Below are 144,179 nucleotides of genomic sequence, written 5' to 3' on the forward strand. Positions count from 1 at the left end.
GCTGGCAAGGAGGTACAGCTCAAAGTTTGGGATCTTAAGTCCGCCCCTCTCGTATGGTCTTTGGAGAGTCTCCAACGCCACCCTATGCCTACCTCCCTGCCAGAGGAAGCCCCTACAGAGTTTGTTGAGATCTTTGAAGAATAAGGGGGGATGTTGAAGGCGACGTTAGTGAAGTTATGTAGTAGGCGGGGAAGGGCGACCATTTTAAGGAGACCAGCCCTCCCGGCCATCGAAAGCGGGAGCCGACCCCAGAATTCCATGGATTTCGTGAGAGAGTCTTTGACCCTTACGGTATTAAGGATGTGTTCTGTGCCAGGGTTTCGGTGTATGGTTATCGCCAAATATTTGAACGATGTTGCCTGCCATTCGAGATCTAGAGGGGGGAGAGATCTGTATTCATCAGTGTAAAGTGCTGCAAGGGGGTAAAGGGAAGATTTGCTCCTATTAATCTGGATCCTGGTGAGCTTGTGGAAGCAGTCCAGGGTTTCTAAGATGTAGGGTAGGAGGTGCTCAGGGTCTTGAAGGTACAAAAGGGTGTCGTCAGTGTACATAGAGATGAGGTGGGTCACCCCGTCTATCTTAATGCCTCCATCCCCATATTCCTGTCTCAGGTAGGCCGCCACTGGTTCCGCGGCAAGAATGTATAACATGGGAGACAGAGGGCAACCCTGGCGGGTTTCCCTGTGTAGGGACCATTTAGCAGAATAGGTTTTGTTGGTGCGTACTCTCGCGGTGGGGTTAGCATAAACTAACTTGGTCCACTTTAGGAATACAGGGCCTATTCCCATTTTGGCCATGGTGGCATACAACCCGTCCCACCTCACGGAATCAAAAGCTTTGGTGGCATCTAGTGACGCCACTGCAAGTTTCTGCTGCCTTCCCTCAGTGCTATAAATGACATGATGTAACCTGCGCAGGTTCTCGGTGATGGATCACTCCGGGACGTATCCAGTTTGGTCTTGATGGATCAGCAGAGGGATTACTCTGCGCAGTCTATTCGCAAGCAGGGCAGTAAGGATCTTGCAATCTACGTTAAGCATAGAGAGGGGCCTGTATGAACCACAATCTGCCCCGTCCCTCCCTGGTTTAAGTAAAGGTATGATCACGGCGTCACTCATGGAGTCTGGGAGGGTACCACGCTCGAAGGCTTCATTAAAGACCTGGGCCAATATTGGGGCGAGTGTTTCCTCATAGGTCTTGTAAAATTCCCCCGGAAGACCATCCGAACCCGGGGTTTTCCCAGCTGGTAGCGATCTAATTACCACCTTGACCTCATCGGGGGTGACAGGCTCGTCTAGGGTCTCAGCCAATTGTGAGTCTAATTTAGGAAGGTCAATGACGTCAAGGGCGTCTTCGATCCTGGTGTCAGAGGGGGGCGGGGCTTCAGAGTACAGGCTACGGTAGAAGTCGGTAAAAACCGAATTGATTTCTTGTTTGGTATGCACAAGGGTGCCGTCGGTTGTGAGTATGTGGCAGATGGGTAGCCTGGGGGTCTCCATTTTATAGAGCGAAGCTAAGAGTTTCCCCGGCTTGTCTCCCAGAGCATGGATTCTCTCTGTGTGCTTGGCGTAACTCAGTTTACCAAGGGATTCCCAATGAGTTAGGCAGGTTTGTCGAAGTTCGGCCATTTTTTGTAATTGGTCAGGGGATGGCCGCCCCGCATACTTTGACGATGATATGGCCCAGGTGCATGTTTCAGTATGAACTACAGGACCCTATGATGTAGGCCTCCTGAAAGGGGCAGGAGAAGTGAAAATTAAACTGAAACCAGGAGCAATTTTACCAAGAGTGTGACAATATCCCATGTCCAGAGAAGCGGATAAAGGGATCGCAAAGACAATTTCCGCTAAGATGGAACAGAACATTCTAGTGACATCAGAATCCCCCTGTAATGTGGAGATTTATCCCGTCAAGAAATCAAAGGGAGGGTCTTGGCGTTTAATCCAAGATTTAAGAGCATTAAACGATATTGTTGAAGCCGAGTTCCCTCAAATCCCTAATCCATCTACAATCATAAGCAACATACCCATTTAGGCAAAATATTTCACGGTGACTGATTTGAAAAATGCTTTTTTCTCAATCCCACTGCACCGTGACTCACAAGATCTGACGTCCTTCACGTTCAGACAAATGCGCCTAAAAAGTACAAGGTTGCTGCAGGGGTACTGTAAGTCCCCATCCATTTTCAACACAGTCTTGCAAATGGACCTAGGCAATATTACAGTAGACAGTGTTGTTTTGCAGTACGTGGATGACATTCTGATCTGCAGCACCACTGAAGAACAATGCAGAAGTGATTCTATCAAGCTTCTGACTATATTGACAAAGAAAAGTTACAATATTGTCAACAAGAGGTGCTGTACAAAGGCCAGCTAATCTCGCATGAAGGAAAAAAGGTCACCCCAGAAAGGGCTGAAGCTATCATGAATACGGCCCGCGCACGAGAAAACAAATGCAGAGCTTCCTAGGCCTGTGCAATTATGTTAGAGCATGGGTCTTCGATTATAGCGCGTATACAAGCCCTGAAGAAGGCCCGAGTGACAAAAGAAATAATTGAATGGACTGAAGCAATGGAAGAGGGGTTCACAGAACTCAAGAGAGCAATTTGCGTGGCTCCAGTTCTCGGAATTCCCAATTATGCAGAGGAATTCTACCTGTTCTCGCACACGAATGGCAGCGTTATGACGGCAGTGCTCGCTCAAAAAACCTTGTTGGGATACAAGCCCCCGGCATATTACAGAGGGGAACTGGACCCAGTAATGAGAGGCCAGTTCCCATGAGAACAAAGCTTAGCTGCTGCAGCATTCGTCATAGAGAATGCAACAACCATTCTAATAGGATGCTCCATGACATTATGCGTCGAGCGCTCATTATTTGCCATATTAAAAAAACCAAAAGGCACATTGACATCTCAAAGGGCTTCTGCCTATGAAGTGATTATATCTAATCCATTGATCAAAATAGTTCGATGTAAAACAGTAAACCCAGTTACGTTCATAGCTGAGCCAATCACTGAAGGAGAGCTGATACATGACTGTGCAAACTATGAAGAACTCTATGATGAAATCCCCAGGCTAAAAGAAAATGCGCTAGAGGGAGGGGAGGTCGTTTTCATTGACGGCTCTTCAAGAATTGATCAAGAAGGCAGACAAAGATATACGGGTGTTGCCGTAATAAAACACATAGCAAATGGAGAATTTCAAGTACTCGTTAGTGCACGAATACCATCTCATTATTCAGCACAGGCTGCAGAGATATTGCCGTTGATACTCACCATTGAGAATCATGCAGACCAGGAAGTAACAGTGTACAGCGACTCTGTCTATGTGATGTCCACGGTGCACGCTGGACTAGCACGCTGGAAGAGGTGGGGCTGCCTCCGAGCAGACGGCACGCCAGTGCAGCACGTAGCCTTCTGGACAGACTGATCAAGGCACTACAGCTCCCAGAGGGCATAGCGGTCATGAAATGTGCCACCCATACTCACGGAACAAATTTCGTGTCACGTGGAAATCACACAGCAGACATGGAAGCCAAGTGTATAGCATCCAAAAATGAGACAATCCTGGAAGTAGAAGTGGCACGCACCCAGGAAAGTATGGTGATAGCTCGAGCCACACCAGAGGCCTATAGTACTATGAGGCAAACCCAATTGATGGAGCTACAAGGGGAGGCACCACAGGACGAAAAGAACCTGTGGAAGCATAGAGGGTGTTCTTTAAACCGTTCAGATGGATTGTGGAGGCAAGACAGCACTGGTAAACCAGTAATGCCTGTAGCCCTACTAAAGATAGCATTGGAGCAATTACATTACACCTTCCATATGACAAAAGAAAGTCTAACTGCAACGCTTGCAGAAGACTGGTTCATACCGAATTTAGCAGAGCAAGTTTCATTCTTTATAGTGAACTGCATAATCTGCTTGCAGTTCACAGCTGGGCACACATTAAAAGTAGCGAGAGGAGTCATCCCCCGGCCAAATGGGCCATTTCAGCACTTGCACGTCAATTATGTCGACATGATTCATCTATGTAACGGGTACAGGTACTTAATTGTAGTGGTGTGTCCATTCTCTAGATGGATAGAAGCAGGTTCCTGTACACACCCAGACTCAACCTGTGCTGCCAAATTCCTGGTGAGGGAAGTGTTCCCTAGATGGGAGGTGTGTGAGGTGATGAGGTCAGGTAATGGGGCTGATTTTGTAAATGTAGTTTTTAAACAGATTAGCTTGTTGCTTGGTATAAAGCACAAGTTTTCGTCGGCGTATCATCCAGAGGGGAATGGTATATGCGAGAGGCTCAACGACTTGTTAAAGGAAAGGATAGTCAAGTTGAAGCTTACTCTAAAAAAGGGACAGCTGCACTGTCTACCACTGGCATTGCATGCTCTTCAGAACCAACCAGGCTCCGAACATCAACTTACCCCACACGAGGGAAGGAGAATGAGGACCCCCCCTTACCCCTTGAGATAGAGCTAGATGTGATGCCCAGTCCACCCGAGAGGTCCTGGGAACTGAGTTGTCGGAATATCTGAACTGCATGACATCGAGCCTCGCTGTCATTTCAGACCAACTACAGCGACGACAAAAGGGTGCAGCACAACACCAGACCCAGAGGGAGGTGCTGAAACAGGCACAGCTCAAGGTCTATGTGCACCAGTCATCTTCCCTGGTGACACAGTACTGGTGAGAAATCACACAAAGAAAAGTTGGGACGAGCGAAGATTCAATGGCACGTTCATCGTAGAGGACTGCACTCCCTCAGCCGTGAAACTGCAAGGCAGGAGAGCTTGGATCTTCCTAAATGACATTAAACCTTATATCGTTGAGATCCCTTTAGCTGCACCCCACCGCGAAGAGCCTACAGACAACGGGGAAGAACCTCAGCACGTTCAGACGACAGCTATGATGAGGAAGAAGGACGCATGAGCAGGAGAACCAAGACAAAGAACCCGGATGCAATTTGTAGCTTAAAACTGGACAGTTCCTCCAAGCTAAGGGGGATAAAGGAAATAACAAACACTCTGTGCACTCTAGTTGCAGGGTGAAGAAGAGAATTGCGCATCTAAACCACAACACACTGATAATACGAACTTTTGAATCAGGCCATATCCAAGCATTATTGGTAAACAGGACTTTGGCAGACTAAGAGCAAAAGTTAAGAACATCACACAGTCACCTGAATCAACCAACACCCAGACTTTGTTTTCCAGAACTTATGACATCCCCCAACAGGAATATTACAAGAGATGTGCTGTCCTGTTTTCAGTTAGTACTAGAGACAAATCTATCGCTTGTAGGGAGAGTTACCAGTATCACAGACTTTGTCCAAAATCCTGCCAACAAGAAAATAATCTGACAACTACTGACTGTCATCGCGGAAGCCTTCGCTGTGTTGCCAGAATACAGTGATAAGGACACAAATGCTTCCACCACAAGTGATCATTGATGAGCTGACATACATGCTTTTCTTTTGCATCATAGAGGAGTGCCCATGACTCATCGGAAGAACCACGGACATACTCACTTTTATCAGAGATCTAAGAAACAATGAATATCTGAACCAATTGTGGATGAAGCTAAACTACATGGTGGCAATCCACGCAGCAGGAAAGTTCAGAGACTGTTCACGTCAAAAGAAAGGCCTGTGATCCCGAACCAACCAAGACAGGACTAATGTCGTTATCACCAGAAGATACCAGATACGCATACCATGTCTTCTTTCACCTCATTGAGAACTTTCCAGAGCTAGTGGGAAGACCAGCCAATGTTAATGTACTGAAGAGTACTCAGCTAAATATGCTCTTGCATGCCATTATAGCTCAGATTAAGAACACTAATGCCCATCGACTTCTTGTTTTATTTTTCATTTTTTATGGTTATTTGATTTTGAATGTTACCATTTTTTACCATTTTTTCAATTTTTTACCATTTTTTCAATTTTTTCGCATTCAAACAGGTTCCAGCATGTCCTCAGGACTAAAGAAAATTCGGGGGGTGGACTGGGAATTGACCTATTTTGAATATGCACAATGAATGTGACTCACCAAAGGCGTTAGTCTAATCTTTTTCCATAGTCTAGCAAGGGAACTGTATCCCATAACCAGAGACACACGTCACCCGTAAGAGGGGGGACACTTGTGAAGCACCAGACACTTTGCAACACCACGGATCGAGAACAAGTGAATTGGGGGAAATAAATAAACATTGAAATTCTGTGGTGACTAAAATGGGAGCACAGAACAGTAACCTGGTCATCCCACTAGCAGAGGGGCGCCTCCGCTTCCCTGGTAGGAAATGCTGCCAATTGTCATACTGCACGATTATATGTATATGCTTGGTGATTATCATTGTCTTTTTGTCATTAACAATCAGAACTGCATTCTTCATTGGTGCACGAAACGTTCCAATTTCAGTGCACCCACCAAATAATGTATGTACGAATTCCATGAAAGCACCCAGGCCCTATGTAGTCATTCCAGTTCCAAGAAAACCTGATGGTAAAGTAAACAAACTAAAATTGAATGTAATTAGCAGTAATTCATACACATTTGAGGTAACGAATGAGGAGAAAAGCTGGAGACAGGGTCAGCGCGGAATGAATGAAAACGTAGCACTGACCACTACACGCACACACACACTGAATGCACACAAACAAGGGCAAGTGTCAATGGCTACAGAACCTCGAACGATGGCAACAGAAAGTAAGAGACTTCCTGCTGAACAATCAGTTCCAGAAAATAGTGGAAGTAACCAAGAGGAAGCAAGCGAAAGACCAACTAAAGAATATGTCACCAAAGCACTCAAGAAGACAGAGACAGCTGCACAAGAATTCACTGCAAAGACACAAATGCTGATAGACCAGTTGTTCCCATGTATAGCTAGAGCGAAGAAACTGCATGAGGAAGTGAAAAATAGAACCACAGTGACTATCGCAGCAAGCACATCAGTTCCTACGAGCACCAGGCCCACGATGAGGCCACACGTTGGACAGACGATACACAGATGGTGGTTAAAGTAGCCCTACGAGAGAATGCAAGAGGAGAAGAAGAGACACACAAAACCTTCTCCTGCCACAGCGATACAGGTAATGAAGCCTGCTCCTCCAACAAGCATGCCCGAGAATCCTCCAGCAAGAAAAAGTCACACAGACGCATTTAGAGACGTAGCTATATCTAACTACAAAAAGACATTAAGAATCAAGAGGAACCCACATGAAAGACAACAATGAACTGAACGATTACCTGGACAGCACAGCACATCTAGGAAATACAATTTGGTACCAACACATGAAAGACGTCGGAAGAAAAGCTGAAGGAGAATGCTACGTCTGCGCACTCCTACTGTACAGAATGGGAAAATCCAAGATCTTAGTGGCTGTAGAAATTGATGTCCCGACAGCACACTGTCTGTCACACGTAGCAATGTGCAACACCAGAGGACGATTCATGGGGAGAGATGCCTCACTGATATGGGCAACAGAAACAGCATACCCTGATGAAGATCACTATATCCAAGACATCAAGACAAGAAACAGAGCTCACACCAGGAATCACATGACTAGGTATTCAAAGCCAGAAGCACCAGGAGTAGGTACAAAGTGGGAGATAAGCCTGAGACTGAACGTCCAAGGAAAAACTCCAGAAAAAGCCCAAAATTGGAAGAATAGAGGCCAGATGCAGATTTGGGGAACAGTGCCTTCTCCAAACAGATGGGAAGAAGGAGTTGTAATCTGCCGAGCACGGATGGTCCTTGGAGCCTGCAAGGAAGCATTAGAGAACTCTCAGAGATTATGCAAACCCCTATGGCCGAAGTTGGTAAAGCTGCTGACATGGGTCGAAGACAGAGGAGGACCCTTGCAGATAGTACCGCTGGAAAGCCCGAAACTGTGCTTCAGAAACAATGGCACAAGAAAGATGGGAGAGAATCAAAACTGCGGACAAATCTTTGAAGCTCCGGGAATGACGCAATGGACCGCAGAAATCATTAACCATTACTGGGCGTGTGGATCCAAAGCATATATAAGACTACCGAAAAATTGAGGAGGCATATGCACACTAGTGAATGTCCACGTTCGTGCACTAGTGATCCCGAAAAATGACCCGAGTATTGACAGTTTCCCGAAAGCAGATGATTATGTAAGGAAGAGGAGGTCTGTGGAATTGGTATCCCGGATGAAGAGAGCAAATTACTTTTCAGCCAAATCAGAAGAAGCATTCTATGCAATACCATATGAACACAGTCTGTTTAGCCTCACCTCATCAGTATTCACAACACTGCACTTGGCCCACGTCCAAGTTGAAGTAAAAACTAAATGGTTGCAGATAACTAGATGGGAGTTATTGCAGACCATCAACACCACCATAAAAGGATTCAATGCAATCAAAGAAGAATAAAGAGCAATCCGATTGATGCCCCTCCAGAACAGATATGTACTCGACATGATCACTGCAATGGATGGAGGTGTTTGTACGAAAATAGGAGAATCATGTTGCACATTTATACCTTCACATGATGAAGAAAATGGAACCTTAACAGAAGCCATAGGTATGCTAACAAACCTGCAGAATCAGATGGTCAATGAAACTGACGAACTTGATGATGACAACTGGTTCGGAACACTGTTTTTATGGGTCCCACAATGGATGGCAGACATATTCAAAATTCTGGGAGCCCTGCTAGTAATGATACTACTAGGATTTTGTGTTACCAAGATAATCGTAACAATGCCAGAAAACTGCGAAGAAAGCCATCGGGATGAAAATTATGGTCGATGTCGAACCAGGATGGAAACCCAGAGACCTAACTGATGAAGAAATAATAAACTTTGTGAAGGCCAGCAAATTTGCGCCAGAAGGAACAAAGTTTGCATACCCCAGAAAACGAAGAAGGTATGAAGGGAAATGGATTTACTGCAGCCCAAATGGGCAATGCCAGCTAATGACCTGGAACAAAGACAAACACTTGAAAACAACAGGAAGTCTGGAAGGAGTGATAAAAATATGGACTCCAAAGATGCACACGTTCACACCATCATGTACAAACCCAGAAGATGAAGAATTGGATATAGAAGAACCAAGCAAAAATAAACTAAAGGACGGAGAAAAGGTGGTCGATAAACTGAACAGAGGGGGGTGTGTAGAGGAGGTCCCAAATATGGCCTGCACTCCAGCCACCCATGTCGAGATGCCAGAAGCATACTCGCCAAAATACGTGACGTACGAGGAGCAATTGAACCAACAGAGAGCTATACTGGGCCTATGCCCGATGCCCAGCAGAAGAGCAATACCGGCTGAAATTCCCATAACCAGACAGCCATGGGCTGCACGGTACCCTCTCAGACAACCATAACAGCAGCTGACACGAAATGAAGACTCCCTACAGACTGTCCCCGAAAAGACCCACAGAGCCTTAATGGAAGGTGAATGGTGACGACATAAGAGCCCAGACGTGACGTACAGATGAACATAAACGATGAACGAAAGATGACACAATGGTGAAATACAAAGAATAGAGATGTAATGGACGTGTAAGAAGAAACGATGTTGATACATAAAGAGACGTAAGGAAACGTAGCTGCAAAACGAGATGGAAGTCTTCAACCAGCTAACGCTTGTAAATAGGCGTGAAACGCAAGAAGCTAAGTAAACGGAACTGCTTGCAATGCTTAGTAGAAGAATAGAGCGGCATGCGCCTACTATATATCTACCTCAATAAAAGCACACTATACAAGTGCGACTCCATCTTGTAAAAGCAGAATTAGGCCCAGGCTGCGAAGGGCTAGCAAGGCCAAGATTCATATTCCAGCCAAAGGGAAAAGTGGAATTGAAACTCAGTAAGAAGCTGCTCAACGCCTGGGAATTCTAAGTCAACCTAAGGAAGGGAGGAGAGCTGCAGCCTCAGAGAATCGAAACTTCAGAGCATACCAGCCAGCCAGAGAAGGTCGAGATAAGGAGGGCCCAGGCAGGTGGCGAGGCTATGGAAGAATTAAATACACGAAAAGAGGCAAAATGAAGCAAATTCACAGTGAACAGACACGTGACCAGCCAAGGGCAAAGAGGTACCGTCTAATGTCACCCAGAACCCAGGATGCCATAGCTTTTCCTGACAAGAAGCTACAGTTTCGAGGCCATCCTTAGCCAACTAATTGACACATAGCCCCAAAGGTACTGATTGATGGAAGGGAGGCAGGGTGAATCTTGGGGCACTCCGCATCTGGGTGTCCATTCTGCATGCTGCTAATTAAAGTGGAGATTTATGCCTAGGGGTGTAACCCACCCAATCACAATGGACCAAATAATCTAGGGTCCTATAGCTTGTAGAACCAATAAGACGTCTTAGTTGTAGTGACGTCTATCACGAGTGATGTAGTGGGATGGGCGTAGATGCCCACCCGATAAGAGTTATCCAATCTGCATGCTCTGTTACCATATACAGATATAGCACCAATACTTAAGTTACCTTTCCGACCAAAAGAATTGCATGACAAACATATGAGTTTTGCACGTCAAATGATGACAAGATTTGCCCATAAATGTTGCTGTCTGATTGAAGAATTTGGGAGTTGAAGCGAGACAGGCGATCGCGACTCTGTTGATTACCATTTGTTTCCCTGTTTTTTGTACTTGTCATTAAATGGACTTCCCTTTGCCAAACTATTGGGTTGTCCTTATTGAAGTGTGTCGGAGTAAGTGAATCCTGCACCCTAACCTCCTCAAGGTGCAGCTATCTTGTTTTACAGGTACTAGAAGGTGAGCGCTGACCTATGGGCACGTCAGAGGATGCTCCGCCCTCCTGTACACCACCACCAATGCACTTCACTTGTGCCACTCACCGCTAGCACAGTCCAAGCAGGCGAGACAGTATGGAAGAAACCATTTCCCGCTTCAGTGAAAACCCACAAGGTTGAGAATATCACACAGGGGCAACAATAAGAACCTGCCATTCAGTTACTTATGATCGCACAGAGCTGAATTATCAGGCAAACTTGATAAGAGGGGCTGAGAGCAACGCGTCCTCGATGCTCCTCTGGGTAATCCATTTCAGGGTCATGCAGTTCGCCAATCCCTACAGAACCTGCACATTGCAAAGGATTTGTTTTCCATCAGGAAACGTCAGTGAAATTAACTATGCGGCTACCGCCCAGACAGACACTTACTTAAAAGAAATGCGAGCTCAGTCTCAAACATAAGCGCCTAATAAGTGACCAATAAATAAAGAAATCAGAGAAGGCAGGGCGAGAAAGACAGAGAAAGGGGGTAGAAAAAGAGGAAAAGTAGAGGGAAAGAGAGAAGAAAAGAAAGAATGGTGAGAAAGAAAAAGGATAAGAGCAGTGCAAGAGAGACAGCAGAGAAAGGGGGAGGAACGACAGATATCAGAGGGAGAGGAAGGGAAAAAGAGGTACAAATAAATCAAGTAGAGAGAGAGAGAGAAAGAAAAAGCACAAATATAGAGGCAAAGAGAGAAGAAAAGAAAGAAGGCTGAGAAAGAAAAAGTGTCAGGCCAGGAATAGAGAGAAAGCAGGACAAAGGAGAGAGAACGCGGACCAAGAGAGACGGAGAGAAGGGAAGAAAGATGCAGAAGAAAATGGAGAAGAGAGAGGCATAGAAAAAGAGCAAACGTAGAGCGACAGTGAGAAGAAAAGTAAGCAGGGTGACAGGCAAAACAGAGCGAGAGAGTTAAAAAGCAGGGAGGGGTTAAGCTGTAGAGAAAGAGTTTGAGAGGGACGGGAGGTTGTTTGTCCACATTTTAGAATAGAAAGAGACTTTGCCATTCTGCAATATTTTTCATGTACTGTGGCCGTATGAAGCAGACCCACTCCCCCCTCGGTCACTGGGGGGGCAGCTGTTCGAATCTCCAGGCTTTAGGATGCAGGGTTAGACACCAGGGTTCGGCAAATCTTTGGGCTCAGGGATCAGAAAGTATCTGTGTCACAGAGAGCCCGCAGGCTGAGAGTTTGGAAAGCAAAGCCATCTCTATGGGTTAGACAGAATGTGCAGCAGGGACATCATTTCACCAAAATGCCAGGGGTAGCGGAAGTGACATCACATGACCATTGACCCCTGATGACATCACAGGAAGTGATGTAATTTGACCCCACCCCAAAGAGATATCGCAGAAAGCGATGGAACACGACCCTTCACCCGTTGACAAAACAGGAAGTGGCATCACATAGCGTTGTACACTACAAAAAATATGGTTACGACATCACTAACGTGATGTACATTTCATACAAGAAGGTATCGCCATATGTATCGTTAAGATCAGTGTGTATGGGCCCATATTACCAAATTACTGTGAATGCAAGCAGACGTCCATGACCAAATAATAATGATGTGTTATTATATAGCACTTATGCTTAAGCGCTTTACATAGAAGAAATATACACCCAATATCACCCAACCTGTGTTGGTATCCATTTATCAACCTCAGAAGAATGAAAGGCTGAGTTGAGGCATTTAAGAACAGACTAAATCAGTGACTCACCCCCTAAAGTGTGCCTGAAATAAACCTTTAATGAGTCTAGCAATTATTGTATAGAATTCCAGAAAGACACATGTTTTGGCATTCCTATTCTTTCTTTTAGGGTCAGTGCTGAAAGTGTTAGACTTGTGGCACTCCTGTTCTTATTTTTCTTATTTTTTAAAGGGGCCTGAACCAGAAAGCCAGCCACTCCAGAAGTAAAGAGCCACATGGTGCTGGCCACAGCCCAGGAGCTTGCATTGCATATATTTTTTTTTAGAGAATGCAGCACGTAGCCTTCTGGACAGACTGATCAAGGCACTACAGCTCCCAGTGGGCATAGCGGTCATGAAATATGCCACACATACTCACGGAACAAATTTCGTGTCACGTGGAAATCACACAGCAGACATGGAAGCCAAGCGTATAGCATCCAAAAATGAGACAATCCTGGAAGTAGAAGTGGCACGCACCCAGGGACGTATGGTGATAGCTCGAGCCACACCAGAGGCCTATAGTACTATGGGGCAAACCCAATTGATGGAGCTACAAGGGGAGGCACCACAGGACGAAAAGAACCTGTGGAAGCATAGAGGGTGTTCTTTAAACCGTTCAGATGGATTGTGGAGGCAAGACAGCACTGGTAAACCAGTAATGCCTGTAGCCCTACTAAAGATAGCATTGGAGCAATTACATTACACCTTCCATATGACAAAAGAAAGTCTAGCTGCAACGCTTGCAGAAGACTGGTTCATACCGAATTTAGCAGAGCAAGTTGCATTCTTTATAGTGAACTGCATAATCTGCCTGCAGTTCACAGCTCGGCACACATTAAAAGTAGTGAGAGGAGTCATCCCCCGGCCAAATGGGCCATTTCAGCACTTGCACGTCAATTATGTCGACATGATTCATGTATGTAACGGGTACAGGCACTTAATTGTAGTGGTGTGTCCATTCTCTAGATGGATAGAAGCAGGTTCCTGTACACACCCAGACTCAACCTGTGCTGCCAAATTCCTGGTGAGGAAAGTGTTCCCTAGATGGGAGGTGTGTGAGGTGATGAGGTCAGATAATGGGGCTCATTTTGTAAATGTAGTTTTTAAACAGATTACCTTGTTGCTTGGTATAAAGCACAAGTTCTCGTCGGCATATCATCCAGAGGGGAATGGTACATGCGAGAGGCTCAACGGCTTGTTAAAGGAAAGGATAGCCAAGTTGAAGCTTACTCTAAAAAAGGGATAGCTGCACTGTCTACCACTGGCATTGTATGCTCTTCAGAACCAACCAGGCTCCGAACATCATCTTACCCCACACGAGGGAAGGAGAATGAGGACCCTCCCTTACCCCTCGAGATAGAGCTAGATGTGATGCCCAGTCCACCCGAGAGGTCCTGGGAACTGAGTTGTCGGAATATCTGAACTGCATGACATCGAGCCTCGCTGTCATTTCAGACCAACTACAGCGACGACAAAAGGGTGCAGCACAACACCAGACCCAGAGGGAGGTGCTGAAACAGGCACAGCTCAAGGTCTACGTGCACCAGTCATCTTCCCTGGTGACACAGTACTGGTGAGAAATCACACAAAGAAAAGTTGGGACGAGCGAAGATTCAATGGCTCGTTCATCGTAGAGGACTGCGCTCCCTCAGCCGTGAAACTGCAAGGCAGGAGAGCTTGGATCTTCCTAAATGACATTAAACCTTATATCGTTGAGATCCCTTTAGCTGCACCCCACCACGAAGAGCCTACAGACAACGGGGAAGAACCTCAGCACGTTCAGACGACAGCTATGATGAGGAAGAAGGACGCATGAGCAGGAGAACCAAGACAAAGAACCCGGATGCAATTTGTAGCTTAAAACTGGACAGTTCCTCCAAGCTAAGGGGGATAAAGGAAATAACAAACACTCTGTGCACTCTAGTTGCAGGGTGAAGAAGAGAATTGCGCATCTAAACCACAACACACTGATAATACGAACTTTTGAATCAGGCCATATCCAAGCATTATTGGTAAACAGGACTTTGGCAGACTAAGAGCAAAAGTTAAGAACATCACACAGTCACCTGAATCAACCAACACCCAGACTTTGTTTTGCAGAACTTATGACATCCCCCCAACAGGAATATTACAAGAGATGTGCTGTCCTGTTTTCAGTTAGTCCTAGAGACAAATCCATCGCTTGTAGCGAGAGTTACCAGTATCACAGGCTTTGTCCAAAATCCTGCCAACAAGAAAATAATCTGGCAACTACTGACTGTCATCGCGGGAGCCTTCGCTGTGTTGCCAGAATACAGTGATAAGGACACAAATGCTTCCACCACAAGTGATCATTGATGAGCTGACATACATGCTTTTCTTTCGCATCATAGAGGAGTGCCCATGACTCATCGGAAGAACCACGGACATACTCACTTTTATCAGAGATCCAAGAAACAATGAATATCTGAACCAACTGTGGATGAAGCTAAACTACATGGTCGCAATCCACGCAGCAGGAAAGTGCAGAGACTGTTCACGTCAAAAGAAAGGCCTGTGATCCCGAACCAACCAAGACAGGACTAATGTCGTTATCACCAAAAGATAGCAGATATGCATATCATGTCTTCTTTCACCTCATTGAGAACTTTCCAGAGCTAGTGGGAAGACCAGCCAATGTTAATGTACTTACATTTCTCGGAGATCCAGTGAAGAGTACTTAGCTAAATATGCTCTTGCATGCCATTATAGCTCAGATTAAGAACACTAATGCCCATCGACTTCTTGGGAGATTCCAGTGAAACTTACCTCCGTGGGACAGATTGAGAGGAGCAGGCAAGAGAACTTCACCGCTTTGTTTTATTTTTCATTTTTTATGGTTATTTGATTCCCAATTTTGATTTGATTTTGAATGTTACCATTTTTTCAATTTTTTCGCATTCAAACAGGTTCCAGCATGTCCTCAGGACTGAAGCAAATTCGGGGGGTGGACTGGGAATTGACCTATTTTGAATATGCACAATGAATGTGACTCACCAAAGGCGTTAGTCTAATCTTTTACCATAGTCTAGCAAGGGAACTGTATCCCATAACCAGAGACAAACGTCACCCGTAAGAGGGGGGACACTTGTGAAGCACCAGACACTTTGCAACAACACGGATCGAGAACAAGTGAATTGGGGGAAAGAAATAAACATTGAAATTCTGTGGTGACTAAAATGGGAGCACAGAACAGTAACCTGGTCATCCCGCTAGCAGAGGGGCGCCCCCGCTTCCCTGGTAGGAAATGCTGCCAATTGTCATACTGCACGATTATATGTATATGCTTGGTGATTATCATTGTCTTTTTGTCATTAACAATCAGAACTGCATTCTTCATTGGTGCACGAAACGTTCCAATTTCAGTGCACCCACCAGATAATGTATGTACGAATCCCATGAAAGCACCCAGGCCCTATATAGTAATTCCAGTTCCAAGAAAACCTGATGGTAAAGTAAACAAACTAAAATTGAATGTAATTAGCAGTAATTCATACACATTTGAGGTAACAAATGAGGAGAAAAGCTGGAGACAGGGTCAGCGCGGAATGAATGAAAACGTAGCACTGACCACTACACGCACACACACACTGAATGCACACAAACAAGGGCAAGTGTCAATGGCTACAGAACCTCGAACGATGGCAACAGAAAGTAAGAGACTTCCTACTGAACAATCAGTTCCAGAAAATAGTGGAAGTAACCAAGAGGAAGCAAGCGAAAGACCAACTAAAGAATATGTCACCAAAGCACTCAAGAAGACAGAGACAGCTGCACAAGAATTCACTGCAAAGACACAAATGCTGATAGACCAGTTGTTCCCATGTATAGCTAGAGCGAAGAAACTGCATGAGGAAGTGAAAAATAGAACCACAGTGACTATCGCAGCAAGCACATCAGTTCCTACGAGCACCAGGCCCACGATGAGGACACACGTTGGACAGACGATACACAGATGGTGGTTAAAGTAGCCCTACGAGAGAATGCAAGAGGAGAAGAAGAGACACACAAAACCTTCTCCTGCCACAGCGATACAGGTAATGAAGCCTGCTCCTCCAACAAGCATGCCCGAGAATCCTCCAGCAAGAAAAAGTCACACAGACGCATTTAGAGACGTAGCTATATCTACTACAAAAAGACATTAAGAATCAAGAGGAACCCACATGAAAGACAACAATGAACTGAACGATTACCTGGACAGCACAGCACATCTAGGAAATACAATTTGGTACCAACACATGAAAGACGTCGGAAGAAAAGCTGAAGGAGAATGCTACGTCTGCGCACTCCTACTGTACAGCATGGGAAAATCCAAGATCTTAGTGGCTGTAGAAATTGATGTCCCGACAGCACACTGTCTGTCACACGTAGCAATGTGCAACACCAGAGGACGATTCATGGGGAGAGATGCCTCACTGATATGGGCAACAGAAACAGCATACCCTGATGAAGATCACTATATCCAAGACATCAAGACAAGAAACAGAGCTCACACCAGGAATCACATGACTAGGTATTCAAAGCCAGAAGCACCAGGAGTAGGTACAAAGTGGGAGATAAGCCTGAGACTGAACGTCCAAGGAAAAACTCCAGAAAAAGCCCAAAATTGGAAGAATAGAGGCCAGATGCAGATTTGGGGAACAGTGCCTTCTCCAAACAGATGGGAAGAAGGAGTTGTAATCTGCCGAGCGCGGATGGTCCTTGGAGCCTGCAAGGAAGCATTAGAGAACTCTCAGAGATTATGCAAACCCCTATGGCCGAAGTTGGTAAAGCTGCTGACATGGGTCGAAGACAGAGGAGGACCCTTGCAGATAGTACCGCTGGAAAGCCCGAAACTGTGCTTCAGAAACAATGGCACAAGAAAGATGGGAGAATCAAAACTGCGGACAAATCTTTGAAGCTCCGGGAATGACGCAATGGACCGCAGAAATCATTAACCATTACTGGGCGTGTGGATCCAACGCATATATAAGACTACCGAAAAATTGAGGAGGCATATGCACACTAGTGAATGTCCACGTTCGTGCACTAGTGATCCCGAAAAATGACCCGAGTATTGACAGTTTCCCAAAAGCAGATGATTATGTAAGGAAGAGGAGGTCTGTGGAATTGGTATCCCGGATGAAGAGAGCAAATTACTTTTCAGACAAATCAGAAGAAGCATTCTATGCAATACCATATGAACACAGTCTGTTTGGCCTCACCTCATCAGTATTCACAACACTGCACTTGGCCCACGTCCAAGTTGAAGTAAAAACGAAATGGTTGCAGATAACTAGATGGGAGTTATTGCAGACCATCAACACCACCATAAAAGGATTCAATGCAATCAAAGAAGAATAAAGAGCAATCCGATTGATGACCCTCCAGAACAGATATGTACTCGACATGATCACTGCAATGGATGGAGGTGTTTGTACGAAAATAGGAGAATCATGTTGCACATTTATACCTTCACATGATGAAGAAAATGGAACCTTAACAGAAGCCATAGGTATGCTAACAAACCTGCAGAATCAGATGGTCAATGAAACTGACGAACTTGATGATGACAACTGGTTCGGAACACTGTTTTTATGGGTCCCACAATGGATGGCAGACATATTCAAAATTCTGGGAGCCCTGCTAGTAATGATACTACTAGGATTTTGTGTTACCAAGATAATCGTAACAATGCCAGAAAACTGCGAAGAAAGCCATCGGGATGAAAATTATGGTCGATGTCGAACCAGGATGGAAACCCAGAGACCTAACTGATGAAGAAATAATAAACTTTGTGAAGGCCAGCAAATTTGCGCCAGAAGGAACAAAGTTTGCATACCCCAGAAAACGAAGAAGGTATGAAGGGAAATGGATTTACTGCAGCCCAAATGGGCAATGCCAGCTAATGACCTGGAACAAAGACAAACACTTGAAAACAACAGGAAGTCTGGAAGGAGTGATAAAAATATGGACTCCAAAGATGCACACGTTCACACCATCATGTACAAACCCAGAAGATGAAGAATTGGATATAGAAGAACCAAGCAAAAATAAACTAAAGGACGGAGAAAAGGTGGTTGATAAACTGAACAGAGGGGGGTGTGTAGAGGAGGTCCCAAATATGGCCTGCACTCCAGCCACCCATGTCGAGATGCCAGAAGCATACTCGCCAAAATACGTGACGTACGAGGAGCAATTGAACCAACAGAAAGCTATACTGGGCCTATGCCCGATGCCCAGCAGAAGAGCAATACCGGCTGAAATTCCCATAACCAGACAGCCATGGGCTACACGGTACCCTCTCAGACAACCATAACAGCAGCTGACACGAAATGAAGACTCCCTACAGACTGTCCCCGAAAAGACCCACAGAGCCTTAATGGAAGGTGAATGGTGACGACATAAGAGCCCAGACGTGACGTACAGATGAACATAAACGATGAACGAAAGATGACACAATGGTGAAATACAAAGAATAGAGATGTAATGGACGTGTAAGAAGAAACGATGTTGATACATAAAGAGACGTAAGGAAACGTAGCTGCAAAACGAGATGGAAGTCTTCAACCAGCTAACGCTTGTAAATAGGCGTGAAACGCAAGAAGCTAAGTAAACGGAACTGCTTGCAATGCTTAGTAGAAGAATAGAGCGGCATGCGCCTACTATATATCTACCTCAATAAAAGCACACTATACAAGTGCGACTCCATCTTGTAAAAGCAGAATTAGGCCCAGGCTGCGAAGGGCTAGCAAGGCCAAGATTCATATTCCAGCCAAAGCCAAAGGGAAAAGTGGAATCGAAACTCAGTAAGAAGCTGCTCAACGCCTGGGAATTCTAAGTCAACCTAAGGAAGGGAGGAGAGCTGCAGCCTCAGAGAATCGAAACTTCAGAGCATACCAGCCAGCCAGAGAAGGTCGAGATAAGGAGGGCCCAGGCAGGTGGCGAGGCTATGGAAGAATTAAATACACGAAAAGAGGCAAAATGAAGCAAATTCACAGTGAACAGACACATGACCAGCCAAGGGCAAAGAGGTACCGTCTAATGTCACCCAGAACCCAGGATGCCATAGCTTTTCCTGACAAGAAGCTACAGTTTCGAGGCCATCCTTAGCCAACTAATTGACACATAGCCCCAAAGGTACTGATTGATGGAAGGGAGGCAGGGTGAATCTTGGGGCACTCCGCATCTGGGTGTCCATTCTGCATGCTGCTAATTAAAGTGGAGATTTATGCCTAGGGGTGTAACCCACCCAATCACAATGGACCAAATAATCTAGGGTCCTATAGCTTGTAGAACCAATAAGACGTCTTAGTTGTAGTGACGTCTATCACGAGTGATGTAGTGGGATGGGCGTAGATGCCCACCCGATAAGAGTTATCCAATCTGCATGCTCTGTTACCATATACAGATATAGCACCAATACTTAAGTTACCTTTCCGACCAAAAGAATTGCATGACAAACATATGAGTTTTGCACGTCAAATGATGACAAGATTTGCCCATAAATGTTGCTGTCTGATTGAAGAATTTGGGAGTTGAAGCGAGACAGGCGATCGCGACTCTGTTGATTACCATTTGTTTCCCTGTTTTTTGTACTTGTCATTAAATGGACTTCCCTTTGCCAAACTATTGGGTTGTCCTTATTGAAGTGTGTCGGAGTAAGTGAATCCTGCACCCTAACCTCCTCAAGGTGCAGCTATCTTGTTTTACAGGTACTAGAAGGTGAGCGCTGACCTATGGGCCCGTGAGAGGATGCTCCGCCCTCCTGTACACCACCACCAATGCACTTCACTTGTGCCACTCACCGCTAGCACAGTCCAAGCAGGCGAGACAGTATGGAAGAAACCATTTCCCGCTTCAGTGAAAACCCACAAGGTTGAGAATATCACACAGGGGCAACAATAAGAACCTGCCATTCAGTTACTTATGATCGCACAGAGCTGAATTATCAGGCAAACTTGATAAGAGGGGCTGGGAGCACAGCGTCCTCGATGCTCCTCTGGGTAATCCATTTCAGAGTCATGCAGTTCGCCAACCCTTACAGAACCTGCACATTGCAAAGGATTTGTTTTCCATCAGGAAACGTCAGTGAAATTAACTATGGGGCTTCCGCCCAGACAGACACTTACTTAAAAGAAATGCTAGCTCAGTCTCAAACATAAGAGCCTAATAAGTGACCAATAAATAAAGAAATCAGAGAAGGCAGGGCGAGAAAGACAGAGAAAAGGGGTAGAAAAAGAGGAAAAGTAGAGGGAAAGAGAGAAGAAAAGAAAGAACGGTGAGAAAGAAAAAGGATAAGAGCAGTGCAAGAGAGACAGCAGAGAAAGGGGGAGGAACGACAGAGATATCAGAAGGAGAGGAAGGGAAAAAGAGGTACAAATAAATCAAGTAGAGAGAGAGAAAGAAAAAGCACAAATATAGAGGCAAAGAGAGAAGAAAAGAAAGAAGGCTGAGAAAGAAAAAGTGTCAGGCCAGGAATAGAGCGAAAGCAGGACAAAGGAGAGAGAACGCGGACCAAGAGAGACGGAGAGAAGGGAAGAAAGATGCAGAAGAAAATGGAGAAGAGAGAGGCATAGAAAAAGAGCAAACGTAGAGCGACAGTGAGAAGAAAAGTAAGCAGGGTGACAGGCAAAGCAGAGCGAGAGAGTTAAAAAGCAGGGAGGGGGTAAACTGTAGAGAAAGAGTTTGAGAGGGACGGGAGGTTGTTTGTCCACATTTTACAATAGAAAGAGACTTTGCCATTCTGCGATATCTTTCATGTACTGTGGCCGTATGAAGCAGACCCACTCCCCCTCGGTCACTGGGGGGGCAGCTGTTCGAATCTCCAGGCTTTAGGATGCAGGGTTAGACACCAGGGTTCGGCAAATCTTTGGGCTCAGGGATCAGAAAGTATCTGTGTCACAGAGAGCCCGCAGGCTGAGAGTTTGGAAAGAAAAGCCATCTCTATGGGTTAGACAGAATGTGCAGCAGGGACATCATTTCAACAAAATGCCAGGGGTAGCGGAAGTGACATCACATGACCATTGACCCCTGATGACATCACAGGAAGTGATGTAATTTGACCCCACCCCAAAGAGATATCGCAGAAAGCGATGGAACACGACCCTTCACCCGTTGAAAAAACAGGAAGTGGCATCACATAGCGTTGTACACTACAAAAAATATGGTTACGACATCACTAACGTGATGTACATTTCATACAAGAAGGTATCGCCATATGTATCGTTAAGATCAGTGTGTATGGGCCCATATTACCAAATTACTGTGAATGTAAGCAGACGTCCATGACCAAATAATAATGATGTGTTATTATATAGCACTTATGCTTAAGCGCTTTACATAGAAGAAATATACACCCAATATCACCCAACCTGTGTTGGTATCCATTTATCAACCTCAGAAGAATGAAAGGCTGAGTTGAGGCATTTAAGAACAGACTAAATCAGTGACTCACCCCCTAAAGTGTGCCTGAAATAAACCTTTAATGAGTCTAGCAATTATTGTATAGAATTCCAGAAAGACACATGTTTTGGCATTCCTATTCTTTCTTTTAGGGTCAGTGCTGAAAGTGTTAGACTTGTGGCACTCCTGTTCTTATTTTTCTTATTTTTTAAAGGGGCCTGAACCAGAAAGCCAGCCACTCCAGAAGTAAAGAGCCACATGGTGCTGGCCACAGCCCAGGAGCTTGCATTGCATATATTTTTTTTTTAGAGGTCACAAGGGACCCCCAAATGACCTCTGGCGACCCCCAAATGACGTCCCTGATGTGCAGGCTTGGACAGCAAAGCTATTCCTCGCCTCACATGGGCCAAGCATAGCGGGATTCTGGACAGCAGAGCGACCTGTTGAACACACCTGCTTGACCTGTACATCTGGGGCAGGATGGCTGGTGTGCAGGGAAAGGGGTGTGTGCAGAAGTGGGTAGACTGTGTACATAGATAACTGGCACAGGGGTGGTGTGTGGGGTAACTCGTGTAGAGGTAGGTGTGATCAGCAGTGGCTAAATACAGGGATGAGTAGTGACTAAATCGCCTACTCAGCCACACACTACTACTAAACAAGCAGCGACCCCAATCATAAAGGCGAAACAGACATAAGCCAACAGGTGTACCTCCTTGGCCGATTAGGTTTGGCAGGCTATACTCTCCAGGATGGGTGTCAGCTGAGACATAAGCAATCCAAACCAAAGCACTGTGATACCAAAACAAAATCATGTTATTTCAAGTATCTATGAAAAATAAGATCTTTAATTACACAAACAAAATGCACGCAAATACTAAAAAAAAAAAGACTACTGGCCCCCACCTGTAAGGGAAAACACAAAGAAAGCAGACTTTAACATAAAGGGGCACTTTGGGTTTGTAGACGAGGGGTGCTCAGGCAAAGATTTCAGCAGCAAAATACCAAAGTTATTGGACATGTCTCCATAAAATGCAGAGAAGGGGCCTGAGAAGTAACTCGGTCTATTAAGGCAGACAGGGCCACTTTAAATACCTTTAGTTCTGGTCTTCAAGGGTTCCGCAGTGTCGAGCCAGGCTTTTTTGGCAACTAACTGGGAGTCTTGGCGTATTCGGGGCAGAGCTAGGGTCGAGCCGGGAGCGGCAGCAATGGGTTTCAATGATGCAGCGCTCTTACGGCAGCAACAGACATGCCACTCGAAGATGCTGAGAAACAGCAGGTTGCGTCGGGTCAGCAGTGGTGGAAGACTCAGCGGTTTCGGTTGCGGAGAGGTGGAGACTTGCCTTTGGTGGTGAGCAGGCTCGACTGGCTGAGCACAGCATTGTGGTACTGCGGCGATGGCTTAGAGGTCCAAGAAGCTGATATCCAGGCAGACGGTGTTGAGTTCGGGATGCTAGATGACTCTGTGCATCTCAAATGTGAAAAGAGCAGAGCTTCAGCATCGAGCAAAAACCCTGAGTAGTGGAAGCCATCAAATAACGACGATGACTCTTGTTGTTCCCTTACAGCAGCTTTGACAATGCTGAAGGGACCCAAACCTGTGTTGAGGCGGTTCGGACATGCATGAAGAGACAGGGGTTTCCTCTTCAGTTCTTTGGGCGCTGGGAGACCCAGTCCAGGGTCTCAGGGACAAATGAGTCCTTTCCTCTGGCCTTCCCAACCATAAAGTTCTGTTGAGAGCACTTACTCCGTCACCTCTAGTGAGCAGGGTCCTGTGTACCTACGTCTTAGTTGCAGTAGGCCTTGTCAAGACAGTTGGTCATTCCAAACATGCTGTTGGGATGTTAGGGAGAAGAGCTTTCCACTTCCTCCGAGCTTCAAAGTCCTTTCTGGCAGAGGACTTTGGAATAGACTGTACTCCAAATCAGGTCCAGTGAATCAGTCTTCAAAAGTGTTGCAAGGTTGAATCGATTTAAGGGAGGCCCCCTTATACTGGCAGAATGCTACTCTTGGATTGGTCCATCCTAAATCTGTTATTGGTCTAATCCAGGCTGCTGTAACAAGTGTGCGTTGCCTGCTGATGTCATACCAAGAGTGCTTGATCTGCAGGAAGTGGGGAGGGGGTCAACACGCTCTCTAACAATTGAAGTTTGCTCCTGGGCTATTCTAACTCTGCCCCTTCCTCTGATATGATATGGCATTTATAACGCGTCTGTACACAAGTGTCGGCTTCCATCACAAGCTCTCCGGTAATCGGCAGCCTACTGTGAGATGGGCATTGTAATGGCAGGACTGTCTTTGAAGCATTGGTTCTATAGTGACCTCTCAGGTAGTGTTGGTGGTCCGTTGAAGAAAGGGACCACTCTTCTCAGTTAATTCAAGCGGTATTGTCCAGGGCGGGAGCCAACATAGGTCCTGTTTGACACTCAGTCCAGACAGCTTAATATGCACAGGCCCTATCATGAAGGAGTCACTGCTCCTCAAGCTGACATCAAATGATTGTGGCAGTAGAATTGTGCAAGCTTGGTACATATCATGCCAAAACTAGAATGCTTTATATATCGTTTTTAACAACCGCCAACAGACTTCTGAGGAACACAGTGATATTTTGAAACCGAGGTGCATACCGTTGAACAGCCACCTCAGTCTGTTGCAACATTGGGTTCCAGCTGCTGTTTTCATGATTTCAAATGCGATCCTTAACCCCGTTCTACTGCCACTGCAGGGCAGCTGCTGCCAGGAAACAGTCAAAGCAAGGTACATGGGTGCATCCTACTTTTTAGCATGGAGCATTATGGAAGTGTGGTCTAACTAGCAGAGCCCTCTTTCAGAAACAAAAATACAGAATTACTAGCATCATTTTATTGGTAAAAAAAAATCAAAAAGATCAGGCTGCTTCACCATTCCAGACCGCTTTCCATCATAATGAGCAACTTGGGGTGGGGGACCGGGGTCTGGTGTGTGTGTGCGTGCATGGGTAACAAGTAGGCGAGTGTGTGACGGGGGTAGGTATTGGTGTTATAGTTTTCTTTTTTAATATTCTATTGATTTTAGTCATGTAGGCATGGAAGAGAATCTTCCAATTCATTGTAAACAATGCCTCCAATTCAGAAGAAAGAAAACTGTGGAGAGTTCAGTTGGATTTTTAATTTGGTTATGATGTTGGAACCAGGCTAGCAACATTGAAACGCCTTTAGGATAACACAATATCAAACCAAAATAAGGATACTGGCAAATTCCGGTCTTTTCTGGAGCAGTTTGTTTGCAATATGACCCGAACCGGATTATTCGGGGAAGAAAAGAGTGGTGTGGATGGACAGCAACCCTGACCGCCCCCCTCACCCCCACTCTAGGACATGGAAAGGGTCCTGCAATATGGCTTCGAATCCTCAGTCGAATTTCATGACAAAGTTGGTAGGGGCCCAGTCCTACGTGAGAATTTAAAAAATACAATAGGTGGCCTACGAAATACATCTGTACAAATATAAAAACAAAGTTGCACGCAAGTCTACAGCGTGCCCAGTCCTCTTTTTATATAAAGACATACAATACAATATCAAAATGATTTTTCTTATAAATAACTCCTCCTTAAAAAGGCAGAGGAAACGGGTTAAATTAATCACAAAGTGATGAGTTCGAGATGGACAGCCACACACCGGCCATGAAAACGTTCATCTTTCATGGTTTAAAACTGAAGAGAAAACAAGACACTCTGCCCCTTTGAAGGTCTGTGTTGAGGGCCGGGGTGAGCCTCTGCGCCCTGAGGCGTTTGAACTCGTTGTAAACAGGCGGGCGGATGAGGGCTGCTCTTGTGGGCCTTCAGAGGGGCCTACCTCCCAGGGAGGAGGCGCTGCAGGTACACGACAACAAGCGTGCCTTATCCATCAGAAATCAACGTTTCTATGGCTGCGGTGGCAGGAGGGAGCAACGCGTTGACAAACGCCGCGCCTCCCTCTTCCCAGTCAAGCTCTTGAAAAATCTCTCGTGGGGAGTGGGGGTGAGAAACCAGCCTTAAGAGTCGAGTAAAAGGCCTCGCCTGGTTCTTCCTTGAAGCAGAGTTCCTCCAAGGAGAATTGTCCCACCATAGGTTTTCATCCAGTAAATTGTGCAAAGGTGTTCTCTGGTCCATTAGTCCATACGGTATCCGGCCCTGAAACCAGTGGCAGCTCTTGGGCAGAAAAGGGCCTGCAGTGCTCATAGCCACTCTGGACTTTCCTGGTCTGCCAGGCAGGGCTACGACCAGGCCACGACTGGGTGGCGTTTACCAAGAAGGCACCATCACATCATCTGGGGCCTTGGCATGCTGTCCTGGTGGTGAGGCTGGTACCAGGGCCCATAGTTGTTCATGTAGCTGCCATGTCCAATGGGGACCCCTTTACTCGCCATGGGGCTGTCCCAGTGAGGGGGAATGTTGGGCGAACAGGGCGACATGGAGGCAGACGTGTGGAGGTGGTCCCCTTCCTGGACACTGGAGCCCTGCTTCATGATTTTCTTGTACTTTGACCTTTTGTTCTGAAACCAAATCTTGACCTGTCAGAAAAACAGTGACAATACTATTAGTACACATAAGAAAACAAGCTACCTAACATACCCGCCTCATTATAACGCACCTGCGGCCCACTGAAACTTAAGCCAGTAAATATACTAGAAAAATATAGCAACACAAAATTAGCAGTGGAACCCCAAACGGAACAGGTCATTGGTAGAGTTTTGGCCACTGGAGATTTGCTATCCCTCTGAGCGCATCAGGTTGGGTGTGCACCCCTCGTTATGGCTTGTCTGGCCAAACTCAGCCCTTCCTGCCCTACTGAAGATCTCATGCCAACAATGAACCACAGTCACTTAGGGTGATCACAGTCTCATTAATCAATGTGTTTTGTTGTTGTTTTTTTTTTTTTAACATGTCTACACCCACGCCTCAGTAGGAAGTACATGCGGCACAATTAACTGCGTATACTGCAGCATTGTTTTAGTGTCTGTAATTAAGAAAGCAAAGGTTGATGAGCAATAAATCATGTAAACCCATGTGAAAGACTAGGCTGTACCATAGAAACCTTATTAAAGAAGGTAGGCCAAGTGATCATGTCATGGCAGCTTGGGGCCCTGTGTTAGTTTATTTCATAGCCATGCACAGGCCAGGGCCCCGCTGCCCGCTTCTCCCGATTACTATGAACGCAGTCTTCTTTTGTTGTGCGAATACTCAAGTGGCCTAAACAAAACGTTATGCAAAAGAAAATGGTGCCAAGCCAGAAGGGATGTCAACCCTTCACATGCATCAGGCTTTACTGGACTCAAAAGATCCACTAAGGGAAACAAGTACTAGCAAAGCCAACAGTTTGGCCTTTTCTACGCACAGTCATATTCTTCCTACCTATTCATGTATTTTTTAACATTGCAACTATATACATTACACTTCTCTATACATTAGCCCAATAAAAATTAACAACATGGTATCATTAGTCCTCATTTTTTTGTATGAAAGGTAAAAAAAAAAGCAAGCTAAGTACTTTAATGTAGGACTGCGTGCTGGGGAGCTGTATTGATTGCTTGGGAATTGACCGGATGAAGGCACACTTGGATAAGAAGGCTTTATCAAGCAAATGCAGCTAAACCATTTCCTTTCAGCGAGCTAAAATCACCTTAATGTGACCGTAGTTTAGACAACAATATGTGCAACTTTCGAGCAACCACAGTGCTTTGGAATATGTTGTACAAGTGCTCAGACATTTAGGGGGCAATATGAGGGAGTCTTGCCCCTTAGAGACAATGGGCCTCATTACGAGTTTGGAGGTAGCCATGCCCTTAATAAGGGCATGGTTACTCCCAAACTCGGGTCCGGGTTTCCTGAATGGGGAAATACTGGGCTGTTCCAACCTAGGAGGGCCCAGTATTTCCCCATTCAAGGAACCCGGACCCGGTACATCCCCATTCCCATTTGAGCCCCCATAGGGCTCAATGGGAATGGGGAGCAGGCTAACAAATGGCATGTTAATGACGGGCCTGTTATTAGCATGCTGGGCCACTCACGGGACCCGCTAAGGACGTCTGGTAAAACCAGGCGTCCTTACAGGATCTCGCAAGGAGACCTCGTAATGAGGCCGTAGGGAATTAATGGGGCCGGCATCTCTACCGGCCCCGTTAACCCCCTACCGCCAGCTTAGTAATGAGGCCCAATGAGTGGCAGCAAAATGAAGAAACACACTGGAATAGTGTCCCTTTCCTTACTACTGCCCTCTGAAGAGAAAGAGGGCACCGTGACTACTATGAAAATCTGAGGCAGTCCGAAGCAAGTATATACTGAACGGGGTACCAAGCGAGTGACAATGGCAGTCTGGCAAAGCGGGCGAGAGGTTCACCCCACAAATATATTACAAACAGAGCTTAGCTGTGCATTTCAGACCATATTGTCTATGTGATTGTAAGTATAATTTGCGAGGTTTATCAATGGAGAATTCATTAATATTTTTAAATAGCTAAATATTTCTAAGTCTAAGCTACCGGCGTCACAATGGTTCGCCCCACCCCAAATCACAGGCATTCACTGCAAGCTCAGGATCATTCAATTTAAAGGAACAAACAGGATACTTTGTAGGTGTGCAAGATTCGAAACTATTAGTCCCAAAACAAGGACATTATACTAAATATTACCCACACACCCTGCACCCCCCCCACCCTATCTTAGAGGGTGGTGTGAGCCCCACTGTTTCCTACCCTAGCTGCTTATAGATCCCTTGCTGCCAAACTGCCCACCCTCCCCCTCTCCTTCCCCCCTCCCCCCGTTAGCTTGGTCTGTGCTCAGTAAATTCCATGGTAATAATTCCAGAACAGGAATGAAAACCCACCACAATAAACACTTGGTCCAGTTTTCTGTTGCTCCTGTAGTATTGTGGCAGGTGGGCGGAAGGGGGCATTGTGGGGGTGGTCCTTCACCAGATGGGCTTGCGTTTGCTGCGAGAGCCACGCCAGAACCCCTCGGGCTCTAGCCATGAATCCCCCCTGGCCCCGCCACCTGTGCTGGGAAAACCCTAAACAGCGCAGGCGTGCATGAGAGCGCCAGGTTGCCTTTTGGTGTCAGTTGCGCTGTACCTTGGTACAGAACGGATAACAGTGGGTGGCCAGCAGTCCTTCCGGAGAAACAATTAGCCCCCCCCCCAAGCCTAAAAGCTGTTTCAGGACCAACATGAAGGGGTGGGGGGCGGGGGCAAGTGAGAATGTTTTACAGAGAAAATGCCCTATGCTGGCATGCCATAAATGCCTATACGAAGTGAACGTCACTGCGACAAGAACCCGTCCCTGCATGTAGACTGTAATGCGTGGCATGGGTTATTGCAGGGGATGCAACACTGTATTGCTAAGCCTTTAAATAGCAATGCCAGCCATGCAGCAATGCATTGTATATCGGTTGCAATGCCATGTGCGGGGCAATGCATGCCATGCAGCAATGCATTTTATATCGGTTTCAATGCCATGTGCGGGGCAATGCCAGCCATGCAGCAATGGATTGTAGATTGTGTTGCAATGCAATGGGCGGGGCAATGCATGCCATGCAGCAATGCATTGTATATCTGTTGCAATGCCATGTGCGGGGAAATGCATGCCATGCAGCAATGCATTGTATATCGATTGCAATGCCATGTGCGGGGCAATGCCAGCCATACAGCAATGCATTGTATATCGGTTTCAATGCCATGTGCGGGGCAATGCCAGCCATGCAGCAATGGATTGGAGATTGTGTTGCAATGCCATGGGCGAGGCAATGCATGCCATGCAGCAATGCATTGTATATCGGTTGCAATGCCATGTGTGGGGCAATGCCAGCCATGCAGCAATGCATTGTATATCGGTTGCAATGCCATGTGCGTGGCAATGCCAGCCATGCAGCAATGCATTGTATATCGGTTTCAATGCCATGTGCGGGGCAATGCCAGCCATTCAGCAATGGATTGTAGATTGTGTTGCAATGCCATGGGCGAGGCAATGCATGCCATGCAGCAATGCATTGTATATCGGTTGCAATGCCATGTGCGGGGCAATTTCAGCCATGCAGCAATGCATTGTATATTGGTTTCAATGCCATGTGCGGGCAATGCCAGCCATGCAGCAATGCATTGTATATCGGCTGCAATGCCATGTGCGGGGCAATGCCAGCCATGCAGCAATGCATTGTATATTGTGTTGCAATGCCATGGGCGGGGCAATGCATGCCATGCAGCAATGCATTGTATATCGGCTGCAATACCATGGGCGGGGGAAATGCATGCCATGCAGCAATGCATTGTATATTGGTTGCAATGCCATGTGCAGGGCAATGCCTGCCATGCAGCAATGCATTGTATATCGGTTGCAATGCCATGGGCGGGGCAATGCCTGCCATGCAGCAATGCATTGTATATCGGTTGCAATGCCATGGGCGGGGCAATGCCTGCCATACAGTAATGCCAGACTGGCATACAGTCAGGGTTCAAACTGGAGGGGAGCTGGGGTCCACCCGTGTGTAGCTTGGAAGACCCTGGTTAGCGTCACACATGGCGTCACAGTGATATATCTCTAAAGGCGGATGAAAGTCGCCACATTACTGAATTGGGCTGGAAATGAATGGGTGCCCCCAGCATTGGCCTGGGTGGGCCCTTCGTCTGCCACACCACGGCCTGCTCAGCAATCGGGTACAGTCGCCATAGCAGCCTCTTTCAAAGACACCCCACCGCCCCTCCGGGCCCCCTTCCGAAACAGCACATCCTTTCGACCTGCTCTGAAGCCCAGCTGCTCTTTAGAGCAGTGGTCTTCAAACTGTGGGGCTGGCTACAGGGGTGGACTGGCCTTTAGGGAACTCTGGAGATTTCCCGGTGGGCCTCTGCACCCTGGGCCTCTTTTCTGTGGTATTTCCAAATTTTCTCATAGGAAAAGCTTTGGGCTTGCTGAAAATGTGTCATATGGGGCCACTTTGAACTTTATTTCCAGGGCCTCTTTTGGTCCGCAGTAATTATTTCCAGGGCCTCTTTTAGTTCCCAGTCCAGCCCTGGCTGGCTACCCGGGTGTGGGCCCAAAGGGGGTCCAGTGCAGTGGGGGGCGGGGCTATTCCAAAAGGGAGCACAGCGGCTGTGTTTAATGGCAAATATAAGTAAATATGACACCTGGGGGCCGAGCAACAATATTTGTACTAATGGGGGAGTTGAAGGGGGGCGTGGTGCGTGGTGTAAAAAAAATGAATACCACTGCTTTAGAGTATTATTGGTTTGTAAACTGGCACTAAAGGAACATTTAAAACCATACCAAAAAAAAGCAGACAAAATAAATGTTATGACTGGCAGTTTTGCCTCTTGAACGGAATCTAAAACCGCTTTCTTCAAGTGTTCTGCTTTCCCCTCTGCCATGCAGGCAGACAATGCCCGACACACGCGGGCCCCCGCCCCCAGTTCACGTGGGCGAAGGCTGCAATCCTTATTAGAGAGCTGCCTTTGAAGGCCCGTCCTGTTCCTTTCCGGAATAGCGCGCGGCTGCATTCCAGCTGCTCCTGGGCAGGGGACCTCCCCCATTCCGGGCGTGCTGGGGCAGGCCCCTACCTGCCGCGGAGACACCTCTTCCGCGGGGCAGTTTCCCTCCCAAACCGGTCTGCCTCTCTCTCGCTGCAGCTTGGACCGTCAGTCCAGAATGCTAGGTTCTGCGCCCGGGATTACTGGCCTACATCGCATGCGGCCGTCACCCTCCTTTCCCTACTGGCCTACCGTCGCATGCGGGAGTCACCCACCTTTGCCTACTGGCCTACATCGCATGCGGCCGTCACCCTCCTTTCCCTACTGGCCTACCGTTGCATGTGAAAGTCACCCCCTTTCCCTACTGGCCTACCGCATGCGGCAGTCACCCCCTTTCCCAACTGGCCTACATCGAATGCGGGAGTCACCCCCCTTTCCCTACTGGCCTACTGTTGCATGCGGGAGTAACCCCCTTTCCCTACTGGCCTACCGTAGCATGCGGGAGTCACCCCCCTTTCCCTACTGGCCTACCGTCGCATGCGGCCGTCACCCTCCTTTCCCTACTGGCCTACCGTTGCATGCGGGAGTCACCCCCTTTCCCTACTGGCCTACCGTCGCATGCGGCCGTCACCCCCCTTTCCCTACTGGCCTACTGTTGCATGCGGGAGTCACCCCCTTTCCCTACTGGCCTACCGTAGCATGCGGGAGTCACCCCCCTTTCCCTACTGGCCTACCGTTGCATGTGCGAGTCACCCCCTTTCCCTACTGGCCTACCGCATGCGGCAGTCACCCCCTTTACCTACTGCCCTACATCGAATGCGAGAGTCACCCCCCTTTCGCTACTGGCCTACCGTCGCATGCGGCCGTCACCCTTCTTTCCCTACTGACCTACCGTCGCATGCGTCCGTCACCCCCTTTCCCTACTGGCCTACCGTCGCATGCGGCCGTCACCCTCCTTTCCCTACTGGCCTACCGTTGCATGCGGGAGTCACCCCCTTTCTCTACTGGCCTACCGTCGCATGCGGCCGTCACCCTCCTTTCCCTACTGGCCTACCGTTGCATGCGGGAGTCACCCCCTTTCCCTGCTGGCCTACCATCGCATGCCGGAGTCACCCCATTGCCCGCGGTTTTATGGGAAAAATGAATGGCTCGATTCAAATTGTAGCATTAGAAGGACGCGAAATGAATAGTTTGGTAGCAGTACTGCTGTAAAGTGTTACACAAGCAAGCAGCAGAACTACAGAAACGCCAACAGAAATAGTACAGACGCCTTCTTTGATATAACAGGAGCTTGGGTGGTATTCCCAAATATCGTGTTACTCTCCCCAAGTCTCATTGGGGCGCTCAATTTCTGAGATTCAGAACAAAGGTGTTACCAAAAGGGAACATAAATCCCATCAGAAATAAGGCATCCGCAACCAAGCAGTGTATGACATGTTGTGGGGACCAGGGAACCCGAGACTAGTGTACATTTGGTTATTGAATGTCCCTCCCTTCAGTCACCAAAATGCCCCCCATCCTTTGGGAATTTCGTGGATAATACAGGCTGGGTTAAAATCCGGGCATTTTGGCAACGAGCAGTTAATGAACTTCCTTTGGCACTAGCTATTGAGATTTTTAAATTCCATAAAAATCATTGCCATACAATAAAGTTGGTACTTGAGCCCTGCATCTTGCTTAAGCGGTCATTTTTATCAATTGCAATTGACGTGGATTGTATGAATTGTTATGCATTTGGTGCATCGCTCGCTCCTTATTCTCTTTGGGAATTATGCTAATAAAATAGAGGGGATTAATCCCCAGACATTAGGTTAACGAGCAGTAGCAGGCTATGAATTTCCAGCGGCATTAGTTTTATGGAGGTTTTTAAATTTGAGCAACATCATTGCCATAAAAGAAAGTCAATATTTTGGACTTGAATCTTGAATAAGCACAGGCAATTTTATCAATTGCAATTGGCGCAGCTTTGACAAATCTGTTCTGTATTGGGTGCAGTGCTCGTTTTGTATCGCTCTCACTCTTTTAGATACACAGTTGTCTGTTAAGCTTTAACATTGTGGCCCTGATTCATGGAATTTATTGCGCAGCAAATGGGGACTTTGGCGCCAAACCGAGCACAAAATCCCATTTGTCGATTCATGGAATCGACTGCGCTGTACTTTTTTTTGTACCTTGCAGGTACTTCGCCATGCTTTGCACGACCCTGTGAGCGGCCGAGTGCCTTCCGTGAGACGCCATGCATAGCATGGCCTGCAGAGAGGGCAGAGTAGGGGGTGGAACTCAGAAAATGAGGAAGACAAGAGAAATTGTGAGCATTACAACGGACGGCCCGCACGCAGTCCATCTCATGGCCACAAATGCACAGAACGAGACTTAATCATGGATCCGACCGCACAACCTCTCGTAGGGGAAATGGATAGGCAAAGCCCTCATTGTATCCGCCACACAAAGGCAGGTGTACAGAGACGTGCGCATAGGATTCAGAGCACAGGGCTGAGATCGCATTTTGGATTTAGGGGTGCGTGTATGCAGCCGGGGTTCCAATCTAACCTAGGGGTGCATGTACGTAGTGTACAGGGTACAGGAACGGTTTACGGGGGTTCACACGCAGAGTTCACCAGGGTTAGGGTAATTTGTATGCATGTTGTCATGGTGCCGGTAACAGTAACAGGGGACACGCACTGTGTCCCCAAGGTGAGACCTGGTTGATGGGGGGACCACACGCACTGTTTCAAGGTGGCATGTGCTCGTGCCCGAGGAGCACGCAAAGGTAGCTGTTTCTGGCTGTTTTTCATTTGCGCGGGGGCGTTTACGGTTACTTTGTGCAAACAATTCCATGAATACGCGGAGAACAACAAAAAGGCAAACGTAAATAGCGCCAACATTATTCTTTCCATTCCGGAGACGCCAGTCCATTCCTGATTTTACCTTTGCATTCTGGGACGTACAGTCCTGGGTTTATAATGGTGAATTCCAGGACTACAACCCTCAGAATGCAAAGTTAGAAACAGTACTGGCCTAGCATCTTCTGAAAGGAAAATGTTGGCAGGTATGTAGCCACGGGGTTTCTACTTCCCACCGCCTCATGCCACTTTTCTGACCCCCAGGTGCCTTGAAACCGGCATCGACAGACCTGTAAAGCCCTAAACAAACTTTAAACATAAGTTGCCTGTCTTTTTCTGCCCTTACCAATTAGCACTTTAAAATGGTTCTGTCAGTGGCCTAAAGGATATACTAGCAATTAACATACGACAGGAGCACTATGTTGCGAAAGGATAACAATGTGTCGACCTTGGAAGAATACGTGACCTCTACCATTCGGCTCTATCTTGATCAACAAATTGCGAGCAAAACATCCAATATATGGAATTCCAACCAGTGACAACAAGCACGTCTTGCAGATCGCAGCAGCGTGCGCTGAACCCACCGGGCTACCTTCCTGGCTGGAGATGCACGTTCCCAATGCTCAGCTGCGACCTTTCCCCTTTAATGTGCTAAGGGTTGTGGCAGATGTCCCTAAAGCTTTCAGCCTTTTCCTGGAAAATAATTTCTTAGAGAAAATCCCACAACATATATTGTTTGACTGGAATGCCAACATGACACTTTGTAGGTTATTTCTAGAAGAACGGTGTGCCCCGACTGCAAAACTCTTGTAGACGTTTCCCAGCAAACAGCTGTTTTCAGAAGTCTACCTTATGAAGGGTTAAGGCCGCTCATGGTAATGCCACCAAAATGCCCATTGGGGTCCTATGGACCCTAAAATGGGGATTTAGAATGCCCTTCCACTGCTTGTAATCCCCTGGTAGACCCACAGAGTGGCTGAAATGGCCGGCAAATTGGAGGTAATTCGGGAGGTGTACCGCTGAATTACTGTTCATCTCGCAACGAAGCCCCAGGTCTATTTTTTTTTATGCCTGATCAATTTTACATAAAATGTTATTTTCTATATTCTGTAGAAAACTGGATGGATTTTCATCTAAATACTTTTGCACAATGTTTGAATTGCTGTAAATCAAAGGAATACATGGACTGATTTTCTACAGGTTTATGTCATGTTTACTTTATTCGTGTTGCCAAGTGCCCCCCATCCCAGCTACTGCGCTACCCCTGCTCTGCTTGTAACCGCATGAGTGCATCTCATATGTACAGCACTATGTGGCTTCCACGTTAGGTGTGTGCTTTATAAATCCCAAGCAGACAGATACAGAGGTGAGGTTTGTTTGAAAGACAAACAAATCAAGTTTTAATGAGATGATTTAATTATACTAATTAATAGTTTTAATCGTCGGCTTTCTATTGCCATGTGCTCTTACATTACGGAAGCATAAAAGAATATTGAAGGCACAGGGCCTCATTACGAGGATAGCAGTTCTTCTGCAGCGTATCCACTGAATTACTGCCAAAATCATTTACCATTACCGCCACTAAACCCCGCGGATGCACTGCTGGATTATGAGTAGTGATAAGGCAGTGTTAATCCCCATTTTTGGAGTCCATTGGACCACGAGCTAGGATCTACCTCCAACTACTTGCTGGAGGTACATCCTGCACTTTACCTGCAAAACTCAGAATACAGTGGTCTGGTAAAACTGGTGGTAACTCCATTGCCAGCAAGGCAATTACTGCCAAAAATTAACCGCACAGCTTAACTCATAATGAGGTCCATAGTCCCTCTTCTTAACATAACGCTTTGTTGGCCATCCTTCACTTTACCCACTCTGTTTGATACACAGGGCACACATAGCCGCATTCTGTTTTTTAATTCTCTGTACTCAGGGCTGGACACTGCAGCACCGTACAGGGTTACGGATCACAAACTCACAACTTTGCAGCTAAAGTTCCAGCATGCATGCCAAACCGCGCTCCCAGGCTGCCCCAGACCAACAATAATGCTGTACGTGGCACACACTGTAAAGTGAACCATTACTATGCACTTCAAACCTAGATACTATCAAACTCAAGTCCCATTCCATTTTCCCAACCGCATGAGGGTGGACAGCAGAGTTTGCTGTGTGGGTGTTCAAATATTTGACATGCAGGTCTCTGGGCAGGTGCACAGTCCACTGAGCTATTTTCCTGCCTATGTTAGGCAATACTGTAGAATTAATGAACTAGAACTCTTCTTTTGAAGAGGTGATTTGTTCTGTCATTTAATCCACATTAGCAGGGTAATTCATAGAAAATCGCACAAAAGTGGCGCACGCGACTGGCGCACAGCATGCCCGTGCGAATGTCTGCGCCAGCCGCGTGCGCTAAAATCGATTTCCGCGCACAGTGTATTCATGGATTTTCGCATCCAAAACCAGCCGTGGCGCCGCGTGGTGCAGCGACCCTGCAGCAGCGCCAGTTACGCCCCCAAGAACGCCCTCGCGCAAGGAAAAGCCTTCAAAATCCCCAAATAATCGCAAAGGGCTGTGCTAACCCTGGACCAGTACACAGGGCTGGCAAACAGCAAACGCTAAGCAGGGAACGTGTATAACAGGGGTTCGTGGGAAGTATCACACGCAATTCCAGCAGGGTACGTGTATTTCAGGGGTGCGTGGGAAGTTCCACACGCAATTACAGCAGGGTACGTGTATTTCAGGGGAGCGAGGGAAGTTCCACACGCGATTGGCCCCGTGCGAGCAGGGTACGTGTATTCCAGGGGTGCGCGGGAAGTTCCACACGCGATTACAGCAGGGTACGTGTATTTCAGGGGAGCGAGGGAAGTTCCACACGCGATTGGCCCCGTGCGAGCAGGGTACGTGTATTCCAGGGGTGCGCGGGAAGTTCCACACGCGATTACAGCAGGGTACGTGTATTTCAGGGGAGCGAGGGAAGTTCCACACGCGATTGGCCCCGTGCGAGCAGGGTACGTGTATTTCAGGGGTGCGCGGGAAGTTCCACACACGCGATTTCAGCAGGGTACGTGTATTTCAGGGGTTCTGGAGAGTACTACACGTGAATTGGCCGTGTGGGTCCTCCCAGGTGTTCGCTCTACAACCTCCACGGCCCCTGCAGGCAGCCCACACCACGGGGGACTACCCTGCACCCCTGATCATGTCCCGCACGCAGCCCATCCACCATGGGCATGCCCCCCAGCCAACCCACATGTCACCTTGCACTACTGATCAACAATGCATGTCTCCCACCACCCCCACCCCCCAGGGGCAGATTCCACCAGGCCCCCACTCATGTCCCCTATTACCCCCACCCACCAGCAGTGCAGGGGCAGCCTCCAACAGGCCCACACTCATGTCCCCTTTCACCCCCACCCACCAGCACCGTGGGGCACCTGCCAGCAGGCCCCCACTCATGTCTCCCACCACCCCCACCCCCCAGCAGTGCAGGGGCAGCCTCCACCAGGCCCCCACTCATGTCTACCACCACCCCACCCCCCAGCAGTGCAGGGGCAGCCTCCACCAGGACCCCACTCATGTCTCCCACCAGGGGCAGCCTCCACCAGGCCCCCACTCATGTCTCCCACCACCCCCACCACCCCCACCCCCCAGCAGTGCAGGGGCAGCCTCCACCAGGCCCCCACTCATGTCTCCCACCACCCAGAAGTGCAGGGGCAGCCTCCACCAGGCCCCCACCCATGTCTACCACCACCCCCGCCCCCTAGCAGTGCAGGGGCAGCCTCCACCAGGCCCCCACCCATGTCTACCACCACCCCACCCCCAGCAGTGCAGGGGCAGCCTCCACCAGGCCCCCACTCATGTCTCCCACCACCCCCACCCCCCAGGGGCAGATTCCACCAGGCCCCCACTCATGTCTACCACCACCCCACCCCCCAGCCACCAGGGGCAGCCTCCACCAGGCCCCCACTCATGTCCCCTATCACCCCCACCCACCAGCACCGTGGGGCACCTGCCAGCAGGCCCCCACTCATGTCCAACTCATGTTTCCCTGCACCCCCACCCCCAGCACCGTGGGGCACCTGCCAGCAGGCCCCCACTCATGTCCAACTCATGTTCCCCTGCACCCCCACCCCCCAGCCACCAGGGGCAGCCTCCACCAGGCCCCCACTCATGTCTCCCACCCCCCCACCCCCCAGCAGTGCAGGGGCAGCCTCCACCAGGCCCCCACTCATGTCCCCTATTACCCCCACCCCCCAGCAGTGCAGGGGCAGCCTCCACCAGGCCCCCACCCATGTCTACCACCACCCCACCCCCCAGCCACCAGGGGCAGCCTCCACCAGGCCCCCACTCATGTCCCCCTGCACCCCCACCCCCCAGCAGTGCAGGGGCAGCCTCCACCAGGCCCCCACTCATGTCCCCTATTACCCCCACCCCCAGCAGTGCAGGGGCAGCCTCCACCAGGCCCCAACCCATGTCTACCACCACCCCCAGCCACCAGGGGCAGCCTCCACCAGGCCCCCACCCATGTCTACCACCACCCCCACCCCCCAGCAGTGCAGGGGCAGCCTCCACCAGGCCCCCACTCATGTCCCCTATTACCCCCACCCCCCGGCAGTGCAGGGGCAGCCTCCACCAGACCCCCACTCATGTCCCCTATTACCCCCACCCCCCAGCAGTGCAGGGGCAGCCTCCACCAGGACCCCACTCATGTCTCCCACCACCCCCATCCCCCAGCAGTGCAGAGGCAGCCTCCAACAGGCACCCACTCATGTCCCCCTGCACCCCCACCCCCCAGACACCAGGGGCAGCATCCACCAGGACCCCACTCATGTCTCCCACCACCCCCACCCCCAGCAGTGCAGGGGCAGCCTCCACCAGGCCCCCACTCATGTCTCCCACCACCCCCACCCCCCAGCAGTGCAGGGGCAGCCTCCACCAGGCCCCCACCCATGTCTACCACCACCCCCACCCCCAGCAGTGCAGGGGCAGCCTCCACCAGGCCCCCACCCATGTCTACCACCACCCCCACCCCCCAGCAGTGCAGGGGCAGCCTCCACCAGGCCCCCACTCATGTCTCCCACCACCCCCACCCCCCAGCCACCAGGGGCAGATTCCACCAGGCCCCCACTCATGTCTACCACCCCACCCCCCAGCCACCAGGGGCAGCCTCCACCAGGCCCCCACTCATGTCCCCTATCACCCCCACCCACCAGCATCGCGGGGCACCTGCCAGCAGGCCCCCACTCATGTCCAACTCATGTTCCCCTGCACCCCCACCCCCCAGCACCGTGGGTCACCTGCCAGCAGGCCCCCACTCATGTCCAACTTATGTTCCCCTGCACCCCCACCCCCCAGCACCGTGGGGCACCTGCCAGCAGGCCCCCACTCATGTCCAACTCATGTTCCCCTGCACCCCACCCCCCAGCCACCAGGGGCAGCCTCCACCAGGCCCCCCCTCATGTCTCCCACCACCCCCACCCCCCAGCAGTGCAGGGGCAGCCTCCACCAGGCCCCCACTCATGTCCCCTATTACCCCCACCCCCCAGCAGTGCAGGGGCAGCCTCCACCAGGCCCCCACCCATGTCTACCACCACCCCCCACCCCCCAGCCACCAGGGGCAGCCTCCACCAGGTCCCCACTCATGTCCCCCTGCACCCCCACCCCCCAACAGTGCAGGGGCAGCTTCCACCAGGCCCCCACTCATGTCCCCTATTACCCTCACCCCCCAGCAGTGCAGGGGCAGCCTCCACCAGGCCCCCACCCATGTCTACCACCACCCCCACCCCCCAGCCACCAGTGGCAGCCTCCACCAGGCCCCCACTCATGTCCCCCTGCACCCCCACCCCCAGCAGTGCAGGGGCAGCCTCCACCAGGCCCCACTCATGTCCCCTATTACCCCCACCCCGCGGCAGTGCAGGGGCAGCCTCCACCAGGCCCCCACCCATGTCTACCACCACCCCCACCCCCCAGCCACCAGGGGCAGCCTCCACCAGGCCCCCACTCATGTCTCCCACCACCCCCACCCCCCAGCAGTGCAGGGGCAGCCCCCACCAGGCCCCCACTCATGTCTCCCACCCCCCCACCCCCCAGCCACCAGGGGCAGATTCCACCAGGCCCCCACTCATGTCTACCACCACCCCCACCCCCCAGCCACCAGTGGCAGCCTCCACCAGGATCCCACTCATGTCCCCCTGCACCCCACTCCCCAGCAGTGCAGGGGCAGCCTCCACCAGGCCCCCACTCATGTCCCCTAATACCCCCACCCCCAGCAGTGCAGGGGCAGCCTCCAACAGGCACCCACTCATGTCCCCCTGCACCCCCACCCCCCAGCAGTGCAGGGGCAGCCTCCACCAGGCCCCCACTCATGTCTCCCACCACCCCCACCCCCCAGCCACCAGGGGCAGATTCCACCAGGCCCCCACTCATGTCTACCACCACCCCATCCCCAGCCACCAGGGGCAGCCTCCACCAGGCCCCCACTCATGTCCCCTATCACCCCCACCCACCAGCACCGTGGGGCACCTGCCAGCAGGCCCCCACTCATGTCCAACTCATGTTCCCCTGCACCCCCACCGCCCAGCACCGTGGGGCACCTGCCAGCAAGCCCCCACTCATGTCCAACTCATGTTCCCCTGCACCCCCACCCCCCAGCACCGTGGGGCACCTGCCAGCAGGCCCCCACTCATGTCCAACTCATGTTCCCCTGCACCCCCACCCCCCAGCACCGTGGGGCACCTGCCAGCAGGCCCCCACTCATGTCCAACTCATGTTCCCCTGCACCCCCACCCCCCAGCCACCAGGGGCAGCCTCCACCAGGCCCCCACTCATGTCCCCTATCACCCCCACCCACCAGCACCGTGGGGCACCTGCCAGCAGGCCCCCACTCATGTCCAACTCATGTTCCCCTGCACCCCCACCCCCCAGCACCGTGGGGCACCTGCCAGCAGGCCCCCACTCATGTCCAACTCATGTTCCCCTGCACCCCCACCCCCCAGCACCGTGGGGCACCTGCCAGCAGGCCCCCACTCATGTCCAACTCATGTACCCCAGACCACATGTCATCACAATCTAGATCCCCGGTCCCCATGGTCAGCCTCCAAATGCAAAACACCCACCCGAGTATTGCATCCACCCACTCAGAAATGGAAATAACATGATAGAACTGCAATTGCAAGTCTGGAAACAAACACATGTCCCTCACATACACCCAATGGGTGTCAGTGAATCTCCAAACCCGTATCATGATATGCATGAAACCAATGAGATGATACTACACATTGAAGTTTGATCTAAAAATATGTATTAAAGAAAACAAGAATTGAACCAAAAATAATCTAACAGAAATGTGAATTCAAAAAAAGTAAAAAGAAGCATGTCCATGAAAAAAAGCTAAACCAAAAATCAGAATCCAAAGGAATGGTGTCCAAAGTCACAGTCCTGAAAAGAAAATCCAATGTGAAATTATAATAGAAAGCCATTGCTCCATGGGTAAATGGTAAAAACAAACGAAAATCCAACAGATAACTATGTACAGGTGAACAAGCCAGGGTCCATGATCCCAACAAAAGAAATGAAACCTATCTAACAACACTACCTAATAAAAAATAACTATATACAAAAATGTGGCCCATTGTCCAAAAGGTCCAAAGAAAAAGCTAAAACAAAGGAAACCTAACAAAAACTACATAACTATTTACATGGGCAGCGGGCTAGTGCAACGGCTCACTGGATGTTGTCATGGGCCAGGGCATCATCGAACTCCTGTTCAATGGCTGGGAGGCGGGCATGTTCCCTGGCCCCGAGGTCTCGCAGGGATAAAGCAGTGTCCAGCTCCAACTCCCTGCGAAGACCCTCGAGGCACTCAGCCCGCCTCAGCACCCTCCGCATGGAGTTCTCCGCCCTGACCATTGTGAGCCGTTCCTCCTCTGCCCGCTGCCGCTCCGCACCTATCCGCTGGCCCAACCGCTCCCACACGGAAGCCACTCCCATTCCAGGGTTCTCCTGCCCTCCAGCTGATGCCTGCACCCCTGATGTTGATGGCCCCGAGCCATGATGCCTCCCACGTCGAGCCTGCCGCTGCCTCCGACGCAACTGCCTGTGCCAGCACAACGGCATCCAGGCTGATGGTATCCACCAACGCCGTCGTGCACGTGCCCTGCCCGATGATGCCGTCACATCCTCCATCTGCTGGGGTCCACCCCTGCTGGACCTCCGACTCCCGACTGTGGCAGGGATGGGATCCCCACCGAGCCGGCTGCATTGGTCGGGGCAGGTCCACACGGGGCCCCGGTGGCATCTGGGCCGGAAGACGGCATGGAGAACGACTGGTGCATAGTCTCCACAGAGGAGGAGAGGGTCGCCAGATTGGCCGACACATGTAGGAAACCCCCGACCATGGCCGTTCCCAACTGGGCCACGTCGGCACGGTGCTCTCCGTGATGACGTGCATGCTCCTCCCGGGAAGCACGCACCTTATCATGAATTGCACCTGTGCGCAACGCGACACCAATCAGGACCTTCTCCATACGGCCAGGGGTCCCCTCGTACGCAGGTGGAGGGGAGTCAGATGACATGGGCATCCCCCCTACCTGCGGACGGGCCTGGGATGGGGCATCCCTGCTGGTGCATGGTGGTGCAGTCACAGTGTCAGGGACAGTGACATGCACAGGCCCCTCCACGGCGACCTGTGCTGCCTCCTGTCCCTGCCCCTGGACTGCAACACTTGCACCAGCAGGGATGCCCCCACCAGGCCCCATGTGCGCCTCAGTAGCGGCCTCCTCCTCCTCTGTGGAAACTACCAACCTGGATGGCTCCACCCTGTCTTCCGCCATTGCAAGCCCCTGTGGGGGCTCACCCACCCCTTCCGCTGCAGCCGTGGGGGCATCCCCGCCGCTTTGCTCCACAGAGCCGTCTCCGCCCTCTTCTTCATGTGGCGCTGTGTAGAGGGAGACATAGAACACAAGCATCAGGGTACTGTACAATGGTCCCCTAGACAGGAAGCAATAGCAGATGAGTGGCACTGTCAAAGATCACTTCCATCATGTCCCTTCACAACATATGGCTCAGTGCAGTAGGTAAAACACATGCAGTAACAGGCATGGCGCATGCTATGGACATTAGCATACATGTCCAAGTTATTCTTCAAACATACACTGTAGTTCTGGAACTCACATGCATCATGTGCCATGCCTATCACATGCACACACTTCACCCTAGTTTCATCCATCTGGCCTCGTACACCACAGACACAGTGGATACAATGATGACTAGGCTGCATCAGTGAACCGGAACATTGCCACAGACATGTGTCATGCATCCCAGGCATTCACAAGTCACAGACACGCTGGTCAGACACACAGACATGGACAGCATATATGTACATGGCATCAGCACCCATCCCTCACCCATGTCCAGGAACAGAGGCTGGCATGCTTTCATGTGGCCATTCCGCATAGGGCAACCCATGTTGCAATTGAACACATGCACCAACCGTGTGGTTCACACATTACTGGTCTCACATGCATGACGTCCCTGCACACACACATGCATACATGGGCTATGTCACACATACAGGCAGGTATCAGACAACCAGCACACTGCGACATGCCCTGTCTCACACAGCAATGCTTGGCCACTTACCGCTCAACTCCAGACGGGTCTGCCTCTCAAGGATCTGGCCGTGGAGCGCTGGGCCTACGCGTTCCAGGACCCTCATCTGGATGGTACTCATGCGGCCCCGGCCCCCCTCCACGAGGTGCCGGTCCTTGAAGAGGGTCCTGGACCTGCAGTCATCCCAGCGCTTCTTGACATGTTGGTAGTCGCGGATTGCCACCCCCTCCGCGTTGATGGCAGTCACGATGTCCGTCCAGGTCCGAGTCCGTCCTTCCTTGTTGGCGCGCTTACTTCCGAAGAGGGCATCATACTGCCCCAGGACTTGCTCCACCAGGACACCAACTTCGGTGGCACTGAAGCTGGTGCCCCTCTGCCTCTCTGGCTGGGGGTTGCCAGTGGTGCCAGAAGTAGCAGTGCCCGACATGGCAACCCCAGAGGCAGGAGTGGGTGGGCAACTGGGTCCTGGGGCTGGGCTGTGGAGCGATGGTATCCCAGTCGGGAGTACTCTGTTCCAGCAGGGGTGGACACAGCAAATGACCCCTGCAGATGGCTGATGTGCAGGCACCAAATGGCAGGGCACGGTGGCAGCAGGCAGGCAGGTAGGCAGGCAGGCAGCAGCAGCAGATGGCTCGTGGGAGGCTGCTCGGGGGTCTGGGGGGCAGTAATTCGGCCTTTTGGGCAGGAGCGTGGTCTTCCGTGTGCTTATGCGTGGCCAGCTTGATACGGAGTGATTTGGCATGTGAAATTCCTGCACGTCTGCGTGTAAATCGAGGAAAGGCCCTTAGCGCGTATGCACGTCAGCACGCATATGCGATTTCATTGGACCAAAGGCCCTTAGCGCGTGAGCGCGTCTGTGACGTGAGGCACGCGGGTGTTTCCCTCATTACACGTGATGACAGAGCACACGTGGATTTCCACCAATCGCGTGTGGAACTTCCTGCGCACCCCAGAAATACACGTACCCAGGCCAATCGCGTGTACGCTCACTTCCCTCCGATTACACGCGATGACACTCGGACGTGCAGTTTCATTTCATTGGCCAAAAGGCCACCATGCGCAGCTGTGACGTCACGTGCATGGCCGTAGAGAATGGCGCGTGTAAAAATGAAGAGATACACGTCCGAGTGTCAAAGCGCGTAATTGGTGGAAATGGCCTCATCGCGTATGCGCGTCTGTGACGTGTGTATAAAAGGTACGTGTAGAACGCCATTTCTTTGTACGTGCTTTTCGTGGAGAGCGAGTGGGTGAAATCTGTACTTCTTGTCGGTTCACACGTGATTTACTTCACGGCGTTTCCAGTTCGTACTCCCTGTTACCTCTGCCAGTTTTTTCTCTTTTCCTCTTTTCCCTGGGCCTGTTTCCTCAAACAGCTCCCCTACTACTGTTGTCCTGTCTCCTCAGACAGCGTACAATTCTTCTTTTGGCGGGGGTTTTGCCAATGCGCACACGCGCATATTTTTCACGCTTTTGTTCCTGGCAGACGGTGAGCCGCGCACATATCTAACATCTGTGCTCGCCTCAGAGGTCATTCTAGGCTGCGTGTGACACGCATACGTTCATTCTTGTGTTCCTGGGTGCCACAGCGTAGTGCAGTTTTTTTTTTCCACGCACGTGGTCTAGGAGGGGTTGCGTGCACCTTACTTCGCTTTTTTGGGCTGCCTGTGCGTTGCGTGACCCGTCATCTTTCCCCAGGGGTGACATACAGCCTTGCTAGAGCACTAGGGTACGATTACCTTCTGGTACCCAAGCCCTTTGACCCCCAATTGCCCAGGACAATAGTTCACATCAACTCCCATACGCACAATAACATCAGTGCCATGGCTGGGAGGCGAACAAGCCGTAAGGGTGGCAAAGGTGGCCGAGCCCCAAGTGGTGGCCGTGGTGGATCCGGTAGGGGACGTGGCCGTGACTTGCAGGGTGCCCCTACCCCCCCCATGTGTGGAGGAGCAGTCAGGGACACCCATTCCCCCCCCCCCTGGTTGAGGTTACCGTGGCTGACACCATCCATGCTCAGCCCTTGTTGGACCAGCCCACTGTGGAACCAGACCTGGCACAGGGTGACTCCATGGCTGACTTCCAGGTCAGCAGGTCTAGGCCACGTGCGCCGGTGAATGTTGGTGTCATCAGGCCACGTGGATCAGGGGCAGCTAGGTCATCTGCTGCCCCACCTAGGCAGGCTGTGGAGGCTGCAGGGGCAGCTGCGGCTCCATCCACCCCACCACTCACACACCCAGCCAGGATAGTGTCAGTCCAAGTCCATCATGCTGATATTCCCCCTGACACCATCACACTTGAGATAATGCCTGCACCACTCCGGATCCACACCACCTTCCAAGCGGAAGAGGAAGAGTGCTTGTCCAGTAGAGGCTGATGCCCCAGACACGGCTACACAGTCCGGCCCGTCAAGGAAGCCCAGCTTCAATGAGGCCGAACTGAATGCACTTGTAGAGTATGTGTCCGCACATGACCGCGAAACAGTGATTGTTGCAGGATCCAAGACCACACCTGCACAACGTCAGGCACACTGGCAGACCATTGCGGACATCATAAGTGCCCTTGGAATCGTGAGGCGCACAGCTAATGATTGCTACAAGCGCTGGAATGACCTGAAGCACAGGGCAAAGAATAAGCTGGCCTCAAGTCATGCCGCAACTCTAGTGACTGGAGGTGGGTCTCCAGCAGACGACATAGAACTCACTCCACATGAGCAGGTTGCTGGGACCTACGTCACGGAGGAACAGATCCAAGGCGTGGGAGTAGTGGCAGATTACGAGGCATTGTTCGGTGAGTGCACATGCATGTGTGTGTCATCCATGTGCATGTTGTGTGTGGGAGGGCTTCTGTTTGGGTGCCAGGGGAGGGTGTGTGTGCCTGAGTGGTTCGGCTCACCCATGTGCCTCTTCCAAAACATTCTTTGCAGCAGCATTTGGGTATAGCAGCAGCCCTTCGGCCAACATTAGACATCCAGCCCAACACCACGCCAGTTGCCCTTTGGTGTGTCATCTTGCCACTACACTGTTGCTTATTTACCTCTGCTTATTCAGGCAGATTGTTTGCATACCACCACTTTTACTTGGGATTTCTCAGTCCTATTGTCACATGTCTGACATGGCTATGGTACAGTGGACTGGCTCAGTTTTGTGGACATGATTAGTTTGGACATGTCCCTGTGCTATAGGACCATTTTTGACTGGCAGCTGCATGTTAAACATTAGAACCATTACAATGAAAAGGATCAATCATATGAACAAACTGGACTGAATGAACAATTGGTGACCTCCTCTCCCTCTTCACTTCATGGCTAGGGTACATGCCATCTGTGTGATGGCATGTGTATTTGACCTGCCAATCACTGGCCAATGTGTGATGGCACTGCTAGGCAGCATGCAGCAAATGTGTTCATCTTCCATCTTGGTGTCATCAATGTGTGGCATCTGCCTCCCCATCACACGCAGTGACGGTGCATGCATGGGAGTGTTTTAGTCATGTGGGACATGTGTCAATCAAGTACTGTTTCTGTAGCCTCTCAGCCCTCATTGTGTGCCATGGTGCTAATGCCTGTTTCCATTTGTTTTCTTTTATGTCTTTGCAGGGGAAGACGCACCTGATACTGCTGGGGTTGTGGAGATGGTGCAGACCCAGGGGGGGTCTGAGGGCCGACCGACCACCAGTGAGGGACGTGGTGTGGTGGTGGGTGAGAACCCACAACTGCTGCAGGTCGTGCTCTCAAGGGGTGTCTCTGGCTGCACCTCCCCCGAGCTGTACTCAGGTGTTGATTCGGATGATGAGACCTACGTGCCGTCGCAGGTGAGTGTTCCTGGGAGGGATTCTGTTCTGTCCGACCCACCTGCACCAGGGTTAGAACCCTCAATGGGGATGTCAGTGTTGGCAGGTACGCCTTTGGTGGTTACGGATGCAGGGTCACACTCCGCGACATCTGATCCTGTTCCTGGGCCAGCAGATCAGAGGGGGAATGCAGTCCTGCAGCCTCAGGCAGTGCCGGCACAGCAAGGCGCAGTTCGCCTTGCCCCAGACAGGTGTGGTGCCCGCCGACGTGGTGGCCGTACGCCACCTGGCAATACCGCATGGGAGCAATCCATTTACGGTATGGCAACCCAACAGGCAGCATCATCAGAGATGATGGCTCAGGCTATGGATAGGGTGGCCACTTCCATTGTCCCCCCCGAGAGGCTGATGGAGAGACTACAGCAGGCAACCGACTCCATCTGCCAGTCACACAGGGAGGACATGTCGGCGTCCAACAGGGACAGGCGGGCGGCACTGGCGACTCTGCAGGAAGCCATCTCCATAGAGTCCCAGGGCCACAGGGAAGCCCTGAGGCTGGAACTCCTTCACCTCAGGACGACTCTTGTTGAGCTTGAGGCTTCAACAGACCGAAGGACAGAACAGCAGCTGGAGCGTCTCACCCGTACGCTCTCAGCTGAGATGCAGGCATCTAGGGCGGAGGTCCGGGCATCCCGTGAGTTGTTGCATGGGGACCTCCGCACACTCATCCTCCAGAACGAGACCTACCACACCAGCCATGGAGGAACAGACTAGGGCCTTGCGTGGGATGCCTCCCATAGTGCCACCACCTCCGGATGCAGCTGCACAGGATGAGAATAGCGACAGCAGTGATACTCCCACAATAGGGTAGCCGTGTGGGCCATGAGCCCATGGAGGTGTTTTTTTTCCGCAAGATCCACACAGGTGGGTTTTGGTGTGCACCCTGTCCTCGGACCTCCTGGGTGGCCTCCCCAACCCCCCCGGGCCCATTAATGGCCATTTTTATTTTAATTTTTTTTAACATTTTTTTTTGGGACAGTGTGTTGCCTTGTGTGGCTCCCGTGGGCATACGCTGCATTGTGGCTGGGCACATGCAGGCTTGTCATGGATTTGGTTCAGATGCTTGGGTTTTTGTCACACACACCCCTCCTGCTTCCCGTTTCCATGGGCTTGCAAAGGGTGTGCCCAAGTGACATTGACGTACATGGTGACATTGGACTCCCATGAGCTGTGTGGGCAGTCTGTAGTCAATACTGTGTATACATTCATAGTGCATATTGTTGTTGTATTGTACACTGCGTGGTGTATTCATATGTGCCTCTGCATCCATCTCATCCTCCATATTTGCAGGTCCATTCCTCATGTCTTCACACTGCGGTCCACCTTGGAACTGGAGGCCATGTTGTAAGTAGTGCACCTACACTCTTGCGTGGCGCCAACACTGTATACTTGCAAGTGTTCGGAGGGCTGTCATCATCAGGTGGTGAGGCTAGCTAATTTTTAAGTTTGTAATGTCATGTTTAAGGTGGGTTGGAGGTTGTGTAGGTGATTGGTATTATTGGTAAGTATTTGGTAATGTGGGCTGTAGGTTCTGCATTACTGTGAGCATTTCATGTGTGGACAGGTTTCCATTAGGGACACTGTAGCTGCTGACACTTGGGGCATGTTGTGGGGATTCATTTCTTTCCTCTAACATTGCATGACATGCCATGGTGTGTTGTGTGGCCGTGCCGTGGAGGGGGTGGGTGACATGGCACTGTTTTCATGTAGTATTTTGCAAGTGGGTATTCATTTATGCAGCATAGAAGTGTATTTTCATGACACTGCATTGGTGGTGTTTGTGTAGGTAGGGATGCACACATTGTGACACTTCCACATGAAGAATCTCAGGCTGCTATGGTTCTGACAGTTGACAGTCCCTTTGTTCGTCTTAATTGTCAGGCCGAGTCATCATTGCTAATCAGATGGTATGTGCCAGGCCTGTGTGCACTCCACTGGGGTGTGATTTCTATGTGAAGTAATTAGCCACCAGCTGCGTACGGGCTGCCTCACCCCGTGCCCTCTCCCCTCCCATGCGCAGCGGGCGTGCATGTGGTTGGGGATGTGGGGGCACCACCATGTCCACGGCCAGGCCCCGGCATGTTGCAACATTGTGCAGGACACATGCTGCCACTATGATCCTGCACACTACTGGGGGCGCATATAACAGCTGCCCGCCAGACCGGCCAAGGGAGCGAAAGCGTGACTTGAGCACTCCGAATGTGCGCTCCACTATGCCCCGGGTTGCTATATGGGCTGTGTTGTATCTTACCTCTGGAGGCGTGATGGGGTTCCGAATTGGCGTCATCATGTGGGTGCTCAGAGGGTAGGCACTGTCCCCTGGTGAGGAGGTGATGGGTATCATTAGTGGGGTAGTGACATTACTCTGCATCTGACATGCATGCATGTGCAGTGGCATTCATACTCACCAAGCAGCCATGTATCACCATGCCGCCCAGCTTCGAGGTCCCGGTTTAGGGTAGACATTCGGTAAATGAAGCTGTCGTGGGTGGACCCTGGATAGTTTGAATATACTGAGGTGATGATTCCCTTAGCATTACATACTACCTGCACGTTGATGGAATGCCAGTGCTTGCGGTTCCTATAGATGTGCTCAGATGCCCTGGGGGGACGTAGTGCCACATGGGTGCAGTCAATGGCACCTAGCACTTTTGGAAATTGTGCCACACCGTAGAAATCGAGGGTGGCAGCCTGCCTTTCTGCAGGTGTCCTGGGCAGGTATATGTGCCTACGGACTGATGGGCGTGCAGTGATGATGTTCAAGACCTGGTGTAGGCAGCGTGACTGCGTGGCCTGTGACACCCCACCCACTATGGCACTTGTCCGCTGAAATGATCCTGTGGCCAAGAAGTGCAATACATTGAGGACCTTCTCCAGGGGGCTGAGTGCTTGGGAGCACAGGGTGGGTGATGTGAGGTCATCCTCCCACTCACTGACCAGCTCAAGTATCATGTGTGGGGGAAACCTGTACCTCCCATACACCTGGTCATCAGGCATCCCAAAAAGGCTGGTTCTGGGAGTGAAAATTCGGGCCCTCACTATCCTCCTCCTCCTCCTTTGGTAACCCACGGCCACTGCTGCTAGGAATGGTATATTCATCCTGGCGTATGAGCTTGTTTGTGGTTTTCGCGCACTTTTATGCTGCGCGGGTCAACGTACGCCTGCTTCATGCTGGCGTACGTGTGTCAGGATTGGACATTTTTTCGGCACGTAGTAGGCGAACGTGTGAATCTTCCCGCCCACACCAGGAATACACATAGCACGCTCTCACAGGCACAGTCGCGGGTAAATATTCCCGCCCACCCCTGGAATACATGTGACCCACTCTCACAGGCCCAATTGCGTGTGAAACTTCCCGCGCACCCCTGGAATCCACGTACCCAGCAAAATCGCGTGTTGAACTTCCCGCGCACCCCTGAAATCCACGTACCCGGCCAAATCGCGTGTGAACTTCGTGCGCACCCCTGAAATCCACGTACCCAGCCAAATCACGTGTTTAACTTCCCGCGCACCCCTGAAATACACGTACCCGGCCAAATCGCGTGTGGAACTTCCCGCGCACCCCTGAAATCCACGTACCCGGCCAAATCGCGTGTGAACTTCGCGCGCACCCCTGAAATCCACGTACCCAGCCAAATCGCGTGTTTAACTTCCCGCGCACCCCTGAAATACACATACCCGGCCAAATCGCGTGTGGAACTTCCCGCGCACCCCTGAAATACACGTACCCGGCCAAATCACGTGTGGAACTTCCCGCGCACCCCTGAAATCCACGTACACAGCCAAATCGCGTGTGGAACTTCACGCGCACCACGAAGTACACGTACCCAGGCAAATTGCACGGCTGGGGGGTGGGGGTGGTGGTAGACATGAGTGGGGTCCTGGTGGAGGCTGCCCCTGCACTGCTGGGGGGTGAGGGTGGTGGTAGACATGAGTGGGGGCCTGGTGGAGGCTGCCCCTGGTGGCTGGGTGGTGGGGGTGGTGGTAGACATGGGTGTGGGCCTGGTGGAGGCTGCCCCTGCACTGCTGGGGTTGGGGGTAATAGGGGGCATGTGTGGGGGCCTGGTGGAGGCTGCCCCTGCACTGCTGGGGGGTGGGGGTGCAGGGGACATGAGTGGGGGCCTGGTGGAGGCTGCCCCTGGTGGCTGGGGGGTGGGGGTGGTGGTAGACATGGCTGGGGGCCTGGTGGAGGCTGCCCCTGCACTGCTGGGGGGTGGGGGTAATAGGGGACATGAGTGGGGGCCTGGTGGAGGCTGCCCCTGCACTGCTGGGGGGTGGGGGTGCAGGGGGACATGAGTGGGGGCCTGGTGGAGGCTGCCCCTGGTGGCTGGGGGGTGGTGGTAGACATGGGTGGGGGCCTGGTGGAGGCTGCCCCTGCACTGCTGGGGGGTGGGGGTAATAGGGGACATGAGTGGGGGCCTGCTGGAGGCCTCCCCTGCACTGCTGGGGGGTGGGGGTGGTGGGAGACATGAGTGGGGTCCTGGTGGAGGCTGCCTCTGGTGGCTGGGGGGTGGGGGTGCAGGGGGACATGAGTGGGTGCCTGTTGGAGGCTGCCCCTGCACTGCTGGGGGTGGGGTGGTGGGAGACATGAGTGGGGTCCTGGTGGGGGCTGCCCCTGCACTGCTGGGGGTGGGGGTGGTGGGAGACATGAGTGGGGTCCTGGTGGAGGCTGCCCCTGGGGGCTGGGGGTGGGGGTGCAGGGGGACATGAGTGGGTGCCTGTTGGAGGCTGCCCCTGCACTGCTGGGGGGTGGGGGTGGTGGGAGACATGAGTGGGGTCCTGGTGGAGGCTGCCCCTGCACTGCTGGGGGGTGGGGGTGGTGGGAGACATGAGTGGGGGCCTGGTGGAGGCTGCCCCTGGTGGCTGGGGGTTGGGGTGGTGGTAGACATGAGTGGGGGCCTGGTGGAGGCTGCCCCTGGTGGCTGGGGGGTGGGGGTGGTAGGAGACATGTGTTGGTGATCAGTGGTGCAAGGTGACATGTGGGTTGGCTGGTGGGCATGGCCATGGTGGATGGGTTGCCTGTGGGACATGAGCAGGGGTGCAGGGTAGTACCCTGTGGTGTGGGCTGCCTGCAGGGGCCGTGGAGGGTGTAGAGGGAACACCTGGGGGGACCTACATGGCCATATCACGTGTAGCATTCCCCTGCAACACCGAAATACACGTACTCAGCCAAATCGCGTGTTGAACTTCCCGCGCACCCCTGGAATCCACGTACCCAGCCAAATCGCGTGTTGAACTTCCCGCGCACCCCTGAAATACACGTACCCGGCCAAATCACTTGTGGAACTTCCCGCACACCCCTGAAATCCACGTACACAGCCAAATCGCGTGTGGAACTTCCCGCGCACCCCTGGAATCCACGTACCCAGCCAATTTGCGTGTGAAACTTCCCGCGCACCCCGAAATACACGCACACGTTATTTTTCAGTCAGCGGGTGTCCGTGTTTGTGGGTACCCCTTTGCACGTCATTTGTCCTGGAGGGCCACAGTATTGGACATTCATCATAGCTGTATATAGGTGCTATTTGTTGGCGCACCTTTTGGCGCACATTTTTTACAGGCGCAGGGACGCTACCGCCTGATTTCTTGTGGCGGTCGTGTTTGTGCCTGTGCGCTGGTTTGACCGTGCGCTGTTTTGCCCTATTCTATTCCATGAATACGTGTTGTAGGCGAGCGTGTGGGCGTTCCGCGCACTTGCACCCTGTACTTCCCCCGTGACGCCCACATTTTGGCAAGTTGTTCCCCATTCCGAGTGTTACGCCCCGTGTTCCGCGCACTTTTGTAGCGTGCGCCGCGCTATGTGCGATTTTCGCTGTGGTCTGTGCGATTTTCGCTGTGACCTGGCGCACGCCGTTAGATGGCCTGTGCGCCAACGTGCGCCGCGCACTTTTTTAGCGCACATCAAATGGTTTTTTCGCGCACGCCCTTCCATGAATCGATGTGCGCTGCTTTTCATGCGATTTTCGCAATTGCACTGCGATTTTCGCAATTCCACTGCGATTCGCACGTTTTTGCCCACTTGCGCCGCGCTATTTATTCCATGAATCGGCCTCTAGGTCTCCAAGTACCTGAATGCAAAGGGATGGAGGCTAAATTGCCCTTAATGGTGCAGTATCACACGCAGGACTTATCACACACCTAGCATGGGACAAATGTAGAACTACGAACCCACAGACCTAAAGCATTACCACCATACCAGTTCGGAAAATGGGGAGGTGGGGAGGTGGTGGTTTGGGGCAACAGGAGCATGCTGTATGGTATGATATAATTGAAAGCAAAGGGTTTGGGTGATATAGTGGATGCATTTCCTGAATGTAAATTGGCACATTACACAACAGAGCCCTTCATTACATCCCACAATTGGAAGAAAAATGATATTAACTTAGAATGAACTGGCCTTTTGTAGACTCCACCTAGAAGAAATGCCTGATCAAGAGACTAAACCTTCTTACCCTCCAATCATCAGTAAACTAAACATTGTGAAGGTATCATGACACAGACAGCAGATTCAAAGTTCAAACAAAGGAGGAGTGTGATTATTGACCTAGAGGAAACAATTAACCTCTCGGATGTATCTCAATATTCTGCGGAGGAGGCAGACACTGAGATACAACGTATAAAAGAACACTCCCAACTACAAAAGACGTTGAGCAATCCCAGAAATGCCAATACAAATGGACAATTGCCACTGTTCATGCCGTTAGAGGATAAAAGGAAAAAAATCGATAACGACGAAAGAAAAAAACGGGACAGTACGAGCATACAGGAAAAATGTAGCCCAAGAAAGTCAAGAAATAACCATACTTCGGACAGACACCAAAGAATACAAGACGCTAACAAAAAAGAAAAAAGCCCTCAAGAGAGAGCATAGACAGGAGATTATTAAGGGAGAAGCAGAGACAAAGTCCAAGAGGACACGGGGATCACCCATCACCCTTGAGAAATAGAAACACGAGCCACACCACTGGTAAGGCTGTCAGAGTAATTTACAAGGACAAAATAAAAAGTGTCCGAAATTTCTGCCTCGAAAGAATAGGAAAATCAGATGGCACAATACTGAACAGAAAGAACATAATGACACTGTTCCAATGTATACCAGCTTTAAGAACAATCATCTCAGCAGATATTAAGATTGTAGAATTTGCAACAAGAGGCAAGCTGGACAGTGTGTACTTACACATCCCCTGGCCCGTGGTGAGAGCAATGATTGCATAAGCAATCGAAAACTTTTTGATCCTGGGCTATGAGCTAACAAACTACAACAAAGCCAAACAAAATTGTGAGAAAACACCACAAGCAAGATCACAAACCCGAACAAGGGGCGAACCTAGGGGATACGAGTACTTAAAATCTAACAGGGGTGCGGCAGAAACATCGCCAAAAGAAAAAAGAAGACGAGAGGCCCACGACGGGGAAAAACTCTCTGAACCAACCAACACCAACTACGCGTGCAGGAGGGAACAAGAACAGACCGGGGAAACACAGCAAAACAGGTGGGAACCTGCAACGCCGCATAATCAATCAACAGAAACTCTTAAAGATCCTACGGGGGCAGGTCGTTTTCCCAAAGGCCCATTATCTAAAAAAAAGATAACATTCAACCCGGAAGAAAGCGGAAAAGAAGAACTATCACTGGCAAATCTGGAAAAAGAATGGAGTAAACTGAAAGAAGGCCAGAAGTGGAGGTGGATCTCTAAGGTGCTTAATCAGAGTGACTGTAGTTAGCAAACCAAGAGCAAGGGACCGAAAGACATTTCAAAAAAGGAGACAAGGAAGAAGGTTGTCTCCCTGACGTTTGACTCCTGGAACACGAGAGGCTTTACACATTTGTTAAAACAAAGTGATGTACGCTTAGGAGACTTTGACATTCTCTGTCTCCAAGAGACATGGTTAAGAGACCAACCAACAATGGATGGCTATGAAACATACCTTTCTCCAGCCACAAAAGGACCCTCAGGTAGAGCCTCATCGGGCCTTTTGACAATGCTGCGTTCAAACAAAGAGCTACGAGTAACAAAAGTAATAGAATCATCATTATACTTTCAAGGGTTACAATTAAAATGGGAAGGAAAGAACCAGAAAACATCAGCATTGAAATCGGAAGACATCCTAATAATCAGCACTTACTGGAATCCTTTAGCAATAAGTGATGATCAGTTCCTAAAACAAGTGAATAGCATCTTGAATAAGAATGACCCTGAATACCATCCTAGTCATCTGATTATATGCAGAGATCTGTATTTGGAATATCCAAAACTACAACGGCTCAACCAAAATCAATCCACAAAAACTCAAGCAATAAAAAGAGGAACAAAATGGGCCAAATTAATGAAAGCAAGGTCCTTACAAAATCTCCAACTATTGATAGAGGAAGACGCAATCCCGATACCAACATGGGAAAAGGACTCCACCTCAGCCACCTTAGATCATATTTTTGTTAGTCCCGAATTCTTCATTCATATCACTAATTTCCAGGTTATCCGTACCAAGAACAGCGACCATAACCTGCTTGAGTTCGAATGGAATTCTCAACATGAAATAAGGGAAACAATGGAAATGGAGATTGAAGAATCAAGCAGAAGAATAAGATTAAAAGTAAAACCAGAAGATATAACCACGCTAACCAAAAAATACACGGAAAGAAATGCTTCCGAAAAAGAGAAAGAGGCTCACTAGGACCAATGTTTAAACATCTACAAACATAGAGTCACCATTCCTACAAATAAGGGTCGCAAACACATTCACATCTACGATAAAATCTTGGTCGATGAAAGGAAAAAGCTAAGAAAAGCACAGAGACTAGCAAAAAAGACTAAGGATAAAAAGGATATGGAAGAAGCACTTGAGGCAAAAAAAGCCTATAAGAACTGGCTGAGAGCATGCAGAGCTGCTATGCTTCAAGCAGATGTAGAACACATGTTGAGTCTAATGAACGGGCATAAATCAAGGGACTTTTGGTAACTGATTAAGTCAACAACGAACACTCCTCGAAATGTAATCCATAACAACGTAGGAGAAGACAAGTGGATCGATCATTTTACTAAGCTCTACAGAAACCCTAACAAAGAGACGAGGATCTCTAATCATAGAACGAAAACAAAATGGGACCTTCCTACTGATATAACATCAATCGTAACAAAAATTAAACAGCTGAACACCTCTAGGGCACCCAGTCCGGACGGCCTGACTAATGCCCATCTAAAAGAATCTCCACAAAACTGGGCACTATTTATTAGCAAAGTATTCGATACCATCATAGAAACAAAATCCATACCTAGATCCTGGAAAAAAAGCTATAATAGTCCCAGTCTACAAAAACGGACCAAGGCAAAACCCAAAGAACTATGGTCCAATAGCGTTGCTAGACGTTATTGGTGAAGTATACGGTTCAATCCTATTGGAGATGTTTCAGGAATGGGCAACAGAAAATGATCTAACAGACCCGTTCCAATCGGGTTTTGTAAAGAACGCAGGAACTTTGGCGAATATATTTTTGATAAACATCTTGAAGAGCAGGACCAAGGAAGGAAAACCCGGCGTATATGTGGCCTTCATTGACCTGGTTCAAGCATTGCACCAGGTCAATAGGGAACGTCTCTGGACGAAACTAGAAACCAGAGAGTGCCCAGGCAATATATTGGAACAAATTCAAGCTCTTTACACAGACACGTCTCTATCAATCCGCTTGAACCAACAGGGCACGCTGTCAACCCCCATACAAACAGCAAGAGGGGTCAAGCAGGGATGCCCCTTGGCCCCAACATTATTCAACGCATATTTGTTGGATTTCAAAGACTCAGAGTGAAGTGAGATCATACCCACCAAAAGTGGGAGTGGTGACAGTGTCCAGCCTATTGTAAGCGGACGATCTAATTCTATTAGATCAAATGTCGATAGGACTCCAAAGACAACTAGATAACTTGAGCGGATACATGGGAAAAACAACTTAGAAATCAATAAGAGTAAAACCAAGACCATGACGCTCCAAAAAACCATCAGTCCAAGTATTCCGTTTACCTGGCACTTGGAAGGTGTAAAGATTCAAACAGTGTCAGAATTCAAATACCTGGGAGTGATCATGAGCAACAATTTAACAGAAACAAATATGCAGTTCTACCTTTGGGAAAAAATTAAGAATCTAACATATCAAGCAAAGATCATCGAAAGGAAATTCTGCTGATACTCACTTAAACAGATTATACAATTTTATCGAACAAGAGTTCATAACATAGTAACATATGGGACGGAGGCCTTTTTCAACATACCGGAAGCACTATGGACGAAGCTGGAAAGCTATTTCTGGAGACAGATACTGAATCTTCCATCCTCCACACCAATGCCTTTAATAAGAAGAGGACTATGCATTCTATCCCTACAAGGCATCATTGCGAGGAATGAACTGATGTTGTATGGGAAAGTGATAATTCTGGAGCGTTCCAACATCTTTGATATCATCCATAAGGAAGTTTTTGAAACAGACTCCAAAACCTTAAAGGCTTGGCACCAGAAAATAACTTCTTTACTGGAGGAAATAGGATCTTCAGAAAAAGAGTTAATGAATAACCCAACAAAAGCAACAATATTGGAAAACCTGTCTGGATAAAGACACAGGATACAGCGGGGTCATATAAACTAGCTGCACACGTAACTCCGATAGCAGAAAGTTAAACGATACAAGACCCTACCTAAAGATCTTTCCAAGCAGACAACATCGCCAAACATTCATGAGAGCACGGCTCAATATTTTACCAACTAACAAAATAAGATCAATCCGAGGAATCACATCTACTAACAACTGTCGTTTTTGTGAGGAAAAAGTGTTCAAAGAAACACTAAGACATCTTCTCCTGAACTGTAAGGGTTTGGCGGAACTAAGAACCATCCACATGCTCCATCTGTTTGAGGGCTCTTGTTTCTATGAAGAACAGGAATGGTGGAAACGCTTAATGGAGGGGGAAGGCTCAAAGGAAATAATCCCAGTGATGCAATTTCTACAACATACTGACTTTGGAAAACCTTGAACTAGAAAGAAGAACATCAAAAACAATCAAGGAACGCAGAACCGAACAGGGAACTAAGGAATAAATGTGCAGAAAATTTGTAAAAAAACAAAAACGTGCAAACATTTTTAAATCAATAAAAAAACATTTAAAAAAAAGTTCAATCAAAAGATCTTTATTAACTCAAATGTCAGGATGGATGAAGGACTAACTTGCCCTATACTAACATGGTATTTCTCTACCTAAATAAACTAAGGATAGTCTGAGTCAGTAGTTGAACATAAAAGTCTGTTTGTGGCCAAATCCTATACTTGCCCTCACAACTAAAGCTAATCAACGTTCAGGGAAGTCAATAACCAAAGAAACAGCGTTCAAACGGAAGTTCGGATTCTCTTCCAGCTCCTGCCTTGCTCTTGGCTCCCTTCCCCAAGTTCAAGACAGTTCCAGAAAATGGCCTCGGGATTCCCTTTCCCAAATTCAACACAGTTCCAGAAAATGGTCTTGGGGTTCCCTTCCCCAAGTTCAACACAGTTTCACACAAAAGGTCTCAGGACCCCCACCCCCTAAACCCCCACTCAAGCCCCAAGTAGGCAGCTCTTCTGGCTTCAAATTCACAGTCAAACCAACTTGTTTAGTTTTACTTTTCTTTCTATCACTTGAACATTCTTAGGCCGACCAGCCACTGCCTCTTGACTTCCCTTGGTTTACTCCAAGTAAGGATTACTTGGTATAGGCGCAGTTGTCAGAACACACGATCCACCCATCACAGATTACACAACCAATAACACTTTGCAACAGTTCATTCTTTCTCATAGGACTTCCTTGACAACAGAAGTTTGCTTTCTGTATCCGTGTCATAAGCCCACATATGCTTCTGGTTCACTTTAACGGCATCTTGCCTTTATCAACCTGTGACTCACACACTTTCCTTCATGGTATTTCTCCTGGTTACAACTTTGCTTTCACCTTGTTTCACTTTGTTCGCAAATACTGCCTTTTTAAATTCATCTCGTTTGCAAATGCACATTACTTGCTGTTTCATTCGTATGATATTCTCATATCTTTCCCACAGTTTAGCATACGTGCTTGACATCTGGTTCGCTCTACAATAGTTCACGTTTTGTCTCCAGACCCATTTGTCATGTATTTTCACATGACCGGCATCGGCCGTTACACCATCATGCCCCTGGAGCACCCCGGCCTGAGTGATACTTTCCTGTCACTCACTGGTGTGCGGCCACCCCTCCGGGTGCTCTGGTTTTGCGCTTGGGTTCTCACTGGCTATTCTCTCAATCCTGGGGAACTCTGGCGAGCAGGGCTAGCTTCCTCCAGACTAGCCTGCAGAGGTCGGCAATGTCTGGGAGGTCTCTGTGTTTCCCACAACGGGGAACACACGGCATAGGGCTCTGTACAGCTCTAGACCCTCTTGCGGCCCGCTCTAGCCCCGGGGACTTTCTTGCTCTGCAAAAGTCAGTGTCCTTTTCACTGGCCCATATTCTGCCTGCTCCATCTCAGATTCCTGCGCTGTCCTGGCCAGCTGGATTTCGATCTCCTTCCATCCTCTGCTTCCGATTTCTCCTTTTATACACCTGGAACCATTTAGTAGGTTGTAGGTGTGAGCTCCTAGCTCCAATTGCCGGACCATAGTTATTGGGACGTGCCTGACACTCAAAAGTCTTCAGGCCTCTTCTTCAGCTCAGTATCAGAGTGGAGAAATGACAAGTTAGTGTGTACTGCTTCTAGTCGCCTCTTCCTCGTCCCAGTACTATGGTGATAAGAATGTAGGAAAATGGAGGTATGTAACAGAGGGTAAGAGTGATAACCTATAAAGGTCAGAGGAGGGTAGGGTGTTTTCTGACAGGTTCTGGATTTTATTCGAGGTGTTAAATGTGGGTCTAGTCCATCCACACAGAGAGGGCTTTTTCTTGTTTTCTTCCTTGTCCTTCTATTGGAATGATCTATCTGGGGTCCATGTTCCCATGGAGAAAGGGAGGGAGATTGACAATACCCTATTAAGGCTTCAGGGACTGATGGTTCATAGTGAAAGGGAAACAGGGAATACCATGTCTCGCCTGAAGATATCTCCCCCACCTCCCTCAATCCCCCAATCTCCAAGGACCGTCCACTCAGGTGATCCTGCCTCGCACCTCCACCCCCAAGGTCAGGATCCAAAATCAATAGCCTTTAGCTGGCCACCTGAGCACAGGATCCAAAGGCAGTAGATGTGAGGACGCCCTCAGGTTTCTCACAACATACAAAACTATATTAAGGTGTTTTGAATAGCAACACATGTCACCTGGCCCCAATTCTAAACCCTTGTGGATGGATTAAAGTGGAACTGTGAAATATAAAAGTAATTTATTTAAAAACGTTGCCGTCAGCGTATCCACACATAAGTGGTGCCAGACATGCCCTGCATAATGAAGGACAGACATCCAACCCATCCCTACCTCCCGACCCTGTTTGTTTCAGACCACATTCACCACTCACACAACCTGTTCTTGACTTGCATTCAGACCTACTGCTATTCTGGAGTTTCTTTTGTAGAAGATGAAACTTTCTACCAAGCAATAAAAGCTGACACTAGTCAAGGGGCTTCTTGAGTCCATCAAACAGCCACACACTACTTACATACCTAACTATTTCTGAAACTGCCCTCACGTCACATCCCCTTCTCTGTCCTACAGCATAGAATTTACCCTCAATCATTTCTGCAATCTTGATCCATGCTATTCTTTGGTTGGGTCAATATGCACTCAAGCTCTCACAAGCACTATACTCCTTCCTTAAACCTCCCTCACTTGCACGGAAACCCAGGCTTGCTTTATATGTGCCCCCTTTCCCTCAGCGACTCACCCTTCCCCCCCGAAGACTACAATCTGGATACCCCAGATAGGGGCAAAATATTCCAGCTTTCCAGCAAGGCTTAGTGCTTTGAGACCACTATGGAGGTAATGAGGCACTAGGTAGAAGATTTCTAAAACAAGCACAAAAACACGACTGAGAGCCTTAACTTCTGCGAGACAGTAGACAGTCATCTTTCATAGGCCAGGATGTAGAGCTCCTCCAGCTCAGAGACAGTGCAGCCTCCCCCCTCGCTGTTCAGATCACGTGCAGGTGGCATGCTGAGCTACACCCGATGTAACTCCAGTCTGAGTGAATGCCAGATCCTTTGCTTTAGCCACCCTTCCCCCTCCCCACTCTAATCAGTGTCGAGATTGTGGGAAACGCCACAGGTAATCACCCCCCCCCCCCCTTACGAGTGTCTAAGCAATGACCATGTGCCCCGACCCACCACCGCTTTGAGTGAAGTCCAGAGGAGCTGCACACAACGGGAAAGGTCCTTAGCTGCTTTCACCGACTCTAAGCTAGGATGGAGGGGGTTGTGGCCGTTGTGCCAAAATACCTCCCTCCCTCACCGGATTCCAAACGAGGTTCAGGGAACCTGTTCAGCGCCAGTCCGACTGGGGCCTACGTGACCGCCCAGCCAGAGTTTCCTCACAGCTTGATACTGCGGCCATCTTGCCTTGCCCAGTCCTCTTACCTGGGTTTGAGTGAGGCCGAGGTGTGCCGCCAGCTCCGCCCTCTCCGGCAGCGCCAGGTACTGCGTCTGCTGGAAGCGTTGGTTCAGGGCCTGCAGCTGCACGCTGGAGTAAATGGTGCGTGGTTTGCGGATTTTTTTGCCTTTGCCATTGATTCGGATCTCACCGTTTTCTATCACCGTGTTTTTGTCCAGCTCTGAAAGAAAAGGAGACAACGATGAGGTTAGAAAAGTCAAAGTGAAATGAAGGCAGTCCCTCACCTTCTCACCCTCCCACCCGCCCCCCAATGATAGCCGAGCCTCTCGCTCTGCACCTTTCTTCTGAAAAACGGCACTTGGGCCGCTCTCTCAAGCTGAACCAAAGCATAACCCATCCCTCTTCCATCACAACTTGACATAAAGGCTTTGGTGACATGTCTAAAGTTTCGGGGGGGGGAACGTTCACGGGTTAAGCGCTCGCCTTTGACTTGACGCAAGCCTGCATGCCACTTGGCCTCCGCCTTTCATCCTTGCCAGACTGATGAATTGAGTCCCATTACTTTGGGTATTAACCGTTAGAATCATGGCGCTCGCATACAGAACCTGGTTTGAAGAGCGCAATGAAAAAGGATATTACCAGTTGGCGGTTATTTATTGGATCCAGCGGGTTAGGATTTGTTTTTATCAGTGTGTTTTCAAGCAGAGATAAAAACAAAGCAACACAAAGTAAGGGACACAGAAAAGAGATACAAAAGTGTAAATTAGGTTCCCCGAATAAAACAAACAAAAAATAACGCAACATAAGACCTACAATGAAAAGACACTCATTCAAAGGCCAGATGGCAATCATATTGAACTCCTTGTGAAGTAAGGTTGATGGGATCACACTGAGCCAGGTCGTTTTTCCAGTCGACAGTTCGGAACTCAAACCAGATTGTCTTCTGGTACTTGTAGTTATTTAAGTCCACTTGAATTCTGAACCATAAAGTAGAATCGCATAATGTATTGGCTTGCAGGGCTGATGCAGATTGTTGCCGCTGCAATCCAACTGACATGTTGACAGTCCCATCACTGGACAAAAAGACCAGGGCATTCTCACCCCCATCTCCTTGCTGGTGACCCCTTCCAATGCATTTGAACTTATTCCAGCTTATTCAAGCTTTGTCATAAAAAGTAATTGATAGGTGTGTAGCATGAAGGCTAGAATTTAAAATACAGGTTAATGGTCATACGGAGAGGACCATCATTGGCCCACAAGGTGCGCTACAACCCATTAATGGGCGCCAGTCTAGTCAATTTCAAATTCCAGGAAATTGTAAATTTACACCGTCATTGGCAGGCACTAAGCACATTCTGATGGATCATTATTCGGAAAGCCCCATGGGCTCCATGAGATACATGACAAACCTGGGCATTGTATAGAACCTCGCAATTTAGAGGTGTGATCTCAAAGATCCTACAAAACCTTAAGACTGAAAAAGTGTTGGGCCAGAGAATGGAAGGATTACAGAGGCCAACCCATGTTTTGGATTCATTACATTATGCGTCCCTTTTCAGGCTAAAGACACTAAATATATTTTCATAACAGTTTTTTGGGGGGATGCTACCAGTATTTTTAGTTTTGGCTATTAGGTGACGCTAAACCACCCCCCCATGAGCTGAAACGTTTGCATTAGAGCACAGAAAATGGTATATGAGGAGGACAAAAAGCTTGAAGGTGTTATTTGGCTCTTTACCCACCCATTGACTGCCCATGACCATGGTAATCCCTATGGCCATTCCCACCCACTCCTTGTCCTCCCCGGGATCTCTTTGACCTAGCTTTCTCAAGCCTTACCATCAAACTTTGCGCTCAAAGTACCTGCCAGTGTTTTTTCAAAGCAGTGTTTTGAGAGTTAATGATTTAATTGTAGCTGTAAACAGTCTCCTGGTTTAGTTAAAATGCCTTATCCAGGTCTGCCGTCAGCCATTCGATTGGTGTTTTTCAGTGAAATCCTGTCAAAAATAAGCATTGGTAAAGCCAACACTGTTGGCTTGCGTATAAGTATTAGGGATTGTGCAGGCACTGCTAGTATACGCCCAGGTACTCGCACCATTTTGCAGCATCTACCATCAATGGCAAGTTAATACCACTACGGCAGTACCTGGCAAATGCCACAACTGTTGGCATTGCCAATGATGGTTACATATGTAGTTTAATTTCTCGTTAGAAAATCTTGCATCCTTCCTTTTGGCATATGACAGAGCATTACTGAGAATAACTACACAAGGTCACCATAGCGACATTAGCATTACATCTCCCTCCGATGACAGACAGAGCGCCATCACGCTCACAAGGTTTTTGCCGCTTCCTACGTAATGTAATATGTATTTGTATAGCACCTTTCACATTGGTATGGCCTCAAAGAGCTGTGGTTGAACACCCTCAGAGGACCGAAGTCCAATGTATAAGAGATTGGTCAGAGGAGATTACAATGCATGTGTACATTTTAGCTTATGAAGATATTGAGGGGTGGCCAAGTCACTGCTAGCAACCCACAGAGCTGGCTTGTGGGGGCTGTGAAGGCTGTGGGGAGAGTATGCGAGTCAAGGAGATGGATGATGTGTCGGGGTAGACCAAATTTTATCGTGGGACTTACCTGCATTCTAGTGGCAGAGGTGTTGTGCGATGCGTCTTCGAGTAGTGTCTTGGGGGCATTCCGGAAGACAAGGTGATCATCTAAGCAGCAGATGCTAAATGGTATCGTGTTCCAGATAATGGGTGCTTGGACGGAGAAAAGGAGGATCCACCTATTCTGGTCGATATGAAAGGGGCGATAAAAAGAAGGAGTTTGGTGCCTGATCTCATGCTTCTATGGGGGATGTAAGCGGTGAGCTTGTGTTGTAGGTATTCTGGGCCGGTCTTGTGCAGTGCACAGTGGTTGATGTCTACGGCTTTGACAGTGGAGGGTGGGAGTGATGTGCTCGCTGGAGCCAAGGGCTAGGAGGAGCCTAACTGCAGTTTTTTGAGTTGGGATGCATGGGTGCCCAGGTAAAAGGAGTTAGCGTAGTAAAGGAGAGAGGGGACGATAGTCGTGATCACTTTGACTCTGAGGGTAGGGGAGGTATGGCAAGATGCGGAGAATGCCCAGGTGTAGATAGAAAGAGCGTTCATGTGGTGTGAATGTCCGATCTGCTTCCATAGTGCATCTCAGGTTCTTTACTGAGTTGGATGTAGTGGGCGGAGGGCCCAGAGAGGACGGGCACAGAGTGGATTTGGGTCGAAAAGGGCAGTCTTCCCCCCATAGATCATGATTTCAGTTTTTCCAGGGTTGAGGAGGAGGTAATTGGCAGTCAGCCAGTGGGTGATTTATTTGAGGCATGAGGTGAGGCGAGGGGTGGGTAGGAAGACTTCTTAGGGATCTTGATGATCTGGGTGTCATCTGCGTAGTTGTAACATATTGGGTCATGTGAGCAAATGAGAGCAAGGAGGGGCAACAGGACGTGGGGTCGAGCAAAATAGCGATAAGTGGGTAATTTGCGATTGGTTGGAGACGAATGAGGATATCCACATCAGTGCTGTATCCTTGATGCAGAATGAGAGGGTGCCAAGGCCGCTGAGAGGTTGAGGAGGATTAGTGCGGCACAGACTTCCTAGTCTGTGGTTCTTTTGAGATCATCCCAGATGAAGACATGGGATGATTAGGTTCCATGTAGTAGTCTGAAGTTGGACTGGGCTGGGTCTAGGAGGAGGTTGCACTGGGTGAAACGGCAGAGCTGGGAGGAGGCCATTCGGTCAATTATTTGGCTATAAAACAGTTGTTAGAGATAGGTCTGTAGTTGGCCTGAACAAGGGGGTGGGGATGGAGAGGAGGGGTGGAGAAGGGGGGGCAGAGAGTTTTTTTTAGCAGGGCTTTGATGTGGGATGTTATATTGTGTACATCTACACCATCATCAATGTATATCTCGGGAGGATAGCTCAGGGGCAACATGCTTGCCTTGGAAGCAATACGACACGGAGCAACACAAGTCCGGTCCGCGCTTAGAATCCTCTGGGTATTAAGCGCGTTATAAATAACCTATCATATCATGTATATATATTCAAACTGGTGCCTGCCATCAGTCAAGCAGATGTCCACATGTCATCTTTTAAAGTTGTTTATGTTCAGTCTGGGCCTCCTGCCCAGGCTACTGCATTATGACATAATAGTATTCCATGAATGTATACAATAAGTTCCTTGGTGAAGAACGGGCAGTTTTTGCAGCCTGATTGTGGAGAGGGGCATTAAGAGGAACCTCAATAAAGGAGATACAAAACAAACTGTTTGGACTCACCTTACTACAGGATATAACATTTGTCTTGAAAGCTGCTAGGAAAGGGCCTGGTGTGAGGAATGTGAAGGAGGAGAACATTAGTTGGGTTATGGGAGGGTCTGTGAAGTCAGAAGGGGGTGCAAGTGATCAGGACAGGAGCGCCACTAGTTTAGTTCCAATGGTACGGTTTCTTTCCACTGCTATGTTGTGGAAGTGGTCCGAGAGGGTGTTGCAGAGAGCTTGGGAGTGTGGAGAAGGTGCATGGAGAGGCCTTGAATTCTAAGATGATTTTGTGGAGTTCCCTGCCGGTGTTACGGGCGTTAGAGATTCTGTTCCAATAGAAGGATTTTTTGGCTTTCACGGTTGGTCTTGTAGGCTTTGATCTGATGGGTGAATGCAGCTCCATTCTGGGGTGATGGGTCGGCCCACCATCCGCATTCCAGGGTGTGATTTCGTGTTTTGAGGGATTTCAGAGATGAGGTGAACCATCTATGGGATAGGTCTTGTCTGTGTGAGGAGGATTTGAAGGGGGTGAGAGCTGTGATGGCATTGGCGAGCCATTGGTTGAAATGGCTGTTGGAGGGCAGACCTCCTGGTGGGGCAGGGCGGGAATGGGTAGGAAGGCAAGCAGGGAGTGAGCCAAGTCTGGAGTTACTATGACATTGTTCCATAGAGGTAAGAGGGCGAACGTTCCGTTGGTCGTTGGGTGGTGAGGTTAGCAGTAAAATGTCTGAAGATGGCTGCGTGGGTTGCCCAGATTAGTGGATGAGGTAGGGGGGGCGGAGCATGGAGATCCGATTGGAGGAGCTGAAGATTGCATATAGGGTATGTCCTACAGAACATGTGGCGCCGGATAACATTTGAGTCATGTGGAGGGCTTTGAAGTTGTCCAGGAGTGGTTGTGTCATGGGGTAATGAGGTGCATCAAACCATATGTTCATATCCCCTAGCAAGGTGAGTGGGGGCCATGATAGCCACTAGGGAGTCAATAAGTGTATCAGCAATGCTTTCTCTACTGTTGTCAAGGTGGTCTGTATATGAATAAGAAGTTGTGAGCAATGAAGGGGTGATGAGAAATGTCACTAGGAGAGATTTGCAGGCTTGTTCCTCTGAGTATGAGATGGTGAGGTGTAATTTGTGGAGGACGGCGATCCCACCTGCCCTGCTCGTTGTATTGTGCACTACAACAGTATAGCATGGGGGAAAGGCCTTGTGCGCAATAGGTCAGAAATCTATAAAGAAGATAACCACAGACTGAGTTCAAGACTTACCTGCACCAGGAATGTTGTAGGATGCATGAAGCATTATCATAACATATTTAAGCAATAAAGATTAAGAATCAAACAAGATTTATATGTTCTTTAGATTATTTTCCAAGCTTGGACCTAATGAGCAGAGTGCTGGGCATTGAACATGTGTTGCAAACAAACCAAGGTGGCGCAGGGGTAATACATTTTTATTTTTTAAAAGATGAAAAATACATGTGATTGTTTACAATTGCTTGCACCAAGGGGTGGGGGAAGTTATACCTAACTATACCGAACCTATACTTAATACACAAAGGAAAACTGTCTAGCTGCTACACAGCAAGGCAAGTGGAAGTGACAATGGGAGATTCATTCAAAGTTCAAGTTCACAGACTGTTTTTAAAGTCTGATTGAGGAGTGCAAGGAATAGCCTCAACATGTAGGTTTTCAGCTCCCTGCACGGTTGACTGAGGAGGACGGGGGCAGGAAGAGGGCTAGGATGAGTTTGCACCAAGGTTTTGGGGCATACCTGTGGCAGCCTACTGAAGGGGCTTCTACTCCTCCCAAGATGGACTAATACTTGGCTACAGGCCCTTTCGGTCTGCCTCAATCTGGATAATTTGTTGACCAGGTAGTCTGGATCATTTAGTCCCCCACCCCAAAACAAGATACAGTTGGCCTTGAATTGGACTTAAGGCTGCTGATGCATTGTAGACCCCATTCAGATGGATAAGAAGTTTCAAGTTGTGCCGGAAATAAGGCGTTTCCTCCATCCATATGCGAGAAGACAAGGGTATGATGGTCCGTTGGTCACAAATGGGATAGGAGTGATCTTTCCGAGAAGCGAGAGGTTGTCGCAGAACGTTTTGGATTTCCTGTTGATCTGCTCTTTGGAAAGTGTGGCATCCCTATTGAACCCACATGATTTAATGAATTTACTGAGAGAGGGAGAAGCCCTCCGGGATCATAGGAGAGCGTATTGGACATGGGGAAACTTGGAGTCACCTTTGAAGAGAACCAGACGTAGAGGAGGTCCAAATCCACTTTACTGGGAGGTGTTTTAAGTAATGCGCGGACATCGACGTCTTGATGGGAAGGCAGGGTTTTAGTTGCTAAAGGTCCTTAGAGGACATCTCTATGAGGTAGAGAAGAGCGCTGTCAGCATATTGATGGACTGATTTCTTGGTTTTCAAGCAGGGCTTTCAAGCTTCACATTGAGAATGAATATCAGTGGTGCATGCATGGAGCCTTGGAAGATAAAACAAGAGACTAAGTGAGGATCCAGGGATTTCCATTTGGGTGGACTGCTTGATTAGTGATCAGTCAATCGATTTCAGGGCCATGTGATCAAAGGGGAGGCTGTAGAAGCGAGCATGCTTGTCGACAGTGTGGAAAGTTGCAGATAAGGTGATAAATACTAACAGCCAAGTGACAACCATTATTTTGATTCACAGACAGAATGACCAGATTTTCAAAAACCAAGAATCTGGACTATTTTTTAATGTTAAAACATAAGAATAGGACTCAAAGGCAGGCTTAAATTAGAACAAATCAGAATGGCCAAGCCACAGAATGATCAGTGTTTTAATTCCAGAAAGCCTCATAAGCACCCCCCATGAGACACTTGAAACTCTTCGACACTGCCAATTTCGACTTCTACATTTCAATTAAATGTAATGTACTCCTCTGCCTCCTTCAGCAGAGCCTCCCTCATTTCCTCATTGTTCAAAATTGCAGTGATCATTTTCCAAGTATGTGTTTTGTTTGATGAATTATCCAGCGCTAGACACATCGTAATGGGAGCATGATCTGAGACAATACTCTGAATCTCGCAGCTCTGAAAATTCTGCGGCACTAACCCAGAGGTCAAGATGTTGTCTATTCTCGAGTAAACATCATGCACTCCTGAATGGAAAGTATATTCCTGACCTGTTGGATGTTCTAATCTCCACATGTCCAAAAGACCAAAGTCCTGCATGAGTAAGCCTAATGCCTCCCTGTCTTTCTTCCTACCCTTTTGTTTGGCAGAAATGTATTCAATGTGTAATATTGAAAGAATTGTTATGATCCTGCAGAAGAAGAATAAACTATTTGTCAAAGTATAGGGTAGTTTTCTAAGATTGGATTTGGATTGAAATGGTAGAGATAAAGAAGATGTGGCGATATGGCGGAATCTGGCTGTTAAAATAAGTCTACTTCAATGATTTCATGAATTAGCTTTACTGCTCATTAACTGAAATGTCTATTTGCATCTTGACAGTACATGTGGGTCGGTTTTCTTCCTCCACTTGAAAATGTCCAATGTTGGTTGTCCATAATCTATGTATGTCCACTTATGTATTGTCCCCGGTGACTGTTCCATTTACTCCTCTCCATCACCGGGTCAGAATGTACCTCAAACTCATCCCATTGTAAGAAGCTGACTGCTTCCTGTGAAATCTGATTTCTTATCTATTGTATGTTATTTTGTGATCAAAGGAGCATTGTTCCTCTAGTTTATAAATAGTTGAAACCTTTTCAGGGTGATTTGTGCTCTTTCTCCGCTATTCTTCCTCACCGGAAGCTTTCTCTGCAGCTGGAACCTGACGTGCATCAGAAAGCGACCAGATAACCATCCAGATTTAGCGCTTTTTGATAATTGGGACATTGGACTGTTTTGCAGAAGCTTGTTGGAGCACGGGGACACTGTATGCCAAGGGAGACATCGATCAGCTCGACGGTCAATGTCCCTGTGCTGCAATATGGGCTGAGATGCATACATTAGGGAGTGGGCAGTGGTCACTATGGCTTCAAGCATATTTGCTACGATTTTGTTTTAGAATCTGCCTTGAGGGGGGCAACTGTGCTGGTGGTGAGGGAAGGTGAGAACAATTTTGAGGAGAGGTTTGATGGAGACGGGTGAGATACCTGGATAAAATTCGAGGGGCGGGGGTCTTCCTTCTTTTTTATGGCTTTTAGTGATTTCATATTGTTGGAGAGATCATCTAGGAAGATGGTGAATGATGGAACGACATCTCGCTATGGTTGTGCGATCAAAGGTATTGAATGAGTTCCCTGGATTGTGGCAAAGTAGGATGGCAGAACGTGGGATGTCTGGAGGGAGGGGCTTGACGTAATAACAAACCGCTTGGAAGAGTGTCTTGATTTAGTTTCTACAGTAATCTGAGTAATAATATCCAGGTCAAAATTGCCTTTGCCCTCTGTCACCTTCTGCTGGTGTTAAGCTTGAGCAGAATCTTTAGCAGCTCCAGAAAGCAGGCCATGCACCTCTCTCTTTCTATCCTGTGGGTGGTTCTTTTGTGGTTAATAGGTTCCTTGGAGGACTGTGGGGCCAATTCTGTCAGCTAACATGTCTCCCTTGCTGTTGATTTGCAGTGAGCCATGGTGCTTATTTTGAGCATCTCCAAAGCGTATCAAAGTACTTTATAGGGGAATGATATGATATTATGATATGATATTTTATTTGTATCGCGCTCATACACAAGTGTTTCAGAGCGGGTCATGGAGAGGGGAATGTTTGCAGCAATTGGTCAATCCAAAAATGTTGCTGTGAATTTCAATGGTTTATGAAGGACTTTGCGGGGGGAGAGGTTTGTGCAACACGTGGAAGGTTTTGCATGCTGATCTGGCCAGAGGAGGAGTATTGCAACTTTCCAGGTCTGCAAGGAGCAACAAAGATGATTCGAGCAAGTAAAGTCAATTGTGTGTTGGCTGTTTGACAGTGATGGGGGATGGAGTTCCAGGAAAGCAAGCAGAGCTAGAAAGGCTTCCTCATGGATTTGGAAGAGGTGGCGTCAGGAAGATTGAAATCCCCTAGGAAGATGTGGTTGGTGAGTGTGATGGGAGTGGTGAAGGATTTGTGGATTCCTGGAGGACTGTTTGGCAAAGGCGGAGAACTGATTGAGAGACAAAGGCCTTTAATGACATGAGTGACCGTGGGACACAAGAATGCGGCTTTATGAATGACGACAATGCCAACACCTGCTCTGTGGGTGTGGTGAAGAATAGTCTACCCATCTATGATTATTTCAGTGAAGCATATATGGGGAGGAGGGTCTCAGCCAGGTTTCTGTTTTGAGGCCAACTACACCAAGTGCATGGCCAAAGACGGAATGGGTGATTACCATAAATGATGGGAAGGGTTTGGGGCAGGGCTATGGGTAGCTGCTTAGTTGGTGATATAAATAAGGTTTCTGGTGTTGCAGGAACAGTTTGTGTAATTTTGTTGCTGTTATTGGTGTTTGTGTGCAGGCTTGGGCTACAGTAATGGGCTAGGATTTAGAGGCAGGTGTTGCCTTTCCTTCATGGGTAGAGCAGAGATGATTGCCATGGGTATTTCTCGCCAGATGGAATTAAGTGCCCACAGCGTTCGGTGACACCTCGCAGAGTTTCACTAGGCTGGACACTCTAAAAGGCTTGAGCGTGAGGCATTTGATGGCCACATGACTAGTCCGTCATCACAATCAGCTTACCTAGGTACACTAAATGTGTGGAGCTAAAAACTCAAGAAAAAAAACCTACTACAAATCGTGCTAAACTTGTATAAGAAACTCCATGAGATACATAGTGAGCCGATAAAGTCCATTAAAGATGAGAAAAGTGCTTTTTAGTTGCATGGGAAAAACAAGACAGATCAGGTTTTGAGGACTCAGTTAGTTGAGGGTTGCCGTAGAATTAAAAAGAGTCTCCTTGAGACCGAGAGGAAATCCTGATGCTTCCATCACCTCAACGGGAGCTGATCATAAGCTCCAGAGTCTAAATGAAAGTCATTGGCCTTAAAGGGGAAGATCCAAGAGGGGGAAAGGCACCTGTGTGGCAGATGCATGTCATGCGATTGATTGGCAGGTCCACCACGTGGGAGGCTTGTACTTTCCAGTTTGTCGTGCAACGGTTTCACAGAACGGAGAGCTCTTCAGTGGCACCAATTGTAAGGGGAAGGCTTAGTGGAAGGCTGCTGCTGTAAGTTGGTAGCGTAGAGATAGCAAACTCAAACTGTGAAGAGTGTGCAGGCTAGCTCTTTGCTTTGGTTCAACACAGCAGCCTGCTCAGATCAGTTCCTCTGTGATGGATGGCAAACAAAGGGGTCCTTAATGTCTCTTTTTCTGCAATCAGGCTTTTGCAGTATTCAGGCTTCTGATACTAGATGTAAGGATTGCAGAAATATCTCCAGAGACGTTAAGGTCAGAGGAAAGTATACCAGCAACAGAGTGAGTGAAAACTCCCAGAGCCTGATACTGTTCTGACTTGAGATGGTCGAGGTCCCATTTGCTTTTGTCTCCTTGTGTCCTTATGAATACTGCAGTGCCCACTATTTAGGGTAACTCTGCCTTACCGTGTTTCACAATGCATGACTACTTTCCAACAGCCCTGCAAAGGTAAGCAATAAAGGTACACACAAGTAAGAGGATGTTTCATAAAGGACATGCATGATGATGTGCATAGGTGTTTGAAAGTGCTGGCACAAAGCTCGATATGGTACAGGGGAATTTAGAATAGTCTTTGGGCTATTTTCAAATCCCACTTATTAGAGTAACGCAAAAGGACGTGGCCATGTGACCCGGTCTAGTTTTAGAAAATAATAGACACCAGCAATTATTGATGGAGTTGACTGGTCAAGATGGCAATAAAGAGGCTTCCTAAAAGAAACCACCTGAGTGAGGGGCTTTTGTTGATGGGGAATTGTTGTAACTTCTTTCACAAGTGTCCTGTCAGCATCTCATCCCCCTTGTTGCTGGTGGATCAATTTACGAAGAGTCAACCAAATAAAATGGGGCTTCCTTCCAGTCATTGAAGGGCTGACTTCTGAAGGGGGCTGAAAGGGAGATTTACCAAAGATGGGAGAGAGTAACAACTCAGATGTGGCATCCCAGAGGTAGGGCGGCCAGAAGTCCGGGTTTTCCAAGGACATTTCAGATTCAGGTTTTCCAGGCCATAGTTGTAGACCGCTGAGATACTACAAAGTTTAAAAAGCCTGTCTGGGTAAAAGGGACGGGAGAAGATGCGCGCTAGCGTTAAAACGTGGTCTATGCTTCCTGGCATACAAATTGGTACAAAACTGTGAGCTTCTTCACGGACCTTCGATTAGCTACTACAAATTGAAGAAACACACATATCAGTGGTAGATATTTCAGTTTCCTGGTCCCTCAGCCATGTAACTTTGTAACAACTTCATTTGTTCTTCAAAGTATTTTTGTGTACTTAAATGTCCTTTTGTGTAGCTTCAACCAAAAACTCTACCTACATAAGCCCCAACAGACCCTTTGTTGACAGTGTGCTTTACAATAACTTAACAAATGTCCAGAGGTCCCTCCCTCAGCTCTTACTGGGACATCTAGACAAGATTGGGCTACCGAGAGATTCCTGTGAAGAAGCCCCTATAAAAAATGTTATACATTTGCTGCACTGCCATTTGACCCACCACACCACAGTTGGGATGGTCAGGAAAGGTCCCAAAGATCAAGAGGGGTTCACATTGAGTGCACCATATTTGTGATGGGGGTGCAGTGACATCAATGCAATGTTACCATTTCATATGTATCCAGTGTAGTTAAATGTGAAAGGGATATGTTACTTTTGTTTAAGTTGATATATATAAGATTTGCACATGCGTAGAAAGACAAAATGATAAAACCACGAAATGAAATATAAACACAATCCCGATATAGTGTGCGAAACATACAAAGGGAATTTATAGATCTGTATGTAGTGCTTTTCTGAATTAATTTAGACTCTGCAGCCAGCAGTTCGCACAGTGAATTTCAGCTGGTTGGGAAAATCTAGTTTTGCAGGCTTGGAGGTTTAAGGAGAAGCAATAATTAACCAAGCGAATGGTCAGCCATTAAACAGGACACAATGTTTATGGTTTAGCAGTTCCGAAGGAGGCAGATGTAATCTCTTTAAGTGCTCTGACATTTTGCAGAGGAACCCGGCCATTTGTTTTCACCAGCAATAAAATATGGGGTGAAGTAACTCTCGAGGCTAAAGTGGTTGATGCTCAGGAGTTACATTTGTATTCTCAGATGGGCTGTGCGTGCTGAAATGGTAGTCATTTAGATTAGAATGTTTCGGGATGCCAGTAAAGTTGGGTTGGATGAGATAGTTATCGCCAGTTGAAAGGCAACTTGTTTTTTCTGTTTTCCTCATATTACTTGAAGTATTTATGTGAACCATGTGCAATTACATTCATGGTTAAAAGGTTTCAGGTCAGTTGTGACCTGCAATGAATTATATTTGTATATGAATGAGTAGCCATGTGCCGATGTCATGACCCACCACGGACAAATCCTAAGAAGAGGTGTGTTCTACACATGAGCTGAAGGTGGCAGTTAAGATAACAAGTGGCCAATGAGACTGGAAGAATTGGAGAAAGATAGGATTTCTTTGTACAGGTTTTGTCCAATCACATGTGGAGGTGGATCGTAATAAAATATATGGGAGTGTTTAAAATGTTGCAAAAATATATATAATGTCTCAATTTATGTGGTTTGTCGAGACTTGGGTTAGTTTGGCTCGAACGGGTCATCTAGCTTCTCCCTGGACAATTGTACAATAAACTTGCTTTACATACAAACGTGCACTCGCTTCTTAAGTGGTGGGCTTGCCTTGGGCTAAGGTGATTAGGGGCCCTCTCCGACAAAAGCGTCAGCACCAGGTGCACCTGCTCTGCAACCAAGGTAGGTTTATTGTTTTCCACCTCACTGGCTTGCATGCATGCTCAACTCATAGACTCTTCATCTAGTCCCTTTTTTTCAGCACCCCAAGCTGCACATCAGGCAGCAGGTACTGTGAAGTCATATCCTGTATCCGCCAGCACCCTGACAGTGAGGCTCTGGTGATGTGCAACCAATAACAGGAATCCTGATTGCTTTCTGGATTGCATTCATTTTAAAGTTTTTTTAATTTAGTGTTTTATACAGAGCATATGCAGAAGAGACTGCTTCATTAAGGTTACAAAGTAGCACAATCCTGCCTGGGGGCAGAACTGTGCTTGAAAACTAAAGTTCAGTCATTGTGTACAAACCCAGCTGCCAGCTGGCCAAACTATCAATTTCCATGGAACTTCGCCTATTTCCACAAGGAGAACTAATATTCCAAGTTGCCAGACATGCTGGCACTAGAAAGAAGGCCATGTTGCATCAGGCTCATGGGTGCTTTTGCGAGAGTGATTTAACGCCGCTTACGCACCCGAGCTAACATGTCGGTCATCCTGGAATACCAATTTGCAATTGTGAAAATGAAGAAAGGTTTTGCAGAGAATCATTAACTTGCTTACAGGCAACAAAAGCACTTTTCATTGAAGTTATGAATGATGACTGCCACAGCACAAGTGTCAGATGTTCCCCAACTGGTGGAACAACCCACTAACCCACTGCGTCCAAGCAACCTTAAGAGGCGTAGGCTGGCAAGAGGACCCCCAGAGTGCCACCAAAAGCCAGATCCAGATTACTGCTTGGAGCCGGTGCCCATACTTAATTGCCAAACATCACCAGACCTACACAGGACCACAGCAGTAAGGAAGTTAAGTACTGTTATGTTAAAGAAGCTTTTGGACTCAAGTGAAATAATTAATATAGCACAGACTAAGATGTCTCTGGAAACTCTATACCAATTACTGAATCAGGGCAGTAGGGATTTCAGCTGCGTTCTCATCCAGATCCAGGTCTGGTTTCTAATACAAGTGCACTCAAGGTCTTGGCAGCTTGCACGGCGAAACGCCCCCCTCTTTGTGTGTTTGTTTACTAGGAGATATGTTTGAGCGAGTTAGTTTTGGCATTTGAGAGCCAGATCACAACTATGGTGCAAGTGTGCTCCCTCTGAAGAGATCACGTTGATTTGAGATATGGGGCCTCGTTATGAGTTTGGAGGTAGCCATGCCACTATTTGCAGCATGGCTGCCTCCAAACTCGGGTCCGGATTCCTTGAATGAGGAATTACCGGGCCATTCGAACCTTGGAGGACCCGGTAATTCCTCATTCAATTTACCCATCCCCATTCCCACTTGAGTCCCCATAGGGCTCAATGGGAATGGGGAGGGAGCTAACAACGGGCCTGTTAATAACAGCCCGTTGTTAGCTCCCTGGTCCCCTCGCGAGACCCGCAAAGGACGCCTCTTCTGACCAGATGTCCAGAGCGGGTCCGGCGAGGGAACCTCGTAATAGGGTGGAATGGGTTTAACAGCACCGGCACCATTACCGGCGCCGTTAAACCCATTCCGCCAGGGTCATAATGAGGCCCATGGTCTCTTCAGAGTCACAACTTGACACCATTGTTATTACAATAGAAATCACAAATGCTCTGTTTTGAACTGTGTCATATATTGTATATTATTATATTACAGAATCTGTGTGTGCCACAGACTCACATGTATAATTGCTTACTTTTATGACCAATATTTACAACACATATTTGCATCAACACATCGACTGGTGAGGCTAGTATGGAAATGTATGGATTCTTCTAAGAGGAGAGGAACTTAGGTGGACATAAAGTAATCCATCCCTCCAACATTTATATTCATACATATAGTACATGCCATTAGTTATGGAACATGCTCTGCTGTTTTATCCATATGACTCTACCAGAAAGAAACGTGTTTCATTCCTCCCGTAACTGAAGGACATTCTTCAGGCGTGTCATAGCCTATGGACTATGTGTTTTTTTTTATGATGGGGCCTATCTAGACAGAGAAATAAATACTGAACTTCCACAGTCAATACTATGTGGTTAGATCAGTGACACTGTGGGCTAATCTCCATTTATATAGTCATCCTTCAGCCACGGCATTAAGAGTTTTTATTTAAGCCAAAGACAAGTCTTGGCACAGTCTTCTGGATCCATTGTAGCTCGTGCAACAGGATACTGGAAATGGGACTGCTATGACAACTCTTACGTTTCTTTTCTAGCAGGGAGGCTATTATTTTGGTTATTTGAACTGAATTTGCAGTTATTTCCCGACACATTCATTTGCGACTCCAATGTCATTTTGCTGTGAAAGAGGAAGCCTAGTGTTTTCTTTCTCCACCCCATTGGGAAGGCTTTGTTAAAGAACTGTGTTGGTTGCACAGAGTCAAGCATACATCTAGCCTGAGAAAGGGTCTCCGTTTAGGCTCATTCAGCTAAAAATAATGAGGTACGTTGGTACAACAGCAAATGGATCTGGCTACCCTAAAAACTCGACAAATATTTGCAGGCCACATGCGTACATTTGAGTAGACACAGGACAAGTGTTACGACAAATAGCAGTGGCCCGCATATGTTGAACATGGATGCCAAAAAGAGCCGATCCATGCAGAGCGGTGGCGTTCCATTTCCCGCCCGCTGATGTTTATCGTAACGAGAGTCCTGAAGCTGCAACCCCGAGACTCTGTCCTTCATGAACCGAGGAAGAATAATGAAAAACTGCCACCACGAGCACCCTGATGCTCCAAAACCGTAGGCAGCTGGGACCAGGGCTTTAAGTGGGGTAAGAAATCGAGGGGGGCCCTGTGTGGGGGCGTGGCTTGCGGGAGGGGCGTGGCCTAAAAAGTACGCAAAACGTAGGGTATACACACAAATATATATACATGTTATATATTTGTGTGCGTACCTTACTATGATCTGTGTACTATGCAAGCCATCTTTTATAAACGTAGAAATATATTTCTATGTTTATAAAAGATGGCTTGCAAAGTACACAAACCATGGCAAGTACGCACACAAATATATAACATTTATATATATTTGTGTGCATACCCTACGGTTTGCCTAGATTTCAGAAAATCTTTTTTAAACATTTCAGGTTTATAAAAGATGGCTTTGAAAGTACACAATTCAAGCCATCTTTTATAAAGCTTTGACTACGGACAAAATTGTCCGTCGGCAAAGCTTTATAAAAGATGGCTTGAAATGTGTACTTTCAAAGCCATCTTTTATAAACCTCGAAATATGTCGAGGAATCCCCAGGTTCGCCGAGGGTTAAAGACGCCTCGGCGACCTGGGGAAACAAAGGGACAGTAACCGCCTCTGGTGACCTCTCTCGCGAGGGGTCACCAGATGCAGTTACTATGACTGACGGATGTGGCAGCGGATGTGGCAGCCAGTCACAGCGTCGCTGTGGCTGGCTGCCACTTCTGTCAGATTGCCTGCCTTCATTGCAGGCGCATCATCCCGTCGCGGCTGCGGCCGCGACGGGATAATGCTTCCCGCCAATGTTGTGGTAGGACGGAGCCCCGGCAGGGCCCAGGCTCAGTCCCACTTTTTGGAGACTGCCGGGGCCCGGCCCCAGCAGGCCCCGGCCCACTTTAAGCACTGGCTGGGACTCTTCGGCCACGACGCCCAAGAACCTCACCGACGTGAGTTTCAGCATCAGCTTAGTTACCTTCTAATGCTTTCCAGCAACCATCAGAGTTGTGCCATTAAAGTTTTGCAGGAACAAAGAAAAACGACCTCCAGAGGGCCTGATCCTTCCAAAAGTCAGGCATTCGATACATTTGGACCCCAGGGAAAAAAGAATCCCACCCACAAGAAAATGATAGTGCATTGCGGGGACCCTATGTTTTCAGTGGGCCCAGCATTTTTGTGGACCCTCTTAGGGGTGCGAGTTACTTTTGTGGATCGACCCTCTTGGGGTGCGAGTTATATTTGTGGAACTTCTTTAAGGTGCGAGTTATTTTTGTGGGCCCTCTTTGGGGTGCAAGTTATTTACTGGTTAGGTTTGGAGAATGTATTTTTACAGTACATGTTTTCTAGTCATTAACGCAGTCATACATTTATTTACTAACTGTGTCTGGCCATTTTTTTTCAGGGAATAACATTTTGCTATATTGTACTTGCCATCACTGTGAACACGTCTTATACAGCTTGGGCAGAAATTGCTTGACCAAAGCTTCAAGAAGTCACCTGAACTATTCAGGCTGATCTCAACCTTGCAGAGGTGGTAAGGATGCCAGGACCAGAGAGAGTGCCATAATGGCTGCAGGTCACGGTCACCTGTCACGTGACTATGGAGAACCCCCCCCTGAGAAGTAGTGACATGTTACCGAGCACGAGAGGGATTGGCCACCCAACACAGGGGAACAGTGCCACAGTACTGGTCAAGAAGAGGGTAAAGGGGGCACAGCAGGGCACCAGATCCCATAACTTGTACAGGGTTTGCAAACATGACCTGCCTTTATAATCTGGTGCAAAACTGCACTCCAAGTCCAGAGTTCTTTAAAAACCGGGGATAGTTGGTGAATACGTTTTAAAGGATGGGACGTATAGCTGCTCATCCATACATTTGCCTGAATGACCGATGAGGGTCAGCGCGATCAAGCTTGGAGGAATTTGAGGGGAAGAGGTGTACTGACACTAAACATTTTTAAATAATGGTTCAAAATGCTGCATTTTGATCTGAAAAAGTGGAAAAATGGCATGGAATTTACAATCGGATGTGTAGATGAAAACATTAAATAGTTTAATAGATGCCAGGTTGCCAAGAGTATGCCGAAACAGTTTGCAGCAATGTTAATGTGGGCTATCCCAATGAAAATCATGGTTTAAAAACAGTTGCCAGCACTGCCACTGTTGAACACACGTTCGGGCTGCCCAAGTTCTGACCCATGTCGCTCTCACCATCTCATGTCTGCCCTAGAGACACTAACTGCCCCATTTTGACGCCATCTCGCTCTCACTACCACCGTTCGGCCCCACTGTTCCGATCAGGGCTCAGGCACTGTCCTGTACGGCTGACTGCAACAGTACTGACCCAGTGTCGCTCTCAGTCCACGACTGCCATCCCCGTCAAACTCGGAGCCCACTTCCTGCCCTATGGGACACTTCATGCCCTCTTCCGCCCCATGTGGCTCCCATTATGCAGTTCTACTCCAATGCCGCTCCCAGTGTCCCGCCCAGCTTCAGTGCCCATGTTTTGCCCCAATGTTGCTCTCTTAGTGGCCAGTTCTGCCACCTTCACCTCTCAGTACGCACTTCTGTGCCAATGTCGCTCTCATCGCAAAGCTCAGCCCCAATATTGCTCTTGCTGCCCTCAATGTACCAAAATCGACCTAATAGACCCAGACACGCCTGACAATATCAAACCTGTACGTCATAGCTAACAGCTCTATTTCGGTCAAACCTCACTCCCGTCCCGTTGCAGGTATTTAGAGATGGAGATTTAGAGATAGTCTTGTGTAGGGCTCAGTAAATGATGCACATGACTGCAGGAAGGGGGCTGTCTTTCCGCAGATCATGGTCTCTGTTTTCCCTGGATTGAGCAGGAGGTTTGTCGTGGACGTTTCCTGATAGCTGGCTGCACCCCTTTGCCTAAAGGGCCATCGAAATCCACCTCGTCTGGTTCATCAGTCTTCATCAGTTTGTGCACTATGGTGTTTGTTAGAGGGATGCAATGTCGCAATCTAACACTGTTAGGCCGACCTTTATGGTAACGGCCCATCACCCAACTTAAGGTTGGCAGGTACCACTCTTGTGAAGGCAAATTTGTTGGGGTTATCAGAGTCTTTGTTGGCCCAGGGATCCAAGTCCTTGGGTTACCAGATCCTATAATCCATACTGCAAGAAAACTTGTACTCACTGGGTTGTTTGACATTCCTCACAGTGAGTAGCTGGGTTGGCAAGTCATCCAAGATACTTACCCTCAATGGTCTAAGTGGTGGAAGGTTTTTGCAAGACCACTTCAGCTCAGTTTTGCCATTCACTTTCATTGGCCTAAATCCTGCTGCAATTCCTTTTCTCCTTGGTATTGAATGTGGGACTGGAAGCCAGAGTCTCTCCTCTGGCATCCCCTCGGGTAGGCTGCTTCCTTTTACCCGTAACTGCAGCTGAACCTACAGTCTTTGCCTGTTGATTCCTATGGGAAACATTTGAACTTACCTGTATACTAAAAGTGACTTTGAAGGTACTTACCTTCACTTGTACATTTTCCAGACTTAACATTTAGCATGTAGATCTGATTTTCAATGCATTAAGTCTTACATTACATGGTTTCCAGAAATGCCTTGGAGGAGGGGGATGAAAAAAAAAGGGACTAGAAGGTGGGGTTGAGGGGAGATATCAGGCAGGTGAACAGGCTATTGGGTGGCTTAGAACGCGGGGTAGATGGGCAGTATCAGCCCACGGTCCTAGCCTTCTGATTGGTCCCCCCCACACAGTGCTAATATAGCATTAAGCTCTCGTTCCAGCCCTTGGAACGGGTGCTTAACACTATATTAACAAAACAGGTTTTCAATCCGGAAACCCGGGGTGCTAAGAAAATTGGATCTTCATTCTGCGGATGGGACGCAGACAGCGTCCTGTTCATTGAATGAAAATACGGACTAAAGACAGCCACCATGAATATGGAATGCTGGGTTCCATACAAAGTCCCTCTGCCACGGAGCGGTGGTGGCAGAGGTGCTTCCCTGATGAAGAGGCAAGTGGGGCGGTAGGGGTGGGACGAACCATTAAAAAAAAAGATACAGGAGAGTGTGGGTCGGGGGATGCCACTGCAGGGTGGGGGAATCCGTGAGATTCTCTTCTTACAATTATTCATCACACACACTTGACTTTTCCTGGTATTCTCTCCTGCCAGGATTTTTATGCAGTCTCTTTCAAACACTTGGCTTTGCCTGGTATACTCTCCTGCCAGGACGTGCATGCAGTGTCTTTTAAACACTTGACTTTGCCTACACTTGGTATATTTTGTTACCAAGTCACAACAGGAAATGTCTCTCTGGTTTCTGTTCTTGGTCTCTGCCAAGCTCGTACTCAGGGTCCCAGACCCCAGTCCCACCATCTAGGGCTTTCGTTCTGCTGCCCGACAGTGCTTCTGCATCCAAACCCTTTCCCTGGGCTCACCGGGTCTTTCTCTGTGCCTTCATGGCATCCCCAAGTCGGATGTTTCTCCACCTCTCGTGTTGCTTTCTGTCCATGCCAGCACCTCCAGTAGTTGTTCGGGCTTTGGTCGGCTTTCCAGTCTCTGTAGTGGTCCGGAAGCACACCTTGATTCATTGTGCTTCTGTTTGGTCTCCACAGAGCCTCCTCGAGCACTTCGCTCCCAGGCTGGCCTTCTTGCTCTGTGTAGCTGCTTGGAGTCCGGAGCCGCTGCCGGTATTTCATGCTGCCTTGAACTGGAGAACTCCATGCTTCTTTTGCCAACTTGGTTATGAACTATGTCGGACCAACTGAATTTTACCAGAAACTAGACCACTGACCCTGGTTTGCATTAGGAGTAATCCTCATTGCTCATTGCCTCTTCCTCGTCTCAGTTGTTGTAATACTGTTCCTTACGTGATGTTGGGGAATACTTGAAGCAGACTTGAGGGAGAACGTTGTAATGAGCCATGAAGGAAGAAGGAAGGGAGGGAACATCCCTAAAAGGGAATGGGAGTATGTGACTTTCTCCAATGAGGTCCTGTCATCCACCTAAGGGTTGTCTTCCCTCATGTGTCCCCATGCCACTTGAGCGGAGGCTACCTTAGGGAAAGGAGTGATGACATCATCAGATTTATCACATAACTATGGTTGTCTTCTAATCAAGAACAAGGCTGTCTTGTGCTGAGGACCACACTATCTGCAACTCTCTCTTACCAAGTACTATTTTTCTAGACCTGTACGCTCCTCTGGCACCAACTCTGTGTGTAAAGCGTTTAGCTAAACAGAGAGCAGAAGGTCGCTCGCTTTCCTCAGCTGGATTCCTCCCCTGAAACGGCCTACCCCTCCTGCTCTGTCTTGAGCAGGACCTTCTGAAGTTCTGAAAACACCTCAAAAGACTTCTCTTTTCCTCCTCCTTCCCTTCTTCCTTCCTGTGCTGATTTCACAGTTGCTGCGATTGGTGTCTTGGACCCTTATGCATCCTCTGGGCCTCTGACAATTCACACCCAAGCTCCCCAGCATCTGTCTTCTTCAGCACTTGCCGCTGCACACCCACCGCACTGGAGATTCTCACTTTCCACCCAACACGGCTCCTGGCAGCATAGCACTTACCATACCTTGCACTTCATCTGCGGCTCACTCTCGAGCATGGACACCAGAGCACCTACCCCACTGACCTCTTCCTTCCTGCACTTGCACCTTCTGAATACTCACAAGGCTTAATAGGTTCGGCCGTCCCTTTCCCCTCTGTATTTAATTGTATTAATATCCCATGTTCCCTCCTGTTACCCTGTGGGCACTTTCAAAAACAATGTCCAAAAAGCAAACAATAAATGAATGAATGAATGAATGAATGAATGAATGAATGAATGAGCGCTGGTGCGTACCGGATTTAGTTTTCTGGGGAGCAGGAAATGACACAACGAATACCAAACTGGGTTCTTGTAAATGTGAGGCTGAAGTACCACCCTGTACTCACCAACCAAGTAAACAATCTCTCTGAGGAAAGAGGCAGGATGGTTCTTGCTACTCCACGATAGGCATACCCCAGGATTAACCTGGTGCAGAGACAGTGCCAGGCACTGAACTGGGCTACCATACAGGTAAAACACAGGAGCAGGAGTAATCGGTAGCAAGGAACAGGCAAGGTGATTGAGGCAGCAAGGTAGCAGGAAGGAGCTCAGAGTTCATGAAAGAGGTAAGAACTGGGAGCTAAAAGGCAAGCAAACAGAAGATTGAGAGAAACACTCAGAGCGGATGCACAGAGAAAAGAATAGAATGGGGAAAAGCGAGGCAACAAGGAACTTGAGACGCACTGAGTTGCTAACACCTCCTGCTTTTGTACTCCTGTGCAAGAACTAGGTTTTTTTTTTTTTTTTTTATAACGCGCTTAATACCCAAGTTCAGTTTCTAGGCGTGGATCCGAGTTCGAACCTCTGTTGCTTTGTGTGGTCTTGCTTCCAAGACCAGCATGTTACCCCTGTGCTATCCTCTAGGTTGGCAGGCAACTCTGTGCGGACAGCCGAGTGCCTGTATAGGAACGCCCATAGACCTGCTGACGTTGGTGTTGCAAGAAGTATATGGCAGCGTCCCGCTGCACAGAGCCACCGAGACTGTGCATGGTGCCGCTCAGATGCAGGGCCTGAGAGCACCACCGCAGCAAAACTGGAGCCAGGGTAGTCACGCGGCTTAAGAGCCGAGGAACGACCTTGCACGCGCCACTGAGGTAAGCGCCACATTCGACATAACCGCGGCTATGTCTGAGGAACCAGGCGATACGTGGAGGCATGACACTCCTCTTTTTGCTATGATTTTGACACTTTCCTATCAGGCTTCAGACAAAGCCTGAGGTGTTGCTCTTTTGTTTGTGCTGCCTAAAAAAGTGCCTGAGCAGATGTACCCCAAAGGTGCCCCATCGAATCCAAAATAAGGTACCCCCTTCTTTTATGTGGACACAGTGGTGATCTTTGCCTGTCTCATATGCTTTCATTGAGTGGAATTCAGTTTATCTGGTACAAAATGTAGGTTTGTTTTGTTTGCCTCGTAATTTGATCAACACTCACAGAAACCGTAACAGATGCTAAGAAGGTCGAGCATAAATTGTGCACAAAGGCCAAAAAAAGAGAAGAAATTAGTCAATCTGAGCCATGGAGTATCCAACCCACCCAGCATGATTTGCAGGAAGGAAGAAGAAAAGAAGAGACCGGAGACTGGGAGGAATAAAGGTTTCCGCAGTGGAAGACAGGGCCATCCAGCGAACTCTCGGACCTGTCCAGTTATTAATCAGAAGTGCCCCAATTGTCTGATAAGGGCAAATTCAGAGGAAGAGCGCGTGAGGAATGCAACTATGCACACAGGTGACAGCGCTGAAGTGAAATGCCTGAGCCGCACATACGAATCTATCTATCTGCATTTTTCTATACGAACCCATGGGCCCCAGGGCGCTTACAAAGAAAAACATGGAAGACAAAGAAAAAGCACCAGAACAGAAACAAAAGAGAGCAAGCCAGAACTAATAAGTTAGTATTGGCGTATTAGAATGTTGAAGTATTAGAGTGTTTTCAGGTCATTTAACCAAGTTCAACATCAAAAAGAAAGGTTTTCAGATGTTTCTTGAAGAGAGCAGTTGAGTCCCTATCAGCAACATGTTTGGGGAGAAGATACCACAGGGCCAGCGCCCAGGAATTAAAACTGGCTCCCCCAATTTTCTTCAGGATGATACGTGGTTGACTCAGAAGAGTGGTGTTAGTAGAACGTAAAGTACGTCTAATAGGATTCTTTGCTATTCTGGTTTTTTGATGGAACGGTGCTCCCATCATGGAGGCGACTAGGCCCTTAAATGGTAGCCTTTGTCGAATAGGCAGCCAGAGTAAGCTCCTGCGAGCTTCAGTAACATGTGCGTTATGCTTCAGGCCACAGATGGCGCGTGTAGCGTCTTTCCTCTCAGGATGATGGTCGATAGTTGGTCCCCATATTCTCTCATATCCAGTGGCAAGTGGGAGCGCATGATGAGCGACAAGTTCGAGGAGACGCTCGAGAAGTACGTCATGAAGAATCCGGGGGCGTTGCGCTTCTCTGATCAATAGAATACAATACAATGTTCCCAGCACTCGTTGCATTCAAGGGGAAAATGGCCTCCAAAGATATTCGCAGCAAGGGAAGGGATTATAAATGCTTGGATGGAGGAACCAAGCTGCCCTACCGATTAGACTGGACCAAATGGTTCTATATACTGGATCTTAATGCAAGGAGGAGGACATGCTCGCAGAGTTCTTTAATAAGAAAATCAGATGGCTTAAGCACTGAGTGCACCAAATTCTGTTAAAACCTAAAGCGATTCCTAGCGCACATAAGGTCAGAAAAATCGTTCACGCAGCAAGGGATGCAGTAGAATCTGAGCTGGAGATTCTAGTGCAGGAAAAGACCATGGAGGCCATGGAAGCTGCAGAGTAGGGGAGCAGAATGGCAGGAGCGAGGAAGAATAACGTCAAGCTTAGGCTGGTGTGTGTGGACTTAGGACACACGCCTGTCCCCTTTCGGCCTGTGCGTGTTTCCTAGCTCTGAACCTAGCAGCTCATAAACATGGGATGTTCCTCGCAATGGATGAAAAATAACTTTCTCTCGGCAGAAGTAATCATGGATTCAGGTTATGAATTCCATCAATGTTTGCCTTTCTGGGGCCAGATTACAGAAAGTTTGCACCGGCGCAAGTGCAAAGTTGCACGGTATTAGCACTAGGGCAAAGTGTGCCCTATTTTTAAAAATACTGGGACATTTTATAAAACGATTGCACCATGACAAGTGCAGTTTAGCAGGGTATAAGCACCATGGCGAAAATTGCCATAGTGCAAAAAAGATACATTTTTGATCAATTATTTTCACCAGGGTAAAGTTTGCCCTAGTGCTAATACCATTCCGTATTAGCACGAGGGCAAACTTTGCCCTGTTGCAATCATGCTGGAAAAATATATCTTTTTTGCCCGAGGGCAATTGTTGCCCTCGTGCTTATGCCATGAAAAACTGCACTTGTCATGGTCAAATCGTTTGCTAAAGTGTCCTAGTGTTTTTAAAAATAGGGCATACTTTGCCCTGGTGCTAATACCGTGCAACTTTGCACTTGCGCCAGTGCAAACATTCTGTAATCTGGGCCCTGAATGCCTTCCTGTATTACAGGGATCAGCAGCCTGTGCCTGACAGATGTTTTAGACTACGACTCCCATGATCCCCCTCCATTGGCTGCGATAGTTATGGAACGATCGATAGGCGAGCCGAAGGTTGCAGAACCCTTCTGGTTATAGGTGGTTTTGGCATACATTAGCACCCTTGCTTTTTAACTTCTTTTTTGCACTCTTGCCTATCCACCGGGGCCAGGCAAGATCCCTCTCAGCCTACAGAGGCCAATATCGTGCACTTTTGTTTGCCCGTGAATTTTCATTGGTTGACACAGATATTTTGGACACCAGCAAAACTATGAGACTCTGTATATTTATATCCAATTTATTCATATGTAATAATAACAAATAAAAATTATATTTAAAAAAAATCTAAAAAAACAAAAAATATTCTATTGCCTTTTTTGCTGTATCTTAACCAAGAGGTCATCCAAAATGTTAACCTGCGGCTTTGCTTCACTGTGCAACTGACATGGGCAACTCATTTGAGAATAGAATTGATAAAAGCTGGAGGGGGATTTGAATCATTTGCAAAGATTCTTAACCTAACTGAAAGCGAATTAAGTTGCTCAATTCTGCTATACGCCATTCCAAATTTTGAGATTAGAACGGCTTGGAAAAAGCTTAAGTTGGAGGCCAACATTTGATGTAGGCCCTTGTGTTAGACAAAATAAATATTCTTATGCAGCGATTTTCCTAGGAACTTGGGTGGGGGTACTGGGTTAAAGGGCCACAGGAGGGCCACACAGTGACTAGACTGTGCTACACTGATCTATCCACCCATTTGTTTACTGTTGCCTAGCGACAGACCCAACCGGTTTTGTAGGGGGAAAATGGAGTATGTGTACGAATTCAGTATTAATGGCAATACGCAAAACATTTTAAAACGTGAAATTGCTAAAGATTATACAATTAACTTGCAGCTCATTTAACTAGACCTAGAAATGTAGAGCGCACTAGCCGCGCATCTTTGGGCAGGAAAATGAAGCAGGCATTAGTTTAAACTGGCAGGGGCAACTGGGGCTTGGCTTTTAGCCACTCAGGAAGACCTGCAACTGTAAACAAGCATTGGAAAAGCAACAGTTTTGGCTTTGTCTATGCATGGGAAAGGTATTTGCCAGGCACTGCCATGATATTAACTGGCCACCAATGGTACCAGCTGCATAATGGTATGAATATCTGGTTATATAACAGCAGTGCTTGGCAAGTGCCTAATACATATAACAAGCCAAAACTGTTGGCTTTGCCAATGCTTGTTTTTAGCAGGACTTCAGTAAAGGGCACGCACAGAGCGTCTGAAGGCAGTTCTGGTTAAGATGATTTTATTACACCAGTAGCGTGTTTACAGCTCCAATTAAGTCTAACTCGCAGAAGACTGTTTTTGAAAAAAGACTGGAAGGCACATCGAGCAAGTTTGATGGCAAGGCTTGATAAGGCTGGATGCAAGAGATCCAAGGAGGATGTGTTTTTGGAAGGGAGGGGCAGGAAGTGGGTGGCAATGGCCACAGGGATTAGTATGGACATAAGGTGTCAACGGGTGGGTAAATAACCAAACATCCACAAGCTTTTTGTCCCTCCTCAAACACCATTTCTCCCTAGCTGTACTCTAATGGAATCATTTTGGTATATAGGTGGCGCTTCAATGCCGCCTAATAACCAAAACTAAAAAGGGTAGTAGAGCACATTGTTGCAGGGTGCCCCAACCATATACCCTAATGTGGTAGTTTGTACTGCTGAATCTACAGAATTAAGATGTTTTTTTCCCTGTGAAATGGAAGAGACATGAGCGATTTTCAAATGTATGAGACCACTGATGTTGCTTTTTTAATCATATTGAATGTATTCTTTTACCTGATTTAGAGGTTACAGACAACAATATTCTACACGTTTATTTATTTTTAAAAGTCACCTGTCATCTTACTGTGTTACAGGTCAAAAAAGGTTGGTCAATTTCCACAGCACTTAACATAACCTTAAACTAGTAAGAAAGATCCCAAAAACGTGAAAACACAGTAGCCCAGTACATTGGGACAAGTCAAACCTACTGACATGCTCTCCATTGGCAAGCAGGCTCTTTAGGGCAATCTAGGCGGCTTCCTGGATGGCCAACACACCATCAGATGTTTACACATAGCATATAAGGCGGGTGAATTTCTAGGATTTAAGACACTGCATAGAGGGTAGAACCCCCTTATCCATTCAGAGATAGGATGTCGCCCCAACTGGGACATCCTACGGTTGGAAAGCTTTCTGACTCTGCTTTGATCTGAGGTTCTGGAAGAGCCCCCTATAGTCACATGGTTGAGGAGGTGGCAAATAGGTTCCTAATAGAGGTATGGTAGATTTGGCTTTGCCAAGACCATTTTTAATTGGGTGGTGGCGGTTTTGGTCACTTTGTGTCTCAAAATAGTTCTTCACTTCCCTCTCAGGGATGTTGTGTACTCTTTGAACAGTCAATAAAGATTTATTTTAACTAAGTCCGTAGGATTGAGAATCTCTAAACAAGTCCTCAGTGGCGTCCACAGTTGGGAATTGAGGGGGGCTGGGAGCCTTTTAGTTCCTGTAGGTAGCATAGAGGCAGAGGCATTCTCCCTTTCCTCGCCTTCCCCTAGAAACTCAATGTCTCCAAACTCTGGTTCTCTGAAGGCTTTATTACTGCTACAGCTACAGCCTCTTCCTTAATCTTGCTCTCTCCCCACTCTGCCCTCTTCAGTTAATCCAGAATAGGGCTGCAAGACTTATCCTTGGGCTGCAAGACTTATCCTTGGCCTGAAGCCCAGGCCCTACATCTCTCCAGCCCTAAAATCTCTCCACTGGCTCCTGGTGGTTGCAAGGTTCAAATTCAAGTCCCTCTGCATCATCCACAATGCTTTCTGGGGCCTGGTACTGCAGTACATTCAACTATCTCTCCCTAAATACCTCCCTGCTAGAGTCATTCGGTCCTCTAGCTCCAACTCTCTGCAGGTCAGGCGTTTCTCCATGCAGAGTGCGTGGGGGTAGACCTCTCTCTTCGGCTGGCGCTTCCCTCTGGAACAGCCTCCCTGCCCCTCTCCGTCTTGAACCAGATCTTAAGTTACGGAAGCTCCTCAAGGCCTTCCTTTTTCCTCCTCCTTCCCCCCACCCTGCTAGTCTCCTCCTCTGCCACGACTGGATGCTGTGTCCCTTATGAGTCTCCTTCGTCCAGCCCTTCCCTGGGAGCACTTGTCCTCAGGATCCCTTTCCTGATTGCTACTGGGCTGGTCCTCCCCCTCCCCTTGCACTATTACCTTACCCAGCCTCCCCTGACACTTGCCTCCTGGGCACCCCTTTGAACTCGCCCACCCCTTCCCCATTCCCCCACCCTGCAGCATTTCTCCCTCTTACCGTCCCCTTCCCATCCTTTCCCTGTCCTGCCCCCTATCCCTTACACTTCTTGATACTGCACTTGCACGATCCGAATGTCGAAAAGCCTAGTAGGACCGTTATTGTTGTTTTCTCCTATGTCTCACCCTCCCCCTTCTTTTACCCCTCTTTTGTCTTGTGGCGCCTGGAAACACTTTCTGCTGTATGGCGCCATACACGCATTCAATAAATCAATGCAAAATAAATAAATAGAAGAGCCTGGTTAGCTTCACACCAACAGCTACCAGAAGCTACTTTTGGCTCCCCCGCCCAACGATGCTGAACAAACACACTTATGTAAATGTAAATCTGTGCCTTTAGGAAAATCTATAAATAAACATTAAAACACATCTGAACACATTTAAAGCATAACCGGTCATAAATAATGAACAATGTGATCGGTTTACATTTCATGTGGATTTTAGATCTTTGGAATCTATGTATTAGTGCCTGGTTCCTCAGTGGTAGCTGCTGGCCACCGGTCAATGTTTGATACCCAGGAGTTACTTTTAGGTCCTGCTCATCAATTCTTAATTTGAATCCCTAGACGACTTTAAGACATTGGGGCTCATTACGAGTCTGGCGGTAGCTGTGCCGGTAAAACTGGCAGGTTGCTGCCAGACCCATAGTGATTTACCAGTGCCGGACATGCCGGACCGGCAAACTTGCAATGAGGGCCATATTCTCAGCAGGACTAAAACATACACAGAACCTGGAACAACCCCCATGGAAAATCTAGTTGATAAAAAGCATTGAGTGATGGGTGGATATTTTTGGGCAATGCCAGATGAACAGCAAGAAATGATTTAGTAGCTGGCGTAAGAGCTCATGATCGTCTACTGATGTTGGGTTGGTGGGCCTCCATTTATTTTACTGTATAAAGTGCACCTTGTCTGGAAGGCAGTGGGGCGCAGTAAAAGATACATAAGATTTATAAACAAACCATGTGCACAGTTCACAACATCATCATACAATACAACGAATGATAGTAGTATAAAATAGAAAGAAACATTAAATAAAAGAAACAGCAGATAACGAATTATGGTCAAGCTAAAAAAAAAATATCTCCTTAAAGCTTTGCAAATTTCCAGCTATATAGGACAGAATGCTGAAAATGAGGATTCCAGGATGGTGGGCCGCTGCTGGGAATTGTTGGGTAGAGTTGGAACATTGCGCCGCACCTTGTGATTTGGCTATTGAAGGCTATTGGTTTTGTTAGTTTGATATGGCGAGTAGACGTGTCCTTGGGGTGTTTGCCACTGCAGGAGTATAGTCAGATTTCCTGGACTCTGGAATTTCCACCAGAGCACCAATCTCAGCAGCCAGTGGCTTCTTTCCAACCCCAATTTTCAAATGCGACCAAGGAGAGGCTGCAGTGAAGCCTTGGGCAGCATTCACCGGCCTGAGAGTCTGGTGTCTGGCTGATCACAGTAGTCCACCTCTGCTGGCATGAACCACCCTCTGACCTGAAAGAACAGCGAGTGACCCGGCCACCCTACTGCACTCCAGACCACAAACGATGCAGCCCTGTCCTCAATAGCAATATTGTGCTATGCTCTGATATCGCCCACAGGTCTCCCACAGCACATCTGGCCCTTGGTGTCCCAATGTTATTTGTGCCCTACTTTGTTCTCACTCAGTAGTTTTCCACAGTAAACTCTGCCAAACTTTCATTTTCTGTCTGGTGTCCCAGTATATGGTCTCTGCCTTATCTGGAATCCTTACTCCGAACCTTTCTCAGGAATTACTCTAAACCACTGTTGGATTGGTACGCACTGCCTCATGCTTCCCATGCCTGTGGGGACGTGAAAACATGGCCAGCCCACCTTAAGGAGAGAACCACCTTAAGGGAAGAAGAGGGAAGCCAAGGACAAGGGGAGAAGGGGAGGAAGAGGAGGGACAGAAACCTGTAGAGGAAATAAAAGATGGTTGCAGAGCTCCCTGTCTCCGTGTGCTTTTATACATAGTGTGCAGGGCCCAGGCCCTTGGGGCTCCAGTGAGGTGAGGCCAAGCCGGCCGCAACAATGCCTTTCCCACTGCCCCCCACCCCCAGGTTTACCACTATCATCTAGAAACCACTGTGGCACACTGCCCACAGCAGGAATACCAACCCACACCTGGATGCCACATGGCTTCGCCTCACCCGAATGTGCACCCCTACCACAGACACTTCAGAATAGAGCTACCCGCTGACCCCCCACTAACCTTCTTAAGTTCTACACTCAAGCACACCATACACAGACCACTAAGCCACTCATACAACACTATAATACTTGTCCCAACTGAGCCCCACACCTCTACAGCCAACCTAGATGCCCCTGCCAGTGTCACATGACCTAGCCCTCTGGACACCACTGCCTCTATTCACTAGACACAGAGCACCGAGAAACAGACCTGCATGCAGAGATCAGAGCATTTCTGGTCTGCATGCACCAACACAACAGCAACGCCATCTTGCATTTTCCCATTTTCCCTCTCCCCCCAAACCTAACCCCACTGCGCCTGGAGACCATGCACATGGAAGCGGAGCGCGGTATAAATTTTAGTAACTTAACATACTGGTATTACATTTCGGCTGGAACAGCAATACCTGGATGTAACGGCTGGGGGGTGGGGAGTACTTGTACTAAAGTTACGTTTTAAATGGAATGTGGTCATGAAAACAATTAGGCGTGGAGACACAGTGGCAGGCCAGCTCAACCAGGTGTGGCATCTGTGGTTCTCAGAGATTTTGCGGCCTATCCTTTCCTCCGGTTTTGTGACCCATCCTTTGCCCATGGTTTTGCGGAAAGCCCTTTGCTCCGATAGTGGAAGCATGTCATGCAAACTGTACTGACATTACCAAGGGGTTGGAGTGCGGATATGAAAGCCAGAGTGGGAGTAGGCAGGAGAGGGGCTTTTGCGCTTAGAAACAACACTTTGTTCCGAATCATTATCAAGGAGCTGGGTTTACACATGATGAACACGCATGGCGTACAAGCATTTTTTATTCACGCATTCAAGTACATCAGAGGATTCCCTGAAGCTCATGTTAAACACGTTTTACTGTTTCCAGGCCCAGTAACCACTGGTTTATGGTTGGCCTACGCATAGGGCTCTGAAAATTGTAGGGTTTTATGTTGTCAAACACTTCTCTATTTTTTAAATGTGGGCACGAGGAAACATTAGGAAAATGCTTCAGTAACTGGTCCAATAAGTGATTCAGTCATTCCACAACGTTTTCCTGGTACAAGACGGGATCCAGTTGGCCAACAAGGGTCTACTTGTCCAATAAGGGACACAGTCGGGCTAAAAGGGTCTACTGGTCCAACAAGTGATACAGTCGGGCTACAAGGGTCTACTGGTCCAGCAAGTGATACAGTCTGGCTACAAGGGTCTACTGGTCTAACAAGTGATACAGTCGGGCTATAAGGGTCTACTGGTCCAATTAGGGACACAGTCGGGCTAAAAGGGTCTACTGGTCCAATTAGGGACACAGTCGGGCTACAAGGGTCTACTGGTCCAGCAAGTGATACAGTCCGGCTGCAAGGGTCTACTGGTCCAATTAGGGACACAGTCGGGCTACAAGGGTCTACTGGTCCAGCAAGTGATACAGTCCGGCTACAAGGGTCTACTCGTCCAATAAGGGACACAGTCGGGCTACAAGGGTGTACAGTTGGAGCACATGATACAGTTGGTTACAATAAGGTTAAAGAACAGTATTCCATACTCAAAGAACTTGAACACCGAGCCCCTAGCCCTCACGTATCCACATCTAAAAAGCCTGGTGAACCACCATTCAAACAGCCCTCCCAGACAAAATTGTCAAAGGGACAAGACAACATCCTCTCTAAGAAACAACAACTCCAGTCCAAACCTTGCCCCACCCCTGTTACCTCAGCCCCCTACCCCTGCAATTTCATTTCTCAGCCATCTCCACAGAAGACATCACCACCACAGTCCAGCACCTCAAATCCTCCAACTGCAAAGGTGATGCCTGCCCTGCCCACATTGTCAAACTCTGCGCAAACCACACTCGACGATTTTGTCAATGCCTCCTTAACCTCCAACAATGTTCCCACATGCCTCAAAATGGTATGGGTCTCCCAAAAAACCCTCCCTCGATCCCACCCTTCCTACCAACTACCACCCATCACCACTGTCCCCTTTCTCCTCAAAATCCTTGACCGTGTGGCCTATTCCCAAATTCAAAACTGCCTTTAACAACATCTGATTCTAGGATCAAAATAATCTGGATTCAGACCAAATTACAGCACAGAAACAGCTCTTGGACCGAAAAATCCAACTCAACCATACATGTGGTTCGGGCAACTTGGCCATTCTACTCCTCCTTGACCTGTCCACAGCATTTGACTTCATAGACCACAATGTGCTCTGCCAACACCTCAAACTTTCACTTCTCTCACCAGGCAATTCAATGGATAAAATAATTCCATAGAGAACGCATCTCCAAAGTCTTCATAGGTGACCAATCCGCAGACCCACCCCCGTTCCATGTGGCGTCCCTCAAGGATCTTGCATATCCCTAGCACTCTACAACACCTACATCAAACTGCTTTTTGATCACCTCAATGCTCTAGGGATCCCTTACACAAACTGCAGATGACACGCAGGTCCTGCTGCCGATCTCAGGGAACTACGCCCACGACGTCAAAGTCATCAATCAGACTTACAGTGTTTTACAGAACTGGAATGCGACCCACAACCTTTGTCCCAATGACGAAAAGACTGAGCTTCTCCTTGTAGACTTCCCCCACTGGCTAAACACCATGGACCCATCATTTGCCTACTTTCCCATTGATGGAATGTCTATCCAGGTCGCTAAACACGTGAAGACACTGGGAGTCTATAATGACGCTGAACTTGACATCTCCCCCCACATTAACGCACATGCCTCCTGCACAGCTTACACCGCTAAACTCATATCCCAGAGTAGGAAATGTATCTCTCCCACAAACTGCCTCACCCTCGCACAGGCTATCATTGGGAGTAAGCTTGATTATTGCAACATGTTGTTCACCGGCACCTCTTCAAAGAACTTGGCAAAACTTCAACTCCTACAAAATAAGGCACTTAGGGCAGCCCTAGAACTCAAACTCCCCGACCACATCTCAGCAGCAGGAAGGGAAGTTCACTGGCTTCCAATAAAAGCAGAAATGTACTTTAAAACAACCAGTGACTCGATGTCTCCGTTCTTCATCAAGCCTCTCCCTACTCACCCCCAAATTCCAAAGTAAGCAAGTATGGGGGGTCCGGCTGCTGCGTGACCACTCCCACACCCTCTGCAACACTCTCCCAGATCACATCAGAAACGAACATTCACTCCCGGTATTAAAAAAAACTCCTAAAAACTGGGCTATATGCCTAACTGACTTTTATTATGTATACTGTTATCTACTACTTTTGACCGTGCTGCACCACCTGTACAAGCGCTGTGATACCTCCGGGTCTGGGCGCTATATAAATGAAAGAAATAAAATAAGTGTCTACTGGTCCAATAAGGGCCTAAGGTCGGGCGACAAGGGTGTGCCTCAACTTGCTTCCATTGCTACCAGTGTACTTCCATGCAGTGCTGAGTTTCCAAACAAAGGCCTGTAGCGAGGGTACATACAATTCTGATTCACTAAATTGGTGGCTACTAAAGAAGCATGAACTGGCGGAAAGGGACATAAGCTTAGGTCAGAGGTCTGCAACTATTGGTACTCCAAATATCCTGCACTACAACTGCCAGCAGCAATAGCCAGCATAGTTGATGGTGAGGCATCATGGGAGTAGTAGCCCAAAATACGTGGCAAACCACAAGTTACAGACCCCCCCATCTCCACCTTCCGTCAAGCGACCATGAAACATGGTCTCATTTGCAGAGCAATTCTGATGGATTAATGACAGAATAAGAAATGTGATGTCTCCTACATTAACGAAATATACTTCCACAACAATACACCCGCTAATTCCCATTTCATGCATGCTCCTTACGTACAAGACAGGTGACGCGCACGTATATGATTTTGGGAGAGGGCGGGGCTGAACTTAATACCGAGTTTAATTGATAGTGTGAGATCTCTCATAGATACTGTAGCAATTATTGTAACAAATACAAAACATCCACAACCTACACAGTCTCTCAGAAAGCAGATAAGAAGGTGCTTTGGCCAAGAAGCAGGGGAGTCGCACAACAAACCGGGCTCGCTAAGTTGAACAGTTGCAGGCCAGAAATGGTCAGAGGGCATAAATAAGGGCAAATGAACGCAGGAATAAAAGGGCAAAGTGCCAATCAGCCCAGGGAACCTTGATCCCGCTATCCTAGTGCCCACTGCCAGGTTCACAAGCACAGCGTTGGCACTACTGCATCTCATTGGCAAGAGTTGGCCACTAGGGCACCCCAAAAGCTTTTAACCACATGCAGACCTATCAAAAAAAAAAGAAATTATTTGAAGTCAAGGCATTAATTAGTTTTCAAAAGCTGATTAGCAGAGTTTGCTAATTAAATATGTTTGATTAGCAAACAAACCTATTTGATTAGCAATGCTGTACTAACATGTTTAATGTCACAAGAAGTTATTCGTACCCAAGACATTAAGGGGCTCATTCATGGAATTGTTTGCACGGTTCAAAGTGACTTTGCACTGCCGACACAAACACTAATTCATGGAACTGTGCAAATTGTGTTTTTGCCATGCAAAGTCAGTGCACAGATATTTTGTACTCCAAAAATGACTTTGCAATGACTTTGCACGCAGGGGTTTGCACTGGGCTTTGCAGTGGGCGATGCCCGATACCCAGGAGTGGCGTTTAACTCCTGCTCAGGAAATCAGTAGTTGCATCCCTGCAAATGCTCTGCACTGAATAGGACTTTGCTGGAGTTTCGGCAAACCTCGGTTATCCGCACACATCCCTTTATAAACCCATAGGGAAAGACAGATTACAAATCTGGATTCCGTGGTTCCCCACTGTGCATCAAAATCAAGCTTGTATTCCAAATTCAATGCCCACAAGTGCTGGTAAAAACATGAGCTGGGAAATAAAATGGCGGAGCAAAGAGGTACGAGGCTCTGTATTTGAAGTTAACCCAGTATTCGACATTGGCCAGACAACAGCCAAGTTGCCAATATCGGCCATTAAACGACAAGACGCTACCAAACCAACAGCCTCCAACGCCCGGCCACCAATGCATGGACTGTGGGCTTTATGTCACAACCTTATTGAGCACGGAGCAAATGCACGCCCCCTACCCACCCGCACTGGGCACCGCTGTGCCCGCTTGCGGGCACCTTGCTTATTTGCTTCGATGTCCATGTACCTCTTACCTCCTCCCATTCCTTATTTTAAACGGGGCTCACCCCGCGTGCCCCTCCCTTCTCGTTAACCAACAGACTTCAGCAGCCTACACGCGAGGGCAACAATAAATGAGAAAAAAACATTATGCTTTGGGACCAAAGCAACATTTTTCCTAAAGGATATTTTTTATCATCGCATTCATGCCACTGAAAGGGGTCGGGGGGGGGGGGGGGGGTGAAGCTCGTGAAATATCCAGAGGTAAATACACTGTGATGCCAAGAGGTCACCCCCTAACACCATCAAATCCTCCCGGTCTGCTCTGCTGCCACCTGCCTACCCAGCTCCCGGAGAATAAACAGGACCTCCCCCCAAAAAGCCATAAACCCTGAAACTAAATCCAAAACACTCCATCTCGTAAACCAACACAACCGCCCTCGGTGAACGCACCCGCTGCCAACACTATGCACAGCCAACCCAACCTCTTGCCAACATGGCAGCACGGCGTAGACAACACACGGACAGCAACCATCCCATCAACCACCCCAAACCTGCCAGCACACCATACACCATGATACAGTCCTGCACGCAGGCCCTACACCGGCTCTGCCCCATTAGGCCAACAGGAGCCCTCAATATTAGGGGCAATGTCGGGCGCCTAAAACAACCATCACCCAGGAGAAAGCAGGCGTCCAACCCCCACAGATCAAATGTAGGGACCCAGGGTGTGGCAAAGCTCTGGGGGCCTCGTGTGCAGGTCACATAACGCGTATTTCTTTATGGCGTGTTTAAGGTCAAGATAGCCCAGTGAGCTAAGCGCTCGCCCCTGATATATCTGGCAGGTTGGAATCCCGGCAGAATCCTGTCTTCTGTTATTTCGGCGCTATTCAAGAAAAACAGTATTGTTAGATGCGGCGCGTGCATCTAAGCGTCCAAGGAGGACAGGGCATTTCGCTTTGACCAGCTCTATTATATATACAGCACGTTTGCGGGGAGCCATACATGTATTTGCGATACAGCCGTATATGCATGGACTCAAGTCGGAGACAGCAGAGTGGGCATCATCGTGTGTCCCAGCGCTAGCGCGAGCCGCGGCTTCTCGCGCCACTGCATCGCGCTGTCCTGCCCTAAAGCGCCCAGGAGCAGGCAGCACGATGGCGCTGTTTAACATTTAAAAGCGAGGGAATGTCTGCGGAGGGAATGCCACGTCTAAGGTTTTCAATATAGCAAAAGGGATTCACGCGTGGGGCACAGGCATGTGCTGTTCCCAAATATTTAAAACAAATTGTGGAAAAGACAACACATATTCAACGTAAAAATTAAACAGTTGTGAAATTAACACAAAGTAGCTAATATATGAATACGCGCATTTGTAGGAAAACATCACCGGAGGCCGCACGAAAGCGATGTGTGATGCCGGCTAAAGACGGGCGTTACTCCAACCGCGGGCGTAGACGCCCATCCCCCCGAGAGGCACACATTGCTTTTCATTTCATCGGGTAATATACACACCTATGTTTACAGCGCTTGACAGGGAAGGAAGCGGCCATGGGGCGCTATATAAATGCGCAATCATTACGATAGAGCCACAAAGGGGGAAAGGGCAATGCGGTTCGAATGGCAACAAATAAAACATGTGTCTAGCCATATTGGCATGAAAAGTAATATTCTATTCAACACTCTATGATATCCATGGAATTTTTTGCACTATTCAAAGTGACTCTGCACAGCAAAAAAAACTTTGCACAGTTCCAAAGTCACTTTGAACCGTGCCAAAAAAAGTCCATGAATCAAACATGCCTCATGCACGCTTCCTCGGTGACAGACCCGGGATCAGCGCTGCTCGGAAAGAAGCTCGTTTGCAGCGAACGTGTCACGCGCGCCCGCGCCGATAATTGCCGTCATGTGTTTTGTTTTGGGATCAGCTCTTCTCTGCGCTTTGACAAGTCTCACCTCGGACACTTGTGAGGCAAGCAGTGCGCGTGCGCCGGGCCCGCTCCACCTGCCGATGCACCTCTCGCCGGCCATCCACAAGTCGGTGCTGCGCAGCCCCCCATAAATCACGGCCTCCAGGCTCGCAGGGAGCAGGGCAGGCTTCGAGGAGCTGCGGGCCCACCCCGATCCCAGGTTCAAATCCAGAAACCGCCGCCTCAGCCGTCCATAAATCACTACTGGGCGCGCGCGGAGGCCTGGCTCGCCCTGGCAAAGCCCCCTGTGCTATAAATCACGCCGTCCACAGGGGGGGTGGGGAGCGGCGCGCAGGGCAGGCTAGGCTTCGATGAGCTGTATGCCCATCCCGATCACAGTTTCAAAGCCAGAAACCGCCATTGAGGAGTGTAATAATGCACACATTTTACTGCGGCGGAAATCCGGCGTGCAGTGAATTTGTTCGTATTCATTTCACTATAAGAAACACATATACAACGCATTCTTGGGGGCCTGATTCACGGAACGTTTCGCTATGGGATTGTACTATTATAAAACGCTTCCGTGAATCAGGCCGAACACGATGAGGATTGCTGTGCTCTCGTTGCGATGATTTCGAAAGCGCCAATCTTCCTTTGTTATGGCTTCGCAGCACCATTGCGATAGAACGCTTGAGGCTGCGGGTTGAATTACTAAACATTTCTCTCTTCGGGTTATATTACTCCGTACATTTTAATCTGCATTTACAATATAGAGAGGTGAGAAAATATCACTATGCATATTGCAAGACGCCGGGCAAAATGACTGCATTAAGTGCGCTCATTCTATGTTCCCTTATGCAATATTGTATTTGTATAGCGCCTCCTGCCATTCATTATGGCGTCAAAGCACACAATATGAATACTCTGTTATTTATATGGCGCTTTCCCCTAAGAAGTTCACAAACAATTATTGACATAGAATTATTAACTAACCGAAATCAGTACTCCCTTTATGAACCGATAAAAGGCCGAGTCAGCCCTGCCGGGATCCGACCTGTGGCCAGCACATCACGTACAGACGTGCCCCGAAATTGCGCACCCACTCTGGAGAATGCTTTTTCTTCCGCCTTGCTGTCCGATTCAAAGAGGGCCGGGTGGGCCCAGTCCCTACAGTAGCGCGGCGGGGCCCCTGTAATGTCAGTGCATGCAGGACTAAAGGTCACAAGTGGCCCAACTTCAGCTCTCCCTGGCTGTGTGTCTTGCACAAAGAAGCAAACGTTGGCGTACTCGCCACTTTCCGGAGGTGGCCGACCCTGCCGCAAGTAGCCCCTCTCTCCAGAAGGGTGCCTGCCTTCAGCATGTACAGAATAAAGCATTAGTGGTGAAGTGAATGTTTTGTAACAAAAGTGAATGTTTTGTAATAAAAGTTTGTAATAAACTATAAATTACAAATAATAAAAAAAAAAGAATAAAGCACCCCCAGTGCCTGCGCGCAGGCACCCAAGGGCAGAGGACAGAGAGGAGATGGTGCCCGAGGCGGGGAGCCTCCTTTTGCTATTTGTGAATGACAGAGGAGTCCCTCGACCGCGAGTTGTTTAAGTGCCACACAATTCCCCAGCTCGAGGCATCGGTACCCCTCCTCCTCCTACCATGGAAATCCGCTCACTGCCCAGCGGGCATTATCTGGCTATGAAGCCCGCAGTGTGAACAGGCTCCTCACCGTAGAACGTTAGCCTTTTCGACAGATCGCCCGAGATTAACGCACTTGCCGTATACACGGTTTGGAGGGTGGGTTCAGACCGCACCCGGCGGCGTTCAACCGTTTATTACCCCGGATCCACGCCGATGCGAAGCACGCATGCCAAGGAGAAGAAAAGCGGAGCGAGCAAACGTCCCTTTAAAAAGACGGGGCCGCCGCACGCAGTGCGTGTGGCGTGCACGCCTCGACCTCCTCTCAGCCCCTACAAGAGCCTTTTCACGCCCCGTCCTGCCACTGCCAGTCTGCTGATAATTATGCCCAAATATTGCCCGTGGGGGCACTCTCCTTTATACAAAGATAGTCTTGAAATAAAACGCGAACACACGCCTGAGTGTTCTCCAATGGGGCTTTGCAATTGTAACGTGCGTCTGTGAACGAGGACTTCGTTCTCTCTATGCTGTGGACATGCGTGTTATGTATAGCACGCCAGAGATGTCTGCCCGTTATATACCCACTCATTGTGTGTGTACACACACACAGGAGTGCGCCCATGCCCACACTTGCTTTGATCGGGTGTCCGCGGAATATGTCCGTACATTATTCCCGCAAGGGGTGCAGCGGCCTCCGCAGCCAGGCCTCTTGTGCCCGGAGGCACCGGCGTGGGCCTCACTGCGAGGGTCAGCTGCAGAACCGCGCTTGCGGAAGAGGTGTGCGGGCCGCCGAGTCCCACGCTTACTAGCGGAAACGCAACACGGCGTTCTGTGCGCCGGGAGACTGCGCGGCCCGTACTCTGCACGGGTTTGAACCGAGAGTTCGGCTTCCAGCACTGTGGAGGCATTTTCGGAAGCTAAAGATACGTTTCTGTCTGCAGGGGAACCGGTGGCAGCGGGTATCTATGCCGAGAGCTGCCCACAGGCCTCAGCCGCACCGTGGAGTCGCTCCGGCTGAGGACGACACCACCGCTGGCGGGGGGGGGGGGGGCTGTCTCCAGAACCCCACCAAGCAACGTATGCGCGAGAGGGACTATGGGGGGACAGAAGCTGCGCCAAAATAAATGCGCAATGCTGTAGATTCGGGGTTTATTCGGGAAACTATTGTCTGGAAAATTATACACCAGTGTGTGCGTGCGTGTCTTATACATTATTCCCTGTGCTGACCTGTAATGTTTGCAGGGCACACACAATACAATTGGCCATTTCAGACAAGTCACGCACTGACTCCGGCTGCCACAACTCCCGGGGTGCACGGGAATGAAGTCACGCGCGTGAACGTCGACCCTCATTTCCCCTGAATTAGCCACGGTGCGCGTTGCCGCTCTGCGGTGCCTTCCGCGCAGGTCGCAAAGCGCTCGCGGGTAACTGCGACATATCTTAAAAGGCCGTGAGATCTATCAGGTGTTCTGCTAACAGTCGCCAAGCACCTGGTCTCCTGATTTATCTAAGCTCTGCATCTCTCTATCCTCCCGCCTCCTCACACACACCCAATGGGGAACGAGAATTGGGTGCACAGGTAACGGCGGACCAGTCCACGTACACAACATCTTTGCTGGAACGCATTTTCATTGAGTGATTAATTGGAAAAAAATCAATAAAAGTGCCATGCTCCAAATATTGTCCAGCACTCCTGTGACACTGTGGCTGAGCAGTTCCCCGCCACTGCAGCCCACGGTGTGGACATATTTGGGGTTACACTACAGCTAGCACCTGCTCATTGTGGTTGATGGATGCACCGACTATCAGCACTTCCTAATTAGATTGAGTCTGAGACAATAAGTTCCGGGGCCCAACAAATAAGTGTCAGGACTGAGCCCCGGGGAAACACCCCCACACATTAAGCACGGTGTTCAATTCACGACGAAACTCTTCACTTGAGCGACATATCGCTAAACAGCGTGGTTTCAAAATGGGAACTGGGGAATTAAAAGACAGAATGCACTTTAAGTGCTCCTGGAGAAAAAAAAGTGCAAATCGTGCGCCGAAATCTTGCATATCGTACTGGTAAAATGGGCCAGCCGTACGTGGGACTGGTTAATCGTATTCTCAACAATGTTGACATTTATTGTTTGGGATCGTGGTGTCACTTTTTAAAATACCCAAACGAAGAGGTTTCTGTGGGACAGACAGCGAGAACATGTCCAATAACTGCCCGAGCCTGCCTTCCCACCCCCATACACTCCACACACAGGAAGCTGCCCACAGCACCATGTCTCCCCCCCGCCCCCCACCCACCCCCTTCACACCTGGAGGTTTCCTGGTGAAATGAACACACCAATAAATAATAATAACAGCGAGTGTGTTTGTAAAAGCGAAAGCAAACACATATTTACACGGGGCGAGATTCACAGCCCATGAATCCGCGGGGCGGGCCCCGGGGCCGGGAAACATCTGGAGTTTGTCAGGAGCATTTTCCAATAATGTTGGGAAAGCAAAAAGCTGTGGCTGGATTGAGGCTGACGCGTGCCTGTGCGCGCGCGCGCGCTCGCGGGGTAGAGCCTACCCGGAGACCCCCGGCGCGGGGCTACACCGACTCTCCAAGCTGGGAGATGTAACCCCTTACTCGCCATACAACCACCCCGCCGCACGGAATTGGGCAGCCTCGTCCATGCTGCGGAAAAATAATCCAGGCCAGGGGACGGGGGGGTGCTCGTAGCAGCCGGGACAGACTCCCCAATAAACGCAGCACTTGGTTCCCATCAATCAGAAGAGAGCAAAGGGAAGGAAGGGTGTGTGTTCATGGGCAGAATCTATTTCCAGAGGATGGAAAAGAGGCCGGACGATGCACGTGAATGCCTAGGGTACATAGAGGCAAACAAACAAAAAATGACAACCCCTAGACGAGGGAATGGCCTGCATGAAGCGCGATGTGAACACCTATAATTAAAAATGAAGGATAGCAGGGGGTACAGTCAGGGCTGGACTGGGAACCAAAATAGGCCCTTAAAATAATGCTTAAAGTGCCCCCATATATTACACATTTTCAGCAATCCCAACCTTCTTCCTATGAGAACATTTGGAAATACCACCCAAAAGAGACCCAGGCTCCAGAGGCCTACCGGGAAACCCCCAGAGCTCCCTCTAGGCCAGTCCATCCCTGGGCACACAATGTAAAGGGTGCCAGGGTGCATTCGGTTGGAGCGGGATAAACGATGCCATGGGGCACACCGTTTTGTGGTGGATGAAGCAGGGGCCATCAGAGACAGGGCGGTGCCAGGCCGGCCTGGTTACCTAAAGTGCACGAATAATGCTGCACGCTTTTGCCTCCGGCAGCTGTTTGGGAAGGGAAGAGGGGGGCTACATTAACAGAGGACGATACGCTTGCAATAGACAGCCGGAGGCCCTCATAATTGCACTAGCGCCTAGATGCCTTCGGGATTGGAGCGTTTTATTACTGCAAAAACAAAGTGCAATACACAATTCATCCGCGTGTTCACACGGTGGGTGGAGAGTGGGCACACAGGTAGAAAGGCACACATCCCACACGGGGAGGGAGGGGTGTGCATACAGGTGGAGAAGAGGTAACGGGAGTTGCAAAAAGATTAATGCGTGCAAGTCAAATTCGCAAATTGGTGCACATACATACAGGGGGCGTGCACACAGGGCAAAGGTGTAGAGGCCAGGGAAGCGCATCAGCGGAGGGGGGGGGGGGAGGGTCCGCACAGGTAAGGGGTGCCAACCAGTCAGAAGTCATGAGGCGAGGTCAGCATGCAGGTGTGAATTACACACAGATGATGGAAAGGAGAAAAGACCCCGAGATGCCAACGAGAGAGGTGCAGGTGGACGGATTCACCTTTATGGGGAACATGTAAGAGTTGCAATCAGATGACAGGCGATGGTACACTCGGGCGAATGGTGCAGAAGAGGCTGGGTAGTACTAGGGTACCCAGTGATTGTGAAGTGCACTCTGGATAAGGAAACCCGACACTCACCCGCCTCCTCCTGCAGGCGGCTGCTCCCGTGTCCAAGACCCCCTCCATGCTGCCCCTGGTGGTAGGGCAGGTAAGCACTGCCATGGTGCTGCGGGTGTCCGTGAGGGCTGTAGGGGTAACCCAGGGCTCGCGCCCCATAGGCCGAGCCCCCGTATGGCCCATCGGCGGGGTTGTGGAAGCCGTGCAGGGGGTAGTGGCTCTGCGGCGAGGGGGCCCCTGGCCCGAAGTCCAGAAAGGCGGCTTTGGAGTGGTCTGAGCCCAGCAGGCTCTCGGCCATAGAACCGCTCATGATGCGTGGGGGCCAGCGGACTCCATGGGGCGCGCTCTGCTCCGGGCGCTGCTCCTGCAGCCTCGCACCTACCAGGGAATCCTGCAGCCGCACGACCGCGCGCCTCTAAGAGCAGCGTGAGCCCCCTGGGCCGCGCGCCACGCCCGCTCCGTTCCCATTGGGCCGCATAGCTCCCTCCTCCACCCTGGAGCCACACCTCCGCTTCGGAACCCGCAACAGTCCCCGCCCCACACTGGTTCCATTGGTCGGCGCAGCTTCTATACGCGGCGCCGGGTTAGTACGCAAAGCCACGCACTAGCGTGTGACCACGCCCTGCACCGCTCTCTCTGACCAAGGTGGCGTCTTCCTCAGTTCCAGACCACGCCCTTCCCAGGGAACGCATAAATATTATGGAGCAAAGGCCACACCCACGTCCCTCCCACTGTCCTCCACAGTATGTGGACGGTCGGGAGAAGTCTAGAATGGGAAGGACCCCTGGAGTTCACAGGCCATCCAATTTTTGTTAGTGGAAAGTAATTACTGCGTCCACGAACTTAGGGGCGACACACTAGCTGTAAGAAACGTCCTACTATACTGTATCAGATAATTTCATTAACTATCTATAATATAGATATTTTATGAAATTATCATTACAAGGCCCACAGCACTATTTTCATATGTTCTCATATTCTTAAGAGATAATTCAATTTGTCATGTTGCAGTCTTTGCTAGCCGAGTGTAATACAGAGTGTTGAAAAAACTGGATAACAGGCTAAAAAGATCATTTGCTTGCGATCTATTGTGGTCATCTGCTTGCTTGAGGTGCGTTTCATAAGCAGTTGTATCAACACGTCTCCTTATAGTCATCAGCACTGTAAACGTTTGTCAAACCTGCCCTTTTCTTTCTATTTGCAATGCATAATAATAATTTAGCATTTATATAGTGCTGCGAACACTGAGGTATCTGAGCGCTGCTTATTATCACCCATGGTGTGTGGTGCTCATTTATCGACCTCGGAAGGTCGACCGCGTCAGCAGGCTCTGCACAGATGTCAAAGCGAGCGCTCCACTCGCAGTGCTATCGACCGGCTTAGATAACAGGTTAAGATTTTCTTCTGTGCATTTCAATGAAATGCTGCTTCAGTAGGAGCAGGCATTATTGAGTTACAGCACTCCAGATGAAAACATATATGGCAATATTTCAATATCTAAAGATTTAATTGGTCAACCCTTTGAAAACAATTTATTGCATTTGGCAACAACTGTTCTGACAAAGGTACTTACAATGCAGCAGTAAAAGGTAAATGGCCCATCAAAGCGAATTCCAACCACCCCACTCGGGGAAGTTCCTGGTTAAAGATAGTCGATTGACCAATAAAGGCCTCCACACCTCTATATAGAGCAAGCATGAGATGAATACACTAGAAAGAGGAGTGAGATGGGAGCGCTAGAAATGTGGAACAACTGCACCTGATTTGGTGTTTTCGTACCGTACCCTGCTGCGTGTGCTGGTGTCTCTTAGGACAGTGCCCCACTGTCCTGCACTGGGAAACAGGAGTAGGGTTGGAGTTCAGAGTCGCGCCAGGTATTGAGAAATAGATAAGAGTATAATCTCTCAAATTTCTCAGTACCTGGCGCGACCGTGAAAGGCCTCCAATCCTACACTAGAAAGAGTTTCCTCTAGTGGGGAGCACATACGCACATCACATCTCTAATGAAAACATGACACACCTATCAACAGTATTTTTTAACATGGCCCATGTTAGGAAGGAGGGATGATCATCCCAAACCCCCGAACGCTTTCGGATGAAACAGAGGCCTGTGAATGTGCAGTAGGGGCCAGAGGGGTTTAAAGGGGAGAGGGGTGTGTGGTTATAGGCCATAGTGCGGGAAGGGGGGTACACGTTTTGCCCAAGTATGCATGCAGAGTCAGACACCATCTTAGATAGTAGTAGCCATATTGGAATCAAGGCCTAGTTTTGTTCTGAAGCCAGACTGTAGCCCCGAGCCACACACATAGACATAACGTGTATGCAAGCAGGAATAGGTTGTGCCCGAGCACCAGTGAGAAAGGCCAGAGTTGCAGAGATTCACAGACCCCTCATTGTCTCATGTTGCCAATATTTCTTATCCCAGAAGGCATGCGTCCTGCAAGGCCACAAGGGGGTTGAGAGCACACTGTGAAAAGTGGTATCCTGAGAAGAAGGGTACAAGCCTCCAACCTTTCCTGTCCCAGAACCTGAAAGCCTCAGCCCCAAGACCAGCAGCATTCCAAGATACCAGTCAGTCCCAGAGCACCAACCATAAAACTGTTAAACCCCAATCATTCAGAAAACACCTGAAAACAGAGAGCATTTGCCTTCACCATAGGTCGCATGATTTGTGCTGCAGCTGCCGGGAGGGATAAAAAAACATAGCTAAAACGAGGGGGGGATCTTTGGATGGGTGCCAACGTGTCTGGAATCAAGTTTTCGTTTGTTAGAAGCGATGGCCCAAAGTATCCGCTTAGCCCATGTCTGCAGTACCAGGTGCACATCAGGCTAGAGATAGAGCCTGTATTGTTATTTTTCACATAATTGCCACTTAGCTACAGTTTCATGCCTGATGATGTGCAAGGAGGAGCCCACGTGGGAGAAGATGGACAGACAGAGGTGGGGCCAATGGCCTGGCATCCCCTATGGAGCAGGTAGCCTATGTATAGGGTCTCAAACAACCAGCCACGTGGTTTTGCACACTATGTAATTCATGTCACTGATGACGCTTTATGCCTTCATGAAGTGTTGTTCGCACCGATTTCAGTAGAACATTCCGTGGCAGAAGAGTCCTCTGTTGGAGCATTTCTATTTTTGTGGAAATAAAACTTTGTTCTCCTTGCAAGAGGTGTGCTGGACATTTTTCCCTAGTGGGTTGTATTTTTTCTGTTGTGAGCTTTGAGGGGCTTCTCTACACCTACATGCAGACAGGAGAGCCCTTGACACCATCTCATGCACCACGTTTCACAATCTTCTATACTTCCCAGATTGGCTTCTCGGCACAGCGTGGTAGAAGAGATCTCACGTCCCAGCCAAGCTGCAGACAGGAGAAATCTTGACATCATCTCATGCATCACAGTTCACAATCTTCTACCCTTCCTAGATTGCCTCCCCGGGAAAGGATGGTAGAGAGATCTCTGCTCCCAGTCTTTTTTGATTCTCAAACGTTGGCCAGCATATTTGTAATTTTAGCAGTGAAAGTGAAATATTTATAGCAGTTGCATATCTTATTCTATTAAGAAAGAGCTTCATTGGTCTAAATGAGACCTCCAACCCTAAAGTTTACAATGTAAAAATGTACAGTCAATTTAACAATAAACATTAATACATTTCCTTTTTTAAAAAAAAATTCAGGTAAAAATCAATCATAATGCAGTTATGAGAGACAAGAGATGTCCACCCATACAACAATGACATACATCTACAGTATTCAAACTCTGTATCATTTATATATTTTTTAAATACCTTCCTAGCATCCAAACTTTCCCAACTGATGTCCTAATATTTTACAGTTTCCAGATTGTCCTACTTTTTACAGAACCGACAAATTCTATGGTTTTGATTTTAATATAGAAAGCAGAAATTCCACAATTTCCAGTAAATTAAACCAGAATCTCATACATATATTCTGAAACTACTTATCAGGAAAAATAAGGCATTAGCTGCCATATTTTGGGAGAAATTTTAAGTATTCACATGATAATGTCTCATTTAAGTTTACATTCTAGTAAGTGTGTGTGGAAAGGATCTCCTCTCCAATGGCTCTCTTACAACTGCTAATAAGTCTAATTCTTTATCCACAATAATTACAAAAAACATGCTCTACAAACTTTCAGGATAGTCTCCAAGGAGGGAAGCCCCAGAACAAGGCGATTAAATACGACTTACCATTGATTTGGAAGATTTAATATTTTGCGCCAATAGCAAGCATCATGCATTTCTAGGCCAAGCATACGGACAATATGATGTTATTGGGATGATTTTCTAACTTAACAAACTTTAAACATGCAGGATTCATGACAAACGCTCAATAGCATTAATTAAAAAACCTTTCAAAGGCTGCAATTACCGGAGTGATCTAGCTCACACAGTATCTTCTCGTTATGGTCTGGTTCTGTTTATTTCTAAATCAATTGCCAACGGAGGTGTGTGCATTCACAATTTCCTTCAGATTGTTTTCTAATTTCCAAACAAATATGTCCCATTTTCTTTATGTTAAAAACACTCATTTTAAAATCTATATAATGTGATTTATATATCTATGAGTTTATTTTTAATTGCATTTTTATGCATTAGAATACATCACATATGTGATGTCATATAAGACTTATAGGGCCTGATTCATGGAATTATTTGCGTGAAAAATGCAGATTTGCACACCTTTCTGCCCGAAAATCCCTGTTTGAAGTATGGGGATTTTCGGGCAGAAAGGCGTGCAAATCTTCGTTTTTCACGCAAATAATTGCATGAATCAGGCAGATAATGTTAAAACATGCTTTGGATATATTGTTCTTCTGTATGAATTATATACTAGTTACTTGTTTATATATTTATTGTATAAGTCTTGTATGTCTACTGATGTTAATCAAAAATATTTAAACAAAAATAAACAAATAAAAACACTAGTTTAACTTTTCCTCTGTTAATTTCCAAGTTATTTTCATATGCAAAATGAGTAACCATATTATTGGTTCTATATAAACAAATTTTGTTTGTTCCAATAGAACCAAATTATCAGCATAATCCAACCACTGAAGTTTTCTCAGATGCCAGCGGTGGAATGCATGTGTATTATTTTAAATGATCCTCAAGATCGGTCATATAAAGAATTAAAAGAATGGGGGCCAGGAACCACCCCTCTTTCAGGCCTCCAATGGTGTCTATTTTCTTTGAAGATGCTCCTTTGAAAGTTAATCCTACTCTTGCTGTTGTGATTGTATGAAGGGCCATAATAATCTTGAATAAGTCATGATTGAGTCCCCACTGGGAAAGCTAACACCATAGCTGGTACCTACCAGCACCATTGAGCACTGCTTTGTAGCCAATAAAGATAACACACAAAGATGCATGACCTGGTGAGAGGGTTTGAATACTTAAATAGTTTAACACAAACATGTTATTAGTAGTTGAAGAACCTTTTTAAAGCGTTTTGGTGACAGGGCAGTATTCCACTCTCTTGCACCCAGAAGTTCAATTCCTGGAGTAGCATTGATGTAAAAATGTTGCTTGTCAAATGCAATAAGATGATAGTTGCTGTAGTCACTTCTGTTTTCCTTTTTATTGATTGGAACTAGAGTACTTTCTGACAGGATGGGTACAACACTGGTTTGTACAATAACACCAAAAAAGGGTAGACAATATTCACCCCAAATCCCCACTTCCCCTTTAAGGACTAGATTGGTTAGCCCATCCAGGCCTGGAGCCCTAGAAGGTTTCTATTTTCTCTTTACTGTTGCTATTTAATACAGCAAGAGGGTCCATTGCATTTTGGGCGCATTACTTGAGTGAACCTAGCTGGTTAGAATTTTTAATATACATCAATAAGGTAAATGTGTTGCATCAATGTGACTCCCTCTTTATAATTTAAATGGGACAGACATTTCTTTGAGACACCCATTGACGATAGTCAAGATTTGTCACAATTATCCTGGTTCTTTAGTTTTCTTATAGTTGCATAACATGTTTTTGTCGGATTGTTTAGTTTTTTTCTTTTCTTCTAATTGTGCTGTATCCACCTGAAGCTCGGTATAGTACTGCCAGCTTTTTTTGACGTCCATAAAATTGCCCCTGCGGTCTCCCCGTGAACCCTTTAATTGCAGGCCTCACAGTACATGAGCAGCCATTCTTCACTGGGTCCTCGCTGAGCCAGGTTTCTTGCAGCATTAGGATATCGTGTTTTAGGAGACTCATTGAGGAGCCGTCCAAGAAAAAATGCTTAAGTCACTGGTGTTCCAGTAAACCATATTAATATTTAAATTAACCCTTCTCTTACTAGAAGGCAAAGTGCTGCAGCATATATTTAAGTCGTCATATTTGGTTATCATCATTTAGAAGATATCACTCTCTTCGAATGAGTGATTTGTTTTTGCAATGTCGTCCTTTGTGGAAATCAGCTGTGGACACTTAACCATTTGAATATCATAGTCTATTTATAGAAATCAATCTCTATTTTTGTATATCATGCTAGCCTCTGTTGTTGATTTAACATTAAACATTTAATTTCCCACAACACTTAAAGTAAAACTATTCCACCTGTTCAATGTGATGCACATTCAGCAAGTGCAAGTTAGGCGGTTCCGTGTTAAGCTTCAACATTTTCTATCTATGAAGGTCATCTTCACTTTTGTTGTTAAAAAAAGACATTTTCAAAACATAAAATGTATACATTTCAGGAAAAGCATTAACACTGTTGTCCAACATTTAAAATCACTACTCTCCTGATTCTACCCATTATTTCTGTTAATTCGCTGTATTCCATCTGAAAAAGATACTTCAGCGCAAACAATCCACTCTCCATTTGTAGTTCTTCCAAAGTCTATAAGCTTTTCAAGACCCAGTCAGATCTTCTAGTTAGCTGTTCAGATTCACAATTGTTCCCAGGAGCCTCCCATAACCATCGTTTTCATGATTCCCAGCACTGTATTAGAATTCTATCCATCATGTTGGGTGGTTTCTTAGGTCTCTTTGCTTTATTTATTTGGCAGAACCTTTTTTGCTAGTGCCAACTGTTATTAGACTCACCAACAGGACAACATGCATCACCTGGGGCTTGCACCATTTTTGAGGATCGCGTTGGTGACAATATTTTTTGAAATCTTGCAAGAGGTCACTTACTGCACCACACATGGGTCAGGACCTTGATGTATACTTAAAGGGGTGCCTTGTGTGTGCTCAGTGTCAGCCAAGTTCCTTCACACACAGAGCTCCCCTACAGAAAAGGGGAATGACACTGCCTTGATCCGATTTGCAAGTTGATTTAATCAGGCCAGTGATTCGCTCCTCTAGGGGAACCAAGTACATGTTGACTGTGACATGCTTGTTTACTAAGTGGGTGGAATGTCTTCCAGCCCCAAATTGTAAGGCAGAGACAGCTGCTGCACTAATGATCAATCAAATGTTCTTTCATTTGGGCCTTCCCCAAAGGATTGAGACAGAACGAAGAAGCCATTTTACCAGTGAGGTGATGACAAAGATGTGGGAGATACTAGGGGTAAAGAGAAAACTCCACACTGCCTACCGCCTAGCCTCGAGCGGGTGAGTTGAGAGGTACAATAAATTGATTGTGGGCACCTTGAAGAAGTTTGTGGCGGACTCTCGACCTATTTGGGATATCCAATTGCCGCTTGTCCTGATGACCATTAGGTCTACACCGTCTTCTGCAACAAAAATGTCTACATTTGAGCTCATGACTGGATGAAAAATGATGCTACCTCTGCATCTGCTTTACAGAACTCAAGAGAAGATCCTGATCAACACATCCACAACGAGTAAATTGAACATTTAGGAAAACACCTTCAGTACATATTTGCTTACGCTAGGCGAAATTTAGAAAATTCAGCAGAGGGGATAAAAACCCACTACGACTTACAGACTACCAAGTAAGAGTATGAAGTAGGAGACCAGATCTACTTATACAATTTCCAAAGGAACCAGACCAAAGAGTGGAAGTTCCTCCCCTCTTGGGGTGGTGCTTTTGAAATTGTTGATAAAATCTCACCTGGCGCCTATAAGATCTGCATCTCTAAAGGAGAAGAGACGAAAGAGAAATTGGTCCATATCAATCAGTTAAAAAGCTGTCATCCCAGACAGACTTTGTGACTGGTTGAAGAACCCACTGAGGGTAGAGCCCAGGATCCATCGGAAGAATGAAAGTAAAGAATGGAAAACTGGATGGAGAAACAACTTATACTTATCAGGAATGTACCAGAAGTCATGATCATGTTCTGAATTGTATATTCCAAGTGAAAAGTAATGTGTAACTTGACGTTTTGTTGTCAATTCATACGTCGATCATACCAGGGAAATTAATACTGTATAAAATACTTAACCTCTCTTTTATTCTCGGCAGATTAAATAACTCCTTGCCTCTACAGGGCAGAGGTGCAGCTACCGGAATGGGAGGGGTCCAGGACCAAAACCCCAAATCTGAAAAGAATGGAGTGCAGATCAGAGCGCCACTCCCTCAGGACCCAGTATAAGAGCAGACATGCTCTGACAAGGACATTCCTGGAATAAACCAAGGCCACAAGGAAACAGAAACCCCATTCTCTCCTTGCTCTTCTTTCTTTATCACTGGAATCAAAGATCTGGGTGGGGGGGGGTATAATATAGCCCCTGAATGCCAGAAATAAAGAGGCCAGAGGGATTTGAAGGAAACTGGCTGAGGTGGAGTCCCATTGAAGTCTAAAGCTAGCACAGAAATGGTGATGACAGACATGGGGCCTATTGAACTAAAAACAAGTACTCTGGGGCATTTATGGTGATGTATTCTGGCCAGTGATGTAAGCCGGTGGAATGCTGCTTCATTGTCTGAACATGCTCCCAGTTTGCAAATCCCAGTAAATTCACAGTTATAAAATCCAAGTAGTCTATTACTATTTTGGCAAAACCCAGTAAAATCACATTTTGACAATTCTTATCGGTCTTTAAACTGTCCAATTTCATACAGAAACTGAAGTTGGCCAGCACCTAGGATCTAGGACCCTCATCTTCCAAGCATTCTCCCAGGGGATAATGTGGGGCATCGGAAGGCACGTGGACGGGACCATGTATGCATAACAGGAGCTGGCGTCTTCTCTCAAGCATGTGGCATAAGGGCAGGAAGGGCTGGTATGGATAGCTGAACAGTGGAACGCCAGTAGGCCTGGAAGAGAAGTTAAAAGTAATCAGTACCCAGATTTACCAGAGCCATCCCCGCTGCCCAGTTGCTCAGGTTCTTCCACAGATCCTCAACCTCAGCAAGTCAGATGGTCCGGTGGGTGGCCAACACTGGGGAGGAATGGGCAATCTGTGGACTTCTCCATAGATATGAGCAGGTTTGAGTCACAGAGATGAACACAGGTGGACAAGGCCATTCATAGCGATCACAGCAGCTGAGGACAGATGCCAGTGACGAACGAGATTGTGAGGCAAACGTTGTGGGCTTTTGCAGACGACGGTTTACAGGGGTGGACTGCATCTTCTGATTAGAGCTGGACATGAGTGAAGACCCTTCAGACAAGATTAACTCTTACAATGCTTCTAATGATCACTGAGGCCTGTGAAGTCAGTGGTCTATGTGAGAGCCTGAGCTCATTCCTGACAATCCCAGTCTGCTCCCAGTTAGTAAAATCCTCATGCATACAATTTGCACAATCCATGTATACTTTCTTTGATGAACCCCTGTATACAACACTTTAAAATCCAGAATAAGCCCAAAATATCAGTGAGAGCCACCATCAGAAGAATGTGTGTGTGCAGCACAAAATAAAATTGACAACACATATCTATAGACTACAAATAGGATGATGTTATGTTATTGGAATGTATACCCCACTCCTCTCTTATTTTACACACTCTGGCTGATTTGAAGGACAGGGGTTAGGTAATTGGGGGAGAGGGACAATGAAAGATAGATTTGCTGTTGTGTAGAATGGAAGTAGACTGAGCTCTGTGTGTGTGTCATTGTATTGGTGTTCTGGTTAGAGAGCATAGGGCCATCTGTGTCCAAATGGGAGCCTGCTTAGCTATGGTGCTAGGATGAATTAGCCCAGGCTATGCTATTTAAGTTTGTTTTAGAGGTGTAGTGTTTTAATGTTTGTTGCCTGATGAGGTTGGAGGTTCTTCAATTAACATTACGCCAAGCAGTATAGCTTGAGACCCATAGTGCTGAGATCTTGGTTTCAAATTACAGGGGAAAAGGCCGGACTATGAGGTCAAAAGGGGGCAACGGCTACAGCGCTGTTCCCTAATAATAATATGAATAGATCAGGGAGGAGGCACCATCCTTCTCACACCATCTCTTCTGCTGTACCAAGATGACTTCTACCAGCAACAAGGCCCTTTGGCTACGGCACCATAGCCACAGGATTCTGGCACTACTTCCCGGTTCTTCACATCAAGAAGTGAGCTTAATAAGCACACTACAGTCAAGGTGCCATTGGATTGCTAGGTTAGCACCGGGGAAGCTGATACCATGTGCACCACTCACTGGTTGAAACACATCCAAGTTTGTCTGTTATAATGCTTGGAACAAACGCAACCATGTTCAGTCACACAGGCCACTGAAAAGTTCCTGCAGCTAATATCTAAATATCTACTGTATCTCCCAGCTTCTTCGCCTGTTCCAGCAGGTTTGTCATTTTCAATCAATGTTCTCTAGGTCTTTCCTCTCATTCCCACTTTCTTCACCAACTTCGGCACCACCCATCTTCTCAATGCCCCTCTATAACTCACAACTGTCCCTTGTGCCTTCTGCACCCCTCTCCTCATTAATCTTCTCTAATTCAGTACTGCCCCCATTACTTGTTCACAGTTCTGGGCATTACCTCTCTTTTCAATGACATTCTCCAGCCCACAGCTATCTCTTGCATCTTATTCACCCCTTTGGGGTTTACCCTTCTCATCAATGACATTCTTCAAACCTCAACTATCTCTTACACCTTCATCACCCCCTGGGCACCACCCCTCTCGTTAATGACATTCTTCAACCTAAGCTATCTCTTGCACCTTCGTCACTGCTCTGGGTACCACCCCTCTCATCAATGACATTCTAAAACCCTCAAGAATCTTGTGTACCTTCTTCATCCCTCTGGGCACCACCCCTCTCATCAATGACATTCTTCAAGCTGCAACTATTAATTGCAGCTTCCTCACCAATTTGGGCACCACCCCTTTCATAAAACGACATTCTACAACCCACAACTATCTCTTGCACCTTCTTCATCCTTCGAGATACCAACCCTCTCTTTGATGACATCCTTCAACCCTCAACTCTGTCAATGACCTTCTTCAACCCTCAATTATCTCTTGTACCTCCCCCCCCCCCCTTCGGGCACCATCCCACACATCAATGACATTGTACACCCCTCTGGGCACCACGCCTCTCATCAATGATATTCCTCAACCCACAACTATCTTGCACCTTCTTCACAACTCTGGGCACCACCCCTCTCAACAATGACATTCTTCAACCCTTAACTTTCTCTGGCACCTTCCTTACCATTGTGGGCACAACCCCTCTCATCAATGACATTTGTTGCCACCCTGATCTATCCCTTGTACCCTCTTCACCACTCTGGGCACCACCCTTCTCATCAATAACTCTCTCCAACTCACAACTATCTCTTGCACCTTCCCCACCTCTCTAGGTACAACCCCTCTCACCAATGACATTCCTCAACCCTCAACTATCTCGTTTACCTTCTTCATCCCTCTGGGCACCACCCCTCTCATCAATGACATGCTTAACCCACAACTATCTCTTGCACCTTTTTTATCCCTATGGGTACCACTCTCTCTTATGTCCCCTTTACTATCTTTGGCCACAACTTCCCTATTCCTCACCACTAGCCCCCATTCTCTTGGCTCCCCTGTTATGTCTACTGAGCCTCAGCTTCATTTTCCAGGGTCCAGTGTGGCCTACCTTTCAGGGCCTCTCTTCCAGCTTCCTGGGCCCTGATGCTCCACTGCAGGTCTTCGTGATCTTTTCTCCAGCCTGCTCCAAACCAGATCCTGTCATCTGCCGTCTGTTGTCTGTCTCCTGCTCCTACTACAACGAATCTCAGAATTAGCTCTTGGATTTGTATAGGGCTTCAGCCTCACCTCCCAGACTCTCTCTGATCAAAGTATATTTAGGTGGCATGTAGGGGATGGGGATTGACTGCTGGCACCGCCCTTGGGGATGGCTTACAACATGGTTTGGGAGTTGAATTGCTCTCCTTGGGCGGTCCTATTTCTGCCTGCAACATCCTGGCCCTGCTTTAAAGCCTCTTTCTGGATTAAGGAAACAGAGGTGTGAAGGCTTGGTCTATTCATTGTAATGTATTGGGAAATTGATCTGCTGAACAGAGTCCAAAGTTACATCACACAGATCCCCGCAAGCATAACAATGTATATATGCCTGAACGGTCTGCCCATGCCGGACCTAATGAAATACGCACTGTGACTGCACAAGGTTACAAGTGCAAACAGGCTTTTTCTCTTGATTTATTCAAAAATTATTTAATAAGCTATCATCTCCCAAAATCCCTGCTTCAGGACCTTTTCTGGGAAGACATAACCACATTTCAGGTTGTAATTCTTGTTCCCAAGGTTGATTTCTTATGAGAGCTCTATCAACAGAGAGGCCTTTTTTAGAAGCTTTACAGTGATATTTGCCATGTTACTGTGCAATGTATGGTTCCTGACAAAAGGAAAAAAATATGTCAGTCTAAACTAATGGCAATCTCTAAACATATATGCATATTTTGCCTTCAATTCTATGTCAAGACCGGAGGCTCGGATTATGCTTTCTCTTCATCTTTACTGTCAGCAGCAAAGAAAAACCAAATATGTAAATGACTAACAAAAAACCAAGAAAAACTACAATAACCATGAGATTTTCAGATTTTTGTAGTCCATCACCATAGGTCCTCAAACTGACCATGTGTTCCATATAACCAATAAAACATCAGTCCTCAGATAAAAGCTCTTGTCCTCTTTCTATTCTCCCTCTTTCTTTGCTGCTCGGCAGCGAGTTAAGTACTTTTCTTCTTTATTCTTGCTGAATGCTTGGTGTGTGTTTATAACAGTGTATTGTGTTTTTTACTGTTTAAAAGGGACGTGCCTTTGGGCGGAGCATATCCGTTACACTTACACAGTTTCTTGACTTGCCCCGTCGCGGCCGCAGCTTCTCAGAACCGTCGAAGAGGGCACTGCGGTACGGAAGAAGGAGCGCGACGGGACCGCGTAGTTCCGGCGCTCACTTCTTCCGTGCCGAGCGTATGATAGGAGTCTTTAGAAAGTGTCGGTGTGATCATTTTGAACGGAATACGTTGGGGATTACAATTTCCTTGCCATAACATTACGCATCGTTCATACGAACGTAGCGTTCTGTTTCAAGAGCCCTACAGCGCCCCTGCAGGCAGACAGTGATACCGCAGTCATACGGGCACAGTCCCAGGTAAAACCTGTCATTGGATATTATTATATCTGTTTATATATATCCAGAACCAGGGAGTTTTCTAATTTGGACAGATTTTGTTGGCTCCCTGTACTGAGAGAGTTGATTAATTCCTGGTATACATACTTTTATTCATTGGAAATTCCCCAGGGTCTGAGAATAATGAGTTCCTCCAATGATGAGGGGAAGGCTAGTGTTAGCCAAAAGAGGAGCCACACGGCCATGACTGATGTCCTACACAAAGCCCTGGGGGCTTCATTGGGACATGATCCTCAGCAAAGAGCGCTTCTGGAGGATTGGATCCGTTTTTCTCAGGGCCTGGAGGAAGTCAAGGGTCTGAAGGCTCGAATGAAGTCCAAAGGGGGCAGTAAAGCAGCCCGTAGGGCGGAGGAGGCCCACACCCCCAGGCACTCCACCAGGAAAGAAAGGTGGAAAGAGAAAAAGGAAAAGTAAAACGGTGCCTAGCAGGGGACGAGAATCATCTCATACCTCAGATGAGAGTGAGAATGAGTGGGAGGAGGAGTACCCTGAAGAGGAGGAAGTACTATCGATATCCTCTTCAGGCGAAGAAAGCCATGAGGCGATAAAGAAAAGGAAGAATGAGGAGGCAGAGGGGGACGGTGCTGATGATGAGGATTTTGATCCGGAGGCACTGAGTCATCCCAGATCATCAGAATGGGAAGCCCCCCAAAGAATTGCGACATATTTAAAGAAACGCCTGAGGGCGCCGCTAGCCAAAGAGGCTAAAAACAAAACGAGGGCAGGCCGGTACCAATTCAACCGATCCTTCCAAGACAGAGCAAATTGGCGCGATCAAGAAGAGCGCAGACAGACGCCTTTCTTCCCATCAAGGAGTAGGGGAAGAGGCAGAATCTGGCGAGGAGAGCGTCAGCAAAATAACACAGGTGAGACTACCATGCACACTTCCGGTGACCCCAGAGGTAGGGGGGAGGACTGCTCAATGTTTAGAGAATTGGTTGAACATTTCAGGGGATCCCTGGGTGATTCAGATGGCTCAAGGTTTTTATATAGATTTTATAGAAACTCCTTATCAGAGAGAACCACCAAGAGGTTTAGAAATGAACAGAGAAGACAAGGCTTTATTGGAAAAAGAATTTCAGAATACAGAATACATCTGTTGAGAGATACTCTTATTCAGGGAGATTGGTTAGCCAGAATAGATTTGAAAGATGCATACCTTACCATTCCCATCGCAGAGGAACACTGCAGATTTCTAAGGTTCATTTGGGAGAGAACAATTTGGGAATTTCGATGTCTGCCTTTCGGCCTGACATCGGCACCGTGGTGTTTCACCAGAATGATGAAACCCGTGGTATCTCATCTCAGAGCTCAGGGGATAAGACTGATAATTTATCTAGACGGCATATGTCTAATGTGTCAAGAGAAGGAAATGTTGATAGAGCAGATTCAGATAACAATAGAGGTGTTAGAGAGTCTGGGGTTCCTGATAAATTGGGAGAAGTCCAGTATAGTTCCTGTTCAGTCAATAGAGTTTCTGGGTTTCATAGTGGACTCGATACAGGTAACTCTCAGTTACCCATTCTCAATGTGACCGACATCAAGAAACAACTGAGACATACTCTAGCGAAAGGAGAAATGTCGTTGAGGGACGTGGCGAGATTGGTGGGCCAGCTAGCGGCTTCAATTCAAGCGATTTTTCCAGGGCCCATGCATTACAGGGCACTCCAGAGGTTGAAGATATCTCACCTCAGGAGGGGCGTTTCTTATGAATCAAAAGTGAATATTTCACAGGAAGTGAGAGAGGAGCTAGAATGGTGGCTCATTCATATGGATGCATGGAACGGGAGGGCCATATTTGGTTCATCCCTGGATCTTATTATCGAGTCCGACGCCAGCAGATGGGGCTGGGGAGCCCGATGTGGGAACATGTCCACAGGAGGCAGGTGGTCGGACCAGGAGACGAGGCTCCACATAAACTGCCTGGAGTTGTTGGCGGGGTCTTTTGCAGTGTGATGCTGGACCCAGGAGAAAGCACATTGTTGCGTTCTGTTAAAGATGGACAATGTCTCCGCAGTCAGGTACATCAACAGACTGGGAGGGACGAGGTCCAGGTTATTGGCGGAACTGGCGAAAGAATTTTGGGAACTCTGTCTGGAGAGAAGAGTTTCGGTGACGGCGGAATATCTGCCGGGGCAGTTGAACGAAGTGGCCGATTGGAACTCGAGATACCTCAGAGACGCCAGCGATTGGAAGCTGGACGAGGTAGTGTTCCAGGAAATTATAACTCGGTGGGGTCCTTGCCCGGTCGATCTGTTTGCTTCGAGGTTAAACAAACAGCTTCCTCGGTTCTTCAGCTGGAGACCGGATCCGGAAGCGGAGGCGACAGATGCCTTTCTTCAATCCTGGGAACACCAGAAGATTACGCGTTTCCTCCTTTCTCAATGATAGCGAGGACGCTAGCACAGGTGAGACGTCAAAAAGCATCCATAATTCTAATTATGCCGGACTGGAAGGGTCAAGCGTGGTTTCCCAGTCTATTAGAACTGACATATCACAACCCAGTAGTTCTAGAGAGGGCAGTCATCCACTGGTGAGGTCAGGAGGACTCAGGCTAGTGGCATGGGCGATTTCAGGAGATCTTGGGTTAGGCCAGGATTATCGAATGAGGCTGAAAACATCATTAATGAATCATGGGCCCCAGGGACTCACAAAGCTTATAGATCAGTGTGGGATAAATGGTATAGCTGGTGTATGGAAAGGGATATTCATCCCGATGGAACAGATGTAGTGCATGTAGTCAATTTTTTAGCTCAGATGGCAGCGCAGGGCAAGGCTTACAGGACAATCAACACAGCCAGGTCTGCGATATCTGCGGGGCACCCTAGAGTTGAGGGTATAGCGATTGGAGAACATCCTTTGATCTGTAGATTGTTGAAGGGAGTAAAGATGTTGAGACCGCCAGTGTTAAGTATAATCAGTTGTGGGATGTAGATAAAGTTTTGAAATTGTTTTTTTTATCTTGGCCAGATAATCAAGAATTGTCCCGGAAAGCGATTTCGGGCAAACTAGCTATGCTTTTATGTCTTTTAGCATTCAAGAGATCATCTGATGTTAGAATGTTGGAGGTTGATAGGAAGAGTGTATCTCCGAATGGGGTTACTTTCTTTATAACAAAAAGGACCAAAACAGGCTTGAGATCTATTTCTTATGAATCTTTTCCGGTTCAACCAAAGTTGTGTCCAGTCAGGTGTATAGAGGCTTACGAGGAGATGTCGAGGGAAGTTGGACCCCCGGGAGTGTCTCAATTGTTGATAGCGATTTGTAGACCTTATAAAGCAGTTGTACCGGCCACCATTGCTACATGGCTTAGATGGGTGATGGTTCAAGTGGGCATAGATGTTGAGAGGTATGGTGCCCATTCAGCTAGAGGAGCGATGGCTACTAAACCCTATAACATAGGAGCCAGGGTAGAAGATATTATGAGAGCTGCAGATTGGTCGAATGAATCAACGTTTAAAACTTTCTATTTTAAACCCATGGAAAGTGCGGCATCGTTGGTGGTAAGTAAGCTTTGAACAAGCATAATCCGAGCCTCCGGTCTTCACATAGAATTCAGATTTTCCACACATTCGTTACAGAAAGTCATAATTCTATTAAAGACACGGAGGCGAAGGATTATCCCACCCTATCAATCGTATGAATGTTCAGTTGATATTTATCATGTTGTAACTGTTTTTACGTACTGCTTACAAAGAAATATTGGTTTTATTGGTAATATTTCTTGAAGAGATGGTTTATAGTGTTTATGTATACGATTGCCCACCCTTGTTTCGGTCTATAGTCACCTTTGTAAATTTATATTTTTCTGTAGGAGGGGCGACAGATAACAAGCAAGCCGGGGTCTGAGTCAAGACGTGGATGGAATTTCGAAGAAGTACTGAACACACCCTCGCAGGATCAAAGAAAGAGGGAGAATAGAAAGAGGACAAGAGCTTTTATCTGAGGACTGATGTTTTATTGGTTATATGGAACAGTGGTCAGTTTGAGGACCTATGGTGATGGACTACAAAAATCAGAAAATCTCATGGTTTTTGTAGTTTTTCTTGTTTTTTGTTAGTCATTTACATATTTGGTTTTTCTTTGCTGCTGACAGTAAAGATGAAGAGAAAGCATAATCCTTCGCCTCCGTGTCTTTAATAGAATTATGACTTTCTGTAACGAATGTGTGGAAAATCTGAATTGCACATTACGTTTCAGTTCCCCACTCAACCTGAGATCTGGACATCTGCTTTCTTTGTTTGTCTTGCCTGCAATGAATCAATTATAATTCTTTCTACCAGGACTAATGGATCATGTGTTGCTTATCTTTGAGAGCAGGCTCCAACCCACCATAGATTCCTTCTTGGTCACTGCAGTGGTTTCAAAAGATGTTAGGCATCAATGATAGATAGAAGATAGGGGAAAGGTCACTGTTTGAGTGTTCTGAACCGAACCTGAAGCCATTTCTTCTGAACAGAAATTGATTCCAATTCTCCTGAATAAAATCTGGTGATTTTACATGTTACCATTTTTTTTTACACAAGATGACTTTTAATACCCATCCTCAAATCATATGCAGATTTCTCCTGTTCCATGCCATTAATGTTCATCTTTAATTTATACTTTATATTAAACTGGCACCGGCACAGGAGTTTCACTGATAAACATCTCCTTTTCACCTCAGATGCAAATGTGTTTATTTTCCATGCTTCTTTCTGTTTTATCAAAAGAAACTGTGTTTTTTTGTTTCATAGTATGAAAATGAAGCCTTTCAGTCTGCCAGTCAAAATTGTGCTTTCACATTTCCAAGACAGGCTTTCTGCATTATTAGACCCATTTAATGTTATTTCTCTGGAAACAGTATTTTGATACGACAGTCACCTCTGTGTGTTTTCAATGCTATGCATTTTAGGCCCAACAAAGCCAAATGCAGTTTCCTTTTTGTCTGGTGGCTGCCTTGGAACCCTTCACTTCCACCCCTCATCCACCACCTGTTGATGACGTGGTCTTAACTAACAAAATGCAAGGATAAAGAGTAACCCACTCTTCTTGGAATTGTAATTAATCAACTACATGAGTAGGGCATCTATGAAAACCCTTAAAAGGAATGTAATCAAAATGTATGAAATGTACTATTCCATTGTTATAGATTAAAAAGTGCATCTGTTTTGTACCTCGTCATTTCATATATTCACATCTAAACATATAGAACATTAATTATCCAATGTACTTCAAAACAGAAGCTCAATAGAAAAATCACAAAATGAAAAGGCCAATAAAGTCATTACAAAAAATCTCCAAAGGTACAACATATGTGTAAGTGACAAAAATGAAAATGTACCCTTCAACATTTAGATTTTATTTGCATTACAATGTTTCATACAAGCACTTTTGATCACATGTATTTCCAACGTTTCCAACATGTTTCTGTAGTATCTTGCTTACTAATGACATTCATCAGTGAAAACTGTTTATTGTAGATCTTATTAACTCTGGACTGTGGATTCAAGTATGAGTCAGAGTATGATTGTTATAGGTTATAAGCTTCTGTTCTCCTTATTATTAGAACTACAACCCAGAATTTTAACAGATGTGAAAAAACTGTAACAAACCCAAAATTGTACTGATTATTAACACACCAAAATTGTCAATACTGTGGTAAATACAGTAGAGCGAAGAAGTCAAAAAATACCTTCATGATTTGAACGGGAGGAACAACTTCCCAAGTATACTTAATCCATATTCTTAAAGCTAAAGATTCCAACAATCACCTGCCAGTATCCAAAGGTAAATCTTCAGTCAAGAAAATCATCTGTCTGGATACTCAATTGCAGTAAATTGTGGCGCAATAATGCAACCGAAAAGAACCTGATTTACATACACTCAGGAACATCATTCTTCTATTGTGTAGATGCTTCTTAATTGTGAGGCTTACAGAAATCCATATCTTACTAATGATATGCTCTTGCTATCTGCCTGCCGAATACACACTCTCGCTACTTTAAACGTCCCTGTTTGAATAACTGAACCCTTACCCAAGCTCCATCTTCACACATTCTTCTCCCTCTTAATCATATTCTCTCTTAGGCCTAACAATGTCTCCCTCGCGATCCTCTCCATTGGACTGCAGGCCCCCAGATATCAAAACTAATCCATGTCTTGAATGCTTGACCAGACTCAAGCTTTAACTTCTGTCCTGCGAAGTGACTCCACCCAACATCCCCACTTGAGTTTGTTTCACCCTGGCAACACTACTCCATCCATATCCTCAGCTGTACTTATATGAATATGTACTATATGATACATTGTGGTATTATGCCTATATTAAGTGTATTAGCTACATATGTTGGATTTTCCTTGTCCAGGGTTTCTGTTTGTCAGTGCCTGCCACCCTCACCAATTGGCTTGTCAGCAACAGATTCCCCCAATATATTGTAAAGACACTGTGACAAATCAACTTCCAGGGCCCCCGTTGTCCAGGAATGAATATCGGTTTCTAAACCATCAATCAGCCGCACACCTCCAGTACAGCAAAGGGGATCCGAACAGATTGGAAAAAAGCAAGTTATAAACCTCCTTGTCCAATTTTGGTAATGTGGATGGCATGGCAGACTTATCTCCAAAAGGTTCTGGATAGTTGGTTAGTTGCAACACAGCGAACATACAATTATTATCCAATGATAAAATGGGCAATCAAGTCAGAGTTGTATACAAATATCTACTTTATTATTATCACAACAGACAGTTCTGTCACACTACGAAATATAGCCAGCCCACCCTGCAATTGTAATTGTAATTGATTATTTGTAAAGTGCTTATACATAAGTGAAGTGCTTCAAAGCACTTCAAGGCAGGAAGGGGACAGGGGAATACAGTCATCATTCTTAGACTTGAAGATTCCAAATGATCTAACAACAATAACTAGCATACTAGGCCAGAGGCATATCTACTAGTGTAAGTGTGTGAGACATAGTGTGGGAAGAGGGGGAAAGGAAAAGGACATACAGAACAACAGCCGTACTAGGACGTGCAAGTGCGTAGAAAGAAGTGCGAGGGAGGGGGAGGGAAACAAGTGCCCCCAGTCCAGCAGGGGCCTGGGTTAAGGGCAGAATGGTTGCCCCTCTCATGGAACATGTTACAAGTGCAGTAGTGCCAAGCAGAGTGCAGAGGCCCGGAGGCAAGTGCAGGACTGGCGGGGGATCCTGGGACCTGTGAGGCCCTGGGGGTGCACCAGGCAACCAGTCAGCGAACTGAGTAGGTTGGGGAAGAGAAAGGAGGAGGTAAGCTGGAGAGAAAGATAAGGAGGTTAGCACAGGAGAGGGAAGGAGGAACAGGAAGAGAAGAGGAAGGTTTTGAGGAGTTTCCTGAACGTAAGGCGGTCCAGTTCAAGATGGAGAGAGGCAGGGAGGCTGTTCCAAAGGGAGGTGTAAAAGCAAAAGGAAATATCGAGGCTGAGTACCCCAAAAGGAAATACACCAAGCATGGTCTTATAAAGATTCACAGATCTATATTCTAAAACTTTACAGTTACAAAGAAACAAATTATCAGATACAGATAGCTATCTGGCTCTCAGTACATCACAGCAAATACCAGCCCTTTCAATGTGAGAAGGGAGAGGTACTGGACGTCTAAACAGTTGCACATTTTATACATTTCCAATCATAATGTCCAGCCCCTCTGCAGGATAATGGTACTCGGTCTGGGGTTCGTGCCGTGTTCACTTCTATTTTGTCCAACTATATGCATATAGATCATCCTAAATCCACATACAAACAAGTCACAATGGCAACAGTGTATTCACGGGATTAACAATAAGCTTTAACACATGTCCTATACAATGCAGTTCAGCTAGTGTCCACATTCAGTTTTGGTACTACATTGTAGTTGATGTATGTCCGCGGATCAGCCTTGTTGGCGCAGACAATCCTCTGTCTACAAGTCAGACATGGGACAAGGTCTCTTTACTCAACCCAAACATTCGGCCAACGGACAGCGTAGACATTAACTCACGTACGTAGTTCAGGACGGCTAAGTTACAAGCGGGAAACACTGTCCACCATTTTGGAACACAGAATCACTTTAGAATAGAAATCAAAATGGCAGACATACCTAAAATGGCGGCAAAGTCGATCTAAAATCGGAATTTTGCAACCCGGTTTTCTTCGCAGAGCAACTGGGTTTAGGCCAATATATAAAATAAAGGAGGCACGATATGATATCCCGTTTCACAGAGGCACCTGCAAAGGATATGGATATACCCCCAAATCTCTGTTTGGAAGAATGGATCGCCCGCAGAGAGTTAGAGGAGGCTGAGCTGAGAGCCCTAGAAGGAGAGTATTTAGGAAAAGAGCGTCATTGATAGTAAGGGCCCTGACCCCAGAAAGCATTGTGGACTATGCAGAGGGACTTGAACTTGATCCTTGCATCCACGTGGGGCCAGTGGCATGATTTCAGCACCAGAGAGATGTGGTCCCTGGGCTTGAGGCCAAGGATAAGTCTTGCTGTTCAGTTCTGGATATGTTGAAGAGGTCGGAGAGTAGAGGTAGGAAGACTGAGAAAGAGACTGTTGCAGTAGTCCAGTCTGGAGAGATCCAGGGCTATTGAGACTGTGAGACTCTGGGGGAAGGTGAGAAAAGGTAGAATGCCTCTGAGGAGGTCAAGCTGATAGTGGGACTTTTTGGAGATGTGAGAAGAGAAAGACCCACAGATTTTTTGCCTCACTTGTGGGTGAGGGCGCAGGACCAAGGGAGGCCAGCCAGAGTGATAGTGGGAAAGCAGGAGCAGGGGTCCCAATTAGGACAATCTCTGTCTTATTTGCATTAAGGCAGATATCATTAGCAGCAAACCAGGACTGAATTGCAGAAAGACAGTCTGGAATCAGTGAGGATGAGGAAGAAGCCCAGGGTTGCCTGAAAGAGAGATGTGTGCCACCCGCATAACACTGAAAGTTGGAGGTGAAGGCAGAGATCTTGTGGGCCAAAGGGGCCATGTACACATTGAAAAACCAGGAGGATAGATTAGATCCCTGGGGGACAACACAAGTAGAGAGATTGACAGCAGCTGGGGAGCAGGTGTAAGTGGATCTAGGTCACCTGGCCTAAGCCCCGCCCACCTGGTGCCTTCCTGGTTGCCGCTCTTTTTCACCACTTAGCAAGCCCCACCCACCTGGTGCCTTCCTGCTTGCTGCTCTTTTCCCTTCTTAAGGAGCCTGCCAGCCTCTTTTTCTTTGCATCAAGGGAGCAGGTGTAAGTGGATCTAGGTCACCTGGCCTAAGCACCACCCACCTTCTTAGCCCTGCCTCTTCCTTCCTGCTCTTAACTCTTGGATCAAGGGCGTCTCTGGCCAGGGCGTCCGAAGTGAAGGGCAGACAAAGAAAAGGGCAATTCCTGTTTGGACCTGTTCGGACCAGGAGGATCCATGGTCCGACCCTCTGCTAAAACAGCAGGTAAGAATGCACCAACAGGTGTTTACACCCTCTGTCCCCACAGGCCATCCCCACCCTCTCTGGTTCCCCGTGTTGTTCTTTTGTGCCCCCCCTTCCCGCACACAGGAGTCTGTCCTGATACATTCTGATTTCACCATCACCGTCTTGGGTCCAATGCTGGATTTGACTTTTATGGACTTCATTCATTCACGGTGCGTCACCCTTTCTCAACTCTCATGTTGGACTTCCTTTGCATCTTGTACTCATGGTGGCCCTGAATCATGCTGTTCCCATCTTCATCTTGTATCCTGGCTTGCAACATCGTGTGTTACTACTGACTTCTGCAATTGTACTTGCTCTCCCCTCTTGCTTCTCTACTCTTTTTGACTGCTTACTCTCTGTTCTCTCCTCCCCTCCCCTCTCCCTTTTTCATATCTCCCCCCCTCCTCCCCTTACTTTCTTCTATGCACTTACTCTATCAGAATTGTCCCTGGACCTAGCATGATAGCAAATTCGTCTGTCGCTCCACCATCCCCTTACTGTCCCACCCCCCTCCCTCCAGCACTATCTGAAACGTTGTCAGGCCTAGTACGATAGTCGCTTGTTTTGTTCCTCCCCTCCCTTTCTGCACCCCTCTCCCTCACCTTTTGTTTTTTACTGGCTCTACCAGAGATGTCGTCAGGCCTAGGACGGTAGTCACCTGTCTGTTTCCATTTCCTTCCCACTCTCCCCCTCCCTTCCTTATCTATGTCTTAGCTCTTGCACTATCTGAAATGTCGTTAGGCCGAGTACGATAGTTAATTTCACATCCTTACTGTTTATGGCCTGTAAGAATGTTGTTGTATTTTCCCTTGTTCCCTCCCTTGCCTTGAAGCGCTTTGAAACTCATTGTGTATAGGCGCTATATAAATAAACTATCATATCATATCATATCATATCATAGCAGAGAGAAAAGACCCAAGTTCCTTCTGGGAAGGATGGTCTGAGAGAACGGACGCTAAACATGCCAGGGCCTGGTATGTGATGTCCAGGGTATCACAGAGATGGGACATCAGGATGTTGTGGTTTACCATATTGAAAGCAGAGGAGATGTCATGGAGAAAGAGGACAGAGGGAGAGCTAGAATCAAGGTTTCAGAGCATGTCTTCACAGGTGTTCAGAAGAGCAGTTTTTCATGCCTCTGGATGCTCTAAAGCCAGATTGATGGTCATGGAGACAACCAATGGATTCAGTGTGTAGGGAAAGCCGAGAGATAGCCAACTTCTCAAGGAGTTTACCCAGGAAAGGAGTGATGGAGATCAGGCAATAGTATGCCTGACTAGAAGGGTGGGCAGAGGGTTTTTTTCTGCACAAGAGAAAGCTTGGGAGAAGTGGGGCAAACTCCAATGGTGAAGGAGAGGTTGCAGAGCTCTGCCAAGGTTGGAGCTAGAGAGTCAATGTTGTCCTTGATGGTTTTGGAGGGGGAAGGGTCCACCTGTTTGGAAGATGCTTTCATAGACCGGACTTGTATTCTAACTTCCTCAGGTGTGACAGGGGAGAGGAAGGAGAGAAGAGGGGGCGTGGTGGATTTCAAAGAAGGGAAAGGGATGCACTTTGGATACTGACAGCAGGGTAGTCGGTATAGTAAATAATCTCAACAGTTCAATGATACTTGGTTTCAGCACAAAGGGAGCAATGGGCTATATAATGTCTCTAGAGACATTGGGAGAAGGACCAGGGGGACAGAACACACATTCTCAGACATGACAATTCACTGTCAATCGATACTGAGGGTGGGAGCTGGCATCAGGTTTACACAGTACATACGAAAGTCTGTTGGGGTTTCCTGTCTCCTTTGTTAGTCTCTGCAGCCAGGCCCCATGTGGGCCTGTCTGAATTACTTTCTGATTAGTATGTGAATTGCTACCACCAGGTACCGGGCCCAACAAAATGACAGTGTAGATCCATGGAGCCTTTGTTAGTTAATTAGGCTGGCCATGGCAGGGGGAAGGTTTGGCTCTCCCCTTCTGGAGATACATTGTGTACTAAATATGACATGGGGGGCTATAACAGAAGATTGACTAGTCGGGCAAGACCGGACAAATTCCTTAAATTTAACGCTGAACTGTGGCCAGTAAAAGTGTGCAGACAACTAGTCTAATGTTTTAGTCACAGCAGGCTGGCCTACACAGCAGCTCAGAGTCAGGAATCGTTGTCTCAGTTCTGGTCGGATTCATTGTCTCAGTGCTGGTCGGATGTTCCAAAGCACTGGTCGAGGCATCTTGGGCGGGGTTAGCAACAGTGGCATAACAGCAGTCAGCACTGCAGTCAGTTGAAGCTCGAGGGGCTCGACTGGCTTGAAAATGTCCTTTAAGGCACACATCGGTAGATGCCTGTCGATGCACTTCTTCTAGCTTCTTCACTGGGCTTGTACGTCCTTTAAGGCGGACGGCCCAAAGCTGAGGAGAGTGTTCCAAGGAAGCTTCCTTGTCCTTGGTTTGGTTCAGAGACTCTGTCACTTCCCACCTAGGAAGCTTGCTGCAAAGCCTAGCAGGGCACGCTGGTTGCTGGTTGGGTACCTGCTCTGGAGCTGATGGAGGGTCCTCTGGATTCTCTATCTCCCGCTGTTCCATAGGAGATGTTTAGGGGAGGGATCTTGCTTCTCTCTGGAGGTTTTGGCCTTCCTTCACTAGCGGAAGATGTAAGACAGACTGTACCTTCAGCCATGATCCAATGATGAGTACTTCCTTCTGCTTCTGTTGAATCCTTCAGATGACCTACCAAAAGAGGGGATTGGCCTTCTTTTAAAGCCAAATGGGCCACAGTGGTTGGTGTAGGCTAAGTCTACCTTAATGAACCTATCCTTGGTCCCCATCAACAGTCTCCTTCATGCATGAGGTCATAACTAGAATGCTTTGCAACAGAAAAGGTAAAGAGGTGAAAACATGTAATACTAAGTACCACCATCATCCTGTATGTTATGGATCAAAGGGTCACTCTGGTTAATGGCGCTCTGTTTGGTTCCTGATTAAAGCGCTGGTCTCCCTTGAAGCTGTGGCAAGACCAGACTTTCTAGCTCCCTCAAACCACATACTCGTACCATCTGAATGGGGCCCTCCTGCGCGGATGACTACACTGAACACGCAGTCTCAGGCATCACATTTTACTGTCAATCGATACTGAGGGCTGGATCTGGCATCAGGTTAACACAGTGCATATGAAAGGGTGTTGGGGTTTCCTGTCTCCTTTGTTAGCCGCTGCAGCCAGGCCCCATGTGGGTCTGTTTGAATTACTTTCTGATTAGTATCCGAAATTGCTACTACCAGCTACAGGACCCAACGAAAGAACAGGGTGGAGCCATGCAGCTTTTGTTAGGTAATGGCAGGGGAAATATTTGTCCCTCCCCCTTCTGGAGATGCATTGTGTACTCCTCCTGTCATATCCCAACTAAATATGACAGGGGGGACTGCGCCTGTAGGTTGTGTCCACCCAGAGTACATGAGTCTATCTGTATGTCATGCAGTGAGTATAGGAACATGTGTGCCATCATTCATTTTCATTTAAAATGTTAAAAAAAGCCCAGGCGAGCACACACGCACTGTGCGGATGGTCGAATTCTTCACAGACACCCATCTCATGGGTCTGTCTTCATCTTCTTTAACCTCTATACGTGATTTCTGGTGGAAATAACCTTAACTTTTAATAAAAATACAATAGGCATCCTTCATCAGGTGGCCACTGGCTAAGAGGTCAAGCATGTGCCCGAAATGCACATTAAGCGAAATTCCTTTTTAAATCAATAGCATCTGATTTGCATATAGGTTTCATGCCAGAATACTATAAACTATAAGAGTAGATGCTAATGTTACTCAATTAACATGCACTCACTGAATCAGCCTTGCATGGATTTGACCCTGTGACTGTCTTCTACTTGTGTAAAAGGTATTTTTGTTTTGCAGGCATTGCATACAAGTCTTGCTTTTTCCTTCGACCTCTGTCGAAGTTTTACTTCCGTGAATAGTTTTCTTGTCTGTCTTGTTCACGTCGTCCTTATGTGCACATGATGTTACTCGTCGTTATAGGTTGCTTACAGGTCTTGTTTACTGCACCTCCTTGTGTACAAGGTTTTACTACTCTGCAATGTGTTTTTGTGTGCCCTTTTCTTGCCTTTTGTATGTTTAAATGTGACTTGCATTTATGAGTTGCTTACTCGTCCTGTTCTCTTCACCTGTTTATAGTCACTGTTACTGTACTGCATGGTTCTGTTATGTATGCCCTGTGCGCTGCTCTTCCGCATGCAGAAGATGCTACAAGATGCTCATAGGCCTGTTGGATTTGCTTTGCAGTCCTGTTCTCTGCTCCTGCCAGCGTACAGGGTGTTACTGCCCTGTGTTGCTTTCTTGCATGCACTGCTGTCGTGCCCTGCTTGTGTAGAAGATACTATGGGCCCGATTCATGGAAATGTGCAAATGTGCCCAGAAATCCTGCAATTGGCGTGCGCCGAAAAGGACACTGTGCAAGCCTGCGCGCAATATAAAAAATGCGTGTCTCGCATATTCATGGAATTCACTGCGCAAAGTAACTGTATTCGGAAGTCGTGCACGGAACGCCCCGACACACCCCCACACACAAAGCATAAACAGCCAGAACAGCTACCTTTGCGTGCTCCCCCGAGTGCAGATATACGCACCCTTCAAACAGTGAGTGGGGTCCCCCACAGGCAGGCCTGTATCTCGGCGACCCTGTGCTGGGTCCCCCGTGACTGTTGCCGTCAACCCGACAACCTGCGTACGATTTATCTCGGTTAATACTCGAACAATCTGCATGCAAACCCCTGTAAACCATTCCTGCACCCCCCTACACCCCCCTACACTGCGTAGGCGCACCCCTAAATTGGATCAGAATCCTGGTTGCGTACACGCACCCCTGAATCTGACATGCAAACCCACCTCTGCGCTGCGATTCCTGTGCGCAAGTGTACTTACACCTGTTTTTGGGTGGCGGATAATATGAAGGACTTGCATGGCCATTGCCCTGCTGAGAGGTTGCGCCCTCAAATCCATGGATACGTCTTGTGCCACGCAATTGTGGACCGTCCCTCAGAACACCCACTTTTGCTCCCCATTTTTGGTGTGGCGCCCCCTTCCCAGCCCTCAGCGCAAACCACGCCCACGCTCTGCGTGGTTTCTCGGGCAAGGCGCTCGGCGGATTGCAGAGACGTGCCAAGCCTGTGCAAACTCCACGTAAGTCTTGGAAAAGTCCAGCGCATTCAATTCCATGAATCGAGGAACGCAGATTTGCGCGCAGTTTGGCACACATGCTCCCTATTTTCCGCGCAAATAATTCCATGAATCAGGCCCTATGTGTCCCTTTGGCTTACTTCCAGGGTCTACTCTGTGCCCCTGCCTATGTAGAAAGTTCCACTGACCTGAATGGTTTGCTTGTATGGGCAGTGTACTCCTCCAGCCAATATAGTTGTTAATTGCCTTCATCAGAGTTTTCTGACAAGGCCTGTTCTTTTCGAGTACCTGCTTAGGGTTTTCTGCCCTCCACTGCCTGCCTGCCTGCCCGCATGCCCTGATCGCTGCTCCTGCGTGTGCGCGTACTGCTCACTCTGCACGATTAGCCATGGCTTGGTTGTAATCGCTACCTGTCCCAAAGCTGAATAAGGGCTGGAGCGTGCACTCTCCACATTGTCTGAAACCACAGGCCTGTCTGCCAAAAGCAACACGAGGGTTTTATTTCTGATGTCCTGATTACATCTCCTGCTTTCGGCATGCAGCAAAATAGATCAACAAATGACATTAATACATGACACCACAAACAAATATGTAACCACTATCAATCTCAGCGTTCAAATCCACCGTAAAATTATAACACATAATGGCAAGCAGCATGCAATTAAATATTCAGGCGTGCTTGTATTATACAACTCGAATTCTCATTAGGAATGGAAGTGCCCGGGGCTGAAATTTAATGACACCTTTTAAGTTTCTTTAAGTGTTGGGGAGAACATAAAAACGATGATTTCTAGTTTAAAGTGAAAAACAAACTTTGTAACACAGCTATACAATTATTAAAGAAATGCAGTGACAAAAAAGCTGCCATCTTGATGTGGTCGCTCCAAATTGAAACGTGGCCTCTGAATTACAGATCCGATATGGCGGCTGCAGAGGACTACATCACACAAACAGACCAAGAACGTCCATCTTGGTTGTGGGTGCTCCCATGAAGTATACACTGCTGAGAATTTAGCTCGATACAGTACAGCGCTTTCATTGTTTTGAAGATAAGAATGACCAAAATCTGTTTTCTAATTGTTTCAGAGCAAAAGGTGGAAAGTTAACAAAGACAGGAGTTAGTGTCCAATTCATCTTGGACCCAACTGGTCCTGTATCAACTAAAACGCGAGTCCCTAAAGCACAAAATACAGCCACCAAAGTGAATCAGGCAATAAAAAGGCATTTTATTATAATTATTATTAGCAACCTGGCAGAGTGATGAGGTGCTTGGGGCATTTTTTGGGCAAGCAAAAGAAACGGCTTGTGCAGATAGTGCAGCCTATTTTTATGTCGAATAACAACCAAGATGGCCTCTGTGATGGAGGTTGCAGAGTCCATGGGCTATTTTGATGGCCAGCCAGCAACGGAGCACTGAGACTAAATTAAGGGCCTATGTTGGTAGGGTGGGACTGGTAGGATTTGGAGAGGCGTCAGAAGAGGGGGTCTGTTGTAGGTCGAAGGGTGGGAAAGGAGACACCACACAGTAAGGAACACAGGAGCCCAACTAAAGAATAACCTTCTTCCTTCTTTTTCTCTTACACCTGCCCCTTCTTCCTGTCTTGTCACTTCCTTTTCCTCCACCAAGCTCCACACTCTTGACCTTCTCCATTTTGTACAGTGTCCTCAGAGGACACAAAAGGGTCCATTGGATCAAGGAGCAGATACAGACAGTGACCCAGGAAAATGGTGGTAAGTGGGAGGAGAAAGAAGCCATCAGCATGGAGACTGAGCTTTCTCTGATGGATAAAGTTTGTGTTCCTGCTGTCCTGATTGGCAGGTGCCTGTCCGACAGGTGCCGAAGAGAATAAGTTAAAGAGACTGGGTGTAAGAGTTGAGCGAGTGCTGCTCACTGAGAGCTCAAAGGCAGGATTGAAGGAAGTTATTGGTACAGCGAGGGATGCACACACAAAAAGACATGTGCATTGCGAAGGGGTATCCAGACCAATGCAGTGCAAGAGAAATACATGGAGCAAATTAGACATGTGTTATGATATACAGTGAGGAAGAACGGTCATTCCAGGGTTGGGACTGAGCCGCCAGGTGACAGAAAAGTGTGGGAGCTGCCGGTGTGGAGACTGTGAGTGTCCTTGGCCCAGCGTCAAAAGGAAGTCACTAACAAAAAGGTTCAATCTCCTGTGGCCTGCGCTCACTCTGATTTGTCTGAATGACCTCCTGATGTCATTATTTTCAATGATCAATTTGGTTTCTCCAATTCTTATAATTTATTCCATGAAATTCCTACAACAGCCTACACATGTTTCGACCAATAAGGGTCCTCCACAGGGATATATGTACATTCAAGGCGACCGTCTGTACTGGTCTATGTTTCCTCATATAAGCCTGCTCTATTGCGGGTTTGTTAGGACCTGTTAGGCCAATGGGCTGAATCGGTGTAAAGAGAAACCAAATTGGTCATTGAAAATAATTGCATCAGGAATTTTTTCAGACAAGTCAGAGTGTGTGCAGGCCACAGGAGAGTAAACGTTTTTGTTATGTGTTTTGCTATGTTAATGGATATTTATAAAGCACAGCATGCTGGCGAGTGTCGAGACTGGGGGTCATTGTGCTAGGAATGGGTTGTCCTTCTCTGGGGTCAAGCCACTGTGATACATCCCGGACACCCTAGCGAGGTGGTGCACAGCATGCGTGCGGTCCATAGGCTGGATGCGGACCGCCAGGAAATGATTTATGGCCCCCCAAGTTGCATGAGTTTAATGATGAACTGTTGCCTGGCCTAAAGTCAGCAAATCTGTCATGGCAGGTGTATGAAGCCTTTGTGGTCCAGTTCTGGTCTTTGCATCATGATACGTGCAATGTTACTTCTATTTAAAAACATGGTGCTTCTAGTCCCATAATACAAATAAACAAAAATAACATTGGCATTAAAAGTCAATGAATCACATTTTTAAAGAAAAAAAAGTAATAAAGAGTAATCCTTAAAACACAGGTGTTTTTTTAAACTCAGATTTGCGCACTGATGCCCCTGCCACCTGCTTATTCCCATTGATAGTCCAGCCCCCTCTATGGGTCTTGAGTGGGACATTTGGCCTTCAAGCTAAACCAGTTGCACACCCCTGTCCTAGAGTATGAAGCAAGCATGTGTTTGGCATGGAGTGCTCAGGCACTGGGCTCTTCTGTGACTCATTGGTGCTAGTGTTAGTGTGGGTGTGTTGACAACAAACACGGGCAATGAAGACAGCGATGTAAAAAAGGGGAAAAGGGGGCACACTAGAGACTGAAACGATAAAGGCTTGAAGATGGGGCGAGGAGACAGCGGAAAGAACGACAGTGTGCAAAATGCGGGTGGGAAGGCAGAACAAGACCCACCCAAGGAGTGTGTAGATTCCAGACATTCCTCCTAGAACGCAGATGGTGCAGCTCGGCTTCAGGTGTCCTAGCAGCCATGGGGGGAAGCCACATCCAGTGGGCCTGCGCTGGGCCCAGGGATGTTGCTAGATTTGGAAACGATCCGGGCTACGCTACTGTCGGGACTGTCGGGACTCGGGGCTAGCTGGACTTTTGGTTGTTGCCCCTGAGCTTCTACCCGGGCTACAACCAAAAGACCCGGGGCTGTAGCCCCCTCAGCCCCCCTAGCAACACCTCTGGTTGACCCAGCGAAAGGGGTTGCAAATGGCCCAAGGGAGGTCAGAGTCCTTCAGCCACTTCTCACCTGATGGGAGAGAAGGGTGGGGAGGAAAAATACCTATGAGCTGTTCCCATGCAACCCAGCCTACGTGCTTGTCACGTGGCCACCTTGACCTGAACTCATGCACTGGCGTGTTCCCAGCCCACCTTCCCTAACAATGACTTGACGGTTGGGGGCAGGGAGGCCAGAGCATCACTGGGATGCATGCCAACATGCCCCATTCCATTCGGAAGACGCAAGTCCAGTGCTCTTTTTTCCTTTGCATTCTGGGATTTGTAGCACTGGATTTATAATGGGGAACTCCAAGACTACAAGTCCCAGAAGGTAAAGGAAAAACCAGGATTTGACAAGCATCTCCCTAAAGGAACAAGGCATTGGCAGGTAGATACAGGTTTTTGTCACATTCCAAATGTTTCATGGGGGATTCTGCTTCCAATAATAGGTAGATCGTCTGCAATGTTCCCTGGGTTTGAGGGCTCAGAGGGGCTTATGAGTGTGAGAGAGGAGTTGGCTTCTCCTAGGTGAATGGATCTCTTGCACGGCCCTGATGGCTCCTAGGGGAATGTAGGTTATGTGTCACCTGGAAACGAGGGCCACAGCGCCCTGAATCTCGCTCATATGTATTCCTTGTGGTTTTCGTCAGCAGTGGGGTGGACTCAGGAGTCTCGGCTTCAGCCTGCCTCTAACAATGCGTCTGAAATGGTGCAAAAACGTTTTCGGATGACATCTGCTGTGTGTCCCATAAATAAATGGGGGCTGTTTCAAGCGAAATCTGTGTGCCCCAGTGGTTCTTTGATATTACGCGAGGCCGCCTCTCCTCCCTCGCTAAATCTGGTGCCCAAAAACAGGAGTGTAAATAAAATGTGGGCGAGAAGCCTAAGGCATGAAGACAGCCATACTGTACGCGAGTGTGATGCTACGAAGGGGGGAGGGGGGTGCACAGGATTCCAAACGAACATACCATGGCGGGACGCTAAAGGACGTGGTCCTAAACACAAGGCAAAACAAGCATTGGCAAAGCCAATATGTCTTGCTTTTTTTATCTGTATGTGTTTGTAGGTGGGAGAGTTGTTTGCACTTGTTTACACTTTGAAAATAAGGAAGGAGGGTGCAGCAGCACAGAGATCTTTTAGAAAGCACGTGTAGGATTTTTTGGGGGCTGGCAAAGGAGTTGATAGTACAATGGCAGAAAGTGGATGGGCAAAGTCACAATCCGGATTCGTCTGAATAATGAGAGCCATTCCCTTAGGGTGACCAGAATTCGAAAATAAAAAAAACCGGGACAGGCCACTGACATAGAAGTAGGACTGCAGCTTCAGCAGTGAAACTAGTCCTACTTCTATGTGGGAGGCCTCTCCCGTGTCATGTTGCAGTGCCGTGGTCCCAAGGCTATTTTAAATTTTAAAAAACCAGTTCGGGATTTGGGGATCGGGTGGATACCATCCCGGTTTTTGGCAAAAATCATGATATCCGGACAAAAACCGGAATGGTACCCACCTAAAAAGTCTCGGGACCCCGGGACAGAGGTGCAAATACCCGGACAGTCCCAGCAAACTGGAACGTCTGGTCACCTTGCATTGCCTACATCACAGACCAGCTGATTGACTCCAGGGTCTCTCTGATATGCACCACCAAAGAGCTCTGCGATAGCCTAAACCCACTGGAGCCAGGCCTCACATAACGAGGACGTTTAGGGTAGAGGGCAATGGCAGAGAATTCTGAAAGAAGGGAGCTTTGGAAAGAGAAAGGTAGGGCGAGGAAAACAGGGTTACTAATAAGGAAGGGGGGGGGTGGAAGCATAGAGCTATGGATATTGCAAAAGGGATTGTGAGGAAGGAATGAACGAACGAGACTCCACAATGATTGTGAACTGCTCACTGCATTGCTAAGACAGACAGACCCCTCTCAGAGACATCTTGTGCTGTCTCTAATACATGGGTAACCAACTAGTCACCCGCTGGGTGTTTTGGCTTAAAACTTCCTTGGGCCCTGACCACTGGCTACGTTGTTTTGGTCTGACGGGAGTTGTAGGCCAACACCAATCGCAGGCGACAGGTCGGCCACTCCTACTCGGAGTTTCTGTGCAGGGCGGGGCGTACTGCTACAGCCAACGGGGAAAGAATTTTGGGAAAACCTGAAAAACACCCTCACTTCCAAGCCGATTTTTAAAAAGCACAGAAAGTAGAAAAGGAAAAAAAACGCTTTCATGAAAATGGGAACAGTAACTGAACGGGGCCAGCCGTAACCAAGAGAATGTTAGTATTTTATTAATTTATATACAGGGAAGACATTAATGAATGCATCTAGCATAAAATGATTACCCGAGACCAGTCTCTACGCTCGTGCGACCGCGATTCTAACCTGTGCTGCCCTGCGGGGTCTTGTTTCCAAGAATAAAACGTTGCCCCTTAGCTATCCTCTCAGTCCGAACAATGTTCTTTTCATCACAAAAGAACATACAATAGATAAGTTATCAGATTTGACCGGAAGCAGTCAGCTTCTTAATATGGGGTGAGTTTGAGTGGCATTCTGACCATGTTGTCATGGGGAGTATATGGAACAGTCAACGGGACAATACACGGGAGGACATACATAGATTAAGAACAATCAACATTAGAAATGTTTAAATACAGGTAGGTCATACGGCCGGTTATGTTAGGGATGTGACCATGATAGAAAATGTATTGGCGTAGAGACAGAGAAAGTGAGGGACAGAGGCAGGTTAGAGCCAAGACATGTTTTTAGTGCAAATACAGAAGTGAGTTAAGAGTGTGACTCAGAGACAAGGTGGCAGGCTTTGAATTGGGCTTTGAACAAATTGGTGTGGACTATTTTCTCGGATGTCCGGGGGAACAGAATTCCATGCAAGTGTAGCAAGAAGAGAGAACGAGCTGAAGCCAGAGGAAACACAGCGAACGTACGGAACCACAAGGGTAGTCGAGGAGGCAAAGCGGAGATTACGAGAAGGCGTGTAGAGTTGTATGGAGGAGGATAGATCCCGTGGTGCCTTACCATGGATAGATTTGGGAACCAGGAGAAGACATTTAAATCTGGTCCTGTTTTGCATTGTCCGCCATCCAGCCTGGTGACGGTAAGAGGAAGTAGGTGTGACGTGAGGGAGTTCAAAGTGAATCCTTGTAGCGAAATTAATGATGTTGAGAGGACAGAAAGTGTAGTTGCTGAGACCAAAGAGGAAGCTGGCACAGTAGTGCAGTTTCGAGAAGACAAGAGTGGTTAAGAGATGCCTGGCGGTGTTGAAAGGAAGGAGGTGCCTGATTTTCCTACTATTTGGGAGGTTGAGGTGAGCCCCCGTTGCAGTTTTGAAGATGAAAGTAGTGAAGGTGTGATAAGAGTCATAGATGACGCTAAGGTTTCTATCTGAAGAGGAGTAGGGGCGAGTGTCAGGTAGGAATTGGATACGCAGGCGAAGAGATTAGCGAGAGCTTTTGTCAGGGAAGATGATTGACTCTGTTTCGGTAGAGTTTAACATCAGAGAGTGTGAAGCCATCCAATATTTAATGGCAGAGAGACAGGTCGAAATGTTGCTAGAGAGACCAGAGAAGAGTTCAGGAAAAGAGAATAAGCTTTGAGTGTCATACACAAAGAGTTGTTACCAGAACCCACAAAAATCAAAGGGAAGTGCGAGAAAGGAGTGGGAGACACCTGTTTGTGGCTTATTTTGTTTGATTTTTATTAAAGGAAAAAAGCAAACTGTAATAAGAGTGGTCAGTGACTGCTTCATACACCTGCTCCTAAAATCAGACTATCGTGTGAATTTAAAGGGCGCGCTACAATGTTGGCATCATTTGTGGTGTGCATCAATGTAGCATAAGGGCATAATTGAAGTCCACACGAACACGTGTAAAGGTCCAATTTCCACTCACCCCGTAATGCTGGGTTATGCCTGTTAATAAGCACTCTCCAATATTGCCCAATGAAACTGACAAGTAAAGAAAGAAGGGGATTTGCCAAAGATCACCCACTTTGCAAATGTGGGCATGCCGGGATTACAACTCGGGCATCCTGCTGAAACATGTAATTGTATGTAACGGCCATACATCTCCCCTAAACAACTTCACAACTACACATATCAGTCAACTCAGAAACCCGACCCATAGTCATGCGTACCCCCTCCGCCCACGCCGCTGCCCATCACTGCACCCACCCAGCGTGCCTTGCTCCCTGCTGTGTAAAACAGGAGACGTAGCACTCATGGGCGGGGACGAGCTGTCAGACAAAGGCGAGCCCTGCAAGAAAGGACGGGGCTAATTGTAGGACAGGTGCAGGGCCCGTGAATGGGGCCGAGGGCGTCTCTGCGCCGAGGCTCAGCCCAGAACTCATCCATGGGGAAGAGGGCGGAGAAGGGTTCTGGGTTGTATACAACCTCGAACCCTATTCCTCCTCAGAAATGAGCAGGAATACCAGAGTAGCGGTAGGAAACATGATGGTGTTTTCAAAATACAGTGCCAGGGCGACGTTGGTACAGGCCACGCCGCCGTACTATCCACGTGAGCCCCCACTGGAGGCACGGGGCAGCTCATTAGGTGGGCGATATGTGTCAAGTTATCAACACGCCCCCGGCCCTTTCGCAGCGCTGCGGTGACATTTACGGCTCTGCGCATTTCCGACCAGGCCACGTGCGCTGGCTGTTATTGGCTATTTGTCGATGCAATTCCGTATTTTTTTTTAAAAAAGAAGCATCCATGGTAGTAGGACGTGCATGTGGAGGCATCGATGCTAAAAAGGTGGGGGTTGAAAATGCGCAGCTGAACGACTCGGGCAAAAGCTAAATATACATAAGGCGCTATAGCAAGATAATAGCAATCTCTATATATGTACGGCTTTACAAAAAGCAATTCGCAAAGGACTGGCATCCGAGCACCACAGTAGCATGGTATCTTATCATTTCATTTGCTGTTGCTTTTTTTTTATAGCGCTATAAGTGCCGACATATCCCCGTTTTGCAGCGCTAGTGGGGGAGAGGACGCTGTGAAGCGGCACGCGCCAGCCTTGGCTGTCACTAGTGTCAACAATCACTCAGGGCAGCACCCCGCGGAGAACTCTGTACAACCTGATAGGGATACAGCGCCACGGTGCCATACCATCGGCAGGTGGGCGCTTTACGAATGGCAAGTAAAATAGCAAGGTGGCAGGGGATGGCATTTAGGTCATTCACATTTTCAAGTTCCTACTGAAATACACTGACACCATACATTTAAAGAGTGACAATGACGAGTACGCGAGCAATGCGCATGTTTCCCTTCCCGAAGGAGGGGGCTTCCCTTCCTATGAAAGGTACAGAAATGCATGGTATGTCCATCAGGTTCCGTCAATTTCAGGTGCTCACATCACCATATTACCGGACCTTTACCTAAAACAAATAACATACTCCGTTTCGGAGCGTGCGCTCATGCTTAGTGGAAGGGGGTCGCATCATACATGTGTAAGTATCTTAAATGGCTCCTGCTTCCTTTAAAGTCTATAAAGCCACACCTTGGATTGGCCATAAAAGGGCGACTTTCCCCTGCAGTTGCTAAATCCAGGGTTGCTCAGTGTCGTGCGTACAATGGGCTGCACCCTTGCGTTTTAAAAATGGCCGTCACGATAGAAATAAGACAAGTGACGCCTGTGCACACCCGAGCCATGCGCAGAGAGTCTGAGAGTGCCGGGTATTCTGCGGGGGGCGGGGGTGGGGGGCAGGCGGTGCCCCCGCAGCTCCACATCCCCTCGCTGGCACCTCCGAGCGACGCTCGCCTCCTCTTCCCCGGCGCCCATAAAGCTGACATTGTTACTTCCTAGAGAAGCTATAATTTTCCACAGGGGGTTGGCAGCGGCATTGAAGGCAGTTCTTGTTGTTTTATTGAATGTCATAACCCGCAGGTAAGTTCAACAACTGACAAACAATCAAAGGATTGCTTCTTGGCGCCAGGGACCAAAGGAGAGGCAGCTACCGGCAGACAAGGTTGCTGCCAGCCCAGGCTCCGAGACACACAGTGTGTGGGGGAGGGGATGGGGGGGGGGCAGAGTGATAGCAGAGGAAAATCAATGCCACGAGAAGCCACGAGCACAGGGGGCAAGGGATACAGCAGGACACAGGGGGTCTGGTGACTACTCAGTCAGTGGAAACTAAAGTCAGACGAGCTAAAAAACAAGGGGCAGGAAGAAAGGCCTGAAGAAAGCATCCAGTACACGGGAGCAGAGGCGGAAACCGAACACATGGGACGGGGGTACAGTGGAACACTGGGGTCTGGTGGATACTCAGTGGAAACCAAAGTCAGAAGAGGTAAAAAAAAAACATTAAAAAAGCAGGGTCAGGAACAAAGGCCTGGAGAAAGCATCCACTAGAACACAGGAGCAGAGAGTGACACAGAACACAGGGGGCGGGGGTACAGTGGAACACAAGGGTCTGGGGGACACTCAGGAGAAACCAAAGTCAGACGAGCTAAAACACAAGGGGCAGGAACAAAGGCCTGAAGAAAGCATCCAATAGAACAGGCCAGCAGAGAGTTAAATAAAACACAGGGGCCGCCTGGGGGCAGAGTGGGACACGGGGGCCCCGACCTGGGGGTACCCAGAGGAGACCAAAGTCAGAAGACATAAAAAAAACTAAAAAAAACAAGGGTCAGGGACAAAGGCCCGGAGAAAGCATCCAATAGAAGAAGGAAGCAGAGAGTGAAATAGAACACAGGGGCCTGGGGCATACTCAGTGGAAAAAAAAGTCAGAAGAGGTAAAAAACATCAAAAACGCATCTTCAGAAACTAAGGGCTTGATAAAGCATCCACCAAAACATGGGAGCGGAGAGTGAAAGAGAACAAAGGGGGCAGGGGGTGCAGTGGAACACAGGGGTCTGGGGGACACTCAGGAGAAACCAAAGTCAGAAGAGGTAAAAATAAATAAAAAAGCAGGGTCATGAGCAAAGGCCCAGAGAAAGCATCCGCTAGAACACAGGAGCAGAGAGTGAAACAGAGCACAGGGGACGGGGGTACAGTGGAACACAGGGGTCTGGGGGATACTCA

At 47.8% G+C, this 144,179-nt stretch overlaps 1 protein-coding gene across 1 annotated transcript; it reads right to left on the reverse strand.

Moving 5' to 3' along the window:
- Nucleotides 1–22,685: 22,685 nt before the first annotated feature.
- DLX4 (distal-less homeobox 4) lies at nt 22,686–105,767 on the reverse strand. Its single transcript, XM_069634367.1, has 3 exons — nt 105,370–105,767; nt 62,168–62,361; nt 22,686–26,385 (listed from the first exon to the last, which is right to left on the reverse strand). The coding sequence occupies exons 1-3, from the start codon at nt 105,656–105,658 to the stop codon at nt 26,134–26,136; spliced, it is 735 nt and encodes a 244-aa protein (XP_069490468.1). The 5' UTR covers nt 105,659–105,767; the 3' UTR covers nt 22,686–26,133.
- Between the last annotated feature and the right edge of the window lie 38,412 nt (nt 105,768–144,179).

This window comes from Ambystoma mexicanum, chromosome 13, assembly GCF_040938575.1.
Source record: "Ambystoma mexicanum isolate Mex_15411 chromosome 13, UKY_AmexF1_1, whole genome shotgun sequence".
Lineage (NCBI taxonomy): Eukaryota > Metazoa > Chordata > Amphibia > Caudata > Ambystomatidae > Ambystoma > Ambystoma mexicanum.

Coding starts and splice junctions, on each gene's coding strand:
- DLX4 (XM_069634367.1), bottom strand. CDS start 105,658: ATGAGCGGTTCTATGGCCGAGAGCCTGCTGGGCTCAGACCACTCCAAA. Junction 62,362..105,369: donor CCGCCTGCAGGAGGAGGCGG/GTGAGTGTCGGG, acceptor CTTTTCTTTCAG/AGCTGGACAAAAACACGGTG. Junction 26,386..62,167: donor TCGGCCTCACTCAAACCCAG/GTAAGAGGACTG, acceptor TTTTTCTGACAG/GTCAAGATTTGGTTTCAGAA.